Raw genomic sequence first — 120,345 nt, 5'->3', positions numbered from 1 at the left:
ATGCATGCCATTCATTACGGAAACCTGGAAACAGGATGATTTAAGCCCAAAATTGCTGAAGACAAAATTGTATCTGCTGATTCATTCTACGCCTGTATTTCCTAGGACAGAGTAATGTTTTTGGATTTCCTCTTAACATCCTCATTACATTTTTTCTGTGTTTTCTAATTTTCATTGACTCTTTATATTCTTGGAGCTCTAATAACAAAATTAGTTATATTAGTTATGTCCCTCAGAGGCCTTCCTGTCATACCTGTTTTGCACATTTTGCTATTGCCTGTAGATTTCCACCTCAGCTTTATAGCTCTATACATATTCATGTCTGAAAGACAACCACAACAATGAAGAGGACAGCTTCTTTCACAAGACTCTGTCCCACTGTCTACACTGTGCAGTGTAGAATAACAGGGCATAATTTTCTCCTTCACCATGCAAATAATCAGGATAGTTTATTTATTGATTGAATAGCCTGCCTTTCTCACTGAGATTCAAGGCAAATTACATTTGGTAAGTCAGTGCACTCAATAGGATGTGAATTCCAATAAGCAAAGCAATAAGACTAGGATTACAGATAGGGATGGGCATAAACTAACACAAAGTTCATGACAAATTTTAGCTGAAGTTCATGGCAGGTCAACTGGTACAAACTTTCCATGCACTTACAAGCAGTTCATGGAAGTTCATGAGAATTCATTGAATGGGTATATTTCCAGACAGTCTCTACTAAAACGAAATGACCAAAGGATGGGTGCCTTCATGACCTCTCAGAGAGGCCACTCCACAAGAAGAAGATGAGTTGGGTTTTATACTCTGCTTTTTTCTACCCTCTCAAAGCACCTTACAGTCTCCTTCCCTCCCCACAATAGGCACCTTGTGATTGCCCCAAGTTCACCTAGCAGGTTTCATGTGGAGGAGTGAAGAATCAAAACAGAGTCTGCCACTCTTGCATAGGATTTCTCAACAGGGGGTTCATGAAACCCTAGGGCAGAGGTAGTCAAACTGCTACCCTCCAGATGTCCATGGACTACAATTCCCATGAGCCCCTGCCAGCGAATGCTGAAGGTTTTGATGGCCCCGGATGAGTTTCCCTGATTGGGTGGGAGTTAATTAACTTTGTATATATATTTATATTTAAATATTTAAATAAATATATTGCATATTTAAAGAGCCTCTTGTGGCGCAGAGTGGTAAGGCAGCAGATATGCAGTCTGAAAGCTCTGCCCATGAGGCTGGGAGTTCAATCCCAGCAGCCGGCTCAAGGTTGACTCAGCCTTCCATCCTTCCAAGGTCGGTAAAATGAGTACCCAGCTTGCTGGGGGGTAAACGGTAATGACTGGGGAAGGCACTGGCAAACCACCCCGTATTGAGTCTGCCATGAAAACGCTACAGGGCGTCACCCCAAGGGTCAGACATGAATCGGTGCTGGCACAGGGGATACCTTTACCTTTATATGTATTTAAATTTTAAAACTATATCAGCTGATATGACCAGCTGATATGATAAGAGAAGAGCACAAGTCCAGTAGCACCTTAAAGACTAACAAAGTTAGTGGCAGGAGCTTTCATGAGTCCCTACTCAATTATTCAAAAGTGATCGAGAGTTTCCATGGAGGCACTGTATCATCTACGCGGGAGAGGGGAAGAGACCTTCTACTCCACCACTGAGGCTCAGCTTTTCAGACCTTGCTAAATAAATCTTCCTCAGGTACCCGTCCGAATGCTCCAGGCCAAGCTCAGCCACTTGTTCCACACCATTGTTCCCGTGCAGGCCAAAAAACGGCAGCGAGTCCTCTAACCGAATTGCGGAGCAGCCATTTTAAAGCGAGGAGAGATGGTTTAACCTTGTGGCCTTGTGTGCAGCAACTGTGCACTTCACAGTGTGTCGCAGCCAAGCCTGCAGTCGCTCGCTCCACTTTATTTGCCTTGGTTCACTGCCACTGAAATAATTGGAAGAGAGGTGAGAGACAGCCCCATCACCACAAATGAGAAGTAATGAGTTGTCTCCGCAAGCCGGGAATTCTCCGCCTGAGGCTCCGTGATGTATCGGTAGTCGTTTCAGAACAGCTGTGGCCTAGACACTTGAGGTCTCTGCTCCCTTCTCGCTTTGCCTGACATAAATCCGGAAAAAAAACGTCCACGAAATTGATAGCGCTAAGCCAACCACTGTCTATGTGGCACGAGACCGGACAGCAAGGGGGTAATGTTAGCAACTGTGCCATCAGCTCACCGTGAGAGTTTTGTGATTGGTTAAGACAAGCACTCTGGACTTGAAGGATATCTGGAGGCAGCATTTTGGAGCAGAGACAGAGCTGTCTGTTGATCTGAGTCATATCCTGCATGCCACAAAGCAAGCATTATTGCGACTGATGCAATTGTTTTGCAGCAAAATGGCAGGCGATGGAGGTAAAGGTCAAAACTACAAGAGATAAAGGAATCACACAGTCATTTTTTACAAGGGGATTTGACATGGAGGTGAAGAACAATTTGCGTCCAGTCCCCCAATCGCTATGACAATCCTCTTGCTGGCTGCTACTTACATTTGATGATACTGAAACCATTAAACTAATTATTTGCTTTGGGACATGTTCCGCAGGACCTCCTTTTACAACATGGAGCTATGTGTTCTTTGCTTCCCTTGGCTTCTCCCATCTTCTGAAGTCTGGCAAAAGAGCACCCTTTCGGTGGTGATGTACCTTTTTGATTAAGAAGCAAAGTGAAATAATAAAGTATTTAATTGTCAGCAGTTGAAGTTGAAGGTGGTAAAGTTAGGGGAGATCAAATTACACTTAAAAAAAGCTTTCCTGAATCTGTTGTGTAATCTGCATTTCCTCTCACAAACAGTTCTTACATCTTTATGCCACCTCGTGGCCCCTGACAGTATTGCTGCTATAAAGCTAAGGGCCACTTTGGTCATGGTGGTTTTTTTTTTTTTAATTCAACTTCAACCGCTGACAATTAAATACTTCATTATTTCACTTTGCTTCTTAATCAAAAAGGTGTGTTATTTTCAGGCATTGCAGCCTTTACCAAAAAATGCCAGTGGATTGCAAGATGCAATCATAGAAGCAGATCTCCCACCATGTTCGCCTTCCCTCAGCAGCTCCCCTTGACATTCAAAAAGTGATTTCAGGGGTGGGAGATGCCATCAATTTAAAAGCCATGATGTTAGTTTCAAACACAGCTACAACTAGGGGAAAGGGAGAAACTAAATTTCCTTTCTGTTTACGATTCTGTAAGGAAGAGAGAAATTAGGATCCAGACCAGGGTATTCAAACTGCAGCCCTCCAGATGTCCATGGACTACAATTCCCATGAGCCTCTGCCTGCATTCGATGGCAGGGGCTCATGGAAATTGTAGTCCATGGACATCTGGAGGGCCACAGTTTGACTACCCCTGATCCAGACCATGGCTAGGAATGGGGGTTTCTCACTCAACTTCTCCTCATAAGGCATAAATGTGTGTGTATTTATTTATTTATTCATTCATTCATATATTTAGATTTCTATGCCTGGTGGAGGAGCTGCCTCTTGGAAACCCTGCAGAACTGTGGGAGTTCAGGCAGGGCCCTGATCTCCTCAGGGAGCTCGTTCCACCAGGTGGGGGCCAGGACCAAGAAGGCTCTGGCCCTTGTTGAGGCCCAACACGCTTCTCTGGGGCCAGGGATCCGCAACCAGTTGGTAGTATCATAGAATCATAGAATCATAGAGTTGGAAGGGGCCATACAGGCCATCTAGTCCAACCCCCTGCTCTACGCAGGATCAGCCCTAAGCATCCTAAAGCATCCAAGAAAAGTGTGTATCCAACCTTTGCTTGAAGATTGCCAGTGAGGGGGAGCTCACCACCTCCTTAGTAGCAGAGCATAAGTCTGTGTTGTGTGTGAGCACATGTGTAAAGTGCTATCAAGGCACACCAAGCCGGTGAGTTTTGATTTTTTTTTAGGACAAGGCATTAATGGAAGTAGTTTGCCTTCCTCTGTGTAACAGCTCAGGCCTTCCTGGGTGGTCTCCCATGCAAATAGTACCCAGAGCTGGCCCTGCTTAGCTTCCAAGATCTGCTGAGCTTGGGCCATCCAGGACAAATAAGAATTTACCAATATTATTTTTTTTTAAATGGTAAATCATGTTGTTGTTGTTGTTATGTGCGAAGTCGTGTCCGACCCATCGCGACCCCATGGACAATGATCCTCCAGGCCTTCCTGTCCTCTACCATTCCCCGGAGTCCATTTAAGTTTGCACCTACTGCTTCAGTGACTCCATCCATCCACCTCATTCTCTGTCGTCCCCTTCTTCTTTTGCCCTCGATCTCTCCCAGCATTAGGCTCTTCTCCAGGGAGTCCTTCCTTCTCATGAGGTGGCCAAAATATTTGAGTTTCATCTTCATGGTAAATCATATGATCCATCTATTCCATGTTCCTTTCAGGCACACATTTGTCAAGTTCCTTCTCCCCAGCCTTCTGTTTCATGGAACTGAAAGGACACCACTGAAAGTACACAAGAGGGTTAACAGCATTGCACCATTATTTCTGAATGTCCTCATTTCCCTCTTCAGATTAATCAAAGCAGCTGTATTAACAAAACGGGTCTGTTTGGTTAGGTTTTTGATTGGATTCAGTCTGAGTGAATAGCCTTGTAAAGTATAACCACTTCAGAAAATAATTATAATGATATGTTTAAATAAATAATATAAGCTTTTGATATTTCGAATTAAACTCTTGAGATACTCAGGAGTCACACACACACACATCACAAACAAGTGGGTTGGATTTTTTTAACCTTCACCGTCAATTACTTAAGTTGTAGAGATGAAATCTGGCAAGAATGTTATACAGATAATCTGAATAATCAAAAGCCTCAGGGGTTCTAATGATAAGGTAATCCAACTTGAAGATGAGGGGCCACAGGAGAGGGGAGAGGAGAGGCCTACTACTTGAATGTGTGACCCTTGCAAGAGACTGAGAGCCAATGTGGATAGTGGTTAAGAGCAGCAATCTCTAATCGGGAGAACTGGGTTTGATTCCCCACTCCTCTTCCACCTGGGGCTTCTCACAGTTCTCTTAAAGCTCTCCTTGCAGATTAGTTTTCTTTGAGCTCTCTCAGCCCCACCAACCTTGCAGAGTGTCTGTTGTGGGGAGAGAAAGGGAAAGGTGTTTGTAAACCATTTTGAGACTCCTTCAGGTAGTGAAAAGTGGGGTAAAAAAAACAATTTTTCTTCTTGCCACTCTGGCTGGTTAGAAGCACTGAAGAGGGACAGAACCATTGAATCAGAGAGTATTGTCAGATAATAGAGAGTCAGAGGATGCTGATGTAATCTGGACAACTTCTGCTTAGCCTTCAACACTCTTGGACAAGGTTTTTGAGCATGTGTTGGCAATAACATTCATCATTAGGTAATGCATTATATGCAAAGTCCTAGAGTTGGCATTCATGGCCATCACCCTCTGAGGACTGCACAAATTCCCAAATGAGAACCTCTCTGGCAGATGGTTACTCAGCCACCACTTGAAGACCTCTAGCAAGGGAGAACACACCATCCCCTTATGTACATTGTCCCATTGTTTGACTTAGAATCATTCCTATATGGTTCAACCCCCAGTTTTGGAACAGAAATAGCCTTGGAACCACCGTCTTCACTGGGAGATGAATGGGTGGATGCTTCCCTGTTGATTCCCTATTAGCTCTACAGAGCCAGCTTGATGTAGTAGTTAGGAGTGCAGACTTCTAATCTGGCGAACCGGGTTTGATTCCTTGCTCCCCCACATGCAACTAGCTGGGTGACCTTGGGCTCGCCATGGCACTGATAATTCTGTTCTAACCAGGCAGTAATATCAGGGCTCTCTCAACCTCACCCACCTCACAGGGTGTCTGCTATGGGGAGAGGAAAGGGAAGAAGACTGTAATCCACTTTGAGACTCCTTCGGGTATAGAAATGCAGCATATAAGAACCAACACTTCTTCTTCTTCTTCTTCTTCTTCTTCTTCTTCTTGACCATGACTACATACTATCCACCATTCTCAAGTTCCTGGGCAGCTTTACACTGGGTGGCACCATTTTGTAGTGACTGTTGTCTACTGGGAGGTTATATCTCAGAAGGTGGCTCTAAGGGACTACAATTCTATTCAATGGCCATTTGACGAGTGCCACAAGGTTCTATTCAGTCTTCTGTGCTGTTTAACATTTCATGTAATTACCATTGATATCAATGTGATGATGACCCCCAGCATTGTCCCTTCTTCCCATCTAATCCTGAGGACTTCTGATTGGACAGAGGCGAACAAAGGGAAACTGAATCCCAACAGTATGGAGGAACCTGGTCAGAAAAGTGACTGACACAAAGCTAAGTACTGGGCCTTTGTTGCAACTGCATTGTGGAGCACATTTCACTTGCCTTGAAAACTCTAGTTCACAGTTTGGGTTTTATTCTTTTTTTCATGGTTACTATTCTGGATTTGCTGTTATACCTAAACACCAAGATAGTAAGTGTAGCCAGGAGTGCCATTAATTTTAGTTTCATTGGGTTTGCCAGCTGCCTCCTTTTGTAGACAGGAGAACTCTAGCTACGGTTCCTCATGTTCCAGTGATAGCCACTGTAACACATTTTAGAAACTGACAGCTGGTTGGGAAGACTAAGCCACAAGAGGCTTATTATTCCTATTTTATAGAGCAGGGGTAGTCAACCTGTGGTCCTCCAGATATTCATGGACTACAATTCCCATGAGCCCCCACTGGCAGGGGGCTCATGGGAATTGTAGTCCATGAACATCTGGAGGACCACAGGTTGACTACCCCTGTTATAGAGGTTGGGGCCTTTGGAGACATAAATAAATGGACTGGGACCACAACAGCTCAAGGATCTGATTCTTGCCCATGCATTGATAGCTAAAGGCCAGGTCCTCCCCCCCCCCCAATATTTAAAGTGGCCATGAGTGAGAAGACTTGCTAAGTAGCAAGGCCACAATTATGGAATTCCCTCCTTTGAGAAGCTTGCAGCTCTGATTTGTTGTACTTTGCCATAATTTTATGGTGACCCGCTTTTCAGAGCTTGTTTTAAACTACTGAACTACACCTCCCCTGAGGGTCTATCCTTGAACAGAAAATTAGGCTGTATTTTTTGTTTATACAATTGCTGCGTTTACATAAACGGTTGTTTCCAAACCGACTTAATTTGGGCTTTCTATTTTCAGAGGACTCTACACAAGTCTGCTTGATAAGAAGGACAACGTAAAACAAACGGGAGCAGCTTCGGAGTAAGTGTGTCTAGGGCTGGAGTCTCAAGGGCCCACAAAGTTTCACAGAGACTGCATGCTGACGATATTCAAATTTCCCCAAACAGATTCAGTGGGCTCTTGGTTAACAGTTTTGATCCCGTGGAGTAAGAGCAAAATACGCTATAATTAACAGTTCCTCTTTTGTTGATGGCAAAAGCATGCAGGTTACAAGAAATCACTTCCCAAAGGTCAGAGCAACCGGAGAGAGCGGTATAAGCCTGGTATTCCAGAAAGGACAGGATTTTTTCCTCCTTCAACACAGAAGGCCGTCTCTTTAGCATTCCGGAAACACTCCGACGGACTATAATTTATTACTAGTGTTCACACATTACAGGCCACAGCTTTTGCTGCGGCCTCCACTGCTAGTAGTAGTAGTAGTAGTAGTAGTAGGAGTAGGAGTAGTAGGAGTAGGAGTAGTAGTAGTAGAAGAAGAAGAAGAAGAAGAAGAAGAAGAAGAGTTGGTTCTTATATGCTGCTTTTCCCTACCCGAAGGAGTCTCAAAGCAGCTTACAGTCGCCTTCCCATTCCTCTCCCCACAACAGACACCCTGTGAGGTGGGTGAGGCTGAGAGAGCCCTGATATCACTGCTCGGTCAGAACAAATTTATCAGTGCCGTGAGAAGCCCAAGGTCACCCAGCTGGTTGCATGTGGGGGAGCGCAGAATCGAACCTGGCTTGCCAGATTAGAAGTCCACACTCCTAACCACTACACCAAACTGTCTCTCTTTGTTTTTCTGCTGCTCTTTGAATCTGCTGTTCTTTGTTTTTCAAGATGAACACCATGGTTTGAACACAGGGGTGCCTTTAATCAATGACCAGTGCCTGTCATTCAATACACTGATGAGACCCGTATCCTCAGGGCAATCCCCTTTTAGTTATTACAGCTGTAAACCTGGCAACATCCATACATAGGGGAAGGAGCTCAGAAGCTGGGGCAGATTGGCTGTTAAAGCCACTGGAGAAAGTCTCAGTGGGGATTCAGGACAGGTTGCAGCTTCCACCCCTGTAAGCCAACAGCCCAAGCCATGTGCAGTCTGACCCCACGCCCAGGCCGGGTGGGGAATTAGATGCATGGCCAAGCCACAAGTGGAGGTGGGGGGGGGGACTCTTCCCAAGTCTCTGTGGGAGTGGTACTGCTTCTGCCTGATCAAACCTTTTCTTTAATGCTCTGTCCAACACCCCAACTTTGCTGCCACCGCTGTTTCTGTTTCTCTGACGTTCTACTTATTCATTTCATTTTTATGCTGCCCTTCCCCGAGAGCACAGGGCAGCTTGCAACATTATTCCAGTAACTAAACAATTCAAACATTATTATTAAAATGAATCTGCTTTAAAAACCCCAGAGATTCACCAACTTCCCTCCAGTGGTGGTGGTGGGGAGGGGAGGTAGAAAAAAGTGCTGAGATGGAATTAGCTACATGGCATCCGGATGTTATTGTCTATGTAGGGAGGCCAGTTGTTGCTGGTATTTCCATAGGTCATAGGCTTGGTGGAATAGCTGCATCTTACAGGCCCTGCAGAACCGCTTTGTCCTGCAGGGCCCTGAGCTCACTTGGGAGAGCATTCCACCAGGACGGCACCAGAGCAGACAAAAGGCCTGGCTCTTGTTGAGGCCAGTTTGATTTCTCTGCAGCCGGGGATCTTGAGCAGATTTTGCATGTTCAAGTGTGAGGGCATAGGAGAGGAAGCAGTCCCACAGGTACAAAGCTCCCAGACTGTTTAGATTCTTAACGGTCCTAAACCAACACCTTGAACCTCATCCAGCCCTCAGAGTGGAGCCAGTACAGCTAGAAGAGCGCTTAATTCCTGTAAGGAGCCGGCCGCTGCATTTCGGATCTAATCCGGGCCACAACCTGCAGCCAATGCAGCTGCCTCAGCACAGGCTGAGTATGGGCCCTCCACGATGTTCCTGTGAGGACCCTAGCAGCTGAATTCTGTACCAGCTGTAATTTCTGGGTCAGGGTCAAGGGCAGGCCTGCATACAGCAAGTTACAGAAATCAATTCTGGAGGTGATTGTTGCATAGATCACCATGGCTAGGTGCTTGGGAGAAAACCTCCAACCTACTCCCAAGCGAGTTTCTCCTATCGACACCCCAAATTATAATTGTATAGAAACAAGGCACTTAGAACTAACTTTTCATAACTCATTAGCTTCACCTTATACAATGTTCCCACAATGTACATAAACGTATCTGTGCATCTACTTGTTCATTACTAGCAGCATCTGTGACTTTATTAGCAGCATCTGTGGTGACAAAACAGCAGCAGCAGCAGCAGCGGACACATGTAATGTGTCCCTATTTTTAACCAGGGCAGGGCACCAGTTCAAAAAACGGAAGGAAAATTTATAGCTCGTGGAAAAGAACAACTGTAAGCAACAAAACCAGAACATGTGTTGGCGGTAAAACATTTCACGAATAATATATGTTCCTCTCAAGGTCATTTCATACGGTCTCTTTTTTTAGTGATTTCAAACAATTTTATCTCGTATTCCTTTAAAGTACTGTATTATGAAATCACGCAGTCACTCAAAAAGCACTCGGTAAAAATTAAGATGAACAAAAATGGCTGCACATTAACTAAAATTTAACTTTAAGAATGTCCTCCTTTCATTCCAAGCCCTTTTTTGTATTCTTTCTGCTCTTTTGCAAAAGTGGCTGCCACAAAAATGGTACTTCACATAGTGTCCTGAAAGCCCGATCAACACCTCTTGGGGAAGGCCATTCTACAAAAGTGAGACAGCTAACAGCCTAACTCATCTCCTGAACAACTTAATTCAACTCATAAACCAACAAGAGTTTCACTGAAAAGATATCCTCCACAATATAATGACCTTAACGCAGGAGTGGTTTTCTTATCAATAACCATCTCTTTGTTGCCACAGCCACGTATCCATGAACTATCAGCCTCAATTCAGTATGGATTGAATAAGGACAGCTGTTTGTAAGTTCAACAACTTTGAACTTGCTAATCATCGAATAGAATCACAGAATCATAGAGTTGTAAGGGATCTCTGGGGTCATCTAGTCCAACCCCCTGCAGAATGCAGGAAGCTCACAACTACCTGCTTATCCACAGTGATCCCAATTCCATGCCCAGATGATGCTCCTCGCCCCCCCCCCAAAAAAAAAAAACCAACAACAATAACACCAGAATCCCTGGCCTGGAGGAAATTCGCCTTCTTACTCCAAAGTGGTGATTGGCATTTCTCTGGGCATGCAAGAAAGGGCCACAAGAGCAAAGCATGGACATGATCCCTTCTGCCTAGCCACTTACAACCTGCCTAAATTCACAGAATCAGCATTCCTGCGAGGTGGCTATCCAGGCCTCTACTTAAAAGCTTCCAAGGAAAGAAAACCCACCATTCTACAGAAGCCTGTTTCACTGAGGAAACGTTCTAACTGTAAGGAACTTCTTCCGGATATTTAGCTGAAATTTCTTTTGAATTAATTTTATCCCATTGGTTCTGGTCTGACCCTCTGGGGCAACAGAAAACATCTCTGCTCCATCCTCTATATAATAGCCCTTCAAGTACTTGAAGATGGCTATCATATCACCTCTTAGTCCTCTTCTCTCAGACCACGCTCCCTCAGCCTTTCCTCATATGACTTGGTCTCCAAACCCCTCACCATTTTCGTAGCCCTCCTCTGGACCCACTCCAGTTTGTCTACATCTTTCTTCAATTGTGGTGCCCAAAAATGAACACAGTATTTTAAGTGAGGTCTAACCAGTACAGAGTAAAATGGTACCATCACCTCAAATAATCTGGACACTATATTTCCTTTAATACCGCCCAACATCCCATTTGCCTTTTTAGTCACCAAGCCATACTGCTGACTCATGTTCAGTGTATGGTATCCTAAAACTCCTATATGCTTTTTGCACATACTACTGCCAAGACAGGTCTCCCCCATCCTATAATGATGCATTTGGTTTTTCCTACCTAAATGCAAAACATTACATTTTTTGCTATTGAAATTAATTTTATTAATTTTAGCCAGGTTTCCATCCTGTCAAGATCACCCTGTATTCTGGTTCTGTCTTCTGGTGTGTTTCCTACCGCTTCCAGTTCAGTATCATCTGCAAATTTAATAAGCACCCTCCCTATTCCTTCATCCAAAACATTTATGTATATGAACAACACGGGGCCCAGGACAGACCCCTGAGGCACTCCACTTGTCATTCCTCTCCAAGAGGATGACGAACCATTAACAAGCACCCTTTGGATATGATCTGTCAACCAGTTCTTAATCCACCTAACAGTAATAGGATCCATACCGCATTTTACTGAAATTGAGATAAGCAATATCCACAGCATTCTCCTGATCCAGGAAGGTAGCAACTTTCTCAAAAAAGAGATAAGGTTAGTCTGACATGCCTAGTTCTTGAGAAAGCCATGCTGAGACTGGCCAAAAAGCTGCCTGGCAGATGAACATGTATAAAAGGACTGGCCTATTAGTCACTCAGCCTTTTTTTCCCCCAAAGGGAGCTTGTAACTCTCATTCTTCCATTGCACTTTAGGAAACATTTACAAGTGATTGCAAAAGTGCATTATCCAACAAGTGTGAGAGCTCCTGTAAGCGAGTCAAAACATTGGCATTGCATAAAACAGAAGTGCTGAACACCACTGGGTTCTGCACAGAGATTCTGCCCTGTGTGACCAGCTTTTAGGAAGTAGCCACCACATGGTATTGGTCTCTTTCCAAGCAGGATGTGTGTGTAGCTCCCTTAAAGGAAAAGTCCTCTGCTCCGATGTAAAGGGGAAATGGCACAGCTGCCACAGACAGAGAGACTCACTTGGAAGCTCTGCCTTCAGCCAGTACAGGGAAGGGAAGGGAACAGAGCTCATCTTCAGTATTTCTCCTCTTGTGAGCCAGTTTGGTGTAGTAGTTACGAGTGAGGACTTCTAATCTGGCGTGCCGGGTTCGATTCTGCACTCCCCCACATGCAGCCAGCTGGGTGACCTTGGGCTTGCCACGGCACTGATAAAACTGTTCTGACCAAGCAGTGATATCAGGGCTCTCTCAGCCTCACCGACCCCATACAGGGTGTCTGTTGTGGGGAGAGGAATGGGAAGGCGACTATAAGCCGCTTTGAGCCTCCTTTGGGTAGGGAAAAGCGGCATATAAGAACCAACTCTTCTTCTTCTTCTTCTTCTTCTTCTTCTTCTTCTTCTTCTTCTTCTTCTTCTTCTTCTTCTTCTTCTTCTTCTTCTTCTTCTTCTTCTTCTTCTCTTTCAGTCCTTTAATGGAGGGGTCCACAGTTGTGCCACAGTTCCCCTTGGTCTGTGGTTCAGCTGGGAAGGGGGACTGCGCAGCTTGGGGGGGGTGGCTGGCTAGTTGTCATCACCTCGGTACTACTGCATGTATATAATGGAGGGTGGCATGGAGACTGTCCCCGCCCACCTCCACCCCACTCACTGCTGTGTTACAATTTGGTCATTCTTTGTAAAAACTGGGCTTTTGAATTAGGTCATCCAGAATTGCTTACAGATGAAGCCAGCCTCTGGAAAGTCAGAGTAAGGCATGAGAACAAGTGCCTTGAGTGTGGGAAACTCCTCAAGGAATAATCTAGTCCAACCACAGCAAAGGCAGGATTGACCAGATGTTGACCTCCTCTGATGCTTCCAAGTATCACTTCAGGGTTATTTGTTCCATTCACAAATTACTCTCCCCCATAAGAGTCATTTCTTGACTTCAATCTGCTGAACTGAGGTCAAGGTCTCAGTAACAGGGCATCCCCAAGAAAACTTCAATGGGATGACACAAAGGCTAGGAAGTTTAGCTTCCTTGAGTCTCCAAGTCTGAACCCAGGGAAATTTCCCTTCTTTTTTACCATAAAGTAAATTTGAACCTGCATGCAGGAGACTTTCACTACTGCAAACACAAAAGAGTACACAAAAGAAAACATGCTGGAGCCATTTGCTAACCTTCGGTTCTGCCTAAATCTGCTAACGTGAAAAGAAATGTTGATTGGTAACTTGATTTGCCAGAGAGTAATAGAAATCCTCATGACCCAGGAAAGGTGTTGTGGTGAACAGGGAGGGGGGTGCAGTCCACTGGTTGACACTCCTTCACACTTCCCTCTGTCCTGTTGTTCCCTCGTTGCTGCCACTAGGAAGACCCTCTTTTTTAACCAGGAGGAGTCTTACTCACTCCTGGGGAAATATCAGTGGTTGCGTTTGTTTGTTTGTTTGTTTGTTTGTTTGTTTGTTTGTTTGTTTTCCTTTGGCCTAATAGCCCAGCTGGCTGTGGGATGGCTGTGGGATGGCATGTATCAGTTAACCAACTCCTGGACTTGATACTTTCTTGATTTAGTTACTAAAAAAAAAACAGGAGCACTAGGTATAAAAACAACCAACAACAACAGTTGATTTATTAAACCACAAAAAAAGAGCATCCAGAATCAAAAGGGGTTACATGAAGGGGCAGAGTAACAACTGCAACCTTTACCTCATAGCAATAAAACAACCTGCCTATTCTACCTTGAACATGGCTCCTGAGCCCTTCCTTTCTCTTTTCCACCCTAGTTCAGGAAGCTGCTTTTTCCTCTCACTCCAAGTCAGAGCTCCCTCAGAAAGCCTGGCTTCCAACTGCCAACCACTTCTGAAGTAATGACAGAAAGAAGGCTTGCTTCTCTCTCTGTGCTAGCTTGCTCTGAAGAAACTTGGTCTGAAGCTCGGTTGAAGCTTGCTTGCTTTCTCAAGCTGGTTAGCCTTTTATTTTATTTTCGGCCCAGGAAAGCAGACTTTTCGATATACATTTTAGTCATGAAAGTTTACAGAAGATTTTGGTTGTGTACACATTACATTGTTATCAGAGTGCAAGACATGGCTTAATTTTCACCCAGGAAGGTTTCTCGAGATTAGCTATTTACAAAAACTTTGTCTTTCTGATGATTACACAGAGACCAGAGACTGACCTTTCTTGACCCTGCCCCAGCCTGGGTGTGCCCAACAGCTAGGAGCAGAGACAAAATCAGACAAATCTCTACACACTTCCTCAGAGCTTCAAAAAACACATTCACATGTCTGCGGGACAGAACCTATAACAATAACCTTTCTCAAAATAACCCCATAGGTTGAACATAATTCTCAAACAGATTAAAAAGGTGGGGATCCACCACAGTTGTACCAGGATTTTCATAACAGAAATTGAGGGTGCAGGTATCTTCTGAATAAAATCGGCCAGCCAAGTTTTGTATATTTGTATCTGGAAATTTTTGCTGTCTGTCTGTAGCATCTGGGAGAAAGAATGTCTGTGGATGTTCCATTCAGCAACAGTTAAACCAAGCAAGTTTTGAAGAGAGCAGGTTGTAAATCCTCTAAATAAAATGGAATCAATGACATTTCTAGACTGTGGACCGATTTAGTTCTATGCATGTTCGGGGCAGGGGCACTTCAAATTAAATGGAGAATTCTGGAGAACAATATCAAACTAATGTCTAGGATGATGAGATAAACATTTGCAATAGATCAGGGGTAGTCAACCTGTGGTCCTCCAGATGTTCATGGACTACAATTCCCATGAGCCCCTGCCAGCATTTGCTGGCAGGGGCTCATGGGAACTGTAGTCCATGGGCATCTGGAGGACCACAGGTTGACTACCCCTGCAATAGATGACCAAGCTGGCTTTGGGGGGTCACTGATGGATGGATCATACAGCAGCTTTGAGTCTGCAGAAGCAGTACTGACTCTTCCTTTAAAATCCATCCAGTTAAATGGACTTGGAAAACAGTCGCATTGTAAAACCTCACAGGTTGTGGTGGTTTAAAAATATTAAAAAGCAAGTGTCTTTTTTTCCCTTTGTCTATTTGATTTTTTTTAAATGATCATATGAAATTGTCCTCAATTTTGTGAATTTATAAAGTGATAAAAGGAGGGTAGAACGGAAGGGGGGGCATACAGGTGGGTAGCAGAATTTTTGTCTTCATTTATATATATTCTGCAGCAGACCTGTTAGCTAAACTGTCCTTTTACCCAACCACATTTTATTGTTAGATTCTCTTGGAATGTAACTACAGCTATAACTCCTCGCCTTCAGCCACTCAAAATTCAGGGCTCCATCTTTCACCTACCTGTGTTATGAGCTTAATAATAAAATATGAGAGGAATAAGCACAGCCTGAAAAATAAATGGGAAAACCAGGGTTGTAAGAAAGAAGTGGAAGAAGCAACAGTTTCAGAACAAATAAATTTTAGCTACCAACTTGAATCCCAAATAAGCAATTTCAGGGAAATCAGAACATCATTCTGACGGCTTTCTTGACAGCAAAGGCCATTTGGAAAATGTGGGTGCTGAGATTTCCATAGAAATAGTAATGGTAGACTACCTGGGATGTTTAAATGACATAGAGCTGTCATCTCAGAAAACAGATCCTTTGCCCTCAAAGAGTGCGGGATCAATTATAACAAGAACGTAAATGAAATTGTAGTGTAATTAGGAATGCTTGAACAGTTCGGCTCCCTTACTTGTTTTCTGGTTCTCAACTTGCTTTTTGGCCCATTGTTCACCTATTTGAGAGAAATTTGAGGCTACTTGATTAAATCAGTAATTATAAATTCTTAAAATCTGCTTAAAAAAAAAAAGCATGTTAATCTATGGGATCACCTTTTCCACCATTCTCCCCAAAGAGCACTTAGATCAGAAGACCACAATCTGCTCAGGATCACTGGGTCAAAAGAGGTAAGCATAGCACCCTCCAGGACCTTCTACAATTCTGGGTGGCCCATAAGAACTGCTCCACCCAGCCTATCACTGAGGCCAGTAATTTAACATCAAGGAACGCTGGCCTTCCTGCTGAAGAAACCCCTGCTTATAGGGTACTGACTAAAGAAGAAGAAGAAGAAGAGTTGGTTCTTATATGCTGCTTTTCCCTACCCGAAGGAGGCTCAAAGTGGCTTACAGTTGCCTTCCCTTTTCTCTCCCCACAACAGACACCCTATGGGGTGGGTGAGGCTGAGAGAGCTCTGATATCACTGCTCGGTCAGAACAGTTTTATCAGTGCCATGGCAAGCCCAAGGTCACCCAGCTGGCTGCATGTGGGGGAGTGCAGAATCGAACCCGGCATGCCAGATTAGAAGTCCGCACTCCTAACCACTACACCAAACTGGAGGTGATTAGTATGATGGCACTTATATTTTAAGAGGTGGTTTTGATATAATTGGGAAGAGCCTCTTGTGGCGCAGAGTGGTAAGGCAGCCGCCTGAAAGCTTTGCTCATGAGGTTGGGAGTTCGATCCCAGCAGCCGGCTCAAGGTTGACTCAGCCTTCCATCCTTCCGAGGTCGGTAAAATGAGTACCCAGCTTGCTGCTGGGGGGTAAACGGTCATGACTGGGGAAGGCACTGGCAAACCACCCCGTATTGAGTCTGCCATGAAAACGCTGGAGGGCGTCACCCCAAGGGTCAGACATGACTCGGTGCTTGCACAGGGGATACCTTTACCTTTACCTTTGATATAATTAATTTATATGTAATTATTAATTGTATGTTTTAATATATTGTGACCTGCCCTGAACCAACTGGAGGGGATGGGATATATTTAAAAAAGATTATTACTATTGGAAATCCACTAAACAAGTTATTTTGGAACTGTAAATTACTGCATGTGCCCCTCTCAATTCAGTCCCTTTAAGCAAAAGGCTTCCTTCATTCTCAGGGTCCTCACCAGAGTGGGTATACAAATGTCAGTAGGAAAACACAGTCTTCAAAGTGTTAAAGGTAAAGGTTCCTTCAGCTGAATCAAGTTTACATCCTAAGTTATCACATCAGTTTCTGGGTTCCTTCAGCTGAATCTACAAACTGCCCCAAAGCCATTGGCGCAATCGCAAAACAAAAATAGGATTTCAAAAATCCAGTAATCTATGCTTCTCTTCACTTCATAACAACATGTGGTGTAAAACATAATGGAGATCCTCTCATGGGAGGAGATCTTCCATGGTAAAAATCCATTTGAACAAGTTTTAGGCAAGTTGTTCCCCTTAACAAAAGCTTTCTCCTAATGCATATTCCAGTGTGCATGAATTTTTAAAAGCAAAATTATATTTCAATGTCCTGACTGTATGTCTGCATGATTTATTGCCTTGCTCTTGCCATCTTCCAATTAGCTTATTTTGGTGATAAGTCCCTGATGGATGAAGGCTTCCTGAACAATTGCAGAGCAGCAACAGGACTGCCCATCATTGCAGAGCAGCAACAGGACTGCCCATCATCAGAGGAGGCAAACATCTGCATTTATCTTATGTGTCACTGCCCTGAGCTTCCTTCTGTCCCATTAGGAAACACACTAAGAACAGCAACTCACTCAAAAATATATGAATAAGACTAGCATCATCCCTATGGGTCTTAAAGGTAAATCTGCTCACATTTGAAATGCACATTCAGCTTTGATTTAGAAAACAGGGGAGGGTGGAATGTGCTTCAGATATCTGAGAAACATTGTGGCCTAACCACAGGCAGATAGGGATCTGATTACACTTAAAAAAAACATGTTTATTTCCTGTGATCATGGCCAAATTTCATACAGTTGCCGGAAGAAAGACTTCTGCTTTGCGGTTTAGTGTTAGATCTGTGGGTTCAAGGAAGCCAGGACCGCTGGGAGTTCAGTCAGTTTGGTGTAGAGGTTAGAAGTGCGGACTTCTAATCTGGCGAGCCGAGTTCAATTCTGCACTCCCTCACATGCAGCCGGCTGGGTGGCCTTGGGCTCGCCACGGCACTGATAACGCTGCTCTGACCGAGCAGTAATCTCAGGGCTCTCTCAGCCTCACCCACCTCTGAGGGTGTCTGTTGTGGGGAGAGGAAAGGGAAGATGAATGTAAGCCACTTTGAGTCTCCTTCGGGTAGAGAAAAGCGGCATATAAGAACCAACTCTTCTTCTTCTTCTTCTTCTTCTTCTTCTTCTTCTTCTTCTTCTTCGTCTTCGTCTTCGTCTTCGTCTTCGTCTTCGTCTTCGTCTTCTTCTTCTGCCTCTTTATTAGGATCTCAGCATGGTGGTACAAGAGGCAAAACTGAACTGAGAAACCCCTAAACAACCCCAATTTATATACAATCCCATGGATCTTCCTTCAAGTCCAAGCTATTGGTCAGTTTCAGTTTAAACTGACTGAATCCTGAGAGGGGATCTAGTAGCACATTGGTCAGTTACATTGCCTACTTTGAACCTGCCTCAGACCTCAACCTCGGGCCTCAGCAGAACCGCTCACAGAACCACAAACACAACATTAAGATGAAACAAATCCACACTTTACCTTTGCTGAAGATCAAATGGATGCATTATGAGTCAGGAGCACACATGGTGCAGATGCACATTCTCACTTCCTTCAAAGTAAGTGATGATGACGATGAAACATTTCTCAGTGTATGGTCTCTACACGTCCAGAAATTCAACTGATGTAAATGCATTAAGGAGAGAAACATGCAAAGATCAGGGAATCCAAATACTATAGTTCTGTGGTAATTTTAATCAAGGCATATTATGCTAATTAGTAGTAAAGCCCGTTGTGTGTTGTTATACAGTGAGCGCTAGCTAGTGGTTTGGAGTGGGTTTTGTGCCTCACTGGGAAGCTGGCAACCCCAAGAGGAGGTCTCTCTATGCACAGCAGGCCTGACCCAAGTCAGGTCCATGCACACTTAGGAAATGTGGAATTCCAGAACATGAACCTACACCAGTGGTTCTCAACCTTCCTAATCACAGAATCATAGAGTTGGAAGGGGCCATACAGGCCATCTAGTCCAACCCCCTGCTCAACGCAGGATCAGCCCAAAGTATCCTAAAGCAGTGGTCCACAACCTTTTTTAGGCTGCGGACCCGTGGGTGGGGGAGGGCGATCCTGCGGCCATGCATGCGCAAACGCGCATGTGCGGCAGGTCCGCGCATGTGCGGCATGGTTTGGAAAGATCATGACGTGTAAAAAATATTTGTTGACATGATTGTATATGCAAATATATATAAATATATAGGGATTTATATTGCAGAAAATTCTCAAGTTAAAGTTAAACTGCAGACAGCAATCCAGATACCGTTTGATTAATCTGGGATAATTCCTTAAAAGTCTGTTCAGTAAAATCATCAATCCCAAAGCACTGAGTTCCCAAGAGCAATAGTGAGTTAAAGCTGGATTTATGTTCAGCATTCACAACCCACTCTTGGCTGCCAAGCTCTCTCGTGCCTCTGTGTGTGAGAGAAAACCTCTTTAGAGAGCTCTGCCAACTGAGTCAGCTCCAGTCTGTGTACCCAGGAGTAATTTAATGCTGCTTCTGACCACAGACATGCTTCTTGTACTTCCTCAATCAGATGCCCAGTCCAAATCCCTTCATCAGCTGTTTCACTCTGTACAAAATGAGTCTCTTAATAGACAGAAATAAGCCTTAATTGAGGTTTGCTAGGTCATTTTCTCTATGCCAAGTCTCTTGGGACCCTGCCAGTATTGTTCTTCCCAATCCAAAGCTGCAGTCTTCCGTTCTCCCTAATATTTTTTTAATAGACAGTATAAAGGAAAAGCTGGCCTGCAAATAAAATCCCTGCTAAAATGGCCCTCCTAATCAGCCACAGACTGACAAAGAACAGCCTCAGAACTTTTGGGGCCATTCTACACCAGGGTCTATGTGGCAAATTGGTTGTGGGACAAAAAAAATGCCATTTTAGATAGTGGAATTCGTCGTTATGCATACCTGGCTTTGTAGTGGAATCCAGTTGGGTTTCTATTGCTTCCCACAGGTTTCCGGTCTCTGTAAAAATCGCTAGCCAGGAAGCGCTATTGCCGAGCTCGTTCCGCCCCTGCCCGTCAAGCAGCCAATGGGCGGCCGTTATCATGATCCCCAAAAGGCCCTTTCCCTTTAAGGAAGTTAAAAAAAAAACATGTTGCAATGAATCTGTGTTGATTCGTTGCAACGGAGAGACCCATCTAGGTAGCAGGTGGTGTTTGAGCTGCCATTTCATCGTTGCCACGCTCCCCCCGAGTGAAAAAAAAAATAACCCCCCCCCCCCCGGCACGGGCGCAATTTTTGGCCGAAAATACAGTAAAAAATAAAGGGAAAATAAACCAGCAAACGGGGCTGTGTGTTGTTTCGTGCTTAGTGACTTAAAACAGCTCTGCAGCCAGGGAAGCCTCGCTGGGTAAATGAAGGCTCGCCGGTGCGTTTATCTCTGCTCACTCGGAGAAAAAAAAATGGTGATCGCTTCGCCGGAAGATCAGAGGAGAGAGCTAGGGAGTGGGACTTTGCAGAAACCGCAACAATGGTAACGCACAGAACTTTTTTGCTAGTGTTTCTGATTGGTTGCAAGAGTGTAGCGCTTTCTGGAGGGTGAATCCACTTTTTGGGATTTCCCTGAAAGCACTACAACAAAGTGCTTTTTGCAGATCGGTTTCAGGAGTGTTGCAGATTGTCAACGACGTTGTGCATAATGGCAAAACTGTAGCAATTTCAATTTGTAACCATTGTGCTATTTTGGACGAGTGCGGAATGGCCCTTGATCTTGGGCTACCAAGCACACCCAGGCTTATATATCTGCCTGAAACAGGGAGGGAGATGATTGAGCTCATACCTTAAATGCCCCTTCCAATTGCCTGAATTTCTCTTCTTCCTTTCTCAACAAACAGACCCTAGTTTTTATGGTCCTACCTGCAACAAAGCTGTGTTGGCAAAGTTTTAAGGATGCAAATGTATGCACTCAGCCAGGAATTTGGGGTTGATTCTGGATGCCTCCTTGTCAGTGAAGGCTCAGGTCACCAAGGTAGCCCAGCTGGAATTTTTCACCTTCACCACGCATGGCTAATAGCACCTTATCTGCTTCAAGAACACCCCGCCACAGTAATCCATCCAACAGTCATCTCTAGACTATGTTTCTGTAATTCGCTCTTTGTGGGCCTGCCTTTGTCCTTGACTAAGAAACTCCAGCTGGTGAAAAATGCAGCTGCATTGGTTATCAGCTGAATACTGGATCAAGTTCATCTCATGAAGTGTGTCTGGTCCCTGCCTGGTGAAACGGGTTTCCAAAAAAGCTGAGAAAGATGGAGCTCTTCCATCAGGCACCTGCTTGAGGCCAGGATGTGGAAGATCTGGCTCCTCCTCCAGGACTCTCTGATGCCCTGCCTTATTTACATCTTTCCCAGGCACATATAACAGCAAATTGGCAGCTTGGTAACCAGTTTAGGAAGGTGGGAGGGGAATCTTAATGGTATGTTTTATTGATTTCGTTGTATTTTAAGGTATGTTGTAAGCCGCCGTGTGCTAGCTGGAAAGGAGCAGCAGCATAGAAATTGAATTGAATTGAATAAGAGAGAAAAGCACCAAGCTGCTTAAAAGAATAAAATGGTTTTATTTATAAGATAAACAACTTTGTAAAGAAAGAGGAGAGAGAGAAATAATGGTCTAACTATACTGTTGTCTTCATTCTGTTTGTTTATTCTGGAGGCAAGCAGGGAGGAAGTCCTTTTATGGCAGCCAGCAGGAACCTTTAAATAGTTTGTTAAGTCAGCTCCCTTCTCCTTTCAGGTAAGGCCAAAAAAGGCAGGGGCCCTCTATTGGGAAGGAGACAGCAAATGAAGACACTGGTAGCCAGGGAGGATTGTTAAACTCTGTATTTAGTAAACCAAGTGTGACTTAGGGGAGAGGAGGAAGAGATTTGCAGGCAGGAAGCCAGTGTGATGTAGTGGTTAAGAGCAGTGGTTTCTAATCTGGCAAGCCAAATGTGATTCCCCACTCCTCCACTTGCAGCCAGCTGGGTGCCCTTGGGCTTCTCACAGTCCTAATTGTGCTGTCCTGACCAAGCAGTCCTGTCAGAGCTCTCTCAGCCTCACCTATTTCACAGGATGTTTGTTGTGAGGAGAAGAAAGCAAGGCAATTGTAAGCAACTTTGAGACTCCTTCAGACAGTGAAAAGCAGGATATAAAAACCAACTTAAAAATGTATTTAGTTTTTATGGTTCCACCAGAAACAATGAGCACAGAGCTTTAAGGTTTCTTCTGTTTGCAGATATCTTTCTCAGTAGGCAGTGGGCAAATCCTGGGGCATTTCCACACATCAGTAAAAATAGCATTTTGCCAGCTGAATGGCAAAGTGCTAAATGTTATCTCACTTCCCAGCCATTCCTCACCTTTTCTGCTGTCTAGTGATTCTAGTCCTTTGATTGAAGGAGAGGAAGAGTTGGTTCTTATATACTGCTTTTCCCCAACCGAAGGAGCCTCAAAGTGGCTTACAATCACCTTCCCTTTCCTCTCCCCATAACAGACACCCTGTGAGGCTGAGAAAGCCCTGATATTCCTGCTCAGTCTGAACAACTTTATCAGCACCATGACGAGCCCAAGGTCACCCGGCTGGCTGCATGTGGGGGAGTGCAGAATCGAACCCACCTCGCCAAATTAGAAGTCTGCACTCTTAACCACTACACTAAACTGGGGGGAAGGGGGAATAATCGTTCCTGATGGGGGGTGGAGAAAACTTTAAAGAGGCATGCTTTGTGTGACAACTTAGGAAAGAATTATTTTTTGCTTAGTCTGCACACTTGAACGCCTATTCATTGCTCCAGACAATTTGCTTAAAAAAAAAACAAAATCCCATCCCTGGAAGACGGGAGAGGGAGGTGGGTGCGAGGGTAGGAAATTGGCAGCAAGGATAGCACTTCTTCACCTCCATACATTTCTTTAGCATGTGGCCTGCTGGTTGCTCTCCTGTAAGGATGTAGTTAGTGGTTTGCTGCTTGGACACTGGATGTTAGTAATGTCATGCGAAATGCCAAAAATGTAATGTCTTCACCAGGTAAGCATTTCACTATAATTATGGCATGCAGAAAAGTTCCTAGAGTTCTTCTTCCCAACTGAAACAAAGAGGGGGTTTACATAGCACAAAGCTTACAGTTCTTTAGGCTGCCTGCCTGCTGATCTCTTCCTCCTCTCTCAGTGGGTACACCCTAGTATTTATAGTCAAACTGAAATATGGATGGAAGTCACTCACTTACATACCTTAAATATCTTCCAGGCTGTCTGCCAGGTGAACCTTTCCTCCTCTGTTTGTAAATAGTATCTGTGGTCCTCTCTGAAACAAAGGGGGAGATGACTCAGTAAGCAACTGGAATGTTCCTCCTGCCTGCTAAACTCTTCCCCCTATCTTTCTTACTAGGCATACCCTAGAATTTAGGGTCTCACCTGAAACAAAGAGGGAGATGACTCAGTGTACAATTTAAGGTTCCATTGCCTACCTATGGATATCTTCCTTCTATTTTCTCAAAGAGGCACAGCCTAGGTTTTTTGGACATACCTGAAATATAGAAGATGACTTAGCACAAAGCTCAAAGCTAGTTTTTGGTCATAACAGGAAACAAAGAGGGAGATTACTCTGTACATGACTAAAAGGTTTCTGTTTTCTGTCCACAGCTCTCTTTCTCAACAGGCACACCCTAGGAATTTTGTTCCCTCCCGACACAGAGAGGTAGGTGATTCAGCATACAACTTGAAGGTTCCTTCTGTGTGCCTACCTGCTGATCGCTGCCTCCTTTGGCACTCCCTAGGCTTTTTATTCCTACCAAAATAAAGAGGGGGATGACTCAGTACATGCCAAAATATTATTCTTTTCTGCCTACAGCACTCTCTCTCTCTCAATAGGCACACCCTGGATCTTTGTTCCCACCTGAAACAAAGAGGTAGGTGACTCAAGATAGATCTTGAAGATTACTTCTGCCTGCCTGCCTGACTGCCTGCTGATCTATGCCTTCTTTGTTTTCCCATTGGCACACCCTAGTTTTTTGTTCCCACCAGAACAAAGAGGGATATGACTCAGTTCATGCCAAAAAGTTTCTTCTTTTCTGCCTACAGCACTCTGTCTCAACAGGCACACCCTGGATCTTTGTTCCCACCTGACACAAACAGGTAGGTGACTCAAGATAGATCTTGAAGATTACTTCTGCCTGCCTGCCTGCCTGCCTGCCTGCTGACCTCTGCCTCCTTTGTTTCCCCATTGGCACACCCTAGGTTTCTTGTTCCCACCAGAACAAAGAGGGAGATGACTCAAACTTTTTTGTTTTCTCCCTACAGCACTCTGTTACAATAGGCACACCCTAGGTTTCGTGTTCCCACCTGAAACAAACAGGTAGGTGATTCAGCATAAAACTTTTAGGTTCCTTCTGCCTGCCTGCTTGCCTGCTGATTTATGCCTTCTTTGTTTCCCCATTGGCCTGCCTGCCTGCCTGCCAGCTGATCTATGCCTTCCCCATTGGCACACCTTAGTTTTTTGTTCCCACCAGAACAAAGAGGAAGATGACTCAGTACATGCCAAAAATATTCTTCTTTTCTGCCTACAGCACTCTCTCTCAACAGACACACCCTAGGTTTCATGTTCCCACCTGAAACAAAGAGGTAGGTGATTCAGCATAAAACTTGAAGGTTCCTTCTGCCTGCCTGCCTGCCTGCCTGCTGATTTATGCCTTCTTTGTTTCCCCATTGGCACACCCTAGTTTTTGGTCATAACAGGAAACAAAGAGGGAGATTACTCTGTACATGACTAAAAGGTTTCTGTTTTCTGTCCACAGCTCTCTTTCTCAACAGGCACACCCTAGGATTTTTGTTCCCTCCCGACACAGAGAGGTAGGTGATTCAGCATACAACTTGAAGGTTCCTTCTGTGTGCCTACCTGCTGATCGCTGCCTCCTTTGGCACACCCTAGGCTTTTTATTCCCACCAAAATAAAGAGGGAGATGACTCAGTACATGCCAAAATATTATTCTTTTCTGCCTACAGCACTCTCTCTCTCAACAGGCACACCCTGGATCGTTGTTCCCACCTGACACAAAGAGGTAGGTGACTCAAGATAGATCTTGAAGATTACTTCTGCCTGCCTGACTGCCTGCTGACCTTTGCCTCCTTTGTGTCCCCATTGGCACACCCTAGTTTTTTGTTCCCACCAGAACAAAGAGGGAGATGACTTAGTACATGACAAAAATATTCTTCTTTTCTGCCTACAGCACTCTGTCTCAACAGACATACCCTAGGTTTCGTGTTCCCACCTGAAGCAAAGAGTTAGGTGATTCAGCATAAAACTTGAAGGTTCCTTCTGTCTGCCTGCCTGCTGATCTATGCCTTCTTTGTTTCCCCATTGGCACACCCTAGGTTTCTTGTTCCCACCAGAACAAAGAGGGAGATGACTCAAACTTTTTTGTTTTCTCCCTACAGCACTCTGTTACAATAGGCACACCCTAGGTTTCGTGTTCCCACCTGAAACAAACAGGTAGGTGATTCAGCATAAAACTTTTAGGTTCCTTCTGCCTGCCTGCCTGCTTGCCTGCTGATTTATGCCTTCTTTGTTTCCCCATTGGCCTGCCTGCCTGCCTGCCTGCCTGCTGATCTATGCCTTCCCCAATGGCACACCTTAGTTTTTTGTTCCTACCAGAACAAAGAGGGAGATGACTCAGTACATGCCAAAAATATTCTTCTTTTCTGCCTACAGCTTTCTCTCCCAACAGACACACCCTAGGTTTCGTGTTCCCACCTGAAACAAAGAGGTAGGTGATTCAGCATAAAACTTGAAGTTTCCTTCTGCCTGCCTGCCTGCCTGCCTGCTGATTTATGCCTTCTTTGTTTCCCCATTGGCACACCCTAGTTTTTTGTTTGCACCAGAACAAAGAGGGAGATGACTGAACACCCAACTTGAAGGTTCCTTTGACTGACTTCCTGCTGATCTCTTCCTCCTCTCTTTCTCAGTAGACATACTCTAGTTTTTTGAGCCCACCAGATACAATAGGGAAATGACTCAGTATGCTCTCAATGTTCCTTTAGGCTGGATGCCTGCTGATCTCTTCCTCTTCTTTTCCTTAGTAGACACACACTAATTTTTGTACTCAACCTGATGCCAAGATGGATTTAACTTATTACAGAGCCTCAACATCTTCCTGACTTCTTACAATATGAACCCTTGTTCCTCAGCTTGTTTGTCTTTTTATCTGGAAAGCCAGGTTTAATATCACACTCATCAACATGTAGCCAGCTGAGTGACCATGGGCTAGTCACTGTCCTGGTATATCTGAGAGCCTGTTTGGTGTAGTGGTTAGGAGTGCGGACTTCTAATCTGGCATGCCAGGTTCGATTCTGCGCTCCCCCACATGCAGCCAGCTGGGTGACTTTGGGCTAGCCACGGCACTGATAAAACTGTTCTGACCGGGCAGTGATATCAGGGCTCTCTCAGCCTCACCTCCCTCACAGGGTGTCTGTTGTGGGGAGAGGAATGGGAAGGCGACTGTAAGCCGCTTTGAGCCTCCTTCGGGTAGGGAAAAGCGGCATATAAGAACTAACTCTTCTTCTTCTCACAGAGCAGTTTCTCTCAGAACTGTCTAAAGCTTACTGACCTCACAGGATGTCTGTTGTTGGGAGAGGAACGGAAGGTGATTGTAAGCCACTTTGATACTCCTTTGGGAAGTGACAAGCGTGGTATAAAAGCTATCTCTTCTTCTTTAACTACTAGACCAAGTTGGCTCTCTGTGACTCAGTCTATGGAGGCTGCCTTTGAAAATGCTCCAGAAACTCCAACTGGCCAAGACACAGCAACCAAGGTCCTTACAAAGACTCTATGAAGAGCATACATTACACCTGTGCTCCCCTAGCTGTACTGGCTCCAGATTGGAGACTGGATCAAATTCATGGTTCTGGTACATCTTTAAAGCACTAAATGGTCTGGGGCCCCTGGATCTGTGAGGCTACCTCTTCCACTATACCTTCAAAAGATTGTTAATTTCAAGTAATCAAAATCTGTTCCATCCCCAGCCACACAAAAGTAAAACTGGCCTTGACCAGTTAATAGAAAGGGTGGAGAGGCCCAACCCTTCTATTATGACCCATCCCAGCAGAGACCAGCCTGCCGCCAGAATAGGGGGTGACCCTCACTGTTGAGTATCCCCCCCCCAACCATCCTGCGAGTTCCAATTTGGGTGGTGTGGCAAATGAGGATGCAGAGAGGTGCTCCTCATCTCAGACTCACAGTCTTTAACCAGACTCAAAAAAAAAAAAGTGATTCCTTGAGCTGCCCAAAGAGCAGCAGTTGATTACACTCTTTCTGGAGGAGGAACCTGAGTCTGCAGAATTATGGAATGCAGACTGGAGAAAATCTAGCCCCTCCATATCACAAGCTACTGCATCTGCATCTGCCTCAAACAAATCCTTGGGCCCATCCTCAAGGACTAGCTGTGGACTTCATTCACAGCCTCCTAGACCACCATGCAGTCCCAGATTGGATCCCAGGTTTCAGCCAGAGCTTTAGGACCACCTCCAAACAATTCCCAGTGACCCCTGTGTTCTGGAGTACTGAATGTGCATGTGCCATGGGACAGACTCAAGCCACCTTGCCTCCTCCACTCTCCGCTAGCACTTGCAACGTATCCACCCTACTGTGATGACAACTGGCCCATAGTTCCCCATCTAGTGAGATGGTTCCCCAACAACTCCCACACCAAGGGCCAAGTTTACATCCCTCTTCTAGGCATACCTCCCCTCTCTTCTGGGCCCTATGCCACATATTTCTGAATTTCTGTCTTTCTCCATGCTATATTAAAGTCCAGTGTCTTCCTTTCCATAAATTCCTTAGAAATATGTCTTCAGTTGCCATCTGCCAAGGGGAGTCCTTACAGATTTCTTCTCACACTGTCCCATGATCTACCACACATCCCCGTTGACTGCCTCTAGTGTTCTCTGGCTCAGAGTGCCTTGGTCTTATGTTTTTGCGTGGAGTGGGTGAAAGCAGTCCTGTTGGCCCATCAGAGCTTGGGACTCACCATGGAGACAGCCTCCACTAGATGTGCTACATATTTTAGCACATCTAAAAAATAACCCTTCCTTATATGGCACAAAATCCTTGGGGGTAACTTTTATTCGGCAGCTTTGTTCTGCTTGTTGCCGCAGAATTTTGAGCTCATGCCGCTGCTTTTCCTTTTGCAACTTTTTCTTTCTCTCCAGCAATTTCCCCTTCTCCTCCTGCAGCCTCTCTTCCCTCTCGGGCCTCTGCTGCTCCTTCCGCATCTTCCGTTTCTGGAGTTCTAATTCTTGGTCCTGCCTCTCCTTCTCTGCCTGCAGTTGTAGCTTCGCAAGTTCTAGCTCTTGGCGAGGGATCACATCCTGCAGGCTTGGGTGCTGGGCTGCAGCTGCCCCTCCTACTTGACCCCAGTTTATCAGGAGAACCTTCATCTCATCGACCATCTTGTTTTTATACTCTAGATTCCGTTCCTTGTATTCTTCCTGCAACTTCTGCTTGGTCAGCTGCACTATCCTGACTTGCTCTGTGAAATCTAGTCTCTCCCTACTCCAATTAACATGTGAAAGGGAAGGTGAACAGGGGCTTAGCTGCCCCCCCTTTCTCTTCCCAGCCCAGAGGGGAAAAAACTGTCCTTTTGCAATAGCAGGGGGGGGACATTTCATCACAATCCCCTTCCCTTTTTCTCCCCACCAGGCATCCTGTGAGGTAGGTGGGGCTGACAGAGCCCTGGGCCTCTTCTGCATGATGGATAAGCTGATGAAAACTCACTAAATACATCGTTGTTTTTCTGATCTCTGCACAGACTTAATTTACTCCGCAAAACTGATTTTGCTCTGCATGGTGAACTGCTTCTTTGGTGCTTTAAGCGTCTTTTAAGCGTTGTTTCTGAAAGATGCTTTTCACCGATTCATTTCTCTCCTGCCTGCCTGAGGTGAGTCTATTAGCCATGTAGAGAAGATCTTTAGTTATGCAGATTAGTGACTGCATTCGAGAACAGAGTTGGCAAAACTACAGGGGGCAGGGCTATGAATTGTTTCATGCAGAGCATTGCAACGTAATTTTTCAACAGACTATATTCAATGCAGAGCAACGATTGTAGTATAATAAAGTGGTCTAAACTGGTTGTTTTTTAAACTGTTTTATTTGGCTCCATGCAGAAACCTCCTAATATTACAGCTCATTCAGAACAACACTATCAGGGCACTGACAAGCCCAAGGTCACCTAGTTGGCTGCAAGTGGAGGAGTGGGAATCAAACCCAGCTTGCCAGATTAGAGGCACCAGTCTTAACCACTATACCACATTGGTAGGCAGGTAGACTGGTTAAAAAAGGAAAGAGGAGAAGCTACAGGCATTGCCTGTGTGCGGAAAGCAGATTAACAAGCAAGAAGAAAATGGGGAAGTGAAATTTGCCTTCAGGAATCCTCATTTCATATGCACACTTCCACCTTCCGTCTTCTGTTCTGCAGTATGAGTGCAGCTACTGTAAATATATTGCTAGTCACAAGGACTGTCTACAGAAACCATTTAGTATATTCCAAAGTAAGTCAAGTGAAAGAAAGTCCTGTTGCATTCTTGCTTTTTGACCTTTCCGTCATGAAAACACGACAAAGGGATCTCAGGGGGCAGATGGGGTCAACCTATGAATTGGCTTGCCTGGTCTGAAGTTGGTGGTATCCTTTCATCACAGTTCAGGACTAACTCAACAAAGCATAGCATTAATTAATATAGAATAAAAGGTTCTTTTAATAGAGAATAATAGAATGATTAATCTGGAAGCAGACAGCTTCCACCAGCCTCCCCTGGAAGAGAAACAATGATGATATTACCAACTCTTTGGTTATTTTAATTGATTTTAAACTTTGAATTATTGTTGTTATCACTTGTTATAAACCACCCCAAAACAGCAGGTCTGAAAGTGGTGGTCTATAAGCTCATTCTAATATACAGAAATTTCATGTTTTCATTCAAAACATCTGGGGTTAACAGAGTCCTCATCTGCTGACATGCAGTTCATCAATGCTTTCATTTTTCATTATTTAGAAAATTTGTTTATAAACTTTCTGCACTTCCTCTCCATAGATTCCGGCTGAGGCAGTGTATAAAACGAAGCCTAATAAAAATATATAACACCAGGAAAGTTATTAACAATTAATAGAGTATATTTTTAAAAACCAGTGTTGAAAACAGTATAAAACATTGAACAGCTTAAAATAAATCTCCTAAAACAGTTTTCCAGCCTTAAGTAGACTATAAAAATGATGCTCAAATGAGCAGCCCTCTCAATTAAAAGTCTGGGTTAAAAAACTAGTGAACAGTCACTGTTCTAAAGATGACATGTTTAACTGTCTACATAAGAGACGTACGGAATTATCAACTGCAGCTTGTGAAATTCCTGGCAATTTGACAGTGGTATCTGGAGACTATAATGCAGCCTTTCAAAGAAGCCATTTTCTCCAGGGCAGGGGTAGTCAACCTGTGGTAATCCAGATTAGCGATCCCCAACCTGTGGGCTGCGGACCACATGTGGTCCTTTGACTAATTGGAGGTGGGCCCCGAAGGACGCCTTCTCCCCCCCCCCCCGGCCCTTTACAACACACTTCGGGAGTCATTGTCTCCCATCACTCCCAGATGGGACTATCTCGTTGCAGAAAAACAAGCTCAGGGTTCCCATTGATTTGTCATTGTCATGAGTTAAAATTTCCATGAAAATAAAATGTTCCTTATGTTCATTGTTGTGGCGTGTCTGTATCTTATTTTGAAGGGATGTTTAAACATTACCATAGCGATCAGAGAGCGTTAGGGCAGTGGTTGAGAGTAGAGTAAATTACCCCCCCCCACCGGGCCCCAGTAAAAGGCGTTGAGTGGTCCCCGGTGAGTGGTCCCCGCCGTTGAGTGGTCCCCGGTGATAAAAAGGTTGGGGACCACTGCTCCAGATGTCCATGGACTAAAATTCCCATGAGCCCCTGCCAGTGTTTGCTGGCAGGGGCTCATGGGAATTGTACCCCATGGACATCTGGAGGACCACAGGTTGACTACCCCTGCTCTAGGGGACCTGATCTCTGTAGTCTGGCAATCAGCTGTAATTCCAGAACTCCAGAACCCCATCAGATAAAAATAAAACAGATGACAGTATAACAAATGACATCCTCATTTCTCTTTCCCACCATCCAGCATCCCCAGTTCTCACTGACACTCAGCAGGGCAAAAATGGGGGAAGGGGAATATGATGGATTGCTCTCGCTCTCCATACTCTTCTCTCTATACCAGCCTTTCTCATCATTTTTACTGTTGAGAAACCCCTGAAATATTCTTCAGTCTTCAAGAAACCCCAGAAGTGGCACGTTCATGCAGAATATGTTTGGAAAGCATAGCTGTGTACACACCCACCCACCCACCCCCTCCCTTTTCCACCCCCTCCAAGCCTATCATTGGCTATTTGGGAAGGGAGGAGGGAGTCGACATGATCATATATGGTCGTATCACCTGATAAATATTTAACAAATTTAAAAATATATATTAATAATGAATTAACTCCCATCAAACTGGGAAATCTTTCCAGGGCTGTCAGGAAACCTCAGGGTTTCATGAAACCCTGGTTGAGAAAACCTGCTCTATACCCTGAGGTAAACTTACCCACCCTGTCAGTGTTCAATCTTTTTGGTTTTCTTCAGCCCTGGGAGCTTCCAGGAAGGAGTAGAGCTGCTTTTTCCCTTAAAAAGAACAACCCTTTATCAGAAAGGCACTCAGGCATTTTTTACTGTAGGCCGAGGAAAAGTGGGGAATCAAACCAAGCTCCAGCATATTAGAAGGCCGCACTCCTAACCACTACACCAAGCTGGCATCGCAACTTGAAGCTACTACTTGAGCGGTTCCCAAAACCTCAGCCAACCTTGTCTATGCAAAGCTGATTCTGATGTGCTGTGACGAGACGTTAATTTGAAATTACTCCAGTGAACTCAGAGGAGTCAAATCAGGACACAAATGGGGATTGTGTGAAACCGTAGCTCGATCCTAAAGCACCTATGGTTTTATATTGGTATCGAAACCAACCCAAACATGGTTTATTCGCAGTGCTTTATTCATAACCAGAACTCTCTGTTAGGATTTCAGTTTCATGGACTTTCATTTTGACATCCGTATAGCAATCACAACATGGTTTTCTCTCAGGAAATGAGATATGTAGATGTTTCCCCAGTCCTCTAAGACAGGGGTAGTCAACCTGTGGTCCTCCAGATGTTCATGGACCACAATTCCCATGATCCCCTGCCAGCAAACGCTGGCAGGGGCTCATGGGAATTGTAGTCCATGAACATCTGGAGGACCACAGGTTGACTACCCCTGCTCTAAGACGATTCTTAGTGCACATTCTGAATTCATTACTTTTTATGATTAAAGGTAAAGGTAAAGGTATCCCCTGTGCAAGCACCGAGTCATGTCTGACCCTTGGGGTGACGCCCTCTAGCGTTTTCATGGCAGACTCAATACGGGGTGGTTTGCCAGTGCCTTCCCCAGTCATTACCGTTTACCCCCCAGCAAGCTGGGTACTCATTTTACCGACCTCGGAAGGATGGAAGGCTGAGTCAACCTTGAGCCGGCTGCCTTACCACTCTAAGCCACAAGAGGCTCTTTTTTTATGATTACATCCTGCAATAATCATGCAGAGAGTGCCTCCAGCTACTCACCGTACTTTTTCATGGCTGGGCTTCTAAAGGCACCAACAGTGCAGCCGCAAGTAGAGCTACACTCTTCTTAGACTGCTGAAGTCAGAGTTCCCCGGCTTAGAACTGTTGCATACTTTTATTCCCTGTCGGGTTCCATATGGTATTAGGGCTAGGACTCTCTTTAGATGGGGGCAACTGTGCTCAGGATTGCACTGAGAATCTCTGAGTCACTGTCCAGGTGTTTGTCATTTAGTTGTCCTGAAGTCAGCCTCAGAAAGGGCAGTTCATCCCTACGTTCACCCCAAGAAATGCTGCAAACTGATCCTTTAAGAAGATGGTCAATAAACACAGGCAAAGACCTCTTTGCTATTCAACCCTGGAATTATTATGGGGGCTTATACAGAATTGCCTTGATGGTGCAGGCACAGGATGAATTCCTCCTGGGAAAAGTCACTCTCGGTGCTGAGAGACATCTTCTGTTCATTGCACTGCCTCTCCAAGGAGTACTTGCTAGTTTGCAGCCATTGCCTTGTGTCTTCTTTTTCCAGAGGTGCCTGGGAAACATTCCTGACCCCACATAAAATGCTGTTCTATGTATGTTATCTGCAATGAAATACAGTAGACAATTCGGGTCCAGTGACACTTTTAAGACCAACAAAGTTTTATTTGATGTATAAGCTTTCGTATGCATGCACACTTCTTCAGATGCTTCCTGAAATACAGGGAAAGCTTCCATAAACACATCATGACACTCCCCTCCCACCAACACTAATATTCGTCCTTCTGTTATTTAACCGGTTGATGTCACCTTCATTTATAAAAGATCGAAAGACTGGTTCTGTACTCCCATGTTTCACTATAGATTAAAAGTACAAGAGAGAAGACATATATCTGAACTGGCAGAGATTTAATAATTGACACAGACAACCTGAAATACTTTCTGGGAGTGGGTGTTCCTGCATGAATTTGGTTAGGATGCCACCTATGTTTGAGGTTTCTTTCCTGGAGAGACAGCATTAATCTTGGCAGTTTTATGATGCAGAAATAATTCACATGTTACCCAAAACTGTAAAAGAGGGCACGTGACAAATGCAGGGATTGTTAACTGCAGATCCGTATGGTCAAAACCTCCAGCAATTCTGTGCAGTTGTTCACGGAACACTTCCTCAAAAATAATTAACTGTGTCAGTCTGTTAGGGAGAAAAATACTAACAGTAGCATAATTCCTTTATTAGGTTCTAACTAAAATGTCACAATGAACAACTTCTTGAGTTCTCTGGAATTCAGCTTCCATCTACAAGTTCGGGGGGGGGGGAATGTAAGAGAGGAGGGTAAGTAAAAGATATTTCAAGGCATGGTAGAAAAGAACTTCATAATGCAGACTGGGAGAGAGTCCGTTATATCCTTAAATCATGTTCTCTCTTCATTTCCATCTTCTAATTTGTTTAAGTTGATTGTTTAGCTTTAAGAAGCAAGATTTTCAAAACTCAAGAGTTGGCACATTATGCTTTGATCTTTCGGCTGCTCTTAATAAAAGATGTTAGCTGTTTCACAGGAAGGAGGAGAGAAAGGAATGTGTACAAATAACTGGACTCTAATATTCTTTTGTTGTAAACAAACTATCAAGGCTGATAAATTTCATTCACTTTTTTTAAATTAGTTGTTTTGCTTATATGGCCAGCATGATTTTATTTTTACAAATTCCAAAGTTGAGATGGTTAAAGAAAACTCAACAAGGTTAGTTCTCGATTGCAATATTGCAACTTTTGTATCCTCCTCTTCCTCTAAAGTAGCGATCCCCAACCTGTGGGCCGCAGACCACATGTGGTCCATCAACTAATTTGAGATGGGCCAAGAAGGACACCTTCTCTCCCCCCCCCCGGCCCTTTACTTCATCCCCCCCCCCCGGCCCTTTACAACACACTTCGGGTGTCATTGTCTCCCATCACTCCCAGATGGGACTATCTCTTTGCAGAGAAACAAGCTCAGGGTTCCCATTGATTTGTCACTGTCATGAGTTAAAATTTCCTTATGTTCCTTATGTTCATTGTTGTGGCATGTCTGTGTCTTATTTTGAAGGGATGTTTAAACATTACCATAGCGATCAGAGAGTGTTAGGGCAGTGGTTGAGAGCAGAGAAGTAAACTACCCCCCACCACCGGGCCTCAGTAAAATTGTCAAGTGTTGAGTGGTCCCCGGTGATAAAAAAGGTTGGGGACCACTGCTCTAAAGATCCCAGAATGATAGATATTTTATCATTGCTTCTTAATAGAGATGCCAGCCTTCAGATGAGACCTGAGGATCTCTCAGAATTGCAACTCTTCTACAGACTAGAGACCAGATCCCATGGAGAAAATGGATGCTTTGGAGGGTGGATTCTATGGTATTGAGGTCTCTGTCCTCTCCAGGCTCAATCCCCAAATCTCCGTAGATTTTCCAACCCTGATCTGACAGCTTTATCCCCACACCTCTCTTGCTGGTAGCCACAGGGGACCTGCCAACCCTACCTCTTAACCACCTTGTGTGGTAGATTAGGCAGAAAGATAGAAACCGGTGCACTCTGCAAACTTTTTCTCCAAGCTAAAATTTGAACTTGGGCCTCTCCATCTCCCAGTCCAATGTTGTATCCATTGTGACTCACTGGGTCACTGCAACAGGCTATACCAAAAACAATAGTCAAATGGCTATCTTCTAAGCCTTTTCTTTGCACATCTACATTTACAATGATGAGTTCTTTGCTTGTAACCTAACGGTGTTTCAAATTATAGGCCTTGGGAACATGCTTTTATACCACCCTTTCCCAGAGCAGCAAATGTGGGGACATATCCTACCACTCTGTTTAACTAAATGGGGAGACTTTCTCCAGTGAAAGGAGCCTTCCGTTGGAAAGCAGCCTCTTCTGCCAGGGCTTAGTCTACTTGGGATGGAGTGGTAGAATGCAGCCCATGCTCTTCTTCTTTGCTGCTAGCTCTCTTTCTGTCCTTTGAGTTAGGGTAGGCAGAGGTAGATTTATGGCTGAGTAGGAACTGTAAGAGTGGAAAGACAGCATGGCACAACCTGATTCCATCAGATGTCAGCAGCTAAGTAGGGTTAGGATTCGGATGGGAAACCACTAAGAAGACGCTGCAAAGCAAGGTAATGACAAGCCACATCTGCTTCTCACTTTCCTTAATAGCCCCCTGCTAGGGTCACATTAAGTTGGTTGCAACTTGATGGCATTTACAAACGTGCATAGAGATTGTGAACTTAGATTTGGCTGGTCTCAGCCCAGGCTAAATAGTTCAACATATGACCCAACCTAGATAGCCCAGGCAAGCCCAATCATGCCAGATCATGGAAGCTAAGTAGGCTCAGCCCAGGCTAGCACTTGGAAAGGCAGCTTCCAAGGAATACTGGGGTCATGATCCAGGGACAGGCAACGGTAAACCACTTTCAAGTGTCTCTTGTAGTCAGACAATCTAAGGATCTCCTGGCTACATTGCACAAATGCCATACAGTAAATAAGTTCAACACATTGGCTCGCTATACCACATATATAGGTACAGCTTCTATAATTATGCTCCAGATATTTTGCAAACAAAATAATGTGTGTTCTTCTATGGCCAGAATTCAATATGTGTACATTAGGAAGATATTGTATGAGTAATGACATGCTATCATTCCTGCTATCATGTCATGAAACTTTAATAACAACTGGAGAAGGAAGTAGCTAGTTTCCTTCTGAGAAAGCACATTTGTACAATGAAGTTTCAAAATCAATGGGCAGGGTCTGGTGCACTACTGCTGCAGCACAGTGCTGGGTCAGAAGAGAGGCCTTGAGCTGGAACTGCTCCTGAGTACAGATTCTGACTGAAACTGGACTTCCTACAGCCATGGGGCTGCACTGAAAGGAATGTCCAATAGCAGGGTCGTTAACAAGCTGTGAGTCAAGTCAGAGGGTTACATGAACCAGGAGAGTCCAGAGAGCAAACCAAGGGCCATTTTGCACGGCTTCAAAATAGCACAATGGTTGCTATTTGGAAACGCTACTAATTTGCCATAACCCACGACGTCATAGACAATCTGCAACAATCCTGAAACCGACCCGCAAAAAGCGTTTCGTTGTAGCGCTTTCAGGGGAATCCAGAAAAGTGGATTCACCCTCCGGATAGCGATACACTCCTGCAACCAATCTGCAACAGTAGTGCTAAAGACCTGTGTGTTACCATTGTTGCTGGTTCTTCAAAGTCCCTCCCCCTGGCTCTCTCCTCCAAACTTCCGGCGAAGCGATCGCCATTTTTTTTTCTCCGAGTGAGCGGGGATAAACGCACCAGCGAGCCTCTTTCTGTTTAGAGGCTTCCCTGGCTTCAGTCCTTCACCTTTAGTCACTAAGCACAAACCACTGAAAAGCCCGTTTGCTGAAATAAAGTCCCTTTATTTTTTACAAATAAATTCAGCCGAAAATCGGGCCCGTGAGAGGGGGGGGGTTTATCACTCGAGGCAGCGTGCAAACGATCATACAATCAAACGACAGCTCACATTAGGCAGCTGGATGGGTCTCTCCGTAGCAACGAATCTACCTAGATTCGTTGCTATGGGTCGTTTTTTTTTTAAAAAAAAACCTTTCTTAAAGGGAAAGGGGCTGTTTGGGAGCATGCTAACGACTGCCCATTGGCTGCTTGACGGCCAGGGGCGGGACGAGCTTGGCAATAGCGCTTCCTTTCTAGCGATTTCTGCCGAGACCGGAAGCCTGTGGGAAACGCTAAAAAACGCAACTGATTCCACTACAAAGGCAGGTATGCATAACGACGAATTCCACTATTTTAAATGGCGATTTTTCATTCTGCAAACAATTTGCAACAAAGATCCCCGTGCGAAAAGGCCCCAAGAGTCAGAGCCAAGTAAGCTGGTAGGCAACAGGGGTCATCTGCTAAGAGATGCAATGGGGCCCAATATACCAGTCTTTGAACTTGCAAGATGGACAGTATATGGGCAGGTACCATTTGGATAGCCAAACCTCATCTCCAGGGGTCTACCCTACTGTCAGTGCAGGACTTCCTGAGCCTTGTAGAAGAACGTGGCTTGAACAAGGTGCTCCCATAACAGGGTGTGCTGGGCTTCGAGCTCCTGCATTGGATACTGTTTGCCAGAACCAAGGGTGGTAGCTGTAGTTGGCAAAGAACAGAAACTGGAGGAATTTGTACACAAATTCAGTGAGGGGAAGCAGTTGCAACTAATTGTCCTGCTGTTTGTTAGCATAGCCATAGAGGTACTGCTCCAGGATGGCATTCACATTAAAAAAAAATAGCGTTATGCCAGCATAATGGCGTAGCACTAAATATTATCACACCTCCAGCTATTCCTTACCTTCTTGCTGTCTTGCTTCCGTCTGCCACCTTTTTGCACTTTTTACACTCCACATTGCCTGCTGGAAATGGTGGAAGAGAGCAAAGTGCTTTATACGTGATTCTCTTCTGAATGTCAATCAATCCTGGCAACCAATCCCCTTTCTCAGTGTTTTAAAGGGCCCATGATGCCAGCTATTTTTTTAAATTCAATGCTTCTCCATTGAAATGCCTGTTTTTTATTGCCACCCCTTATGGAATCACAAATCTTGATACTTTAAAAAAAAATCTTGTTCCTGATCTTGGGGGAGGGGGATTTTAAAGAGTCATGCTTTGTGTGACAACTTTGGGGGGAAATAATTTTCGGCTTTGCCTGCACACTTGTTCACCTATTTGTTGCTCCAGGCAGTTCGCTTTAAAAAAAAATCCTGTCTCTAGGAGAAGGAAGAGGGAGGCAGGTGTGAGGGTGGAACATTGGAGGCGGAGATAGCGCTTCTTTGCCTCCACACATTTCTTTTGCTGGTGGCCAGCTGGTTGCTCTCCTGTAGCTCGTGCATTTAGGTTGAGGAATCCACTTTATGCGATTCCCCAACTAGCACTTTAAAATGGAGGATGTAGCCAGCCATTTGCAGCCTAAACGCTGGATGTTGGCGACGTCATGCGGAGCGGCCGGAATATAACAACTACCTAAGGTAAGGATTTTGCTACATTTAGTAGGTGTGGAAAGGCCCTAAGTTACCTAGTCCTCTTGAAACTTCAAAGCATAACAAAAAAACAGTTGTAATATTTTCCACCGAGAAAAACCTGGAAAGTCTTTTCAAGAATTCACACTCATATCATCTGACAACTAGTTTCACTTCTACTGAGAAAAATACTCTCACCCAGACTATCACTACAGTTTGAGTACAACTGACTTTAGCCAAAGATTGGAAATGCACAGGGAAACTGGAAAATCAGGTTATTTGATTCCAAGCAAACAACTCTCTACCTATACCACAGGAACTTCATGGGAAACAAGTGACAATATCAATAAAACGAATGTAGAAATGAAACACACTCCTTGAGCCAGTAAGTACCTCATCCTCTTTCCTGTGAAGCATGGAACAAAACTGCTACAAACGTAATCAATGGAAATTTGCTTGGATTCATAATGTCCCAGTGTGAAATGACAGTCAGGCCATTGCTTTAGAAATGGACTGGAAAAATGTTAATTCAATAAATTTCCATAAGGGAGAATTTAGAAATATGTTCTTTCTTAAATACGGGGGGAATTGTTTTATTGGGAGGGTGCTTTTCTGTTTTTGTTTTTGCATTGACATCTTTTTAAAAATCAGAAATATGATCCATAAAATGTCATCAGTTATCAGAGGAAGTCAGAGATCACTGCAGATCACTGCAGATGGGGACTGCAGCAAAGAAATTAAAAGACGCTTGCTCCTAGGGAGGAAAGCTATGGCAAATCTAGACAGCATCCTAAAAAGCAGAGACATCACCCTACCAACAAAAGTGCGTTTAGTCAAGGCTATGGTATTCCTAGTTGCAATGTATGGCTGCGAAAGTTGGACCATAAGGAAGGCCGAGCGTCAAAGAATTGAGGCTTTTGAACTCTGGTGCTGGAGAAGACTCTTGCGAGTCCCTTGGACTGCAAGGCGAACAAACCAGTCAGTCCTAGAGGAGATCAGCCCTGACTGCTCTTTAGAAGGCCAGATCCTGAAGATGAAACTCAAATACTTTGGCCACCTCATGAGAAGGAAGGACTCCCTGGAGAAGAGCCTAATGCTGGGAGTGATCTAGGGCAAAAGAAGAAGGGGACGACAGAGAATGAGGTGGATGGATGGAGTCACTGAAGCAGTAGGTGCAAACTTAAAAGGACTCCAGGGAATGGTAGAGGACAGGAAGGCCTGGAGGATCATTGTCCATGGGGTCGCGATGGGTCGCACATAACAACAACAACAATCAGAGGAAACTAACCTCTGTATTTGCGGCTGCAGTTGGAGCTACACAGAGAATCATCACCCTGTGTAGTATGCATTCATAGGAGAGTAGCCTACCCTGTATCTGAAGTTGCCTCCACACAGCCTTTAAAATCTGGGCTGGGAGCTTCAAATCCCTTCAGTTTTGCACTGAACACCTCCATAATCAGGAAACCCTTATACTTATTTCATGGTGAGTTATGCCTGTCACAGACAAACTCAAATATCCCTTTATTATCAGAGAAAACAAGATGCTGAAAAAGAAAGCAGATAGATTCAGGTAGCTAGCTATGTTGATCTGAAACAACAAAATAATTTTTGAGTCCAGTAGCACCTTTAAGCCCAACACAAAAAAATTCTGGGTATGAACTTGCATGCACACTTCATCTGTAATTCTGGGTATAAGCTTTCACGTGCATGCACCCTTCATTCTGTAAAGAACAGAAAAATAGGCTCAGAACTTCTTTGCTTCAGATGAAGTGTTCATGCAGAGGAAAGCTTGTGTTGATATTAACGGTGCCATTAGACTCAAACTTTGAACTGAAAGCGGGAAATGAGCATTCATCTTGGGGTATTCTGCAAGGAGCCAAATAAAACAGTTTAAAAAACAACCAGTTTAGACCGCTTTATTACAATCGTTGTTCTGCATTGAATATAATCTGTTGAAACACTACGTTCCAATGCTCTCTGCATGAAACAATTCATAACACTGCCCCCTGTAGTTTTGCCAACTCTGCTTTGTTCTCTAATGCAGTCACCAATCTGCATAACTAAAGATCTTCTTTGCATGGCTAATAGATGCATCTCAGGCAGACAGGAGAGAAATGAATCGGTGAAAAGCATCTTTCAGAAACAACGCTTAAAAGACACTTAAAGCACTGAAGAGGCAGTTCACCATGCAGAGCAAAATCAGTTTTGCGGAGTAAATTCACTCTTCTGTGCAGAGATCAGAAAAACAACGATGTATTTAGTGAGTTTTCATCAGCTTATCCATCATGCAGAAGAGGCCCTGGGTTCACATGCATCGATCGTTCCTACTTCTGAATGCAAATTCAGCAACGTAACAAAGCCTGGCTCCAAGACGTGAGTCATGAAACATTACAGCACCAAAACACTGTGAGTTAGACAACAGAACTGGCATTTACATGAATGATAAGCACAGCAAACAAAACAAAAACAAACAAAACTTTTAAAATAATTTGATCTCTCAATTTTACTTTCTCCCCGTCTTTTGACCTACAGCTTTGCAGTGTCATACTGAGAACACTTCTTAGGAATAAGCCCCATAGAACAATCCTGTCTCCTCAGAATCTTATTCAGTGGACTTACTCCCAGGAGAAGTTTCTTAGGATTGCCCTGTAAATTGGCATGAGCAATTCATGCTCCCCATGAAGAAAAGTTAAAGAAGGCTCTTCATCTTGGAGAAATGGCAATTGAGAGGTGACATGATAGAGGTTTATAACATTATTTGTTTTAATTAAATTTGTATACCACCCTCCCGTTGCTGGCTCAGGGCACCGAACAACATAGTACCTATGATAGAGTAAATAAAAATTACTCACATAAGGTTAACATTATAACTTAAAACAATATTAAAACATCTAAAATCATCAGCATTAAAGAGTTATCTGGTCACCACTGACGGCGTTTCCCAGATGATCTCATTGGGCAGTTCTCATGGTAGATGTTATTAGTTCAAGGCTCCCAAGCAAAAGTTTGGCAGAAGAGCTCCATTTTGTAAGCCCTGCAGAACTGTGCCAGCTCCAATAGGGCCCAGATTTCCTCCGGGAGCTCATTCCACCAAGTAGGGGCTAGGACCATCCTGGCCCTGGTTGAGGCCAGACATATTCCCTTGGGCCATGTAGTTGGTTGTTATTGGCTGAGCGTAAGGCACCTTGGGGGGAAAAGGCAGTAATGCAGTCCCTCAGGTTTGCTGGGCCTCGACCATGGATGGCCTTAAAAGTGAGTAGCAAAACCTTAAACCTGCATGGAATAGAAAAGTACTTTCCTCCTTTTATCACACTACAGGAAGTCATGAATACTCAATGAAATCCATGAACAGTAAATTTAGAACTGCTAAAAGGAAGTCCTTTGTCACCCAAAGAATAATGACAAAGCTGAACTGACTGCTGCAGGAAGTGGTTGAGATGACAATCACAGACAGCTTCAAGAGGGTATTGGGTAATCATATGGTGCAGGCGTCCACCAGTGGCTATCAGTGGTATAGACAGAACACTCAGTCTGGGGCCATGATGCTCGGTATTCTTGGTGCGTGGGAGGCAATAGTGAGAGGGCTTCTGGAATCTCACTGGTTAACGTCCTGATAGCACCTGAGTCACATAAAGCAGGGGTAGTCAACCTGTGAGCCTCTTGTGGCGCAGAGTGGTAAGGCAGCCGTCTGAAAGCTTTGCTCATGAGGCTGGGAGTTCAATCCCAGCAGCCGGCTCAAGGTTGACTCAGCCTTCCATCCTTCCGAGGTCGGTAAAATGAGTACCCAGCTTGCTGGGGGGTAAACGGTAATGACTGGGGAAGGCACTGGCAAACCACCCCATATTGAGTCTGCCATGAAAACGCTAGAGGGCATCACCCCAAGGGTCAGACATGACTCGGTGCTTGCACAGGGGATACCTTTACCTTTACCTTTAGTCAACCTGTGGTCCTCCAGATGTCCATGGACTACATTTCCCATGAGCCCCTGCCAGCAAATGCTTGCAGGGGCTCATGGGAATTGTAGTCCATGGACATCTGGAGGACCACAGGTTGACTACCCCTGACATAGAGTGTTGGACTAGATGGGCCATTGGCCTGATACAACATGGCTTCTCTTCTGTTTTCATATTCTCTAGCTTAATTACCCGAGGTTCACAATTCAACCCTGCTAAGTGCCTTTAGACTTGCTAGTCTGGTCTGTGTGTTTAATGTAACCAAAACAAAACAAAAAACACCCAATCAGTAACAGTCAGGACCTACAAAGGTTGAATGTCTGTATTGTTGTTAAAATTATATTACTTTTATTGTGCACAGTATTTAAAAAACAACTATATGAATTAAAAACACATGTGCAGCCCATAGGCTCTTGCAAGACAGTCTGCTATGCACTATGTGGACCAATAGATCAACATGTTTCGGCCCTTGTAGGGCCTTCTTCAAAGGTCTGGTTTTAACAAACACCAGTTCTTAGCACATATAAAAGATGTACAGCAGCCGATAAAAGTAAGAATGACTTCACTCATTGCAATACATGCACTAATAAGGAAACACACCATTGAAAATTATGGGCAGCCTTTGGAAGAGATCTAATGACTGAAAACTAGGCATCTTCTTTCATTAAGTGACTCTGATATTTTACAGCTCTTACTTTCTTCTGTTGCCCTGTGGCTGCCATAATGTAGCTTTGCGGAGCTGAATGTATTGTTGCCAGCCGCTGTATCTAGCAGGAAGCACATTGCCTTACCTCTAGGAACGGAGTCACCAGTGACTTACTGGGCTGCTTAAAACTCTCCCTGCTGTGATCTTTCTCTGTCTTTCTCTCCCTGTCAGGCGCATAAGCACAGTGTTCTTGTTGCGCACACCAAGGTGGTTGCAAAATTAAAAACTGCTCCACCAAATGAAGCAAAGGCAAAAAGAAAGGTTCCTTCATGTAGTCTAATACAGGGGTAGTCAACCTGTGGTCCTCCAGATGCCCATGGACTACAAATCCCATGAGCCCCTGCCAGCAAACGCTGGCAGGGGCTCATGGGATTTGTAGTCCATGGACATCTGGAGGACCACAGGTTGACTATCCCTAGTCTAATAGGTTCCTCTGACAATCTGCAGATATCTTCAGGAAACTGCTGCATTGCCTTCTGGGCTCAACTTGCAGCCTCCTAGAACTAAGGAAGCAAATGTAGCTACATTCTGCAGCTATATTCTGTTTTCTAGTCGAAAGGTTCCTTGCAAGAGACTCACGAATGCATTAAAGAGAAGGACCTGAAACATTCTTTTACAAAGTTAGGCAAGGCATAAATCAACACATGCATATTCCAGCAAAGAAAAATCTTTGTTGAGAACCCACTCTGGGGGGAAATCTCCCTGTCCCACCTTGGCCATTGGGGGCCCATCCAATTTGCAGCTAAAGTCCCTTGCAGTGGCAATCAAGGCTGCCAGTGACTTAACAAGGAGGTAATTCTCTGCATAAAAATCCCTTTTATATTACTGAGGCAATGCCACCTAATTTTTCTCCTCCCCTCACTGTCTATAGTGTGGGCATAGTCCCTTCCTTGTCATAAAAATTCTGGCTATGCTACGGGCCTGGAGAGATCGTGATGCAACCAATGTTTTGACTGGTGAGCTACACACGCCAAACTAATTGGTGTAATCATGCGCTACGGGGGATTACTTCACCACAACCGTGAAAAAGATCGTACTTTAACAGCATGATTTTCTCCTCAAATTACACTGAGCCTATGGCAATAAGATTAGAACTAAATGCTTTGTAACAAAGCAGATTTATTGGAGCATATGGTGGTTAACCCCCACATTTTAAAGCCATTGATACTTGTGGCCATCACTATGTCCTCCAGCAGTAAAATCCACAGTTTAATTACACATGCGGTAATTTGCTCCATGCCTAATTTTATAAACCTTCAGTCGTCTTCATCCTAGAGACACACCCTTCAGCCTTACCTCATTGGAAAAGGTGCTCTAGTCTTGTAATCATCTTGGTTGCCTTCTACTGTACTTTCCCCAGCTTTGCAGCATCTTTTTGAGATATGGGGACCAGAAGTGTTCCAAATGAGGCCACATCATAGATCTATACAGGGTTAGAAGGATGCAATCATCTTGTGAATAGTTACATCATCTTGTGCACCCTGCAGGATGTTTACTTGTGTGACGTTATGCAGCACATTCAAGTCCCATTGGGTTATTTTCCGCTGAGGGGCAGGTTTGTGTGGCTTCCCCATTTCCTCTTCTGCCGCCAATACAACACAACAGTGGGGCTTCCATGTGGCAGGTTTCCTCGCATCATCATCATCATCACCATTATTAGTATTATTATTAATTGAATTTGAATACCACCCTCCCAAGATTGGCTCAGGGCAGTGAACATCATAATCAAACCTTACAAAATAGAAAAACATATCAATAATAAAGTCTATTCTCATTAAAATTGGCAATTTCCATCTACAATAATAAAAACATTTAAAGCTGCAGTTAAGCAGCTGTCTGGTCAATTAGTTCCATTTCAACCTGGATGTTCTCTCTTGGGCTTTTCTGATCAGGGCCCAATAGATGCTAACAGTTCACTGGCCCCAACCAATGGCTTTACAGGCCCCAGGGGATTGTGCCAGCTCTGACAGGGCCCGGATCTCCTCCAGGAGCTCATTCCACCAAGTAGGGGCCAGGAAAGAAAAGGTCCTGGCCCTGGTTGAGGCCATATTTATTTATTTATTTATTTATTATTTATTATATTTATATACCGCCCTCCCTGGGGGCTCAGGGCGGCTTACATAAGAACAAACAACAATACATAAAACAATCTATAAACATGTGAATAACTTTACAATAATAACTAATGGTTGTAACCGTATAACAATGTAACAGTATAAATAATATATACAATACAACAATGCAACAATAGAAACAGGTCCAGAGCATGTTGGTGGAATTCTGAGGGGGGAGCAGGGGGGAGCAGGGGCCTTTCAGCCGCTGTTGATTGCATCTGGTCTCAACCAAATGCCTGGCGGAAGGGCTCCTTTTTGCAGGCCTTGCGGAACTGTTTAAGCTCCGTCACTTAAACTGTTCCTTGGGGCCAGGGATCACTAGCTGGTTGGAACTAACCGAGTGTTGTTCTCTTTGGGAGGTGTAGGCAGAGAGGCAGTCCCTCAGGTATGCCAGGACCAGGCTGCAAATGGCCTTAATGATGAATACCGAAATCTTAAACCTGATCCGAAATCCAACTGGGAGCCAGCACAGTTGCCAAAGCACAGGCTGTATAGGGACACTTCAAGGTGTTTCCGTGAGGACCCTGGCTGCTGCATTCTAGACCACTTGCAGTTTCTGGAGCAAGGATAAGGGTAGGCCTGCATAGAGCAAGTTACAGAAGTCCAGTCTAGAGGTGACCATCACATAGATCACTGTACTCTGCCTCAATCTTCTTCAGTTGCCATTGGTCTCCTTCAATTGTTATTGTCCCCATGCCATTGGGTGGGTGGGCACTGGACACTGTCAGCAAGACCCAAGAGCATTCTGCTCTTCCAATGCCAACCAGCTGATGGCCCCAAGGAGATACATCTGACCTCAACCAGGACCTGGATCATTTTCTGTCCTGGCAACAAACTCTTCCTGAAGGCAGAAGCCTCCATGTGGCAGAAAAGATGTTTTTCCCCCTCCCTCCTTTATTTGGGGGACAGCAGCACTCAATAGCCCAGGGTTGGAAACTGTTATGTCTGTAGGCATTTGGCCACTGATGCAAATTAGGGCTCCAGCCCGCAAAGAAACTAACCAATCAAAGGAACGGATTGCTCAGCTAGAGCCAATCCAATTGCTCTGCTTAGGGCCAATTGGATTGCTCTGCTTAGGGCCAATCCGATTGCTGAGATTGCTCCTCCAGAACCAATCGGATTGCTCTGCTTAGAGCCAATCAGAGGCGGCAGCTGGCTGCCTGGTAGGTATAAAAATGCATGAGTTTGCCTGTTTTTCTCTATTCAGTATAGTTGTAGTCTATTGCCGGAGTTGCTAAATAAAAAGTGCTGTTCTGCTGACTTGGAGTCTGTGATCACTGAACCCGCAGACTTAATAGAAACTATGAGTTTGCAAAGACTTGGAGGTGTGTGTGGGGGGGGGGTGCAGCCTGGTAGAGTAGGGTTTAAGGAAGCACAGGAGTGTTGGCAGGGGGGGGTAATAGCATATGGTCCACCTTCCAATCCAGTATGGGGGGGGGGGTGACTGACAGTGGTGATGTCTAATTTGGGGAGCTGACTTAGATTGGCCAGTCCTCCACATGCTGGGTGATCTTGGGTCAGTCACAGTCCCAGGTGCCTTCGAAGGTGTCTTTAGTAAGAAGAAGGAAAAGGCTTTGGGAGTCCTGCAAACTGTGAAATGTTGGGCTCCAGAAACCTAGCTCATCTGCGAGGCAGGTATTCCCTCCAGGTGAAATCAACAAACAAAAAAGTTTATTGGGCAATCAATAAACAAAACAGTGATCCACATGGTCTGAAGATGAGCCGTCATCCAGCTCCCTGCTGGAGGATGGCAACCCTACAGACCATCCTGATCAAGAGTGAGAAGGAACTTGGAAGTTGGCTGGCACTCTTGTTTGGCAGCACGTGTGACGGAGAAGCAGGAGGACCAACAATCGGAGTAATAGCTGGTGACTCAGTGTCACGCAACATGGGCGAGTCCCCTAAGGATGCCCCAGAGGCAAGGCCAGCCAGGAAGGCTGACAGTTTAATGGGGAGGGGGGGAGGTTGGAATGTGCAGGAGGTTGGAGCACGGCTCTCCCAGTGAGTGGGCTTGGAGACTCCAGGGCAACAGTAGTGGCAGGTGAGCAAGGTGAGCAGCACAGGTGGCTGCTGCAGCTTGGGCGGAGTGGGAGATATTTGGCAGGATGTAGCCCTTCCGGGGCATTCGTCATGGTGCAGTCCCACAGACAGCAAGACTTGGCTGCCCTTCCTGCCTCCAGGGCTGGGGAAAGGAGAGAGTCTGGGTTGTGTGCCTAGGTGTGCCCTATCTGTGTTGTGTGGGCTGAGAAGGCAGCCAGAAAGATTGGAGGGTGGAGTGCCCACAGCTTTTCAGACACACAGTGTAGCTAGCGAGGGGCTGTATGGCTGCCTGGCCTCTATGTACTCAGGAGGCGCCCCTGCATTGCAGGTGGCCTGGTTGTCATGGAGGGTGGGCCGAGGCTGCCCATGGCGGGCTGTGGGCATGGCTGGGTCAAGCAGCGGCCCGGCTAGGGCACTGCACATCCTCTCACCTCAGTGGCCAGTCTGTGTCCAGAGCACCACTGGCTGCCTTGCGAGGGCGGGCCCTCTAGGGACCGGCCCAATCAGGGTGTGCCCAGCTTTTCTCATGTAGCATGTCTGGACAGAAATGGAGGCCGGACACACTCCACCCACTATGGCTCTGCGCTTTTATATATAACAGAGCCACTAAGCGTTAAGGATGTTGACATATAGGAGACTTTAATTTATATATATATTTCATTGCCAGTGGTAAGGTGAGATAGCATGTGCTAGTCTGATCTTGTCATATCTGGGATGCCTCACTGTAAGCCACCATAAAACTGGCAAAGCTCAAACAGAAAAGACTTCCTAGAAGTCAGAAACCTGAAATACAACCATGCATAGGAAACGTCTTAACCAAAACGGAAGTCCGAAACCTTGAAATATGCAGGCATGTCCATTCAGGACAGCTTGAATTCCAATAAGTTTTCTCCCACCACATTCCTGCTAATACATTTTTATTTCTGCATTCCTCCACAAACAGACTTCAGAATAAGAGCTGCCACTTTGGCTGGCAAATGTTTGACACTGAGCCATACCCAGGAACTAAGTGGGGCTGGGACTTGGAATGGAGGCTAAGAAGGAAAGCAGAGGAAGACAATGGCCAACTACCTCTGCTTCTCACTTGCCTCAGGAGCCCCTTGCAGGAGTCACAATAAATCATTGACCTGGGGGCACTTTACACACACACACAGCTGTTGGCACCAGCTTGGTATAGTGGATAGGAGTGCAGACTTCTAATCTGGCGAGCCAGGTTCGATTCCCCGCTCCCCCACATGCAGGCAGCTGGGTGACCTTGGGCTTGCCACAGCACTGATAAAGCTGTTCTGACTGAGTAGTAATACCAGGGCTATCCCTGCTTTATATACTTCATAGGGTGTCTGTTGTGGGGAGAAGAAAGGGAAGGCAATTATAAGCCACTTTGAGACTCCTTCAGGTAGATTAAAGTTGCATATAAGAACCAACTCTTCTTCTTATTCTTCTTCTTTTTCTTCTTCTTCGCCTCTGTTGTGAGGTCCTTAGCCAGCCCTTGTATATCCAGAGTGAGCAGAAGGGCTTTCCTCTCTGGAGGGTCTTCAGCCTCCAGGTGGTAGTTGGAGATCTCCTGGGATTGCAACAGAGACCAGTTACCCTGGAGAACATGGCTGCTTTAGAAGGTGGACTCTATAGCATTGTACCCCACTGAAGTTCCTCCCCTAACCAAATCCAGCCCCCCTCGGGCTAAATTCCAAAATCTCCAGGAATTTCTCAACTGGCAATCCTTTCTCTGCCCTCTCACTGTTTCTTTTTTTCTTTTTTGGAATAATTATTTATTTAGTAAAATACATTATATATTATAGAACTAAAGGTAAAGGTATTCCCTGTGCAAGCACCGGGTCATGTCTGACCCTTGGGGTGACGCCCTCCAGCGTTTTCATGGCAGACTCAATACAGGGTGGCCTTGCCAGTGCCTTCCCCAGTCATTACCATTTACCCCCCAGCAGCAAGCTGGGTAATTTTACCGACCTCGGAAGGATGGAAGGCTGAGCCAACCTTGAGCCGGCTGCTGGGATTGAACTCCCAGTTCATGGGGACATCTGGACATCTGGAGAGCCACAGTTTGCCTACCTCTGGTCTAAATGATACATTTCTCTCTCTCCCTTTCCCCCAGAAATTGTCTGCCAGAATATTACATTATTTTCCTGTATTGTGAAACAGGTGCTATTTTTGTTTTGTTTTTTTAAATTATAGAACTACAACGGCCAGCACAAGAGGAGTAGGACAGGATGGTTGGGGAGAAAGCGTGACCACAGCCACCACTTCTTCTTCTCTGGAGCCAGCGGGCTGTTCTACCAACAGCTGCGGTGCTGTAGAGTTCAGAAGCTGTGCAGAAACTTGGTGGTCATTCTGGAGAAGACTGGCCCTGCTGACCCCAGCATGAATCTATCCCCGAGTTCCTGTGCCAGCTGCAAGTCTTGTGGCCCAATGGCCCTGCTCAGTTCCCCAGCACATGGAACAGTTGCCACATTAGGGAGCAGTGCTCAGAAGTGCCACGGGTGGCCTGTCGGAGGGTCTCAGTGTGGCTCCAGAGCCCCTAAGAGAGCATCCTTTTTCATTGCAGAGACAGAAATTTTACTCTTTGTTATAAAATGAATGATGGGGATTCAGACGGACAACTACCCAAATCGTTATAAGACTGACAATGTTCTAGACCAGGGGTAGTCAAACTGCGGGCCTCCAGATGTCCATGGACTACAATTTCCATAAACCAGATTTTGCTGGCAGGGGCTCATGGGAATTGTAGTCCATGGACATCTGGAGGCCCGCAGTTTGACTACCCCTGGTCTAGACTCAGGGAAATAGCATCCCTGTGATAAAGAGTGAGATTTTAGCTGTCACAGCCACACAGATCCTTCCCCCCCCCACGCCCCTTAAAACCCTCCAGGGCAAATCACTCCAGGGTCACTGACTCCACCCCCTTCTAATGGGAAAGAAGGGGACCCTTTCCCCCCACTGAAGCATTTCCACCAAGAGGCCTTTGCACCAGCGGCTGGAAAATTCAGCCTTCTTCATGGGAAGATCCGTTCACCCTCCATAGGAGACCAGTCAGTGAAGTCCCGCGTCGAGGCGAAAAGCCCCCCGTCCTGGAGCTGCACGGGCCGCCCGTTGCGAGGGGGAGAAACTCGCCGTGCGGCCTCGGCCTGGAGCCCCTGGCTGTCTTTCCACCGCATCTGCACCCATTTCGTGGAGTTTCCTTGGAACTGCCGGCAAGTGGTTCGAGCACCACAGAAAAGGGGGACGGAGGAAAAACACAACCCGGCCAAGAAACTACGTCGAAGAGAAACCGGCGCGCTGAAAAATACAAGCAGCGGATTGCAAAATCCCCGGCCAGTAAGAAAGGTGGCCGAGAGATGAGAGCATTTGACTCACCGCGGCGGGATTGTCACTTCGCAGTGCTTGAAATCCCGAGGCTCGCCAGTATAAAAAGGGCTGCCGCCGAGGAAGAGTGAAGTGCATCGGGACGCGCCGTCGAAGACGCATCGAGCTCCTCGCCTGACTTGCAAAGAGCGGATCAGCGCACCATGGGCCGCCGCGCCACCGTCTCTAAGGGCAAGTGCCAACCTGGGGCTCTCCAGACGTCCACCGAGGGTCCGGGGGGGGGAGGGAGGGAGGGAGTTGCTGACTTGCCACCCGAGAAGGGTACTCAGGTGAATGGCGGGAGAGGGAGAGGGACAGATCCAGGGGGTGCATCTTTTTGCTTTGCTTCTCTTTTTTTTGGCTGATGGAATCAGAGTGGGAAGGCACCTCCAGGGTCATCTAGTCCAGGGGTAGTCAACCTGTGGTCCTCCAGATGTCCATGGACTACAATTCCCATGAGCCCCTGCCAGCAACCGCTGGCAGGGGCTCATGGGAATTGTAGTCCATGGACATCTGGAGGACCACAGGTTCTAGACCAACCTCCCCGCACAATGCAGGAACTCACAACTATCTGCCCACCCACAGTGACCCCAATTGCATGCTCAAGTGATTCCCCCCCCAAAAAAAAACTAAATATATACTCATTTTATTTATGCCTGGGTTTTTTTTTATACCCGGTTTACAGCAAAGTTAAAATATATAATCTTTGGATGTCTCTTCGCTCGTCAAATACGGTTTGGAGCGTCTAAGGACGGGATGGTAAAGAACCGATGGCCACCTCTTCTCTACGCGTAACGTCGGGAGGGATTGAGGGCGCTTAAGTGTAGCGGATGCCCGAGCAAGCAGGTCCCTTCAGGGCCAAACCGTGTTTGAAAATACGGTTTATTTTTCCTTTTTTGGGAGGGGGGGCAGAAAACGTTTAAATTGCAATATGCTGGCCAGCTAGGTGGGATACTCGAACGACCAGGGTGCGAAGGGGAGGAGCTGGCGACCATTGTTGTTGGAAAGAAGGCAGAGCAGGAGAAGAGCCGTCCATAAGAGAGAGTCATCCGGGGGTAGTCAACCTGTGGTCCTCCAGATGTTCACGGACTACAATTCCCATGAGCCCCTGCCAGCGTTTGCTGGCAGGGGCTCATGGGAATTGTAGTCAGTGAGCATCTGGAGGACTACAGGTTGACTACCCCTGCTCCAGGCTCAGGATGCTCTGCTTTGTTGTGAGACCGTGCACCTGCCATTGTGGACTCCTGCAAATTTTAAGGATTATTAATCCACAGCACTGGTGTTAAAGGGCAGGTGTTCAACACAGTTTTCGTGGGCTGGCTCTTCCTTGATCTGTTTGCTCTGTACTTCTGGCTTTTCTCCTTTTGACTCCTGCGCCCCTGCTTCTGAGCGAGACAGGGTAAAAGCCCCAACGGCCCAGAATAGGCTGTAAGCAAACAAGACTGTTATGTATGGGGCCATTTTAACGATCCTACAGGGGACCGAGCTTGAGGTCAGAAGTAGGATCGAAGCCAGCATGGTCTTGACCAATGCATTGCCAGGATCCCAACGCCGGGATCCAGTCAGTTCACACCTGCTTGCTACCATCCATATTGGGGGTGGTTGTGGGATTTCTGGATGCGGTCTTTCTTGTCTTGTCCATTTCTTTCTTGTCTTGTGCATTTCAGTATAGGGATGGACACAAATTGAAAATTCAGGGTCCAGGGAAGTGTCTCCCTAAGGATCTAGAGCAGTGGTTCTCAACCTGGGGTTTGGGACCCCTTTGGGGGTTGAATGACCCATTCACAGGGGTCGCAGCAGGGTGAACAGCTTGGCCAGGGGGGGGCGCCACGACTATTGCCACTCCTCCTGAAGCCGCCCGCCAATTTATATACAATTTATATACAATCATGAACAATGGATCTTCACGCCATTGGTCAATTTCGGTTTAATCTCTATGAAAGAACACTTGCAGAATTTTATGGTTAGGGGTCACCACAACATGAGGAACTGTATTAAAGGGTCGTGGCATTAGGAAGGTTGAGAACCACTGATCTAGAGACTCTAAAATTGCAAGGCATCACCCCAGGATGACCCTTCCATGCCCACCAAGTTAGTCAAAATTGGACTTGAGGGGCCAAGTTACAGACCCACACACAACGTGCCCTCAGGAAGGTTCTTTTGGGGAGAGTTCTACTTCATTTCTGAAATATTGTTCTCTAGTGTCTATAATTCATCCTGCTGCTTTTTTGCAGGACTCTTGTTTAATACCTGTTCCAGGGTGTTCTGAAGGCATTTTTGCCTAGAAAGGGTTAATAAAGGTGTAAGAGTTCTGCTTTTTAATTCCAAAAATACAGTTCTCGAGTGTCTGTAGCGCATCCATCTGTTTTTTTTTTGTGGTACTCTTGTTTGTTTAATGCCCATTCCTGGCTGTTCTGACTTTTACCCTGTCCCCTTCTGAGATCACCACCCCTGACGTGTTACTCCTTGCTCTCAGAGCTTGACAGTAAATATCTGGGACACTCCTGTTTGGGCTTCCTACGCTCTGAGTTCAATACCTGCTTTTGCCCAGTCCATAAACTTGTTTGACAAGATCACAACTGAAGTCATGCCACATCTATTCTACGCAGGATTCACTGTGATTGGTGGTGCTTTCATGGGCACAGAGGTGATTTTAATAGTTTTACATATAGCAAGGCTGGGGTGACATGCCAAAAACAATGTTTTAATGAAGATTGTTTATTTGGTTGGCGTTTTATTGATTCCTTTTTTTAAAAAAATAAGGCTGTCTGTTTTCCTAATCTTTTGATGAAAAGGTGACTAAAAGATGTAAATATCCAATTAGGGTGTTCTGCTCAGATTTGACTTTATCTTTGCAGGATGTAGTCGGCTCTATACTTCCTACATTGAGCAGGGGGTTGGACTAGATGGCCTGTATGGCCCCTTCCAACTCTATGATTCTATGATTCTATGATTCTACATTTGTTGCACAAGGGTCAGCATTCCTTTAATGCTTTTTGTTAAGTGTATTTTTTCCCCTTCTGCACATGCATGACAATGTGATTAAGTAAGAACACTTTCAAATTGGGAAAGCACAATTTATTCTATGTTTAGTTCTGCCTACTTACCGTCTCTTGTTTTTGCATGGTGTAAAGGTAAAGGTATCCCTTGTGCAAGCACCGAGTCATGTCTGACCCTTGGGGTGACGCCCTCCAGCGTTTTCATGGCAGACTCAATACATGCTCAATGCGTGTTTGCCGAGGGAGGAAATTCCCCCCCCCAAAAGCCTGTGAACACACACAGCGGGGTAAGACCCATCTGTGGTCATGCACGGTCATTGGGGGTGTGGCCATATGAGCCTGGTTCATGAGCCACAAACAGGAAAAAGAATCCACACCACCTGCCTTCGATTGCAAAGCTCTGATAGAAGAGGCAGGCAACAAGGCTGGAAGTAGGTTCATCCACTGTAACCTGCCATCACCTTGAACCTTCACAGAATCAGCCTCTCCATCAGATGGTTGGTTATCCAGCCTCTGTTTAAAAATTTCCAACAATAGAGAACCCCCCACATCCCGAAGAAGCCTGTTCCACTGAGAAACTGGTCTAAGTGTCAGGACCTTCTTCTGGATGTTTAGACAAAATTACTTTTGAATTAATTTCATCCCATTCATTCTGGTCCATCCCTCCGGGGAAAGAGAGAACAACTCTGCTCCATCCTCTATATGGCACCCTTTTAAATACTTGAAGATGGTTATCAGATCCCCTCTCAGTCGTCTCTTCTCCAGGCTAAACAATCCAAGCTCCCCCAACCTTTCCTCATATGTCTTGCTCTCCAAACCCCTCACCATCTTTTGTTGCCCTCCTCTGGACACACTCCAGTTTGTCTACATCCCTCTTCAATTGTGTTGTCCAAAACTGAACACAGTACTCCAAATCAGTGGTCCCCAACCCCTGGTCCGGGGACCGGTACCGGTCCTTAGACCAGTCGGTACAGGACCGTGGCTCCTCCTTGTCTGCCCTGCCACCAGCTCACCTTTGGCGCTCTCCGGCAGCTACCATGGCTGGGGCTCCCCCTCGGCATGGCACTGCGCAGCTGCTACTAGCAGTGCTTCCCAGTGGGTAGCAGGAATTCAGGGGCGTCAGTGGGAAAGCAATTGGAGCAGGGGCTCAGGTGGCAGAGGCAACGTCCCTCGGCAAAAGACTACCCCCCCTCCTGGGCCTCAGTAAAATTGTCAAGCATTGACCGGTCCCCGGTGATAAAAAGGTTGGGGACCACTGCTCCAAGTGACACTGAACCAGTGGATATGAACACAATGGAAAAATGCGCAAGATCTGAACACAATGGAAAAATGGGCAAATGGGAACAAGATGCAATTTAATAAAGATAAGTGTAAAGTTCTGCATCTGGGTCAGAAAAATGAAAAGCATGCCTACTGGATGGGGGACACGCTTCTAGGTAGCACTGTGTGTGAACGAGACCTTGGGGTACTTGTGGACTGTAAACTAAACATGAGCAGGCAGTGTGATGCAGTGGTAAAAAAGGTGAATGCCATTTTGGGCTGTATCAACAGGGGCATCACATCAAAATCACAAGATGTCATAGTCCCATTGTATACGGCACTGGTCAGACCACACTTGGAGTACTGTGTGCAGTTCTGGAGGCCTCACTTCAAGAAGGACGTAGATAAAATTGAAATGGTACAGAGGAGGGCAGGATGCTGTTTCTGTTGGCTGCAGAGGAGAGGACACGCAGTAATGGGTTTAAACTTCAAGTACGACAATATTATTATTATTATTATATTTATATTTATACCCCGCCTCCCCCCGAAGGCTTGAGGCGGCTTACATAACCCCGTCCCCTAAAACCATAAAATGACAATAAAAACCGATAATTTACAGTAATGGCAACAGCGATGGCGTAATCTACTCATTTGCTGGATATAGGCTGGATATCAGGAAAAAAATTTTCACAGTCAGAGTAGTTCAGCAGTGGAATAGGCTGCCTAAGGAGGTGGTGAGCTCCCCCTCACTGGCAGTCTTCAAGGAAAGGTTGGATACACACTTTTCTTGGATGCTTTAGGATGCTTAGGGCTGATCCTGCGTTGAGCAGGGGGTTGGACTAGATGGCCTGTATTGCCCCTTCCAACTCTAGGATTCTATGATTCTAGGAGAGTAATGAGGATGATCTGGGCCCAAGGGACCAAGCCCTATGAAGATAGGTTGAGGGATTTGGGAATGTTCAGCCTGGAGAAAAGGAGGTTGAGAGGGGACATGATAGCCCTCTTTAAGTATTTAAAAGGTTGTCATTTGGAGGAGGGCAGGATGCTGTTCTCTCTGGCTGCAGAGGAAAGCACACGCAGTAATGGGTTTAAACTACGAGTACAACGATATAGGCTAGATATTAGGGAGAAAAATTTCACAGTCAGAGTAGTTCAACTGTGGAATAGGCTGCCTAAGGAGGTGGTGAGCTCCCCCTCACTGGCAGTCTTCAAGCAAAGGTTGGATGCACACTTTTCTTGGATGCTTTAGGATGCTTTGTGCTGATCCTGCGTTGAGCAGGGGGTTGGACTAGATGGCCTGTATGGCCCTTTCCAGCTCTATGATTCTATGATTCTAAAGTAAAGCGGTATCATCACCTCCCATGATCTGGACACAATACTCCATTTGATACTGCCCAAAAGCCCATTTGCCTTTTTAGCCACCGAGTCACACTGCTCACTCATGTTCGTATGATCTACTAAGACTCCTGGATCCTTTTCATGCATACAACTGCCAAGAAACACAGCACTGTGAAAATGGTCTGGGTGTGGTTCCGTGTCAACCATCTGCCCGTCAAAGTTGCAGCTCTTTCTTTGAGGGCAAGGGTCTGTTTGGGTAGTAAATAAAAATACATTAGCGGGAAAGTGATGGAAGAGAATTTAGGCAATTCAGGGTGATGTCAGCTGTCCTGAATAGACATGTCTGCTTATTTCAAGGACTTCTTGTTTTGGTAACCCATTTCCTATACATGGTTGTATTTCAGGTTTCTGGCTTCTAAGAAGTCTTCTTTTGAACTTTGCCATTTCCACAATGGCGTACAACAATGGGACATTGGCCATTTCAAGCGAATGCCTACCCATTTCTGAAGAACTATGGAAGGCAGCCAGTGAGTGGCTGAACCAGTTCCAGGTTTGTCGTTCTTTCTCAGCTGGTCTTTTACACTGCTTAACCCAAGGTTCAAAGGTGGGAAGTTGGGGAGACAAGAGAGGGGCTCATTCACTTACCACAAGAACTGGAAACACTTTCCCGTTTTTATTTCTCACGCCCCCCTCCACAGTCACAAGGACAGTTGGATAATGCAAGGCTCTTCTTTCTTTCTCCTCCCCCACCCCCCGGGTTTTAGTGTTAAAAAATACTGAGTGTATTACTGGGATTTTTTATTCCTATCGATATGAACTGGGGCGGAAACTGACAAAATCTTCTGTGGGAGCTGGCCAACTTAACACTCATCTCCCAGCCAGAGTTTGTTCAGCGGAGTGAGAAAACTACGTATTAAAGCTGCCAAGGGACAACAGCAGTTCCTTAGTTATTTTCTTCTTATTTTAAACTAGTAGTTAAGCCCGCGGCACTAAAAAGTGCAGTGGGCGCTAGCGGGATGAAGGAGGGGAGGCAGGCCTTGAGAGGTACGGAGAGGCCTCCCGGCCAGCTGGCCACTGCCCCCTCCCAACACTGCAGGTCGAGGGTGCATTGTGTGGGCGGGCCCCGGGCCAGTCGCGGGTGGGCGGGCAACGGCATGGGAGGCCGCGGTGGGGACAGCAGCCCTAGCTGCGTGGCGGCTCCCGTGAGGGATGTCATGCAGCAGCGGTCCCAGTTCTCCACCGGCGGTGCAACCTGCTGGCGGGGTGCAGCGCTGGAGGGACCTAACACTCTCAGAAGTCTCTACGCGGGGAGCTCATTGGCAGCAGAGTGGGCATGTCCACGGTGGCGCTGGCTCAGATGACTCCTTTTGGGCGATGCCGGTGGCTCCTGATCTGCACCACTGGTGGCCATGTGGAGCGGCGGGGTGGCGGAGACACATCTGCTCCGGCAACTAGGCACATCTGCAGCCAGACTGCAGGAGAGGAGAGCGGGCGGTGAGGTAGGGGAGGGCACTTAGGGGCCAAACACTGTCCAGGGGCCAGACACACTCCACCCCCCCCCCCCAGGCAGTTTCCAAAATATTAAAGAGAACCATGGATAAGGATAATAAGGTAAATAGTCTTCTGTAGTAATACTGAATATGTTTGCTTACATACGAGAGAACAGTCAAACACAATCCTTAACAGTAACTTTTTCTCTGAGGGGAAAATCTCGTCTTCAGAGATACATTTTCTTTTGTTTACATAAAGTTAACAATCTGGTGGTTAGATCATTTCACTTGATATTCACAATACAGAAGTAGTGATTTCCTTACATTTCCTGACAGGTAAACAGGAACAGAGAGATTCAGTATAATCTCTCACTCTCCCACACCCAGCCACTGTCAAATGGAGCACACTCCTCATGCATCTCCTCAGTCTCAGAGTGTGCATACAAGGATGCAAAACAAGAATTTCAACACACCCAACTACAAATATCAAAGCAAGGAGAAAGTAGTTCTCTCCAACTCACATCTGGGAATCTGCTTTCTCAAACGTTCAGCCACAGAGTGGAGGTTCAAAGTCCTTTTTGCTCTGTGGTGCTAGTTGACATTAAGAACTGGGTTTTCGTATCATGCCCTCGCTATCCCTTCTCATTCTGAGATTTGGGGACTCAAGAACACAAAAGCTTGTGTCCCAAGAAACATCCGACCCCACCCCACTTCATAGAATCATAGAGTAAGAAGGGACTTCATGGGTCATCTAGTCCAGCCCCCTGCACTTCAAAGTACTCTGCCCTTTTGGTTCACTGAATCTCCCCCAAGCCTCTGTGCAGGCTGGCCACCTTTGCACCATTGCAGCCTTGAAGCTGAGAAAACAGTAGGAATTATCACAACAGTGATGAGTCCCTTTTTGCTTCTTCAGATACAGCAAGAATTCTGAAGAAGTCAGCAGTGAATCAGGAAAGCTCATGCCATAATAATAATTGTTGTTGTTGTAGCTTGCCCTCTTGAATAGCTTAGGGCAGGTAACAAAATGGTTTAAAACAATCAATTATCAACAGCATCATATAAAATCAGAAAATAAATCAATAAAGCATTTACAACAGCCTCTCAATTAATTTGAACTGGAGGGGGGTCATGATCTTTGGAGTGGTAGACCTTGGGGGGTTGCCAAGTCCCCCCGGCTACTGGGGGGATAGGGGTAGGGTTGCCAGATCCAGGCTGGGATACTCTTGGAGATTTGGGGATGGAGCCTCAGTAGGGGAGAATGTCACAGAGTCCTCCCTGCAGAGCATCCATTTCCTCAAGAGAAACATATCTCTGTAGTCTGGAAATGAGCTGTAATTCCAGGGGATCCCCAGCTCCCACCTGGAGGCTGGCATCCCTAATGCCCTGCCGCAAATTTGGTTAGTCTCAGGTGCTCCTGGCTCTTTTCTACTCCTACAAACAGGACTACCCATTTTGATTTAGCAGCATTAGGATTCAGCTGACATATACACCTTCCCTTTCTTTAATGCCAATATCCTGAAGACCTGAAGAAGCACACCTGCACCCAAAGCTGTCTAGGCAGATCGAAGTGGGCTCCAGCACCTCTAGGCTCCAGCATTGTTAATCAGCTTTAAGGCGTCTCAGACGGAAGAAACAGAAGAAAAATAAAGGGATGCCTGGCTGCAAACTGGCTAGTTTTGGCGGGAACTCCCCGCTGCTGCTGTTTGCTTAACTTTTTGCCAGCTACGGAGGGAGGATCTGCAGGTGGTTTCCCAAGGACTCCTGGCTGCCTTAAGAAGCTGTGACTAACAGCAAAACAGTCTGAAACTTTGCATGCTGTTTAATACCTGGCTTTGGTCCCATGGTTTTGTTCTTTTTTAAATTTGTGGTAACAGTCGGTGCAGCAACAAGTTGTTAGCAATTTTTTTTCTCCTTGATTGAGGCTTCAGAAAGATCTGTCTTTTTGAGTCTGGCTGGCCATCCAAGGAACACACCTGCCAGGACCCAATGAAACAATGCCCCTGAGCATACACAGACTGCTTTTTATAAAATTTGCTGTGACACTTCAGCTGTTTGACTCTGAGTAAACACAGAATGCTTTTTTAATGAATTTTGCTGTGACAAGCTGTTTGACTCTGAATATTCAACCATGAAAGTTTCCCTGCATGATAGACTCCAGTTTTTCCTTCAGGTCCAGCTTCAATATCACCAAACATTAGACTACAACATTTAATTGTTTTAATGAGAAAGGAGACTACCAACAGCTTGAAGGCTAAGTAGAGATCTGAAGCAGGATCTCGATGCTCAGGCCACTACACAAGAACCTCTAATCTTCATGAGTATCAGATGAAGCAAAGAGTCACTAAATGATTGCAGTAAATTATTTCTCCAAGTCAGGTGTTCTTAGTGATGGGCAGATGGACTGCAGTTTTTATTCTCTGAAGCTTATGGGAGATGTAATGAACAAACCTTCCTAAACCTAGACCCCTGAAACAAATAAGAAATTAGCTGCTAGGAGTTCTAGGAGAAGACATGGAGGATGGAGGTTTACTAAAAGCATTTGGCACTCTGCATAATAGGCATAGGTTAAATCTTTTAAAAATAAAAGATTCCAGGACTTAGAATGAGACTGATATCACTCAGGCTGGAGACGGATGTTGGCACACGGGCCAAGATCATCTCTCCAACCACAGATTTCCTAGAGAGTTAAATTAAAAGATTTAACCTGGAGAGGAGACAACTGAGAGGGGATCTGATAACCATCTTCAAGTATTTAAAAGGCTGCCATATAGAGGTTGGAGCAGAGTTATTCTCTCTTGCCCCGGAGGGACAGACCAGAACCAATGGGATGACATTAATAACATCCGGAAGATGTTCCTGGCAGGCTTCCTCGGGAGGTGGTGGGTTCTCCATCTTTGGAAATTTTTAAACAGAGGCTGGATAGCCATCTGATGATGGGGCTGATTCTGTGAAGGCTTAAGGGGGTGGCAGATTACAGTGGATGAGCGATAGGGTTGTGAGAGTCCTGCATTGTGCAGGGGGTTGGACTAGATGACCCATGAGGTCCCCTCCAACTCTATGATTTAATTATTTATTCCAAATAGCACAATACTAAAATATCTAGGAAACATGTTTGTATGGAAATGCAATCTTTTCAAGGGTCTGAAAAAACCCTATCTACATTTTAAAAATAAGTTATATACAGTGCAATCCAAACTAGAGTTTCACTCTTTCAGGGCCTGTGAAATCAGTCAGCTTACTGAGGTGTAACTCTGTTTAGGAATGCACTATTACTATAAGCATAAAAACCATTTGTTGGTGAGAGCCAGCATGCTGCAGTGGTTAAGAGTGGTGACTTCTAATCTGGTGAGCTGGATTTGATTCTCTGTTCCTCCACATGCCACCAGCTGGGTTACCTTGGGCTCGCCACAGCCCTGATAAAGGTGTTCTGGCCGGTCAGCTCTCTCAGCCTCGCCTACCTCACACGGTGTCTGTTGTGGAGGGAGGAAGGAAAGGCAAGTGTAAGCCACAAAGTGTAAGCCACTTTGAGACTCCTTTGGGCAGAGAAAAGTGGGGTATAAAGCCAATTCTTTTTCTATTTTACTGCATTCCTTAGAGCAGGCTTCCTCAATCAGGGTTTCGTAAAACCTTGGGGTTTCTTGACAACCCTGGAAGGGTTTCCCAAATGTTGGGAACTCTGCTTGCACCCCCAAAATATCCAAGGTCCCTATATGCACGCATATAAGCCTAGTTTTTCAGCACCTTTTTCCACACTGAAAAAGCCCTCCTCGGCTTATACTTGGGTATATACGGTAATTGAAATAAAAGCCTGCTCCAGCCAGCTAATCATTGCATTGCCTTTTGCAGATGTGTACTGCAAGCTGAGCTTGCTCTGGCAGCTTGTAGGACATCAACGGTTTGACTGAGGGACTCTGGTCTTTTTTTCCCCTTTTGCCTTCACTTCTTCCTCTTCTTAGTCACTTCTTCCAAACTATTCTTTTAGTTTCTGTGGGTGGGTTGGAGTGGGTTTTGGGAGGGCTTTGGGATTTACTGTTTCTTTCTCCTAGCGTTTCTTCTTTAATCTGAGCCTTGGGGGGGGGGGCATGGTTTGCCTTTTCTTCTTGGGGTTGTGTTTCTTTTAAAAGTTGATTTTTACAGTTCCCTCTTTCAGTGTTCAGTTTTACAGTTCTTTATTACAGTGTTTTGTTCTGGGGGGGGCATTGCTGTTGTAGTTTTGGTAGCTGTTGTACTTGTTATAGTAGATTGCCAACTTCGGGTACTGTTGTTCTGCTCTGGTTTGCTGGACTGGGGGGCACTGTTTGGTTCTCCTGCCAGAGCTGTTCTCACAGATCAGTTCTGTAAGAGCTCTCTCAGGGTGTCTGGCATCAAGAGAGAATGGGAAGGCAATTGTAAGCTGCTTTGGGACTCTTTGGTTAGTGAAAAATGGGGTACAAATCCAGCAGCTATTCATCCTCTTGACTTTTCTGTATTTGTTGGGGGGGAGGCTGGAAGGGAAACTTGTGATGATGGAGCATTTCCCACCCTCAGCTTATATGCAAGTCAATAAGTTTGCCAAGATTTTGTGGTAACATTAGGTGCCCCGGCTTATATGCGAGTCGTCTTATATGCGAGTATATATGGTATTTCCCTCTAGAGAAGAGCCTCTTGTGGCGCAGAGTGGTAAGGCAGCAGATATGCAGTCTGAAAGCTCTGCCCATGAGGCTGGGAGTTCAATCCCAGCAGCCGGCTCAAGGTTGACTCAGCTTTGCATCCTTCCGAGGTCGGTAAAATGAGTACCCAGCTTGCTGGGGGGTAAACGGTAATGACTGGGGACGGCACTGGCAAACCACCCCGTATTGAGTCTGCCATGAAAACGCTAGAGGGCGTCACCCCAAGGGTCAGACATGACTCGGTGCTTGCACAGGGGATACCTTTACCTTTACCTTATGGTATTTCCCAACCTGTTGGTGGCCCTAGTTGACGGTGATTCCCGTTATAAATGTAAGAACCCATTCTATTGCAACAGCATCACAGCCTGGGTTAGCGCGTACTACCAGTATAATGCCATGTAAGTTGGCTTCCAGTTGGCTTCTAACAATTTGAAGGAGAAGGGGAGGCATAGCTCATCCGCACTCCCTTCTCCCGGTTTCCACTTCTTTTGAACATCCTTCAATTCCTTGGATATTTGCCAGTGTTGGTGGTCAAGCAGCAAATGATCAGTTGTAGAAGCCTAACACTATTTGACTTGCACTTTGTTCATTTATCCAATTAATGCTTTCTTAATATCATTTATTATTTTAATAATATTTTCTTTATTTTTTTATAGAAAGAATTCGATTGCTCCCTGGAAAGTGTATACATTCCAAATCCCGGGCATGAGGAGAAGCTATACAATGCCTGCGTCCTAGAACCGTCAATGGTATTGCAACTAGTTTCCATAATTCAGTTTCTGGTGATGGAAATGTAAAGTCATCATGGTATTAACGTTCCTACCTTCTCTTCTTTGTTGTGTGAATTGCTTTTATCTCCTGTAGACGTCGTGCGCAAAGGCCATTTATGAAGAGCTGGCATCTTTTGAAAAAGAAATGGAACATGCTCCTCCCAACATTTTGGAGGCTTACAATGTCTTGATGCAGGTGAGTTTTTTTTAAGTGCTGAGATTATAGTTTTAAATCCTGTGATTTCACTGATTTGGAAGCCTCTGCTGGAAATTGCAAGATGCAAATAATGTATAGAAGGATTAGCTGTCTTTGAGAATAGTTTTTAATCCTTCAAGTTTGTATTGGGCATATGCAGCTTAATAGGCAACCTAAATAAATAGAATAAACCCTCTTAAACCCTCTGTTATCGGTGAGAAGACAGCACAAACCTGAACAGTTCATTAGTTATAGTGACAAAAAGTTTTCACATCTTTCTTTCCCCACTTCAAAAACAGGTCACTAAATCAGGTCCATTTTATGACAAAGTTTTATGTTTAAGTTTAGTACACAAGCCAAGTGATTACTGCAATATGCAAGGAAGATTCATAACTGCTTTCAAACAAGGAAATGCAGAACATGCAAAATACCTTAGTTAAGCTTTAGAGCTAGTAAACCTAACAGATTTGGTCCCACCTATCATTTTGACTAATTTAAGGCATTTTGATTAGTGGAAGGGAAACTTTTGCTTTCCTCCTTCCAAATGTAGCCCACAGATCTCTGAAATGTTGTTTTTAGAGAAACAAGAGACTTCTAGAACTAACCTGAGGGAGGAATTGAAGGCCTGCAGCAGAGGAATACAATCAGGGGAAATCATGCACATGCACATGCACACACACACACCAGGACTTTCCATTAGTAGAAATCAGTGGTGGGATTCACCTCATTATTATCTAGGAAAACAGAATGAATTGTTAATAAATACAAATAGTTCAGGGTGGTTACAAATGTCCTAGCCAATGTGCCTGATATTGTAAACTATTATAAGCATCTGTTCCACATAGTATATTTCTGGTAAGGCCTTGGATGAGGATCGTGTCTCATGGCTTAAGCGCCACTCAGCGCTTAACACCCACTCAAGGCGGCTGTCCCACCCCTGAGTGCCTCCTCCTCCAACTGGCTTGCCTGTCTGTCCAGCTGCCAGCCAATTGCCTTCCGTCCCCCACCCCTGACCACCCCTTCCTCCTGCCACTTCCCTCTGAGGCTTGGAGGCTGCAGATCCTTGCCGCGTGAGAGCTGCCCCTGTCGGTGAGTTCCACAACAGCTGCCTGCAGCCTTTCTAGGTCCTGGAGGGAGGAGGAGGCTGTCCGCAGAGATCTTCCACTCCACCCCCGCCCCCTAATCAGCGCCCATTGCATTCCTGAATGCAGTGGACTTGGCCCTAGTGCCTAGAGTAAACATTTGTTGATCTTAAAGGCGCCACCGGACTCACACTTTGTTCTGCTGATTCAGACCAACATGCTTGCCTACCTGAATCTAGCCTAAAATCACATTTTTATACAAGATGGATGGATTTGTGATGGATTGATTTGCCACAAAATGTGTTCGTCTTTAAGGTGCTACTAGATTCTCCATCTTGATACAAACCTATATTAACACACTTTCATAAATGTTTATGGAAAACAAAATATTAATAGCCAATGTCTCTTGCTTCTGGAGAATTTTTCAATACCAAGAACCTTTCTCTCTGGAGGGCAGCAAATGTTCTTTCTCCAGTTTATCAGGAAAGTGTTCCAGGATCAGTGATATTTGGGGGAAGGGCTCATGGTGTAAAAAATGTTTTTGCTTTGCCTGCAGAATTGGATGCCTATTAATTGCTCCAGTCAGTTTGCTTAAAAAAAGAAAAAACATCCCCAGGAAAAGGGAGAGGGAGGTGGGTGTGAGGGCAGGACATTGGAGGTGGGGATAGCGCTATTTCACCTCAATACATTTCCTTTGTGTGTGGCTTGCTGGTTGCTCTCCTGTAGCTTGCACTTTTTTAGGCTGGGGAATCCACTTTATGTGATTCCCCAGCTTGCGCTTTAAAATAGAGGATGTAAGCTGCCAGTTTGCTGCTTGGATGCTGGATGTTGGTGACATCGTGCAAAATGCCAAAAATATGGCATCTTCATAAGTAAGCATTTCACTATATTTATTGGGTGCGGAATGGTCCTATGTATTCCCCCCACCACAAAAAAAAAGTGCAACCTGGATAGAAATTTTTCTCGGACTATGATAGCAACGAGGCAATGTGTATGTGGTTCTTAAAAGCAGGGGTAGTCAGCCTGTGGTCCTCCAGCGTTTGCTGGCAGGGGGCTCATGGGAATTGTAGTCCATGAACATCTGGAAGACCACAGATTGACTACCCCTGCTTTAAACCCTCCAGAAGTGCTTTCTACATTGTTAATTAATGTAATGTATTGTTTCAAATTCTTAAAGAGTGACCTAAATGAAGTTTTAGCTTTGTTTTAAATTCATATACATATTTGTTTTTTTTCATTTTGCAACATTTCCAGGCTTTGAAAATCAACAAGAAGCCTATAGAGAAAGCATCAGACAAACCTTCAGGTTCTTACAGCAGTCAAGTGTCGCTATGCAAACGTCTCCACATTTTTAAACAGTTCACTGAGACCATAAACAGATGCTTGTACCACCAGCATTCCATCTCTAAAAATCTGTAAACTACCTTAATTCTCCAGTGCCAAAACCAAACTGGGATTTTTCTTATGATTTTTGAAGATTTTTGAAAGTTTACCAAGGGGGGGGGGGAAGCAGCCCTCATGTGCCTCATAGCAGCATCCATAATGGATTGTCCTGTAGAATCTGGATTAAAGTGCTCCACAACCAGACAGCAAAATTCAATAGGCCAAAAGCGCCTTCAGGAAATCCAAAATCACCCGATAAATGTTTTAACAAATGTTAATCTTTTTTAAATATTAAAAATTAATTAACTCCCACCCATTCAGGAAACCCTTCCAGGGCCATCAAGAAACCCCAGAGTTTCCTAAAACATTGGGTTGAGAAAGCCTGCTGTACACGCCAGAATGGATATTTGGATTCAAGTATTCAGTCTCATGTTCTCTGAAGGATAAGCAATTTGCCAAATTGCACGAGACTGGCCAACTAGTTCAGTGCCACATTCTTAGTCTGGGTCCTGCAACTATTTATTTATTTAATTATTTATTAGTTGTGATTATTTATTAATTATAATTATTTATCGCAGACCATCTCTGCAGAGTCCTGCCTCATAAGGTAACAACAAACACAGCAAAATCATTTAAAAATCAGCGTCATTCAGCCACCTAAAATGAAACAGCCCTTAGGCTAACAGTGGACTAGAAAGATGGAACACTTCAATTAAAAGCCGGGGGCCTACAAGACAGTCAAGTAGGTGCCAGGTGAACTTCCAGTGCACAAACCAGGTGGGGGGCCTGCTACCACGGAAAACATCCCATCTCTGGGGGCCATTCATTTCATCTTTACAAGTGGGGAAGCAGAGAGCAGGACTTAGGGAAAGGGTCTTAATGGGAAGGCTGGATAGTATGCCAGTCTTCAAGCCAAGGTTGACTCACTGGCAGTCTTCAAGCAAAGGTTGGACACACACTTTTCTTGGATGCTTTAGGATGCTTTGGGCTGATCCTGTGTTGAGCAGGGGGTTGGACTAGATGGCCTGTGTGGCCCCTTCCAACTCTATGATGCAATGATTCTATGATACTACTTCTAACTCTATGATTCTATGATATGGGAAGTGGTCTTTCAAGTACTCAGCTTTTTGAAGTATGCCCCAAAACAAGTGGGAAGACAGTACAGATATTTTAGCACAGGGGAGATACAATCCCTTGACAATAATACTTATGCTGTATTTTGGACCAACTGAGCACATTCTGGATAAGGGGCTGGTTTGCATGTGAAGTCTGTCTCCAGACAATTATCCTCTTGCTGACCTGGGGTATAAAGTTAAAAATCAAACAACAAGACAATACTTTTGTCAAAACCATCCCAGCTTTTGCCATTTGTTGTTTCTATTTGCTTTTCATGCTACATGATTGATTATGTATGAATTGTAGCTCGTTTAGGGTAGAGTAACTTGCACCACTGATGTATGGGAATGTGTGTTATCCCTGACCATGGGGCAAGAGGTGCCAATTGTGTCCTTCTGGCCTCTCTTCAACAAAGACATTTGATTCAGCAAAGTCTGCTTATTGGGAGCAATTGGCTGAATTCTCAGGAATTTCTTTGCCATCTCCCTCACATCCAGCTTTCCTTCTCCATTCCCCAAATCCAGCCTTCACCCAGAATTCACCCAGAATTCTTTTGGGACCCAGTAAGCCAATGTTGTGGAATCAAATTCTAATCTAATTGATGGTATGTACAAGATCTCTGGAGTACCTGAAAGCTGTAGCTCACAGATGCCCCAGTCTGGTGTCAGGGTTTTTTTTTTTAAGTGCATATAACCCAGCTTGTACACACACACGAAAACAGTAAGGTTCATATGATGAATACATCTTTTGAATGGGGGTAATGAAAATACATGAAGGCAGGTTTTCTCAACCAGGGTTTCATGAAGCCCTGGGATTTGATGGCCCTGGAAGGGTTTTCCAAATGTGTGGGAGTTAATTAATTTTTAAATATATTTTGTATTTGTTAAACATTTCGTGACTGGCCCCTCCCTCCCTCCCAAAATGGTCAGTGATGGCTCTGGAAGGGGCAGGGAAGAGGTCTCAGGTGGGCATGTACACAGCTATGCTTCTCAACTGTATTCTGCATAATTATACCACCTCTGGGGTTTCTCAAAGCCTGAAGAATGATTCAGGGGTTTCTCAATGGTAAAAAAGTTGAGAAAGGCTGTATTAAGAATACCTTACATTGCGTTTCTATGGACTGCTATGAGGCAACGGAGCCTAATGTTTTTTAAACTAAGCTATTAGTTGTTTACATAAGCTGTGAAAAACTGAAATATTCTTGAAGGATTAAACACTCAACTGTCTTTTTTTTTTAAAGCTATCATGGAGCTCCTCCAGTCTGACCTCTCTGGGGGCTTTATTTAAGTTGCCATTCCTGTTATATTGTTGTTGATTAAGACCACTAAAATTGTGCGGTGAGATTATTGTTGATGTCATTTTTGACTGCTATATGTTTAGGTCATTCCATGTTTCACCCTGTGACATTTTATGTAAACTGCCCTGAGCCATGTGGAAGGGCAGTATAAAAATCAAATAAATAAATTATAGCAGATGGTGGTGATAGAAACTGCAATGTCCTAATAATATGTCATATTAATTGAGGAGAATAGCAAAATTTATACCCCTTTTATTTTTAAGCAATGTATTGTTCATAAGTATTCATGGACTTTTGTACATTCCTAAGGTAATAAATTGCGTCTTCAATTGTACTGTGGTGTTTTCCCCTTTATTGTTGAAATAAAATGGTAATGGAAGCACATGTTCACAAACATGTCTAAAATACTATATATATATATATATATAACTAAACATTATAAAGTTGAACTTGCGTGCATCCAACTCACATTCTACCAGATTGACCCTCCCTTGGGGTATGCCACCAATAGGGAGGGAGCACTCTGCCAATGAGGGCCAATCAGGTCAAATTGCGTGCAAACAGCCAGGAAAAGCTTCTATCCTGGGAATGTTTACTCATGAGTAAGTCATGGGCCTCAGCCAGGGAAACCTAGTAAGGAGTCTGCTCTCCCCCTCCAACTTCCTGCCAGTGTCAGAAGTTTGCTGGGTGGAAGAGGAGCTGCCCTGCTTCCAGTAAGTTGCCCTGGCATCCTGGCTTCTTTCAACTTGGAGGACATGGGGGGGGAGTGAGCCACCTCCTGATGCAGCCTCTGTTCACCATCTGGAAGGGGGGCTGTGGGAGGCCCAAAAATGTCCCACTGCCAGTCCTCTGTGACCCAGGACAGCCAGGAAAAGTCTCTGCCCTGGGAATGTTCATTGCCTTGCAGGGGGATATTGACCGCCTAATGAGGACACTGACAACCATAATTTTGGCATAAAATATTTGGTCACAGCCTTTCTTCAACATTGAGCGTGGCAAGCATGGGAAGAGAATCATGCCATCTTGTGGTTACCCTACCACAAGGAAGCCCACCACAGCCTGCCCCTCAACGGGTTGCCTTGGCTATCCAGCCCCAAAACCCGGACATAATGGCAGGCTGAAACGGGGGGAGGCACCATGGAGTGACCCCTCTGGGCACCAGCCTCTGTTGGGTTCTCCTGCCCCCTGGAAATGCTAGCCTTCAATCAGGCTCTGCATCCACACAGCCCTTTAAAGGGCCCCCCAAATCTAGGGGAGGACAGCGCGCAAGCTTGGCCTCCCCAAAATTGATCCTTCCCATGCTCCACTTCCGCAGGCTGTGACAATAATATAACCCAACATCTAACAAAAAGTCAAACAATTCATAAACAGGGAGGGAGGGTGGGTTTTGCGTCTTCAGGCGCCCTGAAGGGGGGAAAGAGGCCAAAGAACATCAGGCCATCCGTTTAACTGACGCCCAGTTCAGCCACACCCCCTGTTGCCATGCCAACACACATACTGCTCAGAGAATGCCAGGGCTGAGCAATCTCTCTGACCAGCCAGGTCCCTGTCGGCGTTCCTCCCCCGCAGCAGCAATGGCCCCCTTAGATAAGTCTTGGGGCTTTTTCTTGTAAATCATGTGAGATTTGCAATTTGCAATGTGAAAAGGGGGGAATGCTTTGGGAGTAGCCATCACAGGCAATTGCAGCAGGGAAAATAATACTGTTGTGGGTGGGACTGGGAAGATATAGAATTTCCCTTTCCATATGGGTACAACCTTGATATTGCTGCAGTCTTTTCAAGACCATCACAACAAAGCAAATTTGAGGCCAGTGGCATGGAAGATGAGGAAAGTGTAGACAGGGCACAGAAGTACCATGGGGGCATGTGGAGGGGGGGAGATGCTGTTTCCCAGTAGCACCATCCCAGTAGCAGAAAAGTTGGTTTTTATACCCTGCTTTTCATTGCACTTTTCAAAGTGGCTTATAAAAGTCTTCCCTTCCTCTCCCCAAAATGGACGCCCAAAATGGTAGGTGAGGCTAAGAGAGCTCTGAGAGAAAGGGCTCTGTGAGAACACTTTCTAACAAGACTGTGACTAGCCCAAGGTCACCAAGCATGTGGAGGAGCAGGGAATCAAATCCAGGTCACACATTGGAAGTTGCTGCTCTTAACCACTACACCAAGCTGTACAAATAACTATTGCCTTAAAAAAGAAGCTGTTGTGGAAGATGGCGTAAGTCTTTTTTGACTTGCTCATTGACAGTAATGGAATTCTTTTTCTTTAAAGATGGGCCTTCTAGACAACGGCTTCTCAGAGTAATCCAAAGGTTTTCAGTTCTTTAAGCAAATCTTGCTATCGATTAAATATTTTCATTAAAGGAAGAAACTGTGACAAGTTTACGAATTATCTTGATGTTTATTGTTATTAGCAATTACTGCCACCCAGCATTTCTCTTTGTTTCCCATCTGGAGCCTGGCATCTCTGCACCTCCTTGGGATCCAAAGCCAGGACTTCTCTCCAGGGGGGACTGATCTCTGTTGCTTAGAAATGACCTTCAATTCCAGCAAATCCCCAGGTCCCAACCTCTCCCATGCTGCAACCTCTCAGGCAAGCCATTTCATCTCCAGGAGCCTAGAGATGAATTGCCATTGTAGAGTCCCCCCTCCAAAGCAGCCATTTCCCCCCCCACCAATTCCAGGAGATTTCCAGGCCGCAGCTGGAGGTTGGTGACCCCTGGGTCAGGAATGTTCCCTGAGGTTTGAAAGTGGGACATCAAGAGTCCAAGGGTGAGCAAGAGCTTTTGCCATGTAGCCAGCCCCCAAGAAGGCCACAGTGCAGGTGTGAATCCCAGCATCCATTGTGTTCCTAGAGGCTTTGCCTCTAGTATACATGTGTGTGTGTGTGTGTGTGCGTGCTTGAAATATCTGCCTGTTTTCTGCCTCTGATTTCTGCCCACTGGCTTCAAACTTCAATCACATCAGCAAATACAGGCAGGAAATCAGTAAGTTTTAGCTGGAGGAGTCAAGATATATAGGCCATGCTGTATCTGGTGGAAGAGACACTGTGTCCAGTGGCATAACAAACACTTGGCATGTGGAAGGTTCCAGGCTCAAACCCTGTCATCTTTCGTTAAAAGAACCTGAGTGGCATATGCAGAGCAAGATCTTTCTGTGAGATCCTAGAAAGCTTCCCTAAGTCAGAGTAGACAATACTGAGCAAGATGGACCAATTATCTGATCTGGCATAAGGTTGGGGCTCATTTATATTGAGGAACAGAATGGGGAGGAGAGGGGTTAACCCTACCTCTTCCATATCCCTTCTCCTGACCTCCATGTCTATTCTGAAGTCAGGAAGGTAAAGGTTTGATAATAAAATCTTTAACTGCCTGGGGGAAAATAATCTGTGGATGACACCCATCAGTGTTTATTAAGTGTTATTACGTAACATTACTTCCTGTGAAAGCTTACTCAGGCATAAGCCCCATTAAATGCAATGGAGTGAATCCAAGGTAAATATGCAATAGCGCTGATGGCAGGCAACTGTTACATTAATGCTTACTACACTACACAGTTCAGCACAGAGTTACCAAACAGGCCTAGCGTTCTTTGACTGTTAACTTAATTAAACACAACAGAAATTGAGAAATAGCACCTTTAAGACCAACAAAAATTTATTCAAGGCATGCACTCGAAAGCTCATGCCTTGGATAAATTTTTGTTGGTCTTAAAGGTTCTATTGGATTCCATTTTTTTGTTGTGCTGCGTCAGACCAACATGGCTACCCACATGAATCTTAATTAAATAAGGTAACTGTGACAGTTCATCCCCATGAGGCCTGTCATAGTCCTCCAGAGCAGTGGTCCCCAACCACCAGGCCGCGGCTCCCTCTCCCCTCCAAAGCGGCCGATTAGCTTGCGGCCCAGCAAGCTTCTTTTTGCGGCGGGGCGGGGAGAGGAAACCGCGGCCGCCAGCGCAAATGCGAATGTGCGGCAGGTGTCGCACATTCGCGTTTGCGCATGAGCTGCCACATGGGCAGATCGCCCTCCCCCCCACATCAGTCCGCAGCCTAAAAAAGGTTGCGGACCACTGCTCCAGAGTAATGCTCATGGCAGTGCTTTATTTAGGGCCCAACTAGATATGGCATTGTCCTCGCTGTTGCCACAAGCATGCTGACAACACTTTGAACTTCAGAAATTGCACCTGGTCCAGAATGCAGCTGGCAAGGTTCTCACAAGAACTCCCTTGAGGGCACATATTCAGTGCTCTAACAGTGGCACTGGCTCCCAGTTGAATTCTGGATCAAGCTTAAGGTATTGGTTCTAAGCCATAAGGCGATTTGCGGTCCAGGTCCTTTGGATTTGAGAGACCGCCATTCTATCTATGCCCCCCAAAGAGTGTTGCACTCTGCTAATACCAACCAACTGGTGATTCCTGGCTCCAAGGAGGTATGTTTGGCATCAATCAGGGCCAGGATATTTTCTGTTCTGGCCTCTACCTGGCAGAATGAGCTTCTAGAACACAGTTCCCTAGGGCCTACAAGATGGAGTTCTTCCACCAAGCTTTTGGTTGGGACCAATGAGGTATGAAACATCTCACTCTAATGGGCCCCACCTTTCCCACATACTATAATTCAGTGGTCCCCAACCTTTTTATCACCGGGGACCAGTCAATGCTTGACAATTTTCACTGAGACCGGGGGGGGGGGTAGTCTTTTGACGAGGGATGTCACCACCGCCTGAGCCCCTGCTCCACTTGCTTTCCTGCCGGCGCCCCTGACATCCCACTGCCTGCTGGGGGGTGCTGCCAGCAGCAGCTGTGCAGTGCCACACTGAGGGGGAGCCCCAGCCATGGTGGCCGCTGGAGAGCACCAAAGGTGAGCCAGCGGCAGAGTGGCAGGGCAACCCCTGAGGCAGCAGCTGGGAAGGAGGACAAGGAGGAGCTGCGGACCGGTACTGACTGATCTGCGGACCGGTGCCGGTCCCCGGACCGGAGGTTGGGGACCACTGCTATAATTCATCATTTGATCATAGGAGTTCCAGACCACCACCTGGTTTTACCTAGACAGCAGGAGCTTTGAACATCAGTCTGCTGATGCCAGACATTCTATTAACATCTTATTTAAAGTCATTTTTACTGTTATTTTCTATTCTTTTAATTCTATTGCAATTTATTAAAAATGCACCGTATATGCACAACACCCAGAGCTGGTCTCCAGGATAAGCTGTATAGAAATTCAATAAACTAAACCAAACTGAAGAAGAAGAGCTGGCTTTTTATACCCCACTTTGCACTACACAATGGAATCCCAGAGCAGCTTAGAAACACCTTTCCTTCCCTTAGGATTGGATGCACACCTGTCAGGAGTGTGTGCTTTTAAAGTCCCTGTGAAGGTGGGGGGTTGAACTGGGTGGCCGTTTGTGATCTCTTCCAACTCTGGGTGATTCTCTGGGTGACCTTGGCCTAGTCACACTCTCTCTCAGCCTAATCAACCTCACAATGTGAGGATCGATGGAGGAGGAGAGAATTGAAGGAAGGACAGGATAAACATCTGATAAAGGACAATTCTTCACTCTCTTCAATTGAAACTTTTTATTTACACAAAAAATGCATTTTACTGGGGTGAAAAAGCATTTAAAATACAACCAACCAAGGGAATGTATTTTACAAAGATATATTTCACAGGAAGTCTGTGAAATGTTGGCTCTAACTGGTAAAAGACAGAATAAAAATCTGATAAAGGACAACCGTTCACCCCCTCCAACTGAAACTCCCCCCCACACACACCATAAAAATACGTTTTAAATTAACTGGGGTGAAAAAGAATATAAAATATAACCAACCCGTATATAAACCAATGTGACACCAAAGACACCTGTACAGTATAGGAATGAATAAAGATACACTTCACAGGAAGTCTGGGAAATGTTCATGGTAACTGGTAAGGGGAAGTCACAGAAGGATCAAACCCCACTTTGCAAAAGGGATTCACATAATTCCAGATCTAACCCTGGCTTAACTACTCACACAGGGAATTTATTAATGGTTTTCCCATGAAATATTAACAGGACATTCCTTTGGTATGGAGTTACTCCTTGGGGGTCCTATATTTTGTTCAAAGCAATCTTTTGTTTCCTTTAAAAATTAGCATTGCTACTTTGAAATAGGTGATGATGTATAAGCAGCTTCTTATTCCTGAAACTGGAGGCTTGTCTGCACTTTCTTTTGCTGCAGCTCAGCTCTTTAACTGCAAGAGTTTTCCCCCCTTCCTTACACATAGTATCATTTGCTAGTAATTGCTGTCTGGTTCCCTCCCATTCCCTACTGAGATATTTTTTTATCCAGACCTCTGTAAGGTTGGTCTGGCCAAAAAAAAAAAAAAAGACAAAATGATAATCTTCCAGTTAACAGATGAAGTTAATTAATCAAGCTGCAGCAAAACCTCAGTGAAGAAAAACTCGAGAAAAACTCAACTTAGGACTGTTTATACTGAGATGTTCCTTGAGTACAGACCAAGTAGGCATGCGCATTAAGCACCTTATTCAGCTTCCTGGGAATCTGAAGATTTTTTAAAAGCAAGTTTCAAGCTCTCATTACTTTAAAGGTAAAGGTATCCCCTGTGCAAGCACCGGGTCATGTCTGACCCTTGGGGTGACGCCCTCCAGCGTTTTCATGGCAGACTCAATAGGAGATGGTTTGCCAGTGCCTTCCCCAGTCATTACCGTTGACCCCCCAGCAAGCTGGGTACTCATTTTACCGACCTCGGAAGGATGGAAGGCTGAGTCAACCTTGAGCCGGCTGCTGGGATTGAACTCCCAGCCTCAGGGGCAGAGCTTTCAGACAACATTTCTGCTAGTCCTTTTGATGTTAGCACCTCTTAACTGAAAGGTCCTGGTCTGGAGGCTTGAGCACACCCATCATGGAGCACATGTGAGGTCAGGGTCTGAAAAGAGAAGCTATTTCTTCATCTGGGGTCCTTTGTTAAGTGCTTTTAGGTACACTTTGGTGTGTGTTTGCCATGAAGCATGACAAAGGGGAATGACGCAAAAGAGGAGGGCAGATGAACCAGGAGCGGAAGCATCCTGCAACTAACAGAGGCCTGATATACCATGGACTGTAAGAACCTAGTTCATAAATGCCTGTTTATTTTACTTAGTGCATCTAGATCTGCCCTTGCAATACCCTACGTTTGTGCCTTGGAGAAATAAAGTTGTTTAGCATAAAAGACAATTGGCAGTCGTCTGCAGTTACAAACAGAAAAAAACTTGTAGCAGAGATCACCTGAGCTTCCAAGCAACTTCTATCATTACTACAGTGTCTACAATAAGCTTTGAAGGAACATCAGGCCTTAGGGCTGCCTGGCAGGAGTCAGCAGGAGGAGATCCCTCCACCCCCAAATCTCATTTCATGCACTGCTCATGCATGCACATGCGCACATATTTTTAAAATGTTGGCTGCTAAAAGTATTATGCAGCACTGCCAAGCCATGCACTGGAACTGACTAAATTCACCTGTAGCCAGAAAGCCAAGACCAAGTCATGTAATCGTAAGCAGAGTTCAAGAACCAGGCTAGAAGTTCCAATCCAAAGGAACCAGTCCACAAGGGTGGGTGAGGATGAGTGGTGAGAAAGGGAGTCCCATCACAGTCCGCAGCCATTGGCCAGTCAAGTCCATGTGGGCAACAGGCCAGGGGTGGGACCAGAGCAAGGCAGGAGCAAAGCAGGAATAAAGATGAGGGCCTGGGTCTGAAAGCGTAGCGGAGTCCAAAGCTGAGCCGAGGTCAGGAACCAGGAAGCAGTGTGACAGGAAGAACAAGATCCAGACATCCATCCACGGAGATGGGCAGGGAACGCACGCATTGCGCCCACAGAGAAGCCTGGCTTATTCTTCTCTGGAAGAACCTTGCTGCTAAACCCAGAATGTCTGCAGCTGGGCTCAGTCCTCTTCCAACGGGGGGCCTTCAGTTGCATGCTATCTAGTTTGACAGTGTGCTGACAGCCTTGTACTTTGCCGGCAAGCTGTCAGATGGGCTTGTCTGCACCACCTCCGGCATTTCAGCAAGCTTTCAGGGCTGGACAGGGCCTCCAGCCTTGGATCCAGTGGTGCTGGAACCAAGACCTGAGTTAGCACCTCAAAAGTGCTGGATCCAGTGGTGCTGGAACCAAGAGCTGAGTTAGCACCTGGTCGTTCCTGAATTCCAAGTGGCCCTGATCCTCCACCAAGAGCTCCACTGGCTCTGTAGCTCTCCTTCCAGCAGCCTCGGCACTGGCTCTGGTGCTGTAAGTTGGGATCTTACAAGATTTGCATCTGATCCAGGGTCAAGCCACAGCTTGGACGCACCTTCCAGCCACAAGTCAGGGGGCAGCAATGGCATAGGCATGAGAAGTATGTTCTAGAAATCGCTGGACGCTCTATGGTAAAATCAGTGACTGGCAGTCCTAAGGCATCGTCAATACGGACTGCAGGAGAAGCTGGCAGGAAGAACCAAATTGTCTGTTATTAACCCGAGACAGAAAAGAGATAGTTGTTTATGCCTTCATGTATGGAAAGCAAAAATGGACATTCACAGTGGTGTACAGGGGATATTTTTTCCCCCTTGGAATGAGTGGCTAGCTTTTAAGACTCGTGATTAAAATTAAAAGGTCCAAGGGCTTGTCTCTAATAGAAAAGCCGAAAACAAATTGGGAAATGGGGCCTGCAACCGCTAGGTTTAGGTAAACATTTTAGAGAAGACACGAGTAAAAATTTGCTCTGTGGGTGGGAATGTTTCAGAAAATGTTTCTATTTACATCAGTTCACAGTTCTTCTCTTTTTCCCTGCAGTGTTTCTTCCCTTTCATCCCAAAATGTCCACAACTGACGAGGTCACCTTATAGCTTCACAGAAGCCCTCCTGAATTTCTAACAGTTGGCAGCTCATAACACGATTTCTTTTCATCCATCTGGAAAGTTTGCACAAGAGAATATTCCTGATGTTTCCTCTTTTTCAAGCTGTTTCGTCATGAGTTTGTGTCTCTTCCAAAAAACCTGAAAAATAAATGATTTATGTTGAGAACCTAGAAGTGAAAAAAGTTGGGTTTGGATGAGGCGCATACAGCTTTATGTTTCTGTTTTCCCTTCACCCTTGCATACTTGGTGTCTGTTTAGTCTCCCTGCGTGAGTGTTCTTTCTTAGCAAAAAGAAAGAGACATGTTGCTGAAGCTACCCATTTCAACTATATGCTGGGTGTAGAACGAGGCAAAAGAGTGATTTTTACAGGTTATCTTATCCCCGCCAACCAGGCCTCTTGGCCCAACTAGGCATTACAACATCCAGAAGTCCAACTTGTGGATACTGATACCATTTTAGAGCAGTCGTTTCCAGCCTTTTTGGTATGGTGAATCCCAAGTCCAAATTTACTTAGTATGGTCATCCATCCAGGGCTATCTCAATGGTGCCCTAGCAAATCTAGGGCCTTGCCACCCACCTAGTTCGGCCCTCTGTTTTCTACGGTGGCTACCCAGATGCTTTTGAGAAACCAACAACTATTGCACAAAGGGCACAACTGCCCCCACCATGAGCCCCAAGGAACATGGAGGTTACATTCTAGCCTTTGACCAATCCCTTCTTCTCTGTTACTCCTTGTAATTTCCTCTATGATTCTAAGAAACTCACTCCAGTAGCCATCAGGACTTGTTTCGCTTGATCAACACCTACATGCAGTGAAGAAAAAAAATACCAACTAATGTATGACACGGAAGAGACTGTTCCCAGGGTCAGATCTTGCTTTCAAAATACAAAAGAATCATCAGGGAGAGCTGGGTTGCAACCCGATTTCAGAGGGAATATTGTGGAAAACTCATGCTCTAGTGATGTTAAACTACTTCACTGGAAAGGGTGTTTTATTATTTTAAAGGACAGAAAATCAAATGTGATCCTAACCCTAAAAAACTGCCCAGCTATCAATATGTTTCAGATAAGAGTTGGTTTCACGATTCACTTCAGCTCCCACCCCACAGGTTGGGCGAGTTTTAGACCTTAGAATAGACTTTTAAAAATTCTATGAGGGTAGCAATGGTGGGACTAGACCATCTCGTCCCCCCTCATTTCTTTTCAAGAGCTGAACTGGGAAAGCATTCCCAGTTCTTTCAGCGCCAAAATGGTGCCAGCATCCCTAAGCCACACCCACAGGTACTGTAATATTTAGTTTGGAACTCAGAGGATACTGCATTCAGGCTCAAATTTCTGATAATGTGTACAAGATAATATTATTGCTCATTCAAACCCCAGGGCTGTTGTGAGGGCAAGGTTCCTCTATGCCTGCTTCCCTGTGTTTAAAGAGGAGTCCGATGAATTTTTCGTGTGTTCCATCTCAAAACTTCTGCTTCTTTCCTCTTCTCTATATTAAAATGAATAAGAGATTCTGTGGTGGTGGTGGTGAAACCTTCAGAAGGATCAGGAAGCAGTAGACCAAGGGGAACCGGGGGATTAAAAAAGAGAACTGGTAAAATCAAGGAAAGAGAGGGGAAGAAGATGGAGTATTAAGAAGAGTAGGTTTTTATATCCCACTTTTCTCTGCCTTAAGGAATCTCAAGGCACCTTCCCTTCCTCTCCCTTCAGCAGACACCTTGTGGAGTAATTAAGTCTGGAAAAGTTCTGAGAGAACTGAGACTGTCCCAAGGTCACCCAGGCAGCTTCCTGTGGAGGAGCAGGGAATCAATCTCAGTTCTCCAGATTAGAGTCCACTGCTCTTAACCACTGCATCATGCTGGAAGAAAGTGGAATTTCATAAGAAGAGTTGGTTCTTATATGCCACTTTTCCCTACCCAAAGGAGTCTCAAAGCGGCTTACAGTTGCCTTCCCATTCCTCTCCCCACAACAGACACCCTGTGGGGTGGGTGAGGCTGAGAGAGCCCTGATATCACTGCTTGGTCAGAACAGCTTTAGCAGTGCCGTGGCAAGCCCAAGGTCACCCAGCTGGATGTATGTGGGGGAGCATGGATTCAAACCCAGTTCGCCAGATTAGAAGTCCACACTCCTAACCACTACACCAAGCTGACTCAACTATATGCGACGACAGAGGAAAGGTAGGTTTACAGCCCATAGCGAAGTCCTCATACTTCTCGGTGGGTGACTTGAAGATGTTGCATCAGATGTGCAATGGGAGTTTTGTGCCTCCCAGGCACACAATACACCTTCTTTGCTTGGCATACAATGAAAAGTGGCTGCAGCCTTTTCCCCAGCACAACTATATATCCTCAGTTTGTGGAACTATGGTTCTGTGCTGCATTCTAAGGATGTGAAAACAAAAGTTCTTTCTCCCCATGCACCACAGCCATGTTTAAAAAGAAGGGATCAAGGTGTGTCCAGGAGGCAGAAACTTAGCCTGTTTACCTGAAACAAAGTCTTCCCATCATTCCCCAACAACTATAAGGATTTTATAGCGAGGCCCTGCTTTGAAATAACCAGCCAGAGTTTGGGTTGCATGCTTCTTGGTGATAGTAGATGCTTCTTTTCTATTTAGTGTCGGTGTATTTGACTCAGAAGACCTAGGTTCAAATCTTCACCCTGTCTTGAAGGTCACTGGGTAACCTTGTACATGCCGCTGTCTCTGAAACATAACTACCCTCGCAGGATTACTGGGAGGATACAACGGAGGAAGAAAGAGCCTCTATCTGCTGCACTGAATGGCTTGGAAAGAAAATACGCTAAATATGCAACAATGCCCTAGATCTTGACAGTGTAGGAAGTAAGAGTTCTCCTGCCTTCCCAACACCAGTGGAATAAAACAAGAACCCAGAGAAAGGTCCAAGAGGAAAAGAGCTAAGGAAAATATAAGCCACGTGGATCCTGGATTATTTAAATGTAGATATAACTCTATTGCCTTAACTGGGCCTTTTCCATAGTTAAGCCATCTCGTGAACAGACAGAAGCTAAGCAAATAAGATTCCTTGGCAAATAAGAACAACCTAACCTGTTAATAACATTTGCTACTGCGCGTCACCTCATTCTTTCAGATCACATGGTAATTATGTCACCTTCTTAACATTTCTGTGTATCTCAGGGCGGGAACCACATTACACTCACACAGTTATCTAATAATAGCACAAGTGGGTCCCCCCCCCCAGGAGAAAATAAAAGCTTCAGTTGAATGTGGGTGATGAAAGAATTCGCAGCACTGCAAGAAATGGCAAAGCTCCTCAGGGCAATCATGACATCACAATGCTCTGTTCAAACATGAGCTAAAACACAAACCACACGTTCAGGGTGCTTTCGTTAGTAACCAGAATATTCACCTCCTGCTGCATGACATGTTGCTTCTAAGATAAAAGTGAAATAGCACAGTGTGCAGGGTAGGGTGGAGGTGACATGGCTCTGTACACAAAAGAACCACATATCCTTTGTCTCTTAGGTAGGTGGAAACTGGATTTTGGGAACTGTTTCTGCACTGGAGGCTTCAGTTTGAGTCAAGGCAGGTTGCCCTGACTCTTCCTGCTCCCGCACGGGAGAACATTTGGTCCGGTGTACCTCATCCACCCTGGATTTGTGCTCCCATACGGGAGCCAGGGCAGCAAAATTCCCAGTGCGGAAATGGTAATGTGCGAGTGCAGCATTCTAGCATTCTGTGGAGATGCATAAATGAACCGCAAAGAAAAACATTCAGAACTGTAACTCACTCAAAATGTCTACAGAGGATCCATATATATTGAATCAGGGACACTTGATAACCGCTGGCTAGCTTGAGCTTGGCAACTAAGGAGGTGCTGTCCACGATTAATACTTAAACGGGAAACTACCAAACAAGACCTGGGTTGCTATGCAGAAGAAGGCAAAGGCAAACTCCCTCTGCTCACCTCTTGCCTTCAAAACTCCATGAGGGGTCACCATGAGTCGGTTGAGGCTTGAGGATGCTTATGAAATTACTTGTCCTGCAACTCACTTGCAACTGAAAGCAACCAGAAAAACCACATGACCACTGTATGCTGTTTGCCACCCCAACCAACATATGTATATGTTACTGTACAAAATTACTGGAGTATCTGAGTGGATATAAACTTGTCTCTCTTCCTCAATGTGGAACCTTAGCCCGCAGCATGAAGACGTTGCGTAAAAATGGGATCCCCAAGGTGTCCAGAGAACAAACAGTTGGCTTTAGAGAAAAGAGAGTACCACTCCACTAAAGACAGCTTTCTCAGTTCCTGCTGTGGTTTCTGTGGTTATGTTTGGTCTCTTCTCTTCTTCAGGCAGAAGAAAACAAGCTGATGAGGAGATAATGTATCTCCATCGTCAACTTGCTTTCTTCTTCTGCCTGTTTCGTCAGCTACCTGCTCTTCTTGGATGTGCTGTTCTCTTCTTAGCAGCTGTCCAAAATTTAGGATGAGAATGCAGAGGCTGTAAAGAAAGGTGTGGGGGGCGGCTGTTAGAGGGGACCGGCCTTTACTTCCATCCCTGGTGTAAGGCCCACAGCTCAGGGAGCCTCACAGCTCACTTGTCCTCCAGTCCCTCCAGCAAAGGTAGCGTTATTTTCAGATTTGTGTGCTCCCCTTCCCCAAGGGCTCAGGGTGGCTCACAACATTCTACAGGACACATACATATAAATATACTTCAAGATCACTTCAAAATCAGTCCAATTAATTTAAGTTAAAAATTGTACCAAAGTTGCCACCTTTTCTCTGGCGGGAGAGCAGGGAACGTAAAGTGCATTCTTGATGTTAAGATTCCTGCTATTAAAAATTGCATATGTTCTGATAATAATCTAGAGTTGTTAAATGCATTCAGTAGAGAGGCCAAATACTGTCGGAGACAATTTTAGGCCTCAGCCATAGGCTGGTGAAACAACTGTTTTATAGACTCTGCAGAACTGTTTCATGTCCCACAGGGCCCTGATCTCGCCTGAAACAGAGTTCCACCAGGCTGTGTTGAAAAACTCTGGCTCTGGTTGAGGCGAACTTGATTTCTCTGGTGCTGGGGATCTTGAGCAAATTCTGTGTCCTTGATCATGGAGGAGCATAGTAGAAGAGGCAGTCCCACAGGTACAAAGGTCACAGACCGTTTGCAGGGGTGGCCAAATGATGACTTTCCAGATGTGCATGGACTACAATTCCCATGAACCCCTGCCAATCGGCCATGCTGGCAGGGGGCTCATGGGAATTGCAGTCCATGAACATCTGGAGAGCCACAGTTAGGCCACCCCTAGTTTAGGGCTTTAGAATCCGGGATCGTGGTCAGAGGGTTGCAATAGGAGAGAGAACATTGGACCGCCGACAACATACTTGTGGAGTCCCACAGAGAGCGGTCCTCTCTCCTATTCTATTCAACATTTTCATGTGCCCTCTCGCATAACTGGTACGGAAGTTTGGGCTGGGTAGCCATCAGTATGCAGATGACACCCAGCTCTTCCTCCTGATGGATGGCCGCCCTCACTTTCCCCCAGAAACATTAGCCAGTGGTCTGGAAGCAGTGACGAGATGGCTCAAGCAGATTCGCCAGAAGCTCAACCCTTCAAAGACGGAGGTCCTGTGGCTGGGTAAGAAGGGCCCATGTGAGGAAGCGCGGCTGCCCTCCCTGGATGGCGTAGAGCTTACTATGGCTCACTCCGCCAGATACCTGGGTGTGATCCTGGATGCTTCCCTCACAATGGAAGCCCAGATCACGAAGGTAGTACAGCTGGCATTCTTCCATCTCTGCCAAGCTACTAGCGCCCTACTTGGCCCCAGAACACCTAGCCACAGTGATCCACGCGATGGTCACCTCCAGGCTGGATTTCTGTAACTTGTTCTACGCAGGCCTGCCCTTAGCCTTGACCCAGAAACTACAGCTGGTCCAAAATGCAGTGGCCAGGATCCTCACAGCGACACCGTGGAGATCCCACATCCAGCCCATACTACATCAATTGCAATGGTTGCCAGTTGAATTCCGGATCAGGTTAAAGGTTCTGGTCTTCAAGGCCATACGCGGTCAGGGCCCAGTGTACCTGAGGGACCGCCTCCCTGCCTATTCCCCTAAAAGAGCTTTATGCTCCACCGCCACCAACCGGCTACTGGTCCCTGGCCCAAAAGAAGTTCGCCTGACCTCGACCAGGGCCAGAGCATTCTCTGTCCTGGCCCCCACCTGGTGGAACGAGCTCCCAGAGGAGATCAGGGCCCTGACTGGACTAAAACAGTTCCACAGGGCCTGCAAAAGGGAGCTCTTCCACCAGGCATTTGGCTGAGGCCAGGCCAACGAACCAACATCTGCAGGGCCCCTGCCCCCCCCTCCCCCCAGAAACCCACGAAGACTCCTGGACCTGTTCGAGTTACCACTGTTTATGTTATGATATACTGTTATGTTATACTGTCACCCGGTTATCAATTAATAATATTAATGTTATTATATGTATGGTTTCATGCATAGTTTCAGTTATATGTAAACCGCTCTGAGCCTTCAAGGAGGGCGATATATAAATACGAATAAATAAATATAAATAAAATAAATTGAAGTGAGAAGCAAAATCCTGAGCCTGATTTGGTCCTCAATCTGGACCCAGTGCAGTGGGGAAAGCACAGGAACCACTCGCCAAACATGACCTTGCCGGCTTATCTGGAACACAGGAAGTCTCCCACACTGGGGAAGAACCACAGGCAGCATGTCAAACAGCTACTGAGTGAGCATCATTATATTAAATTAACATATAGATTTGTTAGTACATATTGCCAGCCTTCTTCTCTCCCACACATATCCTCTAGGGAAGAGTAAGGGAAATCTCTTATTGGGCCTGCAATAAGGAACATTGCACAAGATTGCTTGATTTTTCTTCCTGTGACAGCCCTTTTCTATCAACTGAGGCCTTTTCTATCAACTGAGTAGACCCATGCAGTATCTTATGATTTTGGGGGAACAGGTTTCTTTTAAAGTGTAAACCTTTCTATCAGTTAGCAGATGTTCTTAAGGCAGTAAGTGTAAAGACTCTGGGTTTACTGCTGTGAGTTAAGCTTTGTGGTGAGCAAGTATAAAATGGAGATCGTTAAGGCAGGTATTGTATATGATTATTAAGACTGCCAGCTCCTGAAGATTTGGGGTAGAACACGGAGAGGGTGGATTTTGGCAAGGGGAGAGATCCCAGAGATATATAATTCCGTAAATTCCATCCTCCATAGTAGCCATTTTCTCCAAGGGAACGGATCTCTGTCACCTTGAGATCAGTGAGTGGGAAGGAGAGGGGCCCTGGCCATTCAAACCTTTGCAGGCTAAGGCTCCTACCACGTTGTCAACATGCTTTGTTGCTGGTGGCTGGAGTCGAGTGAGGTGAGTCCTTCCTTGGGGTTGGGGGTGCCTTTTTTGGGTGAAGCGTTATTGCTTGTTTTAACTCAGGGGGTGGCAAAGATACCTTCTGGTGGCAGGGAGAGGGATTTTCTGCGAATTCAAAAAAGCCTGTCTTTACAGTGAAAGTTTCACATGGACTGGTGATTCCAGGTGCCCTGTTCCATTGTGCATCATCTGTGGCAGAAAACGTGCTAATGAAGCATTGGTTCCATCTGGGTGACATCACTTCCGGGTGACATGTCACTTCCAGGGGGCATGGCAGGGAGGTGTGGCCAGCTGACAGCGCTTCCGCTATGCCACGAATTTTCAAGTGTGCCTTCATGTCTAAGGGTTGAGAAAGGCTGGTCTGAATGATCAAAGAAAAACAAAGGAAGAAGAGTTTATATATTTACCTTCAAGAATTTCTGTCACTTCGTGGGATACCTGACCATTTAGGCACCCATGTAAATATTGTGCAGTCCCCTTATTCTTCTCAGAATCCCTCCATTTCCGTAACATCTTGAATTTATACATGTTAATGTCTTCCTCTTTTGCTTCAATCTGCTCGATATCTTCAATGGACAGGTTAAGACACTGAATGCCAATCACTTTCCAATCTTTACCCATCTTCTTTCCAAGGATCATCAGCTGCCTATCAGTTAGGATTGCTTTAGCTGTTGTTCCATCTGAAAAGGATTCAAAATCAAAACCAATTCTGTGATTGTTGTTTTCAATTATTCCAAGCTAACAAGCGAGTGAAATATCCAGGGCATACTAAAGACATCTCAGAAACATCAGCCAGGTGTCTTCTGTGGGGGAGGGGGATTCATTCAGAAGTGTACCTTTTTATTTATTAGTGGTGTACTGGTAATTACTGGAAGGCAAATTAAGGGCACAATATGTTCCATACTCTGCAGCAGTGTTACAGTATTGTTCTTTTACCACACTTTTACCTAGTTACGTGGTTACCCTGAGATAACTCTGGATTTTAGTTCAATCTCCAGTTTGCTTACATTTTTACATGTATTGTTAACACAAAGTTTTGACAAGGTTACTTTTTCTTTTTCAAAAATTTAAATGTATCTCCTCTATCTACACACACATGCTGTTCTGGTTACCAACTATCCTTGCCAGTTAAGAAGAATCTTAAAAGAAACAGTGGCAAAACTTCATTTTATTCAGTGATAAAATATTTGTGACTGCATATTATAAAGAAAAAGAGAAGCCAAGACAAGAAGCATGGAGGAAAGGAGTAGTTGTTCTATGCAGAGATCAAAGCAGTTCTGCCATACACTCCAGAATGTTTGAAGGTTATCTCATTTCACATGATGCCTGGTCTAACAGGTGTCTGACTTATCAATCAACACTCAGATGATAAGGTAATTTCCAATACTGCGATGCTATCACAGTTCAAACGATTCTTCGAAACTATAGCTAGGCTAGATCTTTGATATACAGTTCTGTATTACATGAACACATGAGAAAAGACGAACCCTTCTGGATCAGATGAGCAGTCCATCTAGTCCAGCCAACCAGTTCCTCTTGAGCACCAACAACAGGGAATAGAGGCCAAGGCATTCTCCTAATATTGTCTCCTGGTTTCTGGATCAAATTCAAGGTCTTGGTTTTGTCCTTTAAGGCTATACATGGCTTGGGTCCTACCTACCTGTGGGACCACACCTCCCTATGCCTCCCTATGCTTGGCGGGTATGAATTTTCTGATGGTCCTGGGGGCCCCGGAAGTGGTATACAAATCAAATTATAAATAAAATTTAAAAAATAGACCTATCCTCCACGAATCTATCTAATTCCCTTCTATTCCTGTAGGTCATCCCTACATTCTCTGGCAGCAAATTTCATAATTCAATCACTCTGTGTAAAGTAGTACTTCCTCTCGTGCATCCTGAACCTACTGCCCATCAGGTTCATTGGATGCCCTTAGGCTGAAATTTCTCTTTGTCAGTTCTGTCCACCCAATGCATAATTTATAAACCTCTATCATGTTCCCCCTTACTCGTCTCATTTCTACACTGAAAGGCCCCAGGCTCTGCAGTCTTTCCTCATAGGAAAGGTGCTCCACCCCCCTAAACATCTTTCTAACTCTGCAATGTCATTTTTGAGATGTGGTGACCAGATCTGTACATAATATTCCAGACGAGGTAGGTAGGTGAGGCTGGAAGGTAGGTGAGGCTGAGAGAGCTCTGATGGAAACTGCTGTGTGAAAACAGCTCAGACGGGACTGTGACTAGCCCAAGGTCACCCGGCTGGCTGCATGTGGAGGAATGGGGAATCAAACCCTGGTCTCCAGATTAGTAGTAGTAGTAGATAGTTATTACGGTTTACACCAGGTATATAACCAGATTAGAGGCTGTTGCTCTTAACCACTACATCAAGCTGTCTTTGGTGAGGAGTTGTTGGGATATATCGGGTCTCATAATTATTTTAATTGCTATTTCTTTCTTCAAGGTGTTGGCAGAAATGAGCAGTGCCATAAAATGTGTGAAAGCAGAACCTATGGAGAAAGGCACTTTCCCAGCCTCTGCTGCGACAGAAGATGTTAAGAGTCAGACTTTTTTCAGGAGTCCAAATATGGGTTGCTGTTTTTTTTTTTAATCAGGATTGAAAAGTGTTATAATCGCAAAGAACCAAGCACAGCTGAAACTGTTGGACTCGTAGAACAAGTTCTTGGCTCTCTATTAGTCGCACGTGATCCGACTGCAGTGAAAAGGATTTTCTAATGTATGCCCCAGGAAAGGTATTTGCCAGCTGCCATGGCGTGATCGCAGGTAACAACTTCAGAATGCTTGTGTGATCTTTTGCAGTAACTATATCTGGGTCAAATCTGACAAGGTAACTCAGAGTTGAAATGAGCTGGAAAAGTCAGCAGACCATAGGAAAGTCATGGGTGTCTCCCTCCCTCCCAATTTATGACTGGTTGTTATGCAACCGTGAGTGCAAAAGCTGCTGTGTTCTCTCTGATGGGTGGAATGGGCAGTTTCATAAAGAAACCAAACAGCTTGTAAATAATATAGCAAAAGTGTTAGCCCAACATCCCCAGAAATTCCTTGTTCAGGTGTTTTGAGCTTTATCAGTGGCTACTAATTAAAGTAGCTAAATGGAACCTCCATGTTCAGAAGGAGTATGTCTGAATTCCAAGCATTAGGGAGACACTACCGATTTCACACTCATCACCTGATCCAGAAAGGCTCTTCATAATGTTCTTAAGAACGGAAGGGTCCCTAGGACATTGTTTCCCAGTCTGTATAAATAAGTCTTCAGCTCTGTGCAAGGCACAAGAAGCGGTGGGAAATGTTTCCATTATTTCTTAAATTTATATTCCACTTCTTGTGCAAAAGCGTCAAACCTTCTGAGGCAACTTCCTGTGTTAAAGAACTACAAAGGTAGATGGATACACAGAGAAATTTCTGCATCTCACTGCAAAGAATCTCATCTCTTTATATAGAAAACATGGAAACAGGAGGCACAAGTCACCTGCACATAAGCCGTTGATTCATATTTGCAATGTGAAACAATATACCACAGTTACCATGACTACTTGGAAAATGTGCACATTTTAAGTTTTGTCTGTAATGAATATCATTAGCTACATCCTGAATTTTCACAGTGCTTCCTGCTTTGGGATATCCCTATGTGAATGGGCTTGTATTTGTACATAGAATCCTAGGTTTGGAAGGAGACATACAGGCCATGTAGTCCAACCCTCTGCTCAGTGCAGGATTAGCCTACCGGATCAGCCTAAAGGAAATGCTGATTTTATGAACTCAGGCAGATTGTGAGTGGGTGGGCAGGAAGGGATGTGCCAGTGTTTGTCTCTTGTGGCCCTTCCTTGCATTCTCAGGGAATTGCTAATTCCTGCTGTGGGATGGTAGGTGAATTCCCCCCAGGCCAGGCTGGATTCTGGAGATTTTTGGTGGAGAAATCACTTTGGCATGAAATTGGGGTCACCATGGGTGAGCAGGTAGTTGTGAGCTTCTGCATTGTCCAGGGTTAGTTGGACTAGATCACCCTGGAGGTCCCTTCCAATGCTATTATTCTATGATTCAGGATCAGCATCTGTCCAGCCACTGCTTGAAGACTGCCAGTGAAGAGAAACTCACCACCTCCTTAGGTAGCTGACTGTACTGCTGGGCCACTCTGACTGTGAATTCCCCCCTCCCCCGATATCTAGCCAATACATTAGTTTGAACCCATTACGCTGGGTCCTCTCCTCTGCTGCCAACAGGAAGCAATCCCTCTCCTTCTCCAAGTGACAACTTTTCAAATACTTAAAGAGAGCAATCATGTCCCCTCTCAACCTCCTCTTCCCCAAACTCAACAGTCCCAAATTCTTCAACCTTTCCTGACAGGGCTTGGTCCCTTGGCCCCAGATCATCCTTGTTGCTCTCCTCTGCCCCTTCTTAATTTTGTCCACATTCTTTTTGAAGTGAGACCTTCAGAACTGCACAGTATGCCAGATGTGGTCTGACCAATGCAGTATATAGCAGGACTATGACATCTTGTGATTCTGATGTGATGCCTCTGTTGATACAGCCCAAGACTGCATTCACCTTCTTTATTACCACATCATACTGTCTGCTTATATTTAGCTTACAGTCCACAAGTACCCCAAGATCTCATGCACTCACACTGCTACCCAGAAGTGTATCTCCCATCCAGTATGCCTGCTTCTCATTTTTGTGACCCAGATGTAGAACTCTGCAGTTTTCCTTATTGAATTCCATCTTTTTCTCATTTGCTCACTTTTCCAGTATCTTGTAGAATTGTATCTTCTGGGGTGTTCACTACTCCTCCCGATTTACTGTCACCTGTAAATTTAATGAGGAGTCCCCTACCCCCTTGTCCGGATCACTGATAAAAAATGCTGAAAATACCGGACCCAGTAACAAACCTTGTGACACCCCAACTGCTCACCTCCCTCCAATCTGATGAAATACCATTGACAACTACAATACGGGTATGGTTTTCCAACCAGTCCCCTATCCACCTATCCATCCAAAAATCCAATCTGCAATTCTCTAGTTTACCCATCAGAACTTAATGGGGAACCTTGTCATAGTTCTGATTTCCCAGATTTACAGCTAGAATCAAATGCTGTATCAAATTGTTTTCTGTCTGTGCCAGCACTGATAAATCTGAACTTCTAACAGGTCATGCTGTATGAAGATATTGCCTGCTCCTGGTCTTTGTTTCTGATATGCCATATTCTAAGACTGCAAACCTCTGAATACCAAGGGTAGGAAGCAACAGAAGAGGAAAGGGCTTGGCCTCTGTGCTCTGTTAATTGCTGCCCCAGGGCAACGGGTTGTTGGTTATGTGAAACAGGATATTGGATTAGAGGGACTGATCCAGCATAGCTGCTCTTACATTTGTAAATTAGGTAAGACCTTCCAATTACTCTTTGGTTTTATGCAGTAACTTAGGCACATGCGTTCTCGTGATAATTAGTTGTAGATATCTTGCATAATTATCTTTCTTCAGCTACTTGTTTCTTTAAAGCTGCTTTAATGCGTCAGTCTAGTCCGGTACCATGTCTTCTCATTGGGATCACCACTCCAAGATCAAATTCAGAGGCCTTTCCTGAGATTCTTTAACCAGAGAAGTTGGAACAATGAATGGAGCCCCACCAATCAGAGCATGTGCTTTATCACTGAAGTCATCTGAGCCAATTGTAGTCCAGTATGCTGGACTAGGCACAGGGAATCTTGGTTCCAAATCAAACCTGAGCCGTGAAACTTGACGTGTAACCTTGGGCCAATTGGTTTCTCCTGGCCTAAACTTCCTGACAGGGTGACTGTTCAGATAAAGTGGAGCAAAGGGAGGAGAACCAGGCATGACTTCAGCTTTTTGGAAGGGCAGGATAATACTGTAACAAATATCACTGTTTCCAGTAACTGAGTCTCTTTCCTAAAGGACACCTTCATCAAGTAAGAACCTTAAGAGAGCAAAGTCGAGGTTTGAAAATACAGGCTGTTGGGTGGAACAAAGCCAGTGTGGTGTAGTGGTTAAGAGCAAGAGCCGCTAATCTGGAGAACCCGGTTTGATTCCCTACTCCTCCACGTGCAGCCAGCTAGGAGATCTTGAGCCAGTCACAGAGCTGTTCTCACAGAACTGTTCTCTCAGAGCTCTCTCAGCCCCACCAATCTCACAGTGTCTGCTGTGAGGACAGGAAAGGAAATGTGTTTGTAAGATGCTTTGAGACTCCTTCAGGTAGTGAAAAGTGGAGTAAAAATCAGTTATTCTTCTCTCATATTAGGAGGAGTATGTGTAGTTAGGAACTGGCCATATGAGGCCTGGCCATTTTGGAAAGGGGTAGGGGGCAGCTTTTCAGAAGCTCCTGTGCTTGTTCACAGGGATTGCTTTATTACTGAAAGGCCTCAGCTAAAAAAGTAATAGGCAGCATGTGGGAAGAAAGCAAGTTCCAGTGAACTTGCATTCAGGACTTCGTTGCTAAACTGTTTCTGTTGACTGCTGACTTTTGTCTGGTGCAGACTCCCCCTCCTAGACCATCTTCAGTGGAATAAGTTCCTGGGAAGGAGATGAGTCTCTAGACCAGTGGGCCCCAATCCCCGGTCTGGGGACTGGGACCGGTCCATGGATCAGTCGGTACCAGGCCGCGGCTCCTCCTCATCCTCCTCCCTGACTGCTGCTTCGGGAGCTGCCCTGCCACTCTGCCACTGGCTCACCTTTGGTACTCTCGGGCGTCTGTCATGGCTGGGGCTCCCCCTTGGTGTGGCATTGCACAGCTGCTGCTGGCAGTACCCCCCAGTTGGCAGTGGGAAGTCAGGGGTGCTGGTTGGAAAGCAAGTGGAGCAAAGGCTCAGGCGGTGGCGACATCCCTCGGCAAAAGACTACTCCCCCCCCCCCGGGCCTCAGTAAAATTGTCAAGAGTTGACCAATCCCCGGTGATATAAATGTTGGGGACTACTGCTCTAGACCATTGCTTTCCATTCAAGCAGATTTCTCCCCATATGGACTCTCATAGCCTGTTGGCTGAAACCACTTCTTGGTGAGGAAGGCAACCCTAAGAACTGTGCTTCACGCTGAAGGCTTGCTTCTGAGGAACAGAGGCTGGGCCAGATTCTGCAAGAGGTCAGAACTTATGGGACTGTGACATCAGGAGCGCAGGAGCTACCTTCTGCTAAACCAGATTTGGCCAAGGACCAGAGAGCTGCACTCTTAATGAACATGATGATAGGCCATTTTTCCTCTTCAGACTCAAACCTCTCACCCAACTTCAGACTCTGGACCTGGGAAAGGTGTTTAGGGGTCTTGGAAGTACCACATCCAATGGTGCAAATTGTATTTCCTCTTGCTGTAAATAATACAGTTGCTTGGCTTAGGCCAAGGTGTGTGGGTGGGGGAGGGGACTTTTAGAAAGTAGGCCCTAAGCCTTGAACTTGCCCTTCATTACAACAACTGGATTATGGCAACCTTAATCTGATCCTTTCAATGAGGCTTACTCTCAGGAAAGAGTTTTTAGACTGTGCTGCCCATGTAGCAACCTGCAGAGTTTTTTCTCTGTGATTTATGTATTAAACAAAATATTGAAACAGTCAAACATCACCCCCTGGTGGACATTCACAAAGATATGTTAATCCTACATGCATCCAAACCTAAAAATAAGGTTAGTAAATAAATGAAGTAATATTTCTACTTTTAAATCAGGTATTTCAATACTCTTGCAAAAAAAAAAAACAGTTTCCCTAGCTATAATGTTTATTACATATGTGTTAGTTAAAATGTAATCTTCAGATATCATAAGAACATAAGATGGGCCATTCTGGATCAGACCAGGGATACATCTAGTTCAACGCCCTGTCTCACACAATGGCCAACCAATTCCTCTAGGGTGCCCACCACAGGACACAGAAGCCAAGGCCTTCCCTAATGCTAGCATGGGTATTCAGAGGTTTGCTGCCTTTGCATATGGCCATTCTGTTTACTCAACATGACTAGTAACCACTGATAGATCTATCCTCCAGGAATCTAACCCCCTATTAAGCCATCATTAAAAAGAGCTAGTGTGACACTGCAGTCAGAGTGTCAGACTCAGGTTAGAGATATCCACAATCTTGAACTTGGGAGGAAGTCAGGTAACTAAGATCAGAATTGTGACCACCGCCGCTTATATGTTATATGTAACTTTTGTTGATGTTAATTGGGGTTTTTATGGGGATTTTATTGTGTTTTAACTATTTATGTTGTAAACCGCCCTGAGAACTATTTGTAGAACGGTGGTCTACAAATTAAATAATAATGATGATGATGATGATGATGATGATGATGATGATGATGATGATGATGATGATGATGATAATCTGCAATGCAGCTATACTCTGAAATCAGTTGGGATAGACTGGAATAGCTCTACATAGGATGTCACTGATCGTCCTCACTCAGCTATGAAGACTTTGTCCCTCTGCCTAACCTACCACACAGAGTTGTTAGGAAGATAAATGGAGGAGGTTGAAATAGAAGAAAAATTGGTTCTTATATGCCGCTTTTCTCTACCCGAAGGAGTTTCAAAGCAGCTTACATTCGCCTTCCCTTTCCTCTCTCAACAACAGACACCCTGTGAGGTAGGTGAGGCTGAGAGAGCCCTGATATTACTGCTTGGTCAGAATAGCTTTATCAGTGCCGTGGTGAACCCAAGGTCACCCAGCTGGCTGCATGTGGAGCACAGAATCAAACCTGGCTTGCCAGATTAGAAATCCACACTCCTAACTACTACACCAAGCTGGCTCTCATGTTTGAGTTGAATTGTGGATTGAATAGTGCACACGGCCCTGTGCTCCTTCAAGGAAGACACAACAGCCAGTAAATAAAATAACAAGGAAAAGATGGCCTCCACTTGCTATTTTCTTTAACTGAACAACTCCTTTACCTATAGTGTCAATACTTTTCATCCGTTTTCTGCAAAGCTCCTCTTCCGACAGGCTGTTGCTAGATTTTCGTCTTCGGATGCCTAAGGAACACGTGGCAAAGAACAGCGCATCATTACACCTTCTGAACATAACCACAAGAACTTAGGTCCAAACACTGCAACATACGAAGCTACTGTATATCAAGTCAGACCATCAGAACATCTTGTTTAATAATATCTTCTCTGACTGGCAGCGATGCTGCAGAACTGCAAGGTCTTTTCTTATACCGGCTGCCTTTGAGCAGAGATGCCAGGGATTGAACAAAGGATCTTGTACATAGGAGGTAAGTGTTTTACAAGCAAGCTATACTGCCTCCACCAAACTCCCACTTCTGCTGGTATGGAGGGACTGCAGTCCCAGAAGACAGGTTCCAGAGGGCTGAGGGCAAATGTTTTTCACTCTTGCAACAGACTCTTAGCGTAGCTTGATCTTGTGAGAACTTGGAAGCTAAGCAGGGTTAGCACTTGGAGACTATCAAGGATGACTCTGCAGAGGAAAGCAATGGCAAGCCACCTCTGCTTCTCACTTGCCCTGAAAATCCCGTGCTGGGGTCACCGTAAATTGGCTGCAACTTGACAGCACTTCTCTTTCTCTCTCTGTCTCTGTCTCTCTCTCATACACACACACACACACACACAAAGTTGTAAGAGGACTTTTACATGAATCATACTATAATGAACTGATAAACAAAGTATTCTCGCTCATATCCCATGTTACTGTACCCAATAGATTGTCCCAAACATAGTTTTAGGTAACTTACTGCCAGTGCATCTTCTCTGTTCATTGTCATTTTGACTATGTTGGATCCAGTCACCTGTAAAATGGAAATGTTTCCAAGAGAAAATAAAAGTCTACAGTCCAGTAATCTGCACTGTTAACAAATACCATGCAAAGATGAGTGTCTTCCCTTTGGCAGCAAAACAAGAACAGAACAAGTAAAAGGCACTTTTACCATTATCTTTTGTCTTACTGGTATATTGCAACTGCAAGAACATAAAGTTTGTATATATATTAGAATGGTCCTGGATTTTCCATTATAATCACTTATGCAACCACCAGTGAAAGCAGAGGCAGCTTGGTGAAGTGGTTACAAATGGCAGCTTCTAATCTGGCGTGTCAGGTTTGATTCCCCACTCCTCCACATGCAGCCCTGTGTTTCAAGCATCCACTTAAAATTACGATGACCTTGGGCCATGTGACCTTGGGCCACTCATACTCTCTCAGCCAAATCTACTTCATGGGATTGTTGTGAGGATGAACGAGAAAGAGCTTTTTCTGCTGTCCTGGTTAGTGAATACTTACATTCCCTCAGCTTTGCTTTCCATACAGTTTCCTCGGAGTCCAGTTCCACCAAAGATAACATAAGTTCTACTGGCTGTTCTAAGTACACCTCAATATAACTTTTCACTTTCAGGAGAGAGTCGTCAACAAATTCAATCTCCTAGGAAACAGACATCAGTGCATTATAACCCCATATGTATCCATTTATTTAAAATACTTACACCCCACCTCTTTGCAGTGGCTAACAGAATGAAACACGCAAAAAAGACCAGAACAGCAGCATGAAATCAAGATGAAAATTAGCAGATAAAGCAATTAAAAGACTGTAATGGCAGTACCAGGAAGACTCTGGAAAGAGAATGTTCCACAATTTTGATGCCATTACTAAGAAGGCTCTGCTTGTAGATTTTTAAAGTAGGGGTACAAAAACATAAATTTCTGTTGATAATTTCAACTAGCAAACAGGTGAATATGAAGATTTGTTTCAGGTATCAAAAGCAAGTTGATCAAAAGCCAAAAGTTGATTGGCTAAACTTTTATGGACTTCATGGTGCTATATAAATAAATATATAAATATTTTCAACAGTGTGCCAAGATACAGTTACAATAATATCTACGGTACATAAAAAACAAAGTACAAAAGAATAAAATTTTCCACTTCCACAAAATTATATAGATGTTGATATGCCGATTATATAAAAATGAAGAACATACCTCAGGAGTTATTTCTGCTTCTGGTTCACTAATTAATCTGTATTTCTTCCCACCTTGGAGTAATTTCTGGCAAGGAGGTTTCTCAATTTTAATAAATTTCTTGCCAGAAAGTTTTACTGCTTTTGAAACATCCTAAAAATTTTAAAAGATGTTTGAATTGAGAATGTTTGATTAAAGAAAGAACTACAGCTATGTCTGAGTATAATTCCATATCAAACTTTGAATAACTACATTAAGAAAATGATTTACACACACACACATAAACCTGAAATTAAATAGACAAATGACCCCTAGGATATTATTGACTGGATGAGTGACTCAGCATTTCTCCTAGAGATTATGTAGCATTGCTGTTATCACCTGTTGTTCCCTATGTTATCTGTATCTTTTTCCTGTTTCCTGTAAACAGCCCTGAGCCTTCAGGGAGGGTGGTATATAAATTGAATGAATGAATGGATGGATGGATGGATGGATGGATGGATGGATGGATGGATGGATGGATGGATGGATGGATGGATGGATGGATGGATGGATGGATGAATTCCCTGTAGTAGGTAAAAAGCGTGTTGGGTAGATTGCTCCAGCTGGTTATAATCCTAAAGATAATTATTAGGAAGTATGTCCCACTGAAACTAATGAGACAAAGTGGTGAAAAGTGGGGTTGTGGGTATAAAAACCAACTCTTCTTCTAGACCTCAGAAGTTAATCATAGAATCATAGAATCATAGAATCATAGAGTTGGAAGGGGCCATTCAGGCCATCTAGTCCAACCCCCTGCTCAACGCAGGATCAGCCCTAAGCATACTAAAGCATCCAAGAAAAGTGTATATCCAATCTTTGCTTGAAGACTGCCAGTGAGGGGGAGTTCACCACCTCCTTAGGCAGCCTGCTTAGTACTTGGATGGGAGACCACGCAGGATGTCCATGGTTGCTATGTGGAGAAAGGCAATGGCAAACCACCTCTGAAAACCTTTTGCCTTTGAAATCCCTAAGAGGTTGTGACTTGGCAGTGCTTTCCACCATCACCAATTATAACAAAGGTCCAAGCCCACAGGGTTTACCCAATATATACCCTGCATGTTCACAAAGCTTTCCATGGGCTTTGCCTAGTGGCCACATGCAGGTTCTATTCCTGACACAAACAATTCCTCCACCTGACCCACTAGGTTTCACCTCCCATCTGCCACAAGGCCCCTCCTCATGCCAGACCTCAGGGATCAAGCAGAGCAGCATACAAGAATTAAAGAGAAGGGACTGGTGATTGCATTTTCAAAAGCACTGTCAGCAGATCTCACCTTTATAAACGAGTCGTTGTTACTTGCCACATATACACGGAATGATAAAGAAGGATGATCATTGACAGCTTTGTATAAAAGAACCACCCCATGGTAATATACGGGGTCGTGTTTTTGAATGACTGGTCCAACAGGTGATAGCGAGCTCACTTGCCATTTGACGTGCGTGGCCGAATGGTCAATGGAACCCTCAAATTCTGGCCCATTGTTTTTGAAATGGAACACTTTGAAGGTTGTGTCTGATAAATGGTCTGTAGGGAAATAATAAAAATATTAGCCTTTTCTAGCCATACACTAGGGTGGATGTAATTATGGGTTTATGCTCACAGCTCGGGCCTTACCATTCAGGCAGAAGGTATGTGGAAACTGAATAGAGGTAAGGACGGAGGTTGATGTACATGTGACGTCATATAAAGGGCCTCCAACAATCCAGGGCTCTTTAATGTAACTGGCAAACTTGCTCCAAGATAACAGAGAGTATTTAATGACGGCAGCTTTGGTAACTTCAAATATTAAGCCCGTAACAGCACATTGGTAAACCCCTTCGGCATCAAGGTTCAACCTGCATTAAACATAGATGTGACAAATACAGCATAGTTTTTATTATATGCAACATTCTGCATTTTCTTACAATCCTATATATGAAGGAAAGATATATGAACAGAATACTGATATAGTCACAGCTGGACAGTACACGAACAAGAGGCTGACACCTCTGGAGACTTTTTCTCTTTAAAGTTCATTCTGAGTTATTAAGGAATCCATTATTATTATCCTCATTATCATTAATAATAAAGGTAGCTTTTGCTTCAAATATTTTTACAACGAAATAATAACATGTCACTTAAGACTGCGTATTGGGTTTCTAGCTCTCTGTTATCTTTGCTTTAGGCTGTAAATACCTGGCTAAGTCATTATACAGAAAGTGCTATACCACACAAAAAGGTCTGAGGATGTTTCAGTTGTTTCTATCTGTTCCACTATATATTTCTAGTAAGGCTTTGGAGGAGGAGCATGTCTCATGGCTTAAGTGCCACTCAGTGCTAACACCCACTCACGGTGGCTGTCTCGCCCCTCCTCCAACTGACTAGCCTGCCTATCCAGCAGCCAGCCAGTCACCTTCCTTCCCCCACCCCTGACCACCCCTCCTCCTTCCACTTCCATCTGAGGCTCGGAGGCTGCAGATCCCTGCTGGTGAATTCCATAATAGCTGCCTACAAAGTTGGCAACCTACTACAACAAGTACAACAGCTACCAAACGGGGGGCTACAGTGCCCCCCAGAACAAAACAGTGAAATAAAGAACTGTAAAACTGAACACTGAAAAAACAACTGTAAATATCAACTTTTAAAAGAAACACAACCCCAAGAAAAAAGGCAAACAATGCTGCCCCTCAGATAAAAGAAGAAACACTAGGAGAAAGAAACAGTAAGTCCCAAAGCCCCCCCCCCAAAACCCACCCCACCCACACAAACCAAAAGAACAGTTTCGAAGAAGTGATTAGGAAAAGAAGGGGAAAAAATATCAGAATCCCTCAGTCAAACCATTGACGTCCTACAAGCTGCCAGAGTTAGCTTTCAAGATCTTTGCAGAAGGCAAAGGTTAACTGGAGGCCACTAGCTCACTTGCAAAGAGCTTAGTTTTTAAGATCTTTGCAGAAGGCAAAGGTTAACTGGAGGCCACTAGCTCACTTGCAAAGAGCTTAGTTTTTAAGATCTTTGCAGAAGGCAAGGGTTAACTGAAGGCCACTAGCTCACTTGCAAAGAGCTCAGGTTGCAAATGCAATGTTGCGATTAGCTGGCTGGGGGCAGGCTGTTAATCAATTACGAGGAGGTCTTTTACGTGCTAAAAACTGTGCTTGAAAACTTGGGTTATATGCGAGTATATACAGTATGTATGTATAAAATATGTAAATATATTGAGTATATACATACATTTACAGTGTTTTGGGCATATACACACACAGTATGAATAAACTACTTCCAAAGCATTTTTGAAGATTTGTCAGAGTAAGACTATTCAAGAGTTGCCAGTTACATTAAACAAAACTTACCAGAATTGTCCTCTGGAAAGTCTTCTAGGAGTTACTTGCTCTTGTTGCCCCTTTAAGTTAAAAAAAAGAAAAGAAAAACGAATTACGTAGTAAGACAACCAGTGTTCCATTGCTTTAAAAAACTGCTTAACATGATTCCAGATTCATTTTTTAAACTTACTTGTTGAATCCTGCAATGTTCACAGTGTTGTTGGGTATTGACCTCTAATTGAAAACAAGAAGATAAAAAATATTTTTAAAATTGAACATTATTAAAAACTGCCAGATAAAAATTATCCAAAGAAAAGTATTGTACCTGCTTTAACACCATTTGACCCAGGTGTTTTTTCTTTTAGTTCTTTGTCTAAGAAAAAATATTTTCTTTTCAGTACATTCAAAGCAAAAAGCAACTTGAATCAATACTTTTTCAAGCACTATAGTAAATTGGCTGGAGATTGTATGATGATGAGAGCTACGAAACTGAATTACCCAAAGACAATTTATTTATTTTCATTATTTACAGTATGTCTTTCTCACTGGGACTCAAGGTGAATTACACAGACTGGACCAATACAATTAACAGGAAGGGGTGGAACATATAATAAACAATGAAATCAGATTTGGGTTATAGAACCAACCAGAAATCTAAAAAAAGCAAAGCATAAATATTAGCATGATACAGTAAATGATGCAAAATTCGATAGCAAGATTCTTGTCTGAGTCAGCTATACAGAAGTATAGACCGTAGCACCTAACAATCTTTCCAAGTAACTTTGCTAATCATTTAGTACAGTGCTAAGAGTCTGTAGTCTCTCACTAGACTCCTCAAGTAGACAGACAAATACAATTTTATAAAATAACCAATAGAGTGTTCAAAAAATCTTTGAGGAAGAAGTGGCACTGTTTGAAATGACCACAGGACTGCAAAGGCAGCAGAAGGAAATTTGCTGTATGAAGCCCCCATCCCTGTATCACTACCCAAACTGGGGCCAACAACAGATAATATCTGGTCTAGAATGCCAATGTGAAAATCTTTTCTCTCTTTTCAATTGGCTCAAATAAAGTTTTCTTGTGATTCAACTCACAGGAGAAAGCTCTGGGAGCACCATAATGGCGCACAGGAAGAGCACATCATCATCGGGAAGCTCCCTGAAAATGTGAGGGCACACAGCTCTTCACGCAGGGGAAATTTCCCTGGAGAAGAAGCCTTGGTTTAGAATCCTGATCTGTGAAGCAATTTGTTATGGTGCTGAGTTATAAACAGAAACTAATGAGAAGAAAATTTCTGAAGGTTGGTTGCAATATTCATTACTAAGTGGAGTCGTACTGTGGTTTGGCTCTGTTTTTTGGCCATTGTCACGGCTGACTATGGCAATCCTGAGGGATTTTCAAAGCAATTGATGATCAGATGTGGTTTGCTGTTGTCCCTGTGTCATGACCCTGCTATTCCTTGCTGGTCCCCCTTCCAAATACTGACCAAGGCTGACCCTGCTTAGCTTCTTAAGAACTGACAAGACTGGGCTAGCCTGGGCTATAAAGATCAGGGTGATAATGTTACATGAAGTGTATATAAGATTTCTTCAGACATGACATATATCATAAATAACATAAATAATGCAAAATAAAAGGGAATTACAACAGTAGAAAACAACGCAGCAGCAGGAGGAGGAGGAGGAGGAGGAAGAGGAGGAGAAGGAGAAGGAGAAGAAGAAGAGTTGGCTCTTATATATCGCTTTTCTCTACCCAAAGGAGTCTCAAGGTGGCTTACAGTTGCCTTCCCTTTCCTCTCCCCACAACAGACACCCTGTGAGGGAGGTGAGGCTGAGAGAGCCCAGATATCACTGCTCGGTCAGAACAGCTTTATCAGTGCTGTGGCAAAATATAATCGTTGATTAAAGAGTGTTTTTTTAATTACATACAATTGACAATAATTTGACTGGTCTCCACCAATTTGCAAACCGGAAGAATTATTCTTGAACTAGGTTGTGTTACTTTTCACATGTTACTCATTCACTGGGCTGCATCCATCCAGCTTTTCCACTGCTGAAAAAGGTAGGTAGAGTCCCCTTTTGGTCACCAACATATCTATGTAAAGGATCATGGGACCTTTATGGACAACAGCTATGTGGGAAGCAGGCTGGAGAAAGGAGGAGAATATTTTGCAAGCCTCCTCATATATATCATTCCCTTATTGAAGAAGAAGGTAGATTTAAGGATGAACTGAAGAATACTCACTTGATTCATCTTCATCTACCTCTGTGTCTATAAATTTAAAAAAAAGTATAACTTTAAATTAGAAACCATACTCGTCATTTGTTAAAAATATAAATACTTGATGGATAATAAATATACATATGGCCAAAATCTGTTTGCCCCCAATTGGCATCAACCATTTCCTCCAATTCTTTTCCTGTCTTTCCTGTTTTGCTGCTTCTGTTGCCAAATTCTGCGCAGCCTCTGGTTGCTGGGGCTACTGTGTTGACACAACAAGGTTCAATTTAACAAATATTATGTCTGTAAGATATAATACTGTTAGCTGTCTTCCCTATTTCTCCTTATTTGGAAATGACTACAAGAAATTATGCAAATAAAAAGGATCAGGACACGTGCAGGTAAAAGACAAAACTTGGACTTACACACACGCTCACTGCTGATCGTTGTTAATATTCTCCCTATCTCTTTTTAAATCTGATTTGCATCTTAAAGTATTATAGTGGATGTAAATATTCAGCAATATAATTACTCACCAGGGTCACTCTCAGAGCCACTTTCAGAGTCACTGTTTGAAGTGTCATCATCACCTTCACAAAATTATAGTAAGAATTAAAATAATATCCAAAAACCACTCAGTAATGTAATACCTTTTGTTAGGAGGAACAGCCAAAACATTACAAATTAGCAGTGCACAAATGTTCCATGTTCTTTGTCAGACTGGATGTTTATAGAGAAAAATCAAAGACCATTTACGCACTGGAGGTTTCATGCTGAGCTGTAGGCTGGAGTTTTACTTGTAGCGGATTGCCCCACCTCTTCCTGCACCCACATGGGGGGAGCATTTGGCCCAGTGTGCCTCATCTGCTCACAATTTGTCCTCCTGCATGGGAGCTGAGAGCTGGGGCAGTGAAGTTCTCAGTGCGTAAATGATCAAGGTGTGGACAGGAAGAGAGAGAGAGAATTATTTAGGGCATATTGGATAAATCAAATAGATAATGCAGATTACATGGTGATGGATCCAAATCAGATTTCAAATTGCACCAGAAGAATCTGTAATGAACAACTCTTACATAAATACTGAGAATGTTACAGAATAAGATTTATGTTTGGGGAGTTAATAAATAAATAAATGTGCTACTCTGAGCACAATTTAGCAAGAAACCCCATAAAATCTGAATATACAATAATCAACCTCTCACCTAGAAAGTAACAAAAATCTGGCAGTGCAAAATTTAGAAATAACCACGGCTATATTCACACACCAAAAGCTACTGCACTATCACTGTAAAGGTAAAGGTATCCCCTGTGCAAGCACCGAGTCATGTCTGACCCTTGGGGTGACGCCCTCCAGCGTTTTCATGGCAGACTCAATACGGGGTGGTTTGCCAGTGCCTTCCCCAGTCATTACCGTTTACCCCCCAGCAAGCTGGGTCCTCATTTTACCAACCTCGGAAGGATGGACGGCTGAGTCAACCTTGAGCCGGCTGCTGGGATTGAACTCCCAGCCTCATGGGCAAAGCTTTCAGACGGCTGCCTTACCACTCTGTGCCACAAGAGGGTCTTACGATCACTGTGCTTTACAAGTAGATTGCTTTGTACACACCAGAAAACCCAGTTCCAAGCAATTGCTTACAGCACATCCACTGACATGAAGATGCAGCCTAAGACATAATATTTCAAAGAACATTGGATTACTTGGTACTGGATTTCAACATCTATTTAAGAAACACAACTTTGAACCTTTATCTATTACCTAATTTATCCATTTACCTGATTTATCCTCTAGAGTAGAATCTTCAGCTTCAAAGTCACAATCCTCTGTTTAAGGAAGGTAAACGTCTGTCATTTAGGAATATTAACGTTCAATTTTTTTAAATAAGAAGAGAATAAATGAACCCAAGACCAGAGAGTTGTAGGCCAACTTTATAACCTGTATTTGACTGAATCATTATCTCAGACTTACAATTTGCATCTCCAGCTCTAGGTATAAATAGTTATTACCAAAGGGTGCTCTTTCCCCACTGTGTAATGGAACCAGTTAAAGGCACTAGTGATTGATAACACAGAGAATGCTTATCACCAAGCTAGCTCATCTGCGCAACCAAGTTTTTGTAAAGTTCCATATCTACAAATATTTTCTTGATGGCAAGCTGACTCATGTTTACTTACCAAATGAAAACCCTTTAGGGACTCTCGGTCCTTTTCCCCCCAGTGTTAATAAACCGTGTTTGATCTCTCTGAAATCTATGTATGCATCATTTAATTAAGTTTATATTATACATTGTACATTACATTTATTTTAAGCTGCTTTTAATTCATTGTATTTTATACTTGTGTGCAATCTTGATGGTATTTTAAATAGTCTTAGATGTGTTTGTATTTCAATTGTTTTTATGCGTTTGTGAGGAACTGTTTCAACAGCATAAGTTCTAAAGTGCAAGTAAGACTTTTAATTTCCAATTCAAGTGGGTAGCCGTGTTGGTCTGAAGTATCACAAAAAATTGAGTCCAATAGCACCTTTAAGACCAACAAAGGTTTATTCAAGGCATGAGCTTTCGAGTGCAAGCAGTCTTCCTCACACAAATATTGCCATAAATATTCCGTCATTACAGACTTCTAAACAAGTGTCTCTTAACCTCAGATTGGATAATGCACTTTCAATGCACTTTAGAATTAGATTTTTCTGTTTCACACAGAAAAAATCCAGCTGCAAAAGCACATTGAAAGTGTATTATGCAAAGTGTGGAGAATGAGCCATTGTCTCTTTGAAAAGTGATCTACTATCCCACCTGTGACAAATGATTATTACCTCCCCCTAAGTCATGACCTCTGTAGTAACTGCTACCACTTCTAGTTCCCCTAATGGTTCTGCCTCTAAACTAAAGCTATTAGCTGCCTTGCATCAGAAAAGAGGAAAAATATACTCAAGAGTGCAATATCCAGAAAGTAAGAGCCTAGCACATTTCCTCATCACAAGCCATTTTTAATTTCTGTTGTGGTGGCAGAAGACCAGAGCTGCCTAGACTCATGGATGGTCAAAAGTGACAATGCACATAATTCAGTGCATGTTGTAAAGTACAAAGAAAGGAACAGGAGAAAGAAAAGAAAACAGAGGAGTTAACAAAGCACTAAATTCGATGAGCACCTTCATCATTTTTCCCAGGGTCAAGTAAGATTGAACTTGACACTGTTAAGATGATGAGTGAGGAGAATTGAAAAGGTGATAGGACAGACCAGCTGGATTTGATTTGGGCAATTAATTACTGATTCATATTCCTATTGTCACAACAAGATAGCGCCATTAAGAGAGTAATTATCTAAAAAGAAAGACTGGGAATCTCTACGTGTTGAAAAAATATTGCTCAAAGCAAAACGAAAATTAATAGAGGAAGAACCTGTACTTAAGACATTAGCCTTAAATGTTTTATGTGGGAGTAAACTTGGCGATTGTCTAAAATGTAAACTGATACCTGACAAAACACTGTCAAGCTTGGTTTTAGTGTCATGCTGGTGTTGAAATATATAATCTTTGTTGACATAAAGCAAAAGCATAACTAATACCTTTAATATAATGGACAGACAACCTCCGTTATTAGGGATATATGCGCATTATACACATCTGTGAGTTTGCCGTGAAGATGTTAAAATGTGGAAACAAGCATGGAATTTTGCAAAGTTTCTTCCTTGCCTTTTTATATAAAGCAAATTTATCACCACTATAATAAGGTTCTGAAAATGTGTCTAGTCAAAGTCCAGGTACATAGAGAAAGACATAACATGTTTTGGCACTAATAAAAAAATCAAAACCAAATTTTCATAGCCCTTAATTTATCTGTAAAAACAAATCTACCTTTTAAAAAAGTACACTTTGAAAAATGAATTACCTGTGTCTTCCAAGGTTGCAATACCAGAATCACTGAAAGACAAAAGTTTTGAGCAATTTTTATTACAGAACTTGTAGCACCATTAGAGTGATTTTAAAAATATTTTAAAAATATTACAATTATTCTCAAGATAAAAAAATTAACAATTTTTGCATTGCCTTTCCCAAACAAAGTCATATTGTCATAGTTTAACTGAATAGCTGTATGAAAAGCCAAGCATATTAAGGATTTGTAGATTCTCAGACTCTCCTCCACAGTCTAGGTTCTGTACAAGTATTCTCAGTACAAGAATTGTCACTTGTGAAGGGGCTGTGATTCAGTGGTAGAGACTGGCATGTAGAGCAGGGGTAGTCAACCTGTGGTGCTCCAGATGTTCATGAACTACAATTCCCATGAGCTCCTGCCAGCGTTTGCTGGCATGGGCTCATGGGAATTGTAATTCATGAACATCTGGAGGACCACAGGTTGACTACCCCTGATGTAGAGGATCCCCAGTTCAATCCCCAGCATCTCCAGTTGATCATGTAATAGGTGATGTGAAAGACCTCTGATTGAGACCCTGGAGAGCTGCTGCCAGCCTGAAAAGGCAATACTGAGTATGATGGACCAATGATCTGATTCAGTATAAGGCATCTTCAAGTGTTCCCTTGGAAAGGGAAAATGCCATCAAGTCATAGCTGACATGACTACTTCATAGGGTTTTCAAAACATGAGACATTTCAGAGGTGGTTTGCCACAGCCTGCCTCTGAATCGCCTCCCTGGATTTCCCACCCAAATACTAACCGGAGCTGACCTCGCTTAGCTTCCAAGACCTGATGAGATCAGGCTACCTGGCCCATCTAAGAAGGCTCAAAATGAAGCTTTGTGCTGTTCCTGATAAACAGGAAACCGGCATGCATCTGCCCCCATTAAGACTTTATTTGAGAATATAATCTACAGTCACATACCATTCTTACAATTCTTGAGGGGGTCAGTTAGGAGGGCAAGTCAGAGGAGGACCTTGACCTCTAGTGGGGTACAATGCAACCACAGAGTCCACTCTCCACAGCATCCATTTTCTCCAAGGGAACAGTTTCCTGTCATCTCAAGATGAGTTGTAATTCCAGGGGACTCCCAGGCGTAACCTGGAGGCTGGTAGAGCCAGTTTGGTGTAGTGGTTAGGAGTGCGGACTTCTAATCTGGCATGCCGGGTTCGATTCTGCACTCCCCCACATGCAACCGGCTGGGTGACCTTGGGCTCGCCACGGCACTGATGAAACTGTTCTGACCGGGCAGTGATATCAGGGCTCTCTCAGCCTCACCCACCCCACAGGGTGTCTGTTGTGGGGAGATGAATGGGAAGGCGACTGTAAGCCGCTTTGAGCCTCCTTCGGGTAGGGAAAAGCGGCATATAAGAACCAACTCTTCTTCTTCTTCTTCTTCTTCTTCTTCTTCTTCTTCTTCTTCTTCTTCTTCTTCTTCTTCTTCTGGTATGCCTGCAAATAAAGCCCTGGAAAGGCTAGTTTTTTAGGGACAGGTAAAATGTTGAGTATATGTTACTTTAGCCCTGATCTGGATAGCCCATTTAGCCTGATCTTGTCAGATCTCAGAGGCCAAACAGCATCAACCCTGGATAATAATTATTTATTTATTACATTTATAGTCCACCTCCCTCCTTGGGGGACTCAAGGCAGATTATATAAAAGCACATAAAATCCCCAAACTTTAAAACCACCCACCTACAGGCAGCAGAAAAATAAGGGGCATCAACCAGCCCCTCTGAAACATCCACAAAGGGTTCAATAGATGATGCAGTGGAAAAATGGGGGGGGGGGAGGAACACTCTTAAACCACCCAGCCTCGACCAAAGACCTAGGCCAATTCTGCACACATAAGATAATGCACTTTCAATGTGCTTTGGTAGTTGGATTTTCCTGAACAGGAATGTGCTTTGGTAGTTGGATTTTCCTGTGTGGAACAGGAAAATCGACTTCTAAAGTGCATTGAAAGTGCATTATCTAGTGTGTGCAGGCTAGGCCCTGGTGGAAGAGCTCTGTTTTACAGGCCCTGCGGAACTCTGACAGCACCGTCATATCTCTCAACTCTTCTACCAGGTCGGGGCCAAGACCAAAAAGGTGTACCTTTCTAGGGCCAGGGACCACTAACAGATTGGTACCCACAGAGCACAAGGCCCTGCAGGGGGTATAAGCAGTTAAGTGGTCCCTCAGATAGGCAGAGCTGAAGATGCGTATGGCCTTAAGTCAAAACCAAGACCTTGAAATTGATCCAGGCCATAACTGGTAACCAGTGTAGTTGCCCCAGTACAGGCTGGATAACTCCAGACCAGCTGTCCTTAACGGTGCATAAAGATGTTAAATAACACAGGGGAGAGTGTCGCACCCTGTGGGACCCCACAAGGGAGTCTATACCAGCGCAACAAGGTCTTCCCTACTGCCAGTTTTGGGGAATGGAGCAAAGCCATTGAAGGGCTGTTCCTTGGATCCCAACTCCGACAAGGCAGTAGGCCAATAACTAGTGGTTGACCATGTCAAACACGGCCAACAGATCAAGCAATACAAGTATGGCCGATCCGCCCCAATCCAGCTGGCACCGGAGATCATCCACCAAGGCGACCAACACCATCTCCACCAGGACAGAATATCAGGATCATGATGCACAGGAAGGCAGGGGTGAACCCACTTGTAAATCTCCTGCCTTAAAAATCCTGTGACAGGTTGTGGGAGACCGGAGGAGCAGCTAGCAAGGAGCCTCACTTCCTGAAATGCAGGAGGCAGATGTTGCAACCGAGTTGTGAGTGGCAAAGGGAACCTCTCAGAATCACAGAATCACAGAATCATAGAGTTGGAAGGGGCCATACAGGCCATCTAGTCCAACCCCCTGCTCAACGCAGGATCAGCCCAAAGCAGGATCTCCCCCTCTTCATTAATGGAGTGTAGGGAAAGAGGAGAGCATTTTTTCATCCTCTTATTTTATGCCTTGTGTTTAGAAGTGCTGTAACTTTATCTCACATGATGTGCTAGTGGGCTTGTTTATCTACAAATCTTAAAGTGTAAACATAAACTTTGAGTTTTTGGGATAAAAAAGTGACTGGTGCTCTGGACCAATTCATTTCCCCTGCTTGGGTAATGTTAGCATACTGGGAAGGCCCAGAGGAAGAAAACATGGCAATGCCAGGTGGCACCCAAAGATTCAGTGTTTTAACCTCCAAACACTAGGAGCCTAGCTGAGGGGGTCTCACTGTCCCTTATTGTGACTTATTCTAGTCACTGACTTATTCAAGTCACTGCGAGGTGAAAGTGACAAGAATGAAAATATAGGCCTCGCCCAGGGAAGGGAGTGGAAACCTGGAACACTGGCTTGGTATTAGCACAGCAGGCAGCTGTTCCATCACAGGGGTTATCATAAGTTGGCTGCAAACCAACAACACATTGTTTTACGGTTGGCTGTTTTGCAGATTGCTTAGACAAAATGCCTTATTTATGCAAAATGTTTATTTATTTAAAACATTTATATACCTTTCCTTACAAGAAGAGCACCAAAATCCTCTCTCAGCCATTCTACTCACTGTTGACAAAAGTCACTTTCCCCTAGATTCTATACTGCGCAAAAAAATGCATTTGTCAACTTGATGGCGAAGATTAAACATTAACAGAGTCCGTTAAAGTCGTCTAGTCAGAATTAGCATCTCCTTTTATTGCCATCTGAAAACTATTGCCTAGGGCAATGCGGAATTGGTGTTAGACAATGATACAATTCATCTCTCAGAATGATGTAACAAAAGGTTCCCTTTGCAGTCATAGACTACTGGTCCCATAGAAAACACGTAATCAAAATTTCTAGATTTAACAGAGCTTTACTTATGTCCTTTTACTTTTAAAATTAATGAAAAAATAAATTGCAATTTAAGAAGAGGCTGGAGAAAAGACATTCTTCCAACACCTCCTTAAAAACATGGTATAATGGAATGTTTACTACTGAATGCATTTCAACTTAATGGCCTCTGTATATCACATTTTCTGAAACTATGTTATTCTCCAGATTCTTATGTGGTAAATTAATCATACAAAATTATAACCCTTAGATAAATGTCTTCGGAGACATACTTTTTGGGTAACTGGGAAGTCTTACACACACTTCACTTTTCCTTTTCTTCCAGTTAATTCTTTGTGGGACTACTCTCATAAGAAAACCACTGAGTGAGACACAGCATGAGTTTACATTGTCAGTATTATCCTATTTAGCTGCATCTATGCTTCCACCTTGCACTTTCCATGTGCTTTGGCAGCTGGATTTTCCTGTGCAGAACAGGAAAATCTACTTCTAAAGTGCATTGAAAGTGCATTACCTATTGTGTGCAGAATGGGCTGGATTTCCTGGACGTACACAAGTTCCTTAGATACAAAAGCACAGAGCTCTTTCCTAATAGCTACTGAATCTGCACAATTCCACCCAAACTAAACTTATAACAAATTGGATATAGTGTGCCAACAGGGTCTGGGGTAGGAGTGGGGGAAGCAAATGACATAATAAATAAAATGAAGTCCTATTATTGTGAAGTAGCTTATTCATTATTCATTCCCAAGAACTTTAAGAGAACATAGGAATGGATACAAAGACACAGACTCATGGGGGGGGGGGAGCTTCAACAGAATCAAAAGAATTGCAAGACGAACATCCACGTTAATCAAACAAAGGTCGGTGCTTTTTGAATGAGGCACAGAATTTTCACGTTAAAAAACCAGGCAATAATAATATGTCATAAAGATCGGCAGGAAATCATGTAAAGAACTGTAAGCATGAATAGTAGAATGCACAAACATAAATTTAAAATGTTCAACACTTGTGAATCAGAGGCAAGACTTGTTGAAAGAGATATAAACCAAGAGAAAGGTCATAACTCTCTTTAATTCTTTCTTGAGATCTCCGCACTCATATAATCAGGGCTGAATGGATATGGGTCTTGTGCAAAACACAAACACACCCTAAACTTCCGTTTTTCTGTCTTCTCTGGGGCCTGTTCTGCTTGCGATTTGTTATTATTGTTTAAGTTTTCTAAACTTGCCAGCATGTTGTAGGGGGCAGAGTGTCAGGACTTTGGGCCAGTCACACAGTCTCAGCCTAACCTACCTTGTGAGGTTGTTGTGAGGATAAAACAGAGGAGAGGAGAATGATGTAAGCCACTTTGGGTCCTCATTGGGGAGAAAGGCAGGATAAAAATAAATAATGATCTGGGAGACCCAGGTTCAAACCCTTGTTATGCCATGGAACCTGGCTGGGTGACCTTGGGCCAGTCATGCTTTAGAAGAAGAGTTGGTTCTTATATGCTGCTTTTTCTCTACCCGAAGGAGTCTCAAAGTGGCTTACAATCGCCTTCCCTTTCCTCTCCCCACAACAGACACCCTGTGAGGTAGGTGAGGCTGAGAGAGCCTTGATTTTACTGCTCAGTCAGAACAGCTTTATCAGTGCTGTGACTAGTCCAAGTTCACCCAACTGGATGCATGTGGAGGAGGAGCGGGGAATCAAACCTGGCTCACCAGATTAGAAGTCTGCACTCCTAACCTCTACACCAAACTGGCTTTATCAGCCTAACCTACCTCACAAGGCTCTTGGAAGGATAAAGTGAAGGAGGGTCCACTTTGGGTCCTCGTGGTAGGACTTATAAATAAACTTATAAATAAACTTAGAAATAAGTTATAAAACATGAAGCAACCTTATACTGAAACCAGACCACTTGCCTCTGTATTTCAGTAATGTTTTCTCTGAGTATCGGTGGCTTCAGTCTTGGATCATCATCTGGTATCAATCTATTTCCCATTTCCCTGACTTGTCATATTGAAAGCCTCCTGCCTCTCACAAGAAGCCCCACCCCACACACACACACCCAAGAATCTCCTAGTTCTTGTTTCCGCTGCTTACTTAACTGTGACAGAAAGTGAAACTTTGCACCAAGAGGTGGTGTCTTTCTAGGTAGACCTCTGTTTGTTATGAAGGGCCCTAGGGCAGGGGTAGTCAACCTGTGGTCCTCCAGATGTGCATGGACTACAATTCCTATGAGCCCCTGCCAGCAAATGCTAGCAGGGGCTCATGGGAATTGTAGTCCATGGACATCTGGAGGACCACAGGTTGATTACCCCTGCCCTAGAGGACAGCTCATTATTTTATTTTGGTTTTGGAAATGCGGTGGAGACATTTTAGCAAAGAGATGACTGCTACTGATGATGCATTTCCCTAAAGTTTAGGTGCTGAGTTTAAGCTGCAGACCGACTTCTCCGAAGGAAGACATTGTTGCATACTGATACATCAATAAGGAAGACTGGTTGTCACCTCGGTATGCATGTAATACATTTCAGATATCTAAAATGCTTTCTGTACACTACCATAGAAGGCCCTGCACTAGCGTTAAAAGCTGGCCAGGTGGGATAACCGATGCCAAGAGAACATCCTAAAGTCTGTGAGCGTTTGAATTTACAGCTCACACGAGAGCTGTAACTAATTTTGCCCTGAAGGCAAGAATATTAAATTGCACACCACCCCTATACTTCTATAGTTGTTCTATGCTTTTCCCTTGTCTTTGCGCACCTGAGGGCAGCGCCTCATTTGCTTTGGCCTTGCTACAGCGATGGCTCACGCTCCTTACAGAGTGGGCAGGTACACAGCCACATTCTGCACAATCCCAACCACATTCTGCATGATCGCACCATTTCTGGGGTTTCTCAAAGCCTGGAGAATGTTTCAGGGGTTTCTCAATGGTAAAAAAGTTGAGAAAGGGTGCAATACAGTGTGTGCCACACCAGCTTTCTGCAGAAGACAAACAAAAAAATCAGACAAGTAAAAGATCTTGCCCCATCCAGAATTTAAGGGAGGGGTGTGATGCAGATAAGCAAAAATCCAGTAATTCTCTTAGCTCAGGATTTCTCAACCAGGGTTTAGTAAAATTCTGAGGGTTTTTGATGTCCATGGAAAGGTTTCCTGAATGACTGGGAGTTAATTATTTTTAATAGATTTTAAAAATTTGTTAAACATTTATTGGGTGATATGACCATATTTGGTCATGTTGACCCACCCATCCCTCCCAAAACGTCCATGATGGGCCTGGAGAGGCTGGGAAGAGGAAGTGCTCCATGTGGGCATGTAAACAGTTATGCATCCCGACCATATTCTGCATGATCACACCACTTCTGGGGTTTCTCGAAGCCTGAAGAATGTTTCAGGGGTTTCTTAATGATAAAAAGGTCGAGAAAGGCTGCCTTAGCTACTTCAACTCTGGATGCAAAACAATGTGTATGCATCTTTGCCCTCTTTGTGTGGCTATGTGTGTATGTGTTTTCCCCAAACATCCAAGGATGGGAAAGTTTCACGTGATACCTTTTCTGCCCATTAGAAAACTGCCAAACAAAACAAAACCATGGCCTGAACAAAAGGACCAGGCAAGAGCCCTGAAGGCGGCCCTAAGCAGTTGGTGGCAGGGAGCACCAGCAGCAGAAGGAAAGCTCCCTCTCCGGGGCAGAGAGCTGCAGGTGGCAGCAGAACAGAAATGGGAACCCAGGAGCACCTGACCGACCCGCCACATTGCCTGGGGTCCAGGCGAGGGAAGCAGGAGGGGCCATTTCCCTGCCCGCAGGAATGAAAGAGGTCGTCTCAGCAGCAACCCTTCCTCTCCATCCCCAGCAGCCATCCTTTGTGCGCTCCTGCCCTCCCCCTGGCTCTTCCCGTTCCCGCTTCCTGCAGCCGCCTCAGCGCCCGTGCCGCGCAATGGCGCCTTTTGTTGCTGTCTGCCATCCCCTCATGGGGTCCGCGCGCCGAGGAGGGACCCGCCCGCGCGGCCGCACTTCTTTTCGGTGCTTCTCCTTCGCGGAGGGCGACCCTGCCCAGCCACCCCTCCCACACACAGCCTGGCGCGCCGCAGCACGCTCGGCCGGCCACGCGGAACTCGCCTGGCGCGTTGTTGTCGCCGGAGCGCCTTCCCCAAGCCCGCCGCGCGCCTGCTTTCCCGCGGGCGCCTGCTTACCAGCTGTCCACCTGCTGGCTCTCCAGCCCGCTGGTCATCCTGGCCGGAGGAGGACGAGGCCGGGCGCCTTGCCTCCCACACGCCAGTCGCAAGTTGCAAGCGAGGGCTTAGCGGATGCGTGGCTCTGAGTGGGAACCGCGGAGGGGAGGGGAGAGGAGGGGAGAGGAGGCAACAAGCCCCAGCCCAGCCCAGCGCGTGCAGCGACACAGCTGCAGCCGTCGGCTTGGCAACCGGAGCGCGGGAGACGAGCCTCCAGAAAGCGCTGAGGGCGAAGGAAGCACACCGCTTCCTGCCAGGGCAAGGCAGCCTCCCCGCAAGCCCGGCTCGGACTCTCCCTGCAAGCTCAAACTATTAAACTGAGACGATCCTCCCTTGGTCACATGACGAGAAGGGACAAGTGTCGAGTCCAATAGCCCCTTTGAGAACTTCCCTGGACACTCACTTTGTTGTGCTGCTTCAGACCGACAGGGCTGCCCACTGGAGTCCATCTTCATGGGAAAGACAAGAAGGCCGGGAGGAGTGGAGGGCGAAGAGCCAACTGGAGGGGGAGGGAGTCCATCAAGGAAGCCACGGCCTTTGGTTGGCAAGACCTGAGCATTGCACGGGTCCATCTGAGCACCTGAAAGGCTAGCAACATTTGTGGCGGGGGGGAGGGGGGGGAGACGGGACTTTCAAGAGTCAAGGCTCTCCACAAAATCTCTTCCCTTACCACCAATTGTGTAAGTTTTTAAGCTGCTACTGGACTCTTTCTCTTTTCTACTGGTACAGACAGATGACCCATCTTGATCTGAGCACAGCAAAGCATAACTGGGTTGCATCTTGAAGCTCTGCTGGCATTCACTCAACAGCATCACAGGCGACTTGGCACATTCTGCTGTCTTGGAGATGCTGTGATGAAGTTTTAACATTAAAATCAGAGTCCAGTAGCACCTTTAAGACCAACAAAGTTTTATTCAAGGTGTAGGGGGGAGGGTTTATTGTGCTACTTCAGACCAACACGGCTACTCATTTGAATCTATCCTTATTGAAGTTTTGACATGTTAGGCTTCTGCAGCTGTTGAAGACTGAGGGCATGAGGGCATCCTTCCTGGGAAATGGGATATGATGTTAGTATAGGGCTGGTGTGGAAAAGGTGGAGAGAGAAGATTCAGCTAGATAGGCGCGTTGGTTTGAAGCAACAGTACAAAGTTTGAGGCTAGGGGTACCTTGAATAAAGTTTGGTTCTGGATATAAACTTTCATGTGCACTCACAGTCAGATACACTGTTTCTTTGTAAGGCTGATGGATTACCATTTCTTAAAGTTCAATTAGATGCCTTCCATAAAGAGAGTCAGGTAAGTAGCCCTGTTGGTCTGAAGCAGCAGAACAAAGGTTGGGTAGTCTTTGGAAAGCATTATATCCGAGGAAGTGTGCATACTCACAAAAGCTTATACCTCAAAATAACCTTTGTTGGTGTTAAAGGTGCCACTGGGCTCGGACCTTATTATCATAAAAGCAAGAAATGAATTGGCAGTAGGTTCAGGACTGAAAAAAGGATGCCCCCATTTGCACAATGTGAGATTTGTTTAGTATAGTTATCACTATCATGGAAATGTTTTAGGGGGATATAAGAGCCTCTTGTGGCGCAGAGTGGTAAGGCAGCAGACATGCAGTCTGAAGCTCTGCCCATGAGGCTGGGAGTTCAATCCCAGCATCCGGCTCAAGGTTGACTCAGCCTTCCATCCTTCCGAGGTCGGTAAAATGAGTACCCAGCTTGCTGGGGGGTAAACGGTAATGACTGGGGAAGGCACTGGCAAACCACCCCATATAGAGTCTGCCATGAAAACGCTAGAGGGCGTCACCCCAAGGGTCAGACATGACCCAGTGCTTGCACAGGGGATACCTTTACCTTTATAAAGGGGATTAGACAAGCCCAGGAAAGATCATTTATCAACAGCCATTAGCTCAAGATTGCTACATGGAACAATCCTGCTAATGGACAAAATTGATAATTGCCAGTACTTGTGCACTCTCTGTTGTGGCCCCCATCTAATGGAATTGCCTCTCTTTTGAGGTTAAGAAGGCTCATGCCATCTAGGCTTTCCACAAGCTTTCCACAAAACATCCCACCCTGTTCCTTGTACTTAGCACAGATGTGGAATTTTTCTTGGATCCTCAGCCTCCTGCTTTGTCCCATTAGAACAAGTACAGTCTTGTCCCTTAGGGCAGTGTTGCAAGCCCTGAAAGGTGTTTCTAACTCCATGGTTTGCTTGGAAACAGGTATGCCAAAGACTGAATCCAGAATCAGCCTTTTGTCTACATGATACAGAGTGCCAATTATCAAGATCACCTGAGTTTATAGTAATAGTATATACATATTCAATAGTCAAAGCTATGGTCTTCCCAGCTGCAATGTATGGCTGTGAAAGTTGGACCATAAGGAAGGCCGAGCATCAAAAAATTAAGGCTTTTGAACTTTGGTGCTGGAGAAGACTCTTGCGAGTCCCTTGGACTGCAAGGCGAACAAACTGGTCAGTCCTAGAGGAGATCAGCCCTGACTGCTCCTTAGAAGGCCAGATCCTGAAGATGAAACTCAAATACTTTGGCCACCTCATGAGAAGGAAGGATGCCCTGGAGAAGAGCCTAATGCTGGGAGCGATTGAGGGCAAAAGAAGAAGGGGACAACAGAGAATGAGGTGGCTGGATGGAGTCACAGAAGCAGTCGGTGTGAGCTTAAATGAACTCCGGGGATTGGTAGAGGACAGGATGGCCTGGAGGATCATTGTCCATGGGGTCACGATAGGTCAGACATGACTTCGCAACTAACCACAACAATATATATTCAATAGTATATATATTCAAAAGTTGGCAGCATAGCTGTGCATTCCAGAAATCAAGAATCATAGGAGAGCATTTACCCTTGTGAGGTGTTCTGCCTTACCACCTGCAGCGTTGGAGAGGCAATATAAAAAGATTCTGAAGACTGACCAAATATGCATATGTGGGTCAAGGGAACTGGAGTCTCCTTGACATGTTTTCTTTAGGTGCCCCTTCTATGCGGTAAACCGCAATAAGATGATTGCTCCCCTTTTGCTTCAAATTTCCAGAGTATGAGAGGAAAGAAAAATCAAAATGCTCCTTTTAGGAGAAACCACTGAGGTCTCTAAACAGGTTGCCAGATATTGTGCTACAGCTTACAAGTTATGTTCAACATACACCAGAAACAACTATTGAATATTGGTAAATTAAAACATTCTTAAAGATAAATTTTCAATATCATTGTACATTCTCAATTTTTATGAGGATTTACCGGTTTGTAATATTTTGTAATAATCTTAATGCTATTCAGGTGTTTGTATCTGGCTTGGAGCTATATTATAAATAATACTATATTACTAATAAAGACTAAATACTATTGCTTGAACTTCAGTTATACTATGTAATCCACCCTGGGTCTCAGTGAGGAAGGCTGACTGTATAGAACCAAATAACAATAATTGTAATAATAACAATTCATCTAAAGAAACTGATCTCTTTATTCTGGATATCAGTTTTAATTCTGGGAGAACTCCCCTTGAGGCTGGTAATTCTAGTAGGTGGTCTATAGCTCTGGTGTATTGTTACATATTCCACATGTGGTTCCTAATATAATTAAACTATATTACCTACTTTCTTATGAAGGATGTCTCTGCACTAAGGATAATTCAGATCTTGAATGCACATCTGGAACTGATTAGCTTCCGAGAACCTCCTGCTATCCCTTTGTCATCCCTTTCCTGTTCACACAGCAGATATAGGGAATCATGCGTAGGCTGTGAAGCCACATGGGAGAAGCAGCTACGATGTTGACGGCTGGGATACCATAATATTTTATATGTCTTTGGAGGATATGACTTCCCACATGTCCGTAGTGCCAAAGCACAGGAAACAGGAAGTTTTGAGCTGCTGCACAATATTTTCTTACATTACTTGGTTACTGGAATCTTATAATTTTGGTAGTGTGTGGTCAAATTCCCAGCGTAATCCTAGGCAGAGTAATCACTGCTTTCGAACGGTTGTGATTGTTGTAACTCAACATAGGACTGCCTTGTTGGATGTTCTGAAAACTAAAGTTTTGGTGGGATAAAATGCTGGGGAAACTTTTTAGGGATTGTTCTTTGCTTTGCTATTCAGGACAAGGATCTAATGCTGAAAGTAATCACCCTATAGTCAGCCTGCATCTACAAATGGCAAGAAAGGGCATAAAACAGTGTTCCCCCTCCCCTGCCAAGAGTTAAATGTCCAGAAGAGCCATAACATTTACTGGGGGAAATCTCAGAAAGGACTTGGAAGTGCTTATCTTTTGCTTGAATTGATCCCTTGTTTTTAAACATTTAGGAATGTGTGGGCTTCAATATTGTATAAACAGAATGAAGAAAATGCTTCAAACTTTTCATTCCTTCTGAAACATGATTAATTCATCTTTCTAAAAGCAAATTTGATGGTCTTGTGCCTATCAGAATTAACACAGTTCAGAGAAAAGGCAGTGGTTTCTGCATATTTGGTTATGCTCCCCAAAAGAGTTCGTAAATTAAGAAGAAGAGAAGAAACAGTCCCACATCAACCCCTCAAATGGTCCGATGAGCACTGAGTAAGCACCGGGAGTTGATGGTAGCTTTGAGTGTCATCTAATGCTGACTTTGATCTCATGTTATTTCAGTACACATATTTTTGGAGGGGGGGATTAATTCTACTTTTTAAATTCCAATATGTGTGCCCCAATATGGCACTTCCAGGAAGAAATGTTGCTTGAGGAATTGCCAGAAACTCTATGAAGATACATTCAGGTGGGTAGCCATATTGGTCTGCAGCATCAGAACTAAGTTTGAGTCCAGTGACACCTTTAAGACCAACAAAGTTTTATTCTGGATATAAGCTTTTCATGCAAGAAAAGCCATGGTGACTGAGGGGAACCTCCACATTCAAAGGCACTAATCCTAAGGCCAGGAGACAACATGAGTGGAATGCCTTTATGCCCTGTTTTTGGTCATCCAGGGGAACTGGTTGGCTACTGTGTGAGACACGATGCTGGACCAAATGGACCACTGAACTGATCCAACAGGGCTCTTTTTGTTTTCTTATGACTCTATGGCACTGTACCCCCAGAAGTAGTGCCTTTCTGGATTGTAAGGATTCCAGCCTCCAGGGGGGACCTAGGGATATCCTGGAATTAAAGCTCTGGAAGGTGGACTCTATGATATTGTACCCAACTGTGGTCCCTGTCCTCCCTAGTTCCACCCCTAAATCACCAGGAGTCTTCCAACCATCCCATCCCATCCATGGCTCTCTTCCCAAAGGGAACCAATCCAGTAGGGTTTCTAGGTCCCTGCTGGCCATCAGCAGGGGATGGGGATAAGGTTGCCAGACCCAGGTTGGGAGATTATTAGAAATTTGGAGATGGAGCCTGGGGAGAACATGGACCTCAGTTGCGTAAATACCATAGAGTCCTCCCTCCAAAACAACTATTTTCTCTGGAGGAACTGATATCTGTAGTCTGGAGATAAGCTATAATTCCAGGGGATCACCAGGTTCCCCCCCCCTCCTCCTGATGTGCCTAAATTGCAGGAAGGCACCACTTCTGGAACTTAGGTCACCACTTGGAGGGGCAGGGATGGGCACACACATAGCAGTGCATCCGTCAGACTAAATATGTGTGATGGGGAATGGATTCCTCCTTCCAGCAGGCCCTGTGCACAATAACTTGATTCAATCACATCCCCCTTTCAGTAAATTGTGAAAAAGGAGACAGTGTGAGTCAGGCCATCATGCATATAGGCCGCTATGTAGAATATTAATTGCTCTTGTGACATTGTAAGCCTGACTGAGGAAGGCCTGTTTATTTGCTTGACTGTATGAAGTGGAGTAGAAGCCCAGTGGATGCTAGAACTGTGCCTGTGACATCCTACCTTTTGTCCCCATCGATTCCAGAATCTACCTCTGAAGCGGAAAGAGAGGAAATAATAGTATTTGACCTTCCCACCCATCTTGCTGGATGAATGCTGCAGGAATAAGATAACATCTGCCACAGTGAAATTCTTCTGGGGAAGGAAAAGGGTTTTTTTTTTTTTTTGTCTGAGAGGAAACAAAGTTTTCATCTAGGGGAAATGTGTGTATGCTTGGGAGGGAGGGAGACATGGATGGTTTCTTAATAGGAGAAAATAGTCAACGCTTGCCTTACACAAAGCTTTCTTTCTGAACATTTGTCTACATACACATCCACGAATGTTTACTTTGTGCCAGGCTGTGCTTGGAAACTGCTCTCATGCTCCTATGGCAAAGGAAATTTTTCCCTTCCTTTTCCTGGTCTGATATTTGTACTTGGCTGGCACACATGAAATAACTTCAAGATAATATTTGAATAATTAATATAGTAGGATCCTGTTTCCCCCGTCTGCTTTAGCCTTCAGCAATCTGTTGCTATAAAAGCTTGTGTATGGAAAAGAGTTATAATACACTTAATGAGATTGGGCTGGGCTTTCGTAGTGCTTCATTGCTTTATGCAGTGAGGGTTTTTTCTTTTTCTTTTTAAAAGTGCCAGTATTAGGTTTAGGGATGCCAGTCTTCAGGTGGGACCTGGAGATCCCCTGGAATTATAGGTCGTCTCCAGACCAAAAAGATCATTTCTGATGGAGAAAATGGCTCCATAGCATTATATTCCACTGAGGCCCCTCCCCACCCCTAAGCCCGGCCACTCCTGCCTGCACCTCCAAAGTCTCCAGATCAGGGGTAGTCAAACTGCAGCTCTCCAGATGTCCATGGACTGCAATTCCCATGAGCCCTGCCAGCATTCGCTGGCAGGGGCTCATGGGAATTGTAGTCCATGGACATCTGGAGGGCCACTGTGTGACTACCCCTGCTCCAGATGGTTCCCAACCCAGAGCTGGCAACTCTGACTAGGGCTGACAGGTCTCCCCTGGATGGTGGGGGCGCTACCAGTGATGTGTTGATATTCCCGGCACCATTCTGACATCACCTCCTGTACACATCAGAAGTGATATCAGCGCAGGACCAATGAGGCCTTGGAAATGGGGTTTTAACCTCTAGTAACACTGTGTAGAATTGCAGCTTACATGTCTACATAGGTGAGTGAATGCATGTGGTCTTCAGCAATTTTATTGGCTGATGATATCACTTTCTGTGCGAAACCAACTACATGGCCTGAGCTTTTCACTTTCTCCTTGTAAGCCCCCCACACACACACACACACACCACCCCCTGCTGGTTGGCAGGAGGGCTTTGGCAGCCCTAGCAGCCCTAGTGCTCATAAGGTATCAGTCTGCAAACCAAGGCTGAGCTTCTCAAGTGGATAT

At 44.7% G+C, this 120,345-nt stretch overlaps 2 protein-coding genes across 5 annotated transcripts; one reads left to right on the top strand and one right to left on the bottom strand.

Annotated features, from left to right (window-relative positions):
* The first annotated feature begins 56,848 nt into the window (after nt 1-56,848).
* Nucleotides 56,849-66,105, top strand: LOC143842587 (uncharacterized). Its single transcript, XM_077347827.1, has 4 exons — nt 56,849-56,976; nt 63,222-63,314; nt 63,430-63,531; nt 65,868-66,105. Exons 1-4 carry the CDS (start codon nt 56,878-56,880, stop codon nt 66,030-66,032), a joined length of 459 nt encoding a protein of 152 aa, XP_077203942.1. The 5' UTR covers nt 56,849-56,877; the 3' UTR covers nt 66,033-66,105.
* Nucleotides 66,106-73,962: 7,857 nt separating this feature from the next.
* Nucleotides 73,963-113,195, bottom strand: CARD8 (caspase recruitment domain family member 8). 4 transcript variants are annotated; one of them, XR_013233434.1, is made up of 17 exons: nt 113,018-113,195; nt 105,009-105,040; nt 102,895-102,942; nt 101,658-101,711; nt 101,146-101,172; nt 99,227-99,274; nt 99,092-99,135; nt 98,932-98,981; nt 97,220-97,440; nt 96,879-97,129; nt 95,584-95,715; nt 94,891-95,029; nt 94,349-94,402; nt 93,549-93,629; nt 85,057-85,329; nt 76,566-77,410; nt 73,963-76,515 (listed from the first exon to the last, which is right to left on the bottom strand). XR_013233434.1 is itself a non-coding variant. In XM_077348568.1 (16 exons), exons 1-16 carry the CDS (start codon nt 113,053-113,055, stop codon nt 77,370-77,372), a joined length of 1,533 nt encoding a protein of 510 aa, XP_077204683.1. In that variant the 5' UTR covers nt 113,056-113,195; the 3' UTR covers nt 73,963-77,369. The 4 variants fall into 4 exon arrangements, 3 of the variants coding, with proteins under 3 accessions (XP_077204683.1, XP_077204685.1, XP_077204684.1); XM_077348568.1 differs by having other exon boundaries at nt 73,963-77,410; XM_077348570.1 differs by lacking the exon at nt 102,895-102,942 and having other exon boundaries at nt 73,963-77,410.
* Between the last annotated feature and the right edge of the window lie 7,150 nt (nt 113,196-120,345).

Source organism: Paroedura picta, chromosome 8 (genome assembly GCF_049243985.1).
Source record: "Paroedura picta isolate Pp20150507F chromosome 8, Ppicta_v3.0, whole genome shotgun sequence".
Classification (NCBI taxonomy): domain Eukaryota; kingdom Metazoa; phylum Chordata; class Lepidosauria; order Squamata; family Gekkonidae; genus Paroedura; species Paroedura picta.
Note: the sequence above shows the minus strand (reverse complement) of the source record. Positions and strands in the feature narration are given on the sequence as shown.

Coding starts and splice junctions, on each gene's coding strand:
- LOC143842587 (XM_077347827.1), top strand. CDS start 56,878: ATGGCGTACAACAATGGGACATTGGCCATTTCAAGCGAATGCCTACCC. Junction 56,977..63,221: donor AGTGGCTGAACCAGTTCCAG/GTTTGTCGTTCT, acceptor ATTTTTTTATAG/AAAGAATTCGATTGCTCCCT. Junction 63,532..65,867: donor CTTACAATGTCTTGATGCAG/GTGAGTTTTTTT, acceptor CAACATTTCCAG/GCTTTGAAAATCAACAAGAA.
- CARD8 (XM_077348568.1), bottom strand. CDS start 113,055: ATGACCAGCGGGCTGGAGAGCCAGCAGGTGGACAGCTG. Junction 99,136..99,226: donor GTCAAATGGTGTTAAAGCAG/GTACAATACTTT, acceptor GTTTTCAATTAG/AGGTCAATACCCAACAACAC. Junction 98,982..99,091: donor AACATTGCAGGATTCAACAA/GTAAGTTTAAAA, acceptor TTTAACTTAAAG/GGGCAACAAGAGCAAGTAAC.